This window comes from Lithobates pipiens, unplaced genomic scaffold, assembly GCF_037356315.1.
Source record: "Lithobates pipiens isolate NorthernLeopardFrog02 unplaced genomic scaffold, aLitPip1_a1.2 Scaffold_28, whole genome shotgun sequence".
In the NCBI taxonomy this organism is placed as follows: Eukaryota; Metazoa; Chordata; class Amphibia; order Anura; family Ranidae; genus Lithobates; species Lithobates pipiens.
This window is the reverse complement of record NW_027507789.1, coordinates 65837591-65981769: the sequence shown is the minus strand read 5'-3', so window position 1 is coordinate 65981769 and position 144179 is coordinate 65837591. Positions and strand designations below refer to the sequence as shown.

The following is a 144179-nucleotide window of genomic DNA, read 5'->3' as shown; positions in this document are numbered from 1 at the left end:
CTGGATGAGGCGGCGGTTAAGCGTATTGGGAGGTGGGAATCCAGGAGGTTTCGGTCGTACGTTCGCCCTCATTTGTTGGTTGCGTAGAGTGTGGGGTGGGGGATATGTGAATGCTTATTGTTGCTTGTTGCTTTTCTTTGTGTTTTAGGTTGGTGTTTGTATTGATGTTGGGGGTATGTTTTTGTTTTTCTTTCTTCTCTTCCTTTTCTTCCAGGTGGCCGGCCGGGCAGGGTGTGGATAGTGGGCCACTCATATGTTTGTTGGGGGGCTAGACGGGGAGATGCCCGCCCGGATGGGCGCCAGCTTGGGTTTTCTAGGCAAGAGGCCTTGATACGCTGGCTGGGGTTGCCGGGCATGCTGTGGGGCAGGGCGGTGTCGGAAGTCCACCGTTTTGCTCGCTGGGACGGGCCTCCGGATGTGCTGGTGCTGCACGTCGGGGGCAATGACCTGGGGGTCAAGACCATGCTGGACCTCGTCAAGGAGATCAAGTTTGATTTTTGGCAGTTGCGCCTTGCTTTTCCACACATGGTTATGGTGTGGTCTGACATGGTGGCCAGGACGGCATGGCGGTTCGCACGGTCGATCGACCGGCTGAACAGGGCCCGAAAAAAGGTTAATAGGGAAGTTAGTGTTTTTTTCGTCAGGAATGGGGGTTTGGCCATCCGGCATCTTGAACTGGAAGTGGACACCTGGCGATGCCTGAAGAGGGATGGGGTTCACCTGAACGATGTGGGTACCGATATTTGGTCCCTGGGGATCCAAGACGGGATCCAGCGAGCTGTGAGGGTGTGGCAGGGCATGCAAGGGTAAGGTGTTCCCCTTGCTTGCTGTGGCATGTGGTTGGTCTGTGCAGATGAAGGATTTTACCCCAGGGATGGAAGAGTTCGGGGCCTATCGGTGTTATAGTACCCGTCGGTTGGTGATATAGCTAACAGTTTTAGCTACAGTGGGTGATTAGGTGCACTGCGGGCAGTGTTTGGCCTCTGAGCCAGTTCGTCAGCTGGAGGTCCGTTATAGTTTGGGTACCGCAGTGCTGTTAATGGTTTATGGTGATTGGTGGGTTATCCGAGCACAGACCAACGGGGAAGAGTTGCAATGTAGGAAGTGCCTTAATATCTGATTTAGTTGCGTTCATTTATGTTATTTATGTTATTTATGTTATTTATGTTAATTGTTTTAATATTTTTGATAATAAAATAATTGGCTGCTACGGCCATGTTTTACTCCAGATGGGTGTGGTCTCAATTTCTGGGGTAATAGAGGGGGAGGGGCGTAGTAGTTTTTTTAAGAAGAAAAATGTTGGGTCAGTAAGTCACATCAGCTATACAATAGTCAAGAGAGCCCGCAGCAAGACAAAAAAAATAGGCGGAGGACGGGCATGACAGGGTTAACTGGGAGACTCAGGGATCCTGTAGGGGCGTTGCCGTGCAGAGGCTGGGAGGGGAGGAGCAGTGTTAATGTGTTAGAGTGGACAGCTCCTCCCCTCCTCAGTCTGCAGGGAAACGAGCTTCCCACCCTCCCTCCCTTAGCTTTTGGGGGGGGGGGGGGTTTTGGGGTGGAATAATGTTGTTCCTTTGTTTTTACAGGTTGGAATTGTCGTGGCAGTGGCATGTGGTTGGTCTGTGCAGATGAAGGATTTTACCCCAGGGATGGAAGAATTCGGGGCCTATCGGTGTTATAGTACCCGTCGGTTGGTGATATAGCTAACAGTTTTAGCTACAGTGGGTGATTAGGTGCACTGCGGGCAGTGTTTGGCCTCTGAGCCAGTTCGTCAGCTGGAGGTCCGTTATAGTTTGGGTACCGCAGTGCTGTTAATGGTTTATGGTGATTGGTGGGTTATCCGAGCACAGACCAACGGGGAGGAGTTGCAATGTAGGAAGTGCCTTAATATCTGATTTAGTTGCGTTCATTTATGTTATTTATGTTATTTATGTTAATTGTTTTAATATTTTTGAAGCGGCGGTACAGGCTCATTCCCAGGACGTTTGCCAATTGGCTGCAGGTGTTCGTGATTTTGGCTAGTGTGATAGGCGAGAGGAACCCGGAGCACTGCTCTGCGCTGTTTTGCTACTTGGACGCCGTGGGAGAAGCCTATCGGGTCTACGGGGGAACGGCGTGGTTGCGTTACGACGAACAGTTTCGTCAGCGGAGGGCGATTCGCCCGTCTTTACGTTGGGATCATAAGGACATCAGTCTTTGGATGCGCCTTATGACTTCAGCGCGGTCGACTGGCCAGTTTTTTCCAGGCGGGGCCGGTGGGTCCACTAACCCCGGACAACCGGCCACAAGGAAAAAAGGGGTGTGTTGGCAGTTCAACGAGGGGTCCTGTAGGTTCGGGGGGTCGTGCAAGTACAGGCACGAATGCACTGGCTGCGGTGGGGGTCACCCTTCGTCCCGCTGTTTCAAGCACGGGAAGGGCAAGGCCGGTGATGCGGCTGGAAAAGGGGACAACTCCGGTGAAAGTGGGAAAGATGCTGCCTTTTTTCGATAGGTATCCGGATCGGGAAGCGGCGCAGTTGCTGGCCCGGGGGTTTGCGGAAGGTTTTCATATTCCAGCACAACTGGGGGTGACACCCCCTTTGGCTCGTAATCTGCGTTCGGCGTTGGCTCACGCCGAGGTGGTGTCTGCGAAACTGGAAAAGGAGGTGGCTTTGGGGCGCATGAGCGGCCCCTTCCCGACGGCGCCCATTCCAGATTTGGTGGTGTCTCCCTTGGGGGTGGTGCCCAAAAAGGAGCCTAATAAATTTCGGCTCATTCATCATCTTTCGTATCCAAAAGGGGGATCGGTGAATGATGCCATTGATCCTGAGATTTGCGCGGTGTCTTATACGTCCTTTGACGCGGCGGTCTTTTGGGTCCGAAAATATGGGAAGGGGGCATTGATGGCTAAGACCGACATTGAGGCGGCCTTCCGGCTGCTCCCGGTCCACCCGGACAGCTTCCGATTGCTGGGGTGTCATTGGCAGGAGGGGTTCTACGTCGATAGGTGCCTGCCCATGGGATGTTCCATATCGTGTGCTCTGTTCGAGAGGTTCAGCTCTTTCTTGGAGTGGGTGGTGCGGGACGTCGCGGGATTGAACTCAGTGATACACTATCTGGACGACTTCCTCTGCGTGGGCCCGCCTGCTTCGGAGTTGTGCGCGATACTCTTGGCTACGTTGGAACACGTTGCGGACAAGTTTGGCGTTCCCTTGGCTCCGGACAAGACGGAGGGCCCGCGGACGGTGTTGAGCTTCTTGGGCATCGTGCTGGACTCGGAGAGGATGGAGTGTAGGTTGCCGGAGGAGAAACTGCGGGCGCTCCAAGCGGAGATTCGCGGGATGTTGGGTTTGCGCAAGGTTCAACTTAGGCCGCTGCAATCGCTGCTGGGTAAGCTGAACTTTGCGTGTCGCATACTGCCAATGGGGAGGGTGTTCTGCCGACGGCTGTCGGCCAGTACTGCGGGGGCCACCTCGCCCAAGCACTATGTGCGCTTGGTCAAGGCACATAGGGATGACCTTGCGACATGGCACGCGTTCCTGGCTGAGTTCAACGGCAGGGCGCTTTGGATGTCGGGCCCGGTCAGCAATTTTGATCTGGAACTGTACACGGATGCGGCGGGGTCGGCGGGCTTCAGTGCCTTTTTTCAGGGCAAGTGGAGCGAGGGGCCTTGGCCGGCTGCGTGGAAGGAGGCGGGCCTGGTTAAAAACATGTTGCTGCTGGAGCTTTTTCCGGTGGTTTTGGCGGTCGAACTGTGGGGGGAGGCTTTCCGGAATCTGAAGGTGCGCTTTCATGGGGACAATTTGGGGGTGGTGCAGGTGATCAACAAGGTGTCGGCGGCCTCACCGCCGGTGGTCCGGTTGCTCAGGCACCTTGTATTGCGCTGCTTACAGTTGAATGTGTTTTTTTATGCTGTGCACCTTCCAGGCGTTGAGAACGTCATCGCTGATGCTTTGTCTCGCTTTCAGTGGGACAGGTTTCGGGAATTGGCGTCGGGGGCGGAACTGCAGGGGGTCCCTTGTCCGGAATGGCTGTGGAGGATTGTCTTGGATGAGTAGCGGGCTGGATACGGCGGTCGGTGAGCGAAGCGACATGGTCCGCATACAGCAGGGTGTGGAGTGAATGGGCTGCGTTCATGCAGCAGGCCACGGGGGGTATGGGGGAACAGGATCTGCGCTTGCTGGTTGTTTATTTTGTGGCCAGGAACTTTGAGGCTGGGGTGTCTGCGTCCGGGCTTACTAAGAAAGTAGCGGGGTTGGCGTTTTGGTTCAAGCTCAGGGGTTTGCCGGACGCGACAAAGGATTTCTTGGTCGGTCAGGCCATGAAGGGTTATCGGCGTTCTCAGGTCCGGAGGGATTCTAGGCGCCCGGTTTCGTTCGAACTTTTGGGCCGGTTGTTGGAGCAGGTGGTGTGGGTCTGTTCGTCGCCATACGAGGTGGTTCTGTTCAGAGCGGCTTTTGCTTTGGCATTTTTTGGGGCTTTGCGGGTGAGCGAGTTGGTCAGCCCATCGCGGAGCCGGCTGGGTGGTCTGGGCTGGGACGCGGTGGTGTGTGAGGTGGACAGACTGTCCATCCGGGTATGCCGCTCCAAAACGGATCAGCTGGGCAAGGGCAAGTCGGTGCAAGTCGGTGCAGATGACGTCTGTAGAGGACGAAACGCGTCGGAACTACTGCTGTAGCACTGTTTTTATGGAATAAGCGCTTGATTTCTTTGGTTACATGTGAGTTCATTACTTTTTTATTAAATTTTTTCTTCTAAACGGATTTACACTATTGTGGCTCCTTATTTTCCTTTGTATGAGTTCAACATTTTGAGTTGGAGTTTACCGATGAGGATTTAACAACTAGTTGGGGCATCTGTATGAGGAGTCTGACTTGTTACTTCCCTGGATAATTTACATCTGTAATCTCGCCTTCTGAGTGTACAAGCTTGCATGATCCTTCGAATATATATTCGTTTGGATCCATGTTATCCGGTAAGCCTTTATTTCGAAAGGTGACGGGAATATCACAGGGTGTCTGCATGCTAGCTTCATTGCAAGAAGGTGGATGGTGACCCTTATTTCACGTTTGGATTGGATCAACATTTTACATAGAGACTTTCAATTTATTTATATTTTTTTGTATTATAATTTTATTTTTATATATATTTATGAATTTTCACACTTAAGGTGTTTTGGGTTAATTATTGTATGATGATGCACTAACTAGGTCATTTATAATTTTCTTAAGCGCTACACTATGATTTGATATCGGTGCAGGTGTTTGCCTTGCCGGGTTCGCCTTTGTGTCCGATTGGGTTGGTGCGCAAATTTTTGTCGGTTCGCCCCGCGATCCACGGGCCATTTTTGGTGCATCAGGATGGGCAATTTCTTTCGCGTTTCCAGTTTTCGGCGATTTTTCAGCGATGCTTGCAGGCTTTGGGTTTGGGGGGGCAAAAGTTTTCCTCTCATTCCTTCCGCATTGGGGCGGCCACGGAGGCGGTCCGGTGGGGTCTGGATGAGGCGGCGGTTAAGCGTATTGGGAGGTGGGAATCCAGGAGGTTTCGGTCGTACGTTCGCCCTCATTTGTTGGTTGCGTAGAGTGTGGGGTGGGGGATATGTGAATGCTTATTGTTGCTTGTTGCTTTTCTTTGTGTTTTAGGTTGGTGTTTGTATTGATGTTGGGGGTATGTTTTTGTTTTTCTTTCTTCTCTTCCTTTTCTTCCAGGTGGCCGGCCGGGCAGGGTGTGGATAGTGGGCCACTCATATGTTTGTTGGGGGGCTAGACGGGGAGATGCCCGCCCGGATGGGCGCCAGCTTGGGTTTTCTAGGCAAGAGGCCTTGATACGCTGGCTGGGGTTGCCGGGCATGCTGTGGGGCAGGGCGGTGTCGGAAGTCCACCGTTTTGCTCGCTGGGACGGGCCTCCGGATGTGCTGGTGCTGCACGTCGGGGGCAATGACCTGGGGGTCAAGACCATGCTGGACCTCGTCAAGGAGATCAAGTTTGATTTTTGGCAGTTGCGCCTTGCTTTTCCACACATGGTTATGGTGTGGTCTGACATGGTGGCCAGGACGGCATGGCGGTTCGCACGGTCGATCGACCGGCTGAACAGGGCCCGAAAAAAGGTTAATAGGGAAGTTAGTGTTTTTTTCGTCAGGAATGGGGGTTTGGCCATCCGGCATCTTGAACTGGAAGTGGACACCTGGCGATGCCTGAAGAGGGATGGGGTTCACCTGAACGATGTGGGTACCGATATTTGGTCCCTGGGGATCCAAGACGGGATCCAGCGAGCTGTGAGGGTGTGGCAGGGCATGCAAGGGTAAGGTGTTCCCCTTGCTTGCTGTGGCATGTGGTTGGTCTGTGCAGATGAAGGATTTTACCCCAGGGATGGAAGAGTTCGGGGCCTATCGGTGTTATAGTACCCGTCGGTTGGTGATATAGCTAACAGTTTTAGCTACAGTGGGTGATTAGGTGCACTGCGGGCAGTGTTTGGCCTCTGAGCCAGTTCGTCAGCTGGAGGTCCGTTATAGTTTGGGTACCGCAGTGCTGTTAATGGTTTATGGTGATTGGTGGGTTATCCGAGCACAGACCAACGGGGAAGAGTTGCAATGTAGGAAGTGCCTTAATATCTGATTTAGTTGCGTTCATTTATGTTATTTATGTTATTTATGTTATTTATGTTAATTGTTTTAATATTTTTGATAATAAAATAATTGGCTGCTACGGCCATGTTTTACTCCAGATGGGTGTGGTCTCAATTTCTGGGGTAATAGAGGGGGAGGGGCGTAGTAGTTTTTTTAAGAAGAAAAATGTTGGGTCAGTAAGTCACATCAGCTATACAATAGTCAAGAGAGCCCGCAGCAAGACAAAAAAAATAGGCGGAGGACGGGCATGACAGGGTTAACTGGGAGACTCAGGGATCCTGTAGGGGCGTTGCCGTGCAGAGGCTGGGAGGGGAGGAGCAGTGTTAATGTGTTAGAGTGGACAGCTCCTCCCCTCCTCAGTCTGCAGGGAAACGAGCTTCCCACCCTCCCTCCCTTAGCTTTTGGGGGGGGGGGGGGGGGTTTGGGGTGGAATAATGTTGTTCCTTTGTTTTTACAGGTTGGAATTGTCGTGGCAGTGGCATGTGGTTGGTCTGTGCAGATGAAGGATTTTACCCCAGGGATGGAAGAATTCGGGGCCTATCGGTGTTATAGTACCCGTCGGTTGGTGATATAGCTAACAGTTTTAGCTACAGTGGGTGATTAGGTGCACTGCGGGCAGTGTTTGGCCTCTGAGCCAGTTCGTCAGCTGGAGGTCCGTTATAGTTTGGGTACCGCAGTGCTGTTAATGGTTTATGGTGATTGGTGGGTTATCCGAGCACAGACCAACGGGGAGGAGTTGCAATGTAGGAAGTGCCTTAATATCTGATTTAGTTGCGTTCATTTATGTTATTTATGTTATTTATGTTAATTGTTTTAATATTTTTGATAATAAAATAATTGGCTGCTACGGCCATGTTTTACTCCAGATGGGTGTGGTCTCAATTTCTGGGGTAATAGAGGGGGAGGGGCGTAGTAGTTTTTTTAAGAAGAAAAATGTTGGGTCAGTAAGTCACATCAGTTATACAATAGTCATGATTTCCCCAGTAAAACAGTTAGAACAGTTGGCAACAACAGAATACTATATATATATATATATATATATATATATATATATATCTATATATATATATATATATATATATAGATAGATATATATATATATTGTAAACTTTGGGGATAATAGCTCCGCGGGACCAAGTGCATAAACCGTTCAAAGGTGAAACCAAAAACTTTTATTTATAATTAAATCAAAAATAAGGCTTTCTTAAGCACGCAGATCAAAACGTAAATTAAAGTCTGCTTATCTTCAGCACAAAAAACAAGAATTAAAGAAAGCACCTACAGTTCTGTAGCCGGGTCTACACCCCAAAGTTTTCAGAGTCCTTATTGAAATCTTTTGCAGCCTCCAAAACAGCAACAGAGCAACACCTGCTCATCAGACAGGTTTTAATCTCCTACTCCTCCTCACTACTTCCTGTCTTATGAGCGGTCTTCTTGGAGGCCTTTAACCCCCTGTGTGCAGAATCCCTGTGGTCAGAGAGGGAGGCTCTTTCCCACCCAAATGTCACTTCAGAGCCCCCCAAATTCCGGGTCCCAACTATCTCTCTCTTAATATAGAGGGGACCGCGAGTCAGTCCTCTCCTGATGACTATACCCGGAATTTATCACCCATTTTGGTTGACCCCCTGAAGTCTACCGGGACTCCCTTAAAGGGACCACAACCCGAATACTGGTGCTACATAGCACCTGTCCAGGACCCAACCATGGCATTCTGTACATCCCCCCCCCGCCTCCTCAACGCAGAGGAGTTGGAGGCACCACTTGACATCATACAATGGACCTGGGAGAGGGCATCAGCGTTCTGATGTCTCCCGGATCTGTGCTCTACCACGAAATTGAACTCCTGGAGAGAAAGGAACCATCTTGTCACCCTGGCATTAATGTTCTTATTTTGCCTCATCCAGGTCAGTGGGGCATGGTCGGATACCAGGTGAAACCTTCTGCCTAGGAGGAAATACCGTAAAGAGTCCAAAGCCCACTTAATGGCAAGACACTCCCGCTCTACCACCGCATAGTTTTTCTTTGCTGTCGTCAGCTTCCTACTTAGAAAAACTAGGGGGTGCTCTTCCTCATTGATCACTTGAGACAGGACTGCTCCTAACCCTTCATTTGACAGTTTTATTGATTTTCAAGAAAGGAGAACAAAAATAAAAGAATAAAAATAAAGACATATGGGTAAGGCTTATTGCTGACTTATGCAATTTTCAGCCCCTAATGGCAGGCTCAATTATCATATAGTAAAGCGGATGTATTATTATCCAGCCTCTACAAGAACTCATTAACTAATGAGGGGAGAGAAAAAATAAATAAATAAAATAAAAGTAGAAATAGGAACAATAGAGATGAGGAAAGCTTAGCCAGGAAAGGGAAAGTAAGATAGTAGATAGAGTGATAGAAAGATAGGACAACCGTCCGCCCCGGGGGTTCAACACCGCCTTAAAGACATCCCTCCCAGGCATCGTAAGTCTCCGTGGGGTGAGAATTGCGGGTCATAAAGTTATGGGAGTCTCCAGTAGCACCCAAGGCTCCCATATTCTGTTGTGCTTATCAAAAGTGTCATTTAGGGAGGCTGTCAGGTACTCCATTCTTTTAACATCTCTGATCCTGGTGTGCAGCTCGAATAGAGAAGGGGGTTCCTTCTGTTTACACTTTAGGGCCACCAGACAGCGTGCTGCAGTTAGCACATGTGATAACAGTTTCTTTGACAATTTAGAGAAGGAGACAGGTGGTAAGCCTAGAAGGAAGACCTTCAGGTCGAAGGGCACCGAAGATGGATCGGAGCAGAGAATGCACCGTCAGCCAGTATGGGACTAGTAGAGGGCAGGTCCAATAGATATGAAATAACGTTCCCCTGTCCTTATAGCAACGCCAGCAGTGATAATCAGCCGAGGGATATATGGAGTGGAGCAGGTCCGGGGTCTGATACCAATAAAATAAGATCTTATATTTATTCTCTTTATAGAGCGTACATATGGAGCTCCTAGAAGCCTGCGACCATATGAGTTGCCATGTGCTTAGGGGTATAGCTTCACCCAGGGCCTGCTCCCACTTACCCATGTAGGCATGTTGTGGCCCGTTTGGCGATGTGTGCATGATCAGGAGCTGATAAGTGTGCGAGATCATACCTTTCGGGGATGAGCCCTCTAAACATCATTTTTCAAATTCGGTTAAAGGGGAAAATTGAAGGTTCGCTACCAGGGATTGTGCATAATGCCGTAGTTGCAGATAACTAAAAAAGGCCTGTCTGGATATATTAAAAGTGTTTTGCAGGTCCTGGAAGGAGTTTAAAAATCTAGTTCTGGGGTCTATCAGGTGATCATAGTGGAATAGACCTTTTTCCATCCAGAAGTGGGACATCTGCGAGGTCAGGCTATCTGGGATATTAGGTGTAAACAGAAATGAGGTCACCGGAGAGGAGGTAGTGGTAAGCGGATATGTCAGTTTTACACGCCGCCTTAGCGTACGTAGAAGCACCATTGGACCTAATAGCTGCACCCCCCCCCCCCCAGCTGTTATATCAGAGCTCCAGAGCATGGAGTTCGGATGGACGGGGGCTAACCATAGTTTTTCAATTTGTGTCCAGCGGTTAAAGGCGTGGAGGGTGCACCAAGAGGCCGCAGGGCGCAACTGGGCAGCCAAATAATACTTGGCTATATTAGGGAACGTGAGGCTGCCCTGAGTGCAGGGGGCATACAGAACCAATCTATTGATCGGGTGCCTCTTATAGTTCCAGAAAAAATTTAGGAGATCACCCTGCAGTCTCTTGAAGTGTGAGGTTGGGACTGGTATGGGTAGTGTCTCAAAAAAGTATAGAAGTTTGGGTAAAATCATAATTTTTAATGTTGCGAGGCGACCAAGGAGCGATAACTTCAGAGACTTCCACTTGGCCAGGGAGGCCTTGATGGATGCTTAAAGTTGGGGAAAATTGGCCTTATAGAGAGAATTGTAGGTAGGTGTTAAGTGGACCCCCAGGTACTTTAGAGAGGACATCTTCCACGTGTAATGAAACATTTGTGAGAGAACCGATAGGGTTTGGAGGGGTATATTAAGGGGGGGGGGGGCTTCCGTTTTAGAGCTATTGATTTTGTATACTGATAAGGCGCTATACCTGTCTACTTCTATGTGTAGGTTCGGCAAAGATATTTGGGGTTGCGTAAAAGTGAGGAGAACATCAGCAAATAGGGAAATTTTGAAATCTCTGATGCGGACTGGGATCCCATGAATGTTCGGGTTCTTTCTTATATGGGCTGCTAGGGGTTCGATACATAGGGCGTACAGAAGAGGGGAGAGCGGGCAGCCTTGCCGGTTCCCATTGGAGATCTGGAAGGTAGCGGAAGTGGCAAATTGGGTGCGGACACTGGCCGAGGGGGATGAATACAGGTGAGTGATGGCCCTGAGGAAGGGTCCCTCAATGTCTGCCCGATGGAGAGCTGCGAACAGGAAGGGCCAGCTCAGCCTATCAAAGGCCTTTTTTTTGCGTCTAGACTAAGCAGTAAAGCCTTCAGTCTGGTCCTGTTCGCAACCTCCACGAGGTCAATGACCCTCCGCGTATTGTCCGCTGCTTGGCGAAGAGGAACAAATCCTACTTGGTCTCTATGGATTAGCGACGGCATGAGGACGTTCAACCTATTTGCCAGTAGTTTCGTAAAGATTTTTAAATCTATATTGAGAAGTGCAATTGGCCTATAGTTAGAGGGGAGGGTATGATCTTTGCCCGCTTTGGGAATTAGCGTGAGGAAGGAGGCTTGCATGTCCCTCGGGATAGGTGTGTCTGATAGAAATTAGTTGAATAGGGTCGCCATATGGGGGAGTAAATGTGGAAGGAAGGTTTTATAGTATCGGTACGGTAGGCTGTCTGGACCCGGGGCTTTGTCATTCAGTAAAGATTTTTTTTTTGTAATTCCTTTATTGAATGCCAGAAGAAATAACAGGCACATGGACAACAATAATAAAACATACAGAATTTCAAAACATAAATCTTTCGGTAGCACCCAGGTGGGATATATAGAGACCACCCCCAATATAGGCTTAAACTAAACATGAAAGCATTCCCGAACCGGGGGCTAAAATTCCCCTCTTAAGACCTCCAACACCAATTAGGCAATCCGATCCCACCCAGGGGAGCAGTAATCATCACATGGCCATGCATTACAGTGAGATGCACAAATTTTGCTATTTTATAAAGAAAGGGAAGAGGAGGGAGATGGGCGATGGGCCGGGCCCCAGGCGGACAGAGCATACATTTGTTGAAAACTGGTCATTCCCAGGGGAGCCCACAACCCACCACTGCCTACCTGGACTAGCCGACAGAATCTAATCATGAAAGACAAAGGACTGAGGAGGCGAAACGGTAAGGGGGAAGGGGTTACGGAAGAAAGGGACTACAGGGGGAGACAGGGAGGAAGGGGCGCCAGGGAGAAATGAAAGGAGATCAGAACAGAGAGACAGACCAAGTAGAAGAAACAAAGAAGAGGTTTCAGTAAAGATTTGAACACGTCCCCTATCTCCTCTTCTGTAATCGAGGAGTTGTGACTCTCGCAGACACTGCCACTCTATGAGCTTCTGGGATACGATAAGGCTTTAACCAAATTTTTACATTGGGTTAATTTACAATGTCATGCTCAATGACATTGGTGAGACCCGGCAACCCTGATAACATGTCCTTATTTCTTTGAAGGAACTCTTTTGCTTGCTGGGTTTGGGGCCTAGTTGAGGTAACCGCCACCTGCACCAGGTCGATCCCTGCATGGTCTCCTGACTGTACCGATACCACTGCGGATACCTGTTCTGTCTCTTCAGGGTTTCAACAAATTTATGTGATAGATCTGGTATGGTTGTCTTTTCCCTGGCTGGTGTACCTTGTAGTTTACCTCCCCCACTTTTTCTACTACCTCAAAAGGACCTTGCCACTTGGCCAAGAACTTGCTCTCCACTGTGGGTATTAGGACAGCCACCCGGTCTCCTACTTGAAACTGTCTGATTTTCGCTGATCGGTTATACACCCTCCTTTGGACATCCTGAGCCTTCTGCATGTGTTCCCTCACCAGCGGCATCCCCTTAGCCACCCTCTCTCGCATTTGAGAGATATGCTCTACCACGGTTTTGTGCGGTGAGGACTCACTTTCCCACGTTTCCTTTACCAGATCAAGCAACCCCTGGGGCCTTCGCCCATACACTAGCTCAAATGAATGGTGAGAAGCCCATGGACGCTTGTAGAACCTCCCGGATGGCAAACAAGAGGGCAGGGAGGAACATATTGGGATTGAGATCCTTCCCGTCTGTCATGGTTATGCAGTGATCTTCCTCTGGTTGCTTACCTCCCCTCATGTGTTCTGACTAAGAGGCCAGCCACTTCCACCTGGTGGTTTTTATAACCTCTCCTCTAAGCATGGCTCCACCCCAGGCCCTATCAGGGAACCCTATATTAACCTGTGCACTGCAAGCCAACAGTGCTGATCAACCATTGTGTATTCATTGTGTTTGGCTTCCTGGTTCCTGCTTGCCGTGTGCTCTATGTTTGACTCTGTTACCGACCTTGGCGTGTTCGCAACAATTCCTGTCTGCTTCTGACCTTGACCTTTTGCATGTCCCTGTCCATCCCTGTCTGCCTGTGACCCTGAACCTTTGGCGTGTACTCTGTTGTTCCTGTCTGCTAGTTGCCCTGACCTCTAGCATATCCCCTTACTATCCTTGTCGTTCCGGCCTGCTGCTTCCTTCTCCTGTAGTCCACTGTGAGCGTGAGCTGTGAGACCCTAGGGGCTGCGACCTGGAGCCAGACTGCAGCGAAGTCCATCCTCACCACTGGAGGCTCTGGCGAACACCCACTGGCTCTTAGACTCCGCGCCCTGGGGAATCTATGCTCCAGCTCCCATTGGGATCTGTGTTAGTGATCCTGTAGACCTGTGTCCTGAATCTCCCTGGGTACAATCCGCAGCAGTCAGTCCTAAGGTCCACTACCTAGCGGTGCACTTCCGACTCCTACAGCGTGCATCTGTGACCTGGTCTCAGGTGACCTGACACAGTCTTTCTGGACCACTCTTTTTAGCATGGACTTTAGAGTTTTATTAAACCTCTCAACTAGGCCATCGGTCTGCGGGTGATAGACGGACGTCCGCAACTGTTTAATCTGAAATAGTTTGCACAAGTCCACCATCACCTTTGACATAAAAGGGGTGCCCTGGTCCGTTAGTATCTCTTTGGGAAATCCAGTTCGTGAAAACGTTTGAAATAATTCCCGGGCAATGGCCTTAGAGGAAGTTTTCCTCAAAGGAACTGTTTCTGGATATCATCTGGTTGCGTTGTCTAGGATGACTAATATATATTGGTGCCCCCTTGTCGACTTTACCAGGGGTCCCACAAGATCCATAGCGATCCACTCGAATGGAACCTCAATAATTGGCAAGGGTACCAGAGGGCTTCTATAGTGGGGCACTAGGGCAGTTAACTGGAAAACTGGACAAGATGCACAATATCTTTTAACCTCAGCCTTCACCCCTGGCCAGTAAAACAGGTCGGTTATCCTGGCCTCGGTTTTCTCTTCCCCCAAGTGTCCTCCTAGTGCGTCGTTGTGGGCTAGATCAAGTAGCATCACCCTATACAGTTGGGGAACCAGCAACTGCTCTATAGTTTCCCCACGGCTTTCAGCCACTCGATAAAGCAAGTCCCCCTTTAACGCAAAATGAGGAAACCTCTGATCTGCCCCTGGCATTTGTGAGACCCCATTAACAACAGAAATCTGCTCTAGAGCATTGACCAAGGGAGGATCCTGCACCATCCTCAACCGGGAACTGCAACGGGGAGAGCTCCTCATCATCCTCCCCCAGCATAACCTGACTTCCTGAAGACTCCCCCCCCCCCCCCCCCCAGAGGTTAACTCGGTTTTGAAACCTGAAACAGAAACATCATCCTTCAACTTAACATTCTCTTCAATATCATTATCAGTAACCGGTATCTCCGTATCAGTGGGGTGTGTTGTGGGGGTTTCAGGCCCAGGTCCCTCAGACTCTGTCTCTTCCAGGCCCAGTGTCCCCAGTTCTCCTGGCAGCCCCATCTGTACCTGGTTCCATAGTTCAAAAAATAGTGGACAGTCCCGCCCCACTATAATGTCATGTATTAAGCTTCTCACTACCCTAACCTCTTGTGTCACTGAGGTATGGCCATAGGACACAGTCACCGAAACCAAGGGGTACTCTTTGGTGTCCCCATGGTTGCACACTTTGCATAGGGTTTTTCTTACAGGGCCAAGTCTCCCAATCACCCTGGCATGTACAAGTGTTACCATGCTACCTGAGTCCAGTAGTGTCCTGGCAGGAAGGTGGTTCACCCACACTTCAGACTCAAACCGTCCTGCAATCAGATCCAGATGAGTGACACAAACTCTGCACATAGAAGGAGCTTCTCCGCCCACACCCGCAATCCATAGGCTCCTTCTGAAGTGTTCATTGCGCCTGGGTATGTCCCCAGGACCGACATCGCCAGCACTGTAGGTCTCCCATTCTTGGGACAGGAACCACCCTTCGAGGTTCTGCAGCAGACGATGCAGTTTTGCGGGTTCCAACATCTGGCAGGGCTTCTCTCCTAGGTGCTCTGGCTGGTCTGGTTGCCCTTGGTGTGGGTTCCCGACGCTTGGCAGGCCCAAGCAGGTCCTCCACCTAGGTGTACCTTTCAACCAACTCAACCAGCTGGTCAGCAGTTCCAGGGTCTCCATGGCTTACCCAGCGCTGTAGATCTGGCAGGGACTGCAGGTACAAGTCCATCACTACTCGTTCCACCATCTGTGGGCCTGACAGTATTTCTGGCTGCAGCCATTTTTTTTTTATTCTTTATTTATGGATTGCAGGTAATACAGAAGCAAACTGTAAAAGACACAATAGACACCCAGTCTTCTCATGACATCGAATAATACATCCAGTACATGTTGGGGAGCATTTGGTAGCGTATCACATTACAGCAGTATCAGACCTAGAGTAACTAAGGCCCTAACACCCACTGTCTTCTTTGGTTCTCCCGCTTAGTACTCTCTTTTATATTAATGTGGTTCCTGGAGTGGTCCCCCCTGGGCTGACCCAGAGGGGTCTTCGTTAACGGCTTGGGATCGCTCGCAGAATGGAAAGCCCAGTCGGGGCCACTCCCACGGCCGACAGTCTTTAGGAAGAAAACTGGGTAAATAGTTTGATAAGGCCCTTGCAATCACCAGTTATTTTTATCGGGATTGGGGGGTGAGGGAGAGGGAATGGAAGGGGGGCGGGGGGTAGGGAGGCAAAGGAACAGAAAGAAAAGGGGGGGTAAATTGGGTCAAAAGGTAGAAAGGGAATAAAAAGGGTGGGGTGGACCAGTACGATCCTCAGGTGGAGGGAAAGACTGGGGGGACCCCGGTGGTGTGCCCAGACCGGGACCGCTGCTCTGCTCTCTTGTCAAGGTTCACAAGTAAGTTCTGTATGCATCGGAATACCTAAACAGGCTCCAAGGCATCCATCGAGCGGTGTGTTCCTCCTCTCTATCACCCAGGGATGATGTAAGCTGTTCCATTCGATAGATGTCACAAACTCTTGCAAACCATTGAGATACTGTCGGGGCGGCCTGCTGCTTCCACATACTAGGTATACATGCCCTGGCTGCGTTCAGGAGGTGTTTTAAAAGTGACTTACGAAATCTCTTACCCGAAAGTGGAGTCAGGTTGAGAAAGATCGCCGCTGGATTATCCCTAAGATCAATAGCCGTGAGGTCCAGTATAATCTTGAGAACTTGCCCCCAGAAATGGGACAATTGCAGGCATTCCCAAAATACATGGAGCAGTGTACCCGCGTGTGCGCCGCATCTCCAACACTCTGAACTGTACCCAGGGAGCATGGCTGCTAGGACTGTGGGAGTCCTGTACCAGCGAGTCAAAATCTTATATGCGATTTCCTGGTATTTGCAGCACAAAGAAGACTTGTGTGCAAAAAGAAGCACCCGAGTCTTTTGTTCCGTCGAAAACCTGACATCAAGGTCCCTCTCCCATTTTCCTATAAACGGCGGGTCTCCCCGAGATAGAAGATCCATTAAAATCAAATACGATTGGGAAAGAGACCCACGGATCGGCCCCTCACCCAGGCACAGGTCTTCAAATGGTGTTAAGGGTCTGCGAAAGCTCTCACTGTTGGGCAAGGACTTCAAAAAGTGAGAGAGCTGGGCTAGTTTCCACCTTCCCATGGCAGTGTTTCCCAGCGGCTCATATATAGACAGGACATTCTTCCATGCCCTCGTGCCCAAAAAGTGGGAAGCTCTTATCAGATCTTGGTCTGGATTGAGGCGAAAGGACCTGTCTACCGTACTCGGCTCAAAGTGCGGGTGTCCAATGATTGGAGTCATGGGTGAGGGAAAGCTGAGCACCCCCGCCAGTGAGAAGTATCTGGCTATCTCCCGCAGCATAGGCTCAATAAGGGGGTGCGCCAGCGTTATCCCTGTAGAGCCAGGCCCACTCCAGGGTAATCCCTCAATCGGGAAGGGTACGGATTCTCGCTCAAGACAAACCCACAGCTTGTCCTCCAAGTGCCTGCACCAGTCAATCGTCCTGTTCATATGGACCGCTGTATAGTACCAAGCCGGGTCTTGGAGTCCAATCCCTCCCCTGTGTTTTGGTCTAAGCAGTAAAGTTCGGCTGAGCCTTGGGGGCTTGCCTTGCCAAACATATCTGATAAAGATCGTAGGGCCTTGAAGAATGACTGGGGGATTCGTACTGGCAAGGCCTGCATAAGGTACAGAAGTCGCGGCATTACATTCATTTTGAGCACATTACATCTTCCGAACCAGGAGGTTGCCAAATGTGACCATCTCTCCAGGTCTGAGGTAAAGGTTTTCAGGAGGGGCTGGAAATTCAGTTGGAAAAAAAAGCTGCGGGTCTGGGGTATCCTAGTCCCCAGGTATTGTATGGCCTGAGGTGCCCAGCGAAAGGGGAAATTTTTGCTCAGACGTCTGAACGGTGTGGGGTATGGAGACGTTAAGTGCCTCTGATTTCTGCAAATTGATTTTGAAGTCCGAGAGAGCTCCATATCGTCTTATTTCTGATAGCAGATTTGGTAACGTGGTGTGTGGTTCTGAGACATAAAACAGGAGATCATCAGCAAAGGCGGCGACCTTGTGGTGATATGTCGGGGTTTCCAAACCCTTGATGTCCGTGTTAAGTCTGATGTGATGGAGTATGGGCTCAAGAGAGAGTATAAATAGGAGGGGGGACAAAGGACATCCCTGCCTCGTCCCATTGCCAATAGAAAAGCGAGACGAGGCAATCCCATTGACCCTGACCACCGCTGTCGGTGAGGAATATAGAGCCGTAATCCATGAGATCATGGGAGGGGGGACCCCCAGGCGTCGTAGGGTGGCCAGCAGAAAGGGCCAGCTCACCCTGTCAAACGCCTTTTCAGCGTCAACCGATAACAGCATAAGCGGAACTTTAAGGCGCCTGGCCCGTTCTACAACATTCACAGTCCTTGTGGTGCTGTTTCTGGCTTCCCTGTTACGAATAAACCCCACCTGATCTAGGGGTATCAGGCGTTGAAGAATAGGTGCCAGTCGTTCCGCCAATATTTCAGTGAACAGTTTCAGGTCGCAATTCAGGAGGGAGATAGGTCTGTAACTAGCACAGAGAAGAGTGTCCTTCTCTGGTTTGGGTATGACTGAAATGCTTGCCTGCAAAAGCTCTGGTGGGATAGGCCGGCCCTCCAATATGGCATTAAAGGCCGAGACAAAGGGTGTAGTCAACAAGGAGAGAAATGTCTTATAATAAGGGACCATGAACCCATCCGGGCCAGGCGCCTTGCCCCTGGGGGAGTCCTTCAGGGCAGTTGACAGTTCCTCCGGTGAGATTGGTTGTGAGAGCGACTCCATCTCCTCCGGCGTAAGGGAGGGGAGGTTCGCTGAAGTCAGATACGATTCTATGGCGCTTGATTGGGCCTGAATGGCGTCCACTGACACCTGAGGGTGCAGGTTGTAAAGGGCCTCATAGAAGGAGTGAAAGCATTCCGCTATGTCCCTGGAATCATAAATTTTGGTGCCCTTGGGGGAGGCTATGGCCAGGATGAAAAACGCGTTCCGTTGGGCTCGTAGGGCATTCGCCAAGGACCTACTGCATTTGTCCCCATACTCGTAGTACGTTCTACGCACCCACATAAGTCTGTTTTTCGCTTGAAAGAGGGAGAATTCTCTAATTTGCTCCCGAAGGTCTTTCACTTCTGCATCCAGCGCGGCAATCGGCAGAGATTTGTGCCGCTGCTCGCACGCATGTAGTTTAGAGATAAGATCAGAGAGAGCTTTGGCTCTAGCAACCTTGAGTCTGTGCCCATGCTTAATAAGAATGCTCCTAATGTAACATTTATGGGCAGCCCAGACCGTAAGAGGGTTGGGGACTGAGTCCTGATTGTTCTCAAAGAAGCCTTGTATTTCCCGGAGAAAATCTGAGTGGGTCTCTGTGTCCTTCAAAAGAGACTCATTTAGTCGCCACCACGATTGGCCTCGCGATTCCGGTTGAAGCTTCAGCGCCAAGGAAACCGGCGCATGGTCGGAAAGAGCTGAGCACCAAATTCTAAAGCTCCTATCGGAGAAAGCCTGCCGGCTAAGGCAGTGAGGCCTATTGGGGGTAGGGGTAGGGCACTGTGGAGGGAGGAACTCGCAGTGCAGTACCCCTCCAGTAGCCCTTGGTCTCCGCAGCCACATAGGGGCCTGCAGTGGGTGTCTTCAGCAACCCTACAACACTCAACAAAAATAAAGGATTGTAACATATCTTCACTTCAGTTTGTAGTAAATCATGGAGAACATTAAAACAAAATAAGAGCAATTAACCAAAATAAACATTACAGTGCAGAGTATACCAGTCTCCACATCACCCAGGTTCCCGCTCCCCCCCCTCCCCTCAATCCCCTCCTCACCCTGAGGAGGAGGAGATAAAAAAGGGGGGGGGGCACCCCCACTCAGGCAGGTTCACAGGTCTCATGACTGTTCCGGGTGGTATTCCGCCTCTTCCAGAGGTCCTCGGGTGGGCGGCCATTCCGCGATACTCAGTTCTTTAGGCGGCAAGAAAGTCGGGGGGGGGGGGTGGATGGGGGCTGGGGCACCCCTAAGGTGATCAGTCAGTATGGGCAATATTCCTAGAAAGGTTGCTGTCCCACTGATGGTGTCCTAGGGGGCCCGTGAACTGACAGCTATACAAAAGTCAAAGGCAGCCGTCTCTAGGCCAGGACCTCGGCTAGGTGCTAGTCTGGTCGGGCCCCTTGATCTTCACCCCCCTCCCTCCCGGGATCCACCGTGGTGAACTCTGGTAAGGATGGGACCGGGTGGCTCTCAGGTACAGTATCAAACAAAAAACAATGTTCTCCAGACATCTGATTATGGGGGGAAACACTACTCACTCATGGTTCATGATCTTGAGGTGCTTGCGATCTCTGGCGGTGGGGTCGGCGGTTTCTCCTCGATCTCTGTGGTCTGGCAGGTGGGTCGAACTCGCCAGCTGGAGTGCTTTGGGGGACAACAAACGCCAGCCAATCAGGAATAGCAATCGGTGGTAGACCCAGCGTGTCCAAGAAAGATGGAACCTCCGAGGGGTGTCGTAGTGTAACGGGCCTGCCATTCTTGCGCACTATGAGGTGGAATGGGTGACCCCACTTGTAGGGTATCCTCTGTTCGTTTAACTTCTCCAAGAGGGGCCGCAGGCAGCGTCTCATCTGTAAGGTCCTCCGAGAGACGTCCGGCAGTAGAGTAATCTGTGCTCCATCAAAGTCTATGCTGCCTTTGCGCCACGCTGCCTGTAGAACATCCTCTTTCACGGAACAGCTATGGAGGCAGCACAGAACGTCACGTGGCCTGCCCTCGGGGGGGCCTCTGGGTCCCATGGTCCTGTGTACTCCGTCAATGATAATCTCTGTATCAGCAGGGCGGTCTAAGCAAGCGTTAAAGATGGCTGTGACCGTTACTTTAAGGTCAGTTTGACCAGTAGCTTCGGGCAAGTCTCTGATCCTAATATTGCGCCTGCGATTGCAATTTTCAAGGTCGTCTACCAGCAAATGCAGCTGTGGAACTATCGGTCAGGATGTCTTGCGTGCCTTTCAAGCCAGTCAAATCAGTGTTCAACTTGGGTGTTTGTGGCCGCTACCTCCCGCTTAACTCCCACTATCTCATTCCTCAGTGTTGTCTCAATCCTGGCTGCCATGCAGCTAAAGTCCTCCTTTGTGGGAAGATTTTGCAGCAGAGTCCACTGTACTGTCTCCCAGGAGAGTGGGTGGATGAAACATCTGCGCTCCCCCTGTGTGTCTGCTGCAGATGCTGGCTGGCTGCGTGGCTCCATAATGGGGGAGCCGCTGTGGGATGGCCCCTGTGAGTGCTGCGGCCCGAGGGGGAACCATGGCGGTAGGCCGCTGTGCTCTAAGCTGCCCAGGGATGCCAGGGACAGCGAGCGGGAAGGCATGGAGATAGGTCGCTGGGCGGGGAGAACGAAGGCAGGTCGTGAGTGTGCTGTGTCCCTCTCTCACCTTCTCTCTGCAGCACTGGGCTGGACGCGCAGGAGGCCGCGGGCGCCATCTTGGCCGGATCAGGCGTGGAGGCCGGAGGCTGGAGCGGTACAAGATATTTGTCCATACCACCGTTAGATGAGTCTCCGCCGGTACGGCTGCTTGTCATCAGCGTGCTGCGAGGCCAGGGGTGCTGAAATGTGCGGCTAGACTGCAGTGTAGGGCTACGGAGGGGTCACGGACCGGGAGCTCTCAAGATGTGCGTCCTCAATCCTCCATGCCGAGACCACGCCCCTGCAGCCATTTTTTAACCAGCTGCACCAGTTCATGCATTTGGGACCTGGGTGGTCGGTCAGGTTTGTACCACCAGTGATACACCCTCTGAGCCCGGATGGCTGTGGTCACTCCTAGGCGGGCCAGGATCTCTGCCTTCAGATGCTCATAGTTGCTGATGTGTTCTGTTGGTAGGTCAAAATAGGCCTTTTGCGGGTCACCGGTGAGGAAAGGGGAGATAATGCCGGCTCATTGGTCACGGGGTCACCCCTCTCTCTCCCCTATCCTCTCAAAGGTGGTGAGAAAGGCCTCTACATCATCACTGGGTATCAGTTTTTGTAAAAAATGGCTGGCCCTCACAGACACCTGGTTGCCAGCGGCGACAGCCGCTTGTTCTCATCCCTGAGCCATCCCCTGTACTGCCTCCTGCAAGGCAGCCACCTGTGCTTGAGTGGACTCCTGTTCAGCAGTAAACTGGGTGGCTAGCAACCGTGTGCTTTCCTGCTGTGCAGCTATGGCCTGTGCCAGGGCCTGCTGCTGCTGAGCCATTGCTTCCTCATGGCGATGGTTTGCGTCTGCTGAAGCTTGCTGCTGGGTCACGGTGGCTTGTGCCAAGCCCTGATGACCGCCTCCATGTCTTTACCTGCTACTTGCAGCATCTGAGCTGACTTCACCCAAGACATGCTATTTGTACACAGTCTCTTTTAAATGTCAGTTTTTGGTTTTTAAACGTTTTTTGCGGCTGCAAACACACTTTTGCCCGCATTCTCCACCAGTTGTAAACGGGCTAATAGCTCCGTGGGACCAAGTGCATAAACCATTCAAAGGTGAAACCAAAAGACTTTTATTTATAATTAAATCAAAAATAAGGCTTTTTTCAGCACACAGATCAAAATGTAAATTAAAGTCCACTTATCTTCAGCACAAAAAACAAGAATTAAAGAAAGCACCTACAGTTCTGTAGCAGTGTCTACACCCCAAAGTTTTCAGAGTCCTTATTGAAATCTTTTGCAGCCTCCAAAACAGCAAAAACAGCAACACAGCTCATCATACAGGTGTTAATCTCCTACTCCTCCTCACCACACCTCTTCACTACTTCCTGTCTTATGAGCTGTCTTCTTGGAGGCCTTTAACCCACTGTGTGCAGAATCCCTGTGGTCAAGGAGGGAGGCTCTTTCCCACCCAAATGTCACTTCAGAACCCCTTAAATTCGGGGTCCCAACTATCTCTCTCTTAATATAGAGAGGACTGCGAGTCAGTCCTCTCCTGATGACTATACCTGGAATTTCTCACCCATTTTGGGTGACCACCTGAAGTCTACCGGGACTCCCTTAAAGGGACCACAACCCGAATACTGGTGTTACATAGCACCCGTCCAGGACCCAACCTTGGCGTCCTGTACAATAAATTATAATATATATATATATATATATATATATATATATATATATATATATATATATATATAAAAATACACACACACACACACACACACACACACACACACACACACACACACACACAAACACACACACACACACCCCCAATGAAATATCACTTGGACATAACCGGAAAGGATGAGCAAAGGTAAGCATCAATTCTGACAATACTTCTAGAGAGAGAAACCCAGGCCGACCTGTTCAACCTCTTATTATCCTAATGAGAGATGAAGCTAAACAAGGATGGCAATAGGGCCCTTTATTAAAATTAATGCAATAATTAAACAGAAAAATTGTAACACAATACACATAATGGTCAGTACCGCCCAGGGGGCGGACCCTGTGCAAACATCCCTCCCTGCTGCCCCAGCAGTCTCAGTACGTCAACAAGCAGTATAACGCAGAGAAAAGGAGGGGTGGGTGCTGTGTCGGTTGGTGAATTACAGAGAAAAGGATTTTACGTTGAGTTATATTCACCGACCGACACAGCTCCTCTCTGTAACTAAATGGGACGTCCCCAAGCAGTGCCAAACGAGGGGTGGGAAAAACAGCATTAAAACTTCAACCACCATGGCAAGTGGGAACTAGTGAAACTAAACCCACAAAAAAACAGCAGCGTGTGGAAAAAACACCACCACATAACCGGGTATCCCCAACAGGAGAGATCCCCAACACAGCAACTTTTTGTGGAAATAATGCAACAGTGCATTAACAAACAGTACTGCGTTTTTTTCGAAAAACCAGGAGAAAAACGACACGACCGCCTGCAAAACTTTGCGGCCAAAACAGGCATCAGCCGATGCACTGACGTCTACCTTGTAGAACTTGGTAAACGTGTGGACAGACGACCAGGTTGCCGCCTTACATACCTGAGCGACTGACGCTTGGTGTCGGAAGGCCCAAGACGTTCCGATTGCCCTTGTAGAGTGGGCCATGACCGGAAAGGGGGGCACCTGCCCCTTCAAGGCGTAGGCTTGTACTACAATATGTCTGATCCACCTGGAAGTGGTGGCAGACGAGACCGCCATACCCTCCTTTGGACCAGCCACTGAAACAAACAGCGAGTCTGACTTCCGAAAGGGAGCTGTGGCAGACAAATACACCTTTAGAGCACCTACACCTAACCACGTTGAGAGCGTGAAGAGCCACCTCCTTGGGGTGCTGCGGCTTAGGACACAAAGATGGTAATACAATGTCCTCATTGATATGAAAAGCTGAGACCACCTTCGGTAGAAAGGACGGTTGCGGACGCAACACCACCTTATCCCTGTGGATGACCAGATAAGGCGACTTGCAGGACAAGGCCACCAATTCCGAAACCCTCCTGGCTGATGTTATAGCCACTAGGAAAACCACTTTCTGTGAAAGGGTCAACAATGGAATCTCCCTGATATTCTCAAACGGCGGCTTTTGAAGCGCCGACAACACCAGGTTCAAATCCCACGGAGGTAACGGAGGACGCACCAGAGGGACTACATGTCGTACCCCCTGAACAAAGGTACTCACTAATGAATGAGACGCCAGGGGTCGCTGAAAAAAAGACAGCCAGAGCTGAAATTTGACCCTTAATGGTGCTCAATGCCAACTTCTGGTCTACACCTTTTTGAAGAAACAGCAGGATTCTTGATATAGAAAAGGAGCGCGGATGCCACCCTTTTTCCTCACACATGGAGATATAGGCCTTCCAGGTATAATGGTATATCTTCCGTGAAGATTTCCACGCCCTCAACATAGTCGGGATCACCGAGTCCGACAGACCCCGGTTCCTCAGCACCTGGCTCTCAACAGCCATGCCATTAAAGCCAGCGATGGTAAAGCAGGGTGAAAGATTGGACCTTGAGACAAGAGGTCCTCTCGCAGCGGCAGTTGCCAAGGAGCATCTGCAACCAGACGCACCAGGTCTGCGTACCAGGGCCGCTGAGGCCAATCTGGGGCCACCAGGATTACTGGAATCCCTTCGGCTTCCACTCTGCGCAGCAGACGTGGCAACAGTTTTAGCGGAGGAAAGGCGTAGATCAGCTGGTACTGATCCCACGGAGCCACCAGCGCGTCTGCCCACAGATCTCTTGTCCTGGACATGAATCTCGGCACCATCCGATTGGAGCGGGAGGCCAATAGATCCACATCTGGTGTGCCCCATTTCAGGCACAACAACCTGAATATTTCCGGATGCAATGCCCATTCTCCTGGGTCCAGCATCTGTTGACTCAAATAGTCCGCCTACCAATTTTCCATCCCGGGGATGTAAATGGCTGACAGGGCCGGAACGGGTCGATCTGCCCACCGAAGTATGTGAGTGACCTCCCGAGCAGCAGCTGAGCTTCTTGTTCCCCCTTGGTGATTTATGTATGCCACAGCCGTGGCGTTGTCCGACTGTATCCTGGTCGAACGCCCTTGAAGACACAACGACCATGTGTGGAAACACAGCCTGATCGCTCTCAATTTGAGCAGACTGATCAGCAACTCAGATTCTTCCGTCCACCAGAGGCCCTGCGCCGATTGAATCCCCATCACTCCACCCCAGCCTGATAGACTGGCGTCCGTAGTGATCACCGTCAATTTTAGAGGGAGGAATGATTTTCCAGACTGAATCACCGGGGACCTCAACCACCAGATCAGAGAGTCCCTGACTGGCTGGCTCACCTGGATCTGCCGATCCAGGGACCACGGAGATTTGTCTCATTTTGTCAAAATCTCCTTCTGCAGTACTCTGGTGTGGAACTGGGCATAAAGGCACTGCCCCGAAGGAGGCTACCATGAGCCCCAGTATTCGCATGCAAAAGCAATGACTACTTGTGGTTCATCAGTAGTTTGACCGCAGATCTGAGAGTCTGCAATTTGTCTGAAGGGAGAAAGACCCTCGCTTCCCTGGAGTCCAATAGTAAACCTAGGTACTCCAGATGCTGGGTCGGTACAATCACCGACTTCTTTAGGTTCAACAGCCACCCAAATTCTCGCAGAGTCTGCATGGTGATCGCCACATCCTCCTCTAATTCTGAGGCAGAAGACGCTCTCAGGAGGAGATTGTCTAGGTAACCCACGATCGCGATCCCGTGTTGCTGCAGCAACGCCAATACTGGAGCCAGTACTTTGGTAAAGACTCAGGGGGCTGATGTCAGGCCAAAGGGAAGAGCCACAAAATGGTAGTGGGCTTCCCCGACTGCCAAAGGGAGAAATCTTTGATGCCGAAGGCATATGGGTATGTGCAGGTACACATTCTGGATGTCCAAGGACGCCCGGAGTCCCCTTGATGGAGTGCAGCAACTACTGAGCAAACTGATTCCATTCTGAACCTCTGCACTTTTACAAAGTGATTGAGGGCTTTTAAGTCCAAGATTGGACGTACATCTTCCTTCTTGGGAACCACAAACAGATTTGAGTAGAACCCCTGGAAACGTTCCGATTCCGGAACTGGTACAATCAACCCCTGATTCAGCAAGTCCCTCACCGCCTCTAACAGGGCCTCCCGGTGAACGCAGGTATGCTGGAGGGGAAGAATCTGTTTGGTGGCCAAGAGAGAAACTATCTTGTAGCCTGTGGAAATCAGGTCGCAGACCCATTGGTCGGATAACCGGGAGGACCACCGGGCTGCAAACTCCCAAAGGCGACCTCCCACCCGTTATGTGGGTGGGGGCAAACCTTCATGTGGTAGCACTTTTGTTCGCAGGCTTGTTGGGCTTGCTGTTCTAGGGATGCCTTTGACCGTCCGTGGACGTCCTGTCGGACTGGGAACATTTTGTCGAAGCACCGTACGGACGAAAAAGCCCCTTGTGAGTGGAAAAAGAGGGCCCTTGCCTGCGGCGTGGCTCCTTAGCCATCCTGGCCTGTGGGAGTAGTGTACCCTTACCACCCATGGCATTTTTAATAAGGTCATCCAAGGAAGCTCCAAAGAGCCAGTCGCCAAGGAAGAGAAGATCCGTCAGGGCTTTCTTGGATGCCTGGTCAGCAGACCAGCATTTTAGCCAAATCAGGTACCTCAGCACCACAGCTGACACTAAAGCCCTGGATAACAGAGGGATAGTATCCAGGGCCACATCACAAATGTACTTAAGGCCTTGCACTAGTTGGTCTGCTAGTTCCACGCAGACAGGGGAGGCCTTTTGCTCTCCCAATTCGCGGTGCAAAAGTTTTGCCCACTCAGTCAGCGTCTGCGACACCAGTGCGGATGCCAGTACTGGTCGCACGGCTGACCCCACAACCGTAAACAAGGAACGAGCCACCGCCTCGGCCTTCCTATCCGTGGGATCCTTGAATGCAGGAGTCCCCTCAACCGGGATCGTGGTTACTTTATTTAACCTAGATACTGGGGGGTCCACGACCGGAGGAGCCGACCATTTCTTGAGAAGGCTTTCCTCAAAGGCGTAACACACGCCATGTTTTTGGGGACCGAAAAGGTCCTTTGCGGCCAACCCCATTCCCTGTAGATGAACTTGTCAAAATAAGTCAAATACGGGAACACCTTAGGTGAATGTGCTGGCTTGCGGGACCCAAAAGGGACGGATACATAAGCAGAGGGATCCGCTGGCTCCTGGATCTTCAGAGTATCACACACAGCTGTGATAAGTGCTCCAACAAGCGATTTGTCGCGCCCGGACCCGGACGGGGAATCATCCTCGCTGCCCGAATGGTCCTGGTCAGCCTCGTCTGATAGGTCAGAGCAGGGGTCACCAACAGCAGCAGGGCCAGAGTCTACATCAGAGCTCTCCCCAGAGGACGGGGGGGCAGGGGCCTTTTACGTACACCTTTACTTCCACACACTGCCTCTATTTTAGCAACAAAAGAGTTAAGGACTGCCGTCAGGGTGTCCGTGGGCACAGCGCTATCTGCAGGTGACCCGGTTGCAATAGCCTGAATTTCTGGGGAAGAAACACCAGTTTCTGAAGCCATGCTGACCCTACCCTGTCTGCCACCTGCAAGGGGACTTAGGATAGTGAAGGTCCCACCCTCCTGCTGCCGCCTGGGGGGGGGGGGGGAAGAGGGGGGATCCTAGTGCCAGACTTACCACCCTGGGGCGTTCTGTGATGGTTAGTAGCCGTGCCTGTAGTCCCCAGGAGGTTACCCAAGTGCAGAGTGAAGAAACTGTGTCGGCAGCAGCTGTAGAAAATAGCGGTGAAACGATCTGCAGAGCTTGCACCAGCGTTCAGGAAATGGCCATCCAGTGTACTGTACACACAGTGGACACAGGAAACAGCAAATGTAATGCTGTCACAAGAGAAATGCGGTGAAAAGAGCGCTCGGGCTTCAAAAAAATGGCCTAATAGGAAAAAATGACTAATAGGAAAATCCCATAGAAAATGGCAGCTGAGGCTCACAAGGGGAACCTTCTATGCCCTCAGCCAAAATGGCCGCCGGACATCGGCATGCGGTGACAAGAAAAATAATAGAACAGCGCTGCCTTCAACCAGCAAGAATACCTCCACAGACACCTTTTGGGGCCCCCCACACCGGCACCATTGCTAACCGTACACACCCCCTACAGGTGAGAGACCCAGCGATACCCATACACAGACCGCCCGCAGCACATGCAGGAGGGAAGATAGGGATGTGGAAGAGAAGAGAAGGAGGTGAGGTGGCCCCCAAATTGACCTCCCAGGGAATGCCCAGCTGCTCAAGCCCCCGAAGGAGGGAGAGCCTTACTTACCAGTCCTGGAGAGCTGGGAGACATTCCATCACAGACTCCTGCGCAGTTACAGGGTGGCTGCTGGCCCGGTATACTGTGATCCAGACATCAGTAGCCCAGTCATATGTATACCCCAGAGCATTGAAGCTCACGACCACCTCTGGAGCTGAGGTGTGTCGTGGCCTGCCGAGCCTTAGCTGCGACCTGCACACGCTCGATGGCCGGACTGGGGGGACTACAAGGATAACTCACCAGCCTGTCACTCAGCCGGCAGTTGATAGATCCCAGGATCTTTCATCTTGCGCAAAAGCATCAATCCTGCATCAAAAAAATGGACCAAAGGGCCCACAGGGTTCCTAGGTCCTTCTCCTTCACTAGGCAAAATAAAACTGAGACTGCTGGAGGGTTGTTAGCACAGGGTCCGGCCCCTGTGCGGTACTGACAATTCTGTGTATTGTGTTACAATTTTGCCTAGTTCTCCTAGTGGTTGGCTAACAAACCCATTTAGTTACAGACAGGAGCTGTGTCGGTCGGTGAATATAAGAGAAAATGCTGTTTTGTTTTTTATTGCCCTTGCATGTCCCCCTCAGATCTACAGCGACTGCATTGTAGTGCACAGTGGATTTGCCTTTAGTAAATAACCCCCAGTGTCGCTGTGTATTTCAGCGTGTCATACATTTTGACAGGTTGTTGGCAGCATTATTACAATTATACATTTTTTTATATATATTTATTGTGTGTGTGTAGATTTACTAATACATCCATAACTAAATTAAATAGTATCTCTAAATATTCCCACACCTATACTTTATGGGGAGTCTATTTTTCAAAAACTATAACGTGTATTACTTACAATAGGAACACACATGAAGACCACACTATTCCACAACTAAAACTAAGTCCAGTTATCTTTTATTAGGGCAAGTATTTATATATATGTACAGTCACGTGACATTCATGTATAACTATATACATCGTCCTCAATAGGAACAGAATCCTTTATGCTGAAGTGTCAAAGAGCCTTTCGATCATCTCACCAACATGTTCCACTGAATATTTGATATATTTATCTGGGTTCTTAGTAAAGCTGACACCTGTTCCGTATCTGCAGAAAAAAAAAAAAAAAAAGTGAAAAAGGTATTAAGAGATTTAGCTTCTAGGCGTGTAAGGAATACTGACAATACAGTATAAAAACCGATAACGGATATTATGCTGAGATGAATGGATAGATGGCACTGGAACCCTGAATATTTATTATCATCATACAATGGTGTGAAGATGGTATTGGGATATAGTTCATACACAAGTGTATTCTAATATAAAATCAAAGACTACAAAATTTTTCTGAGCACAGACTAACCAATTATCTTGGTCATCAATGAAATTAAGTTTTCAGCATTGCATACAATAACCTTGACATGTGGGTATGGGTGGAAACATTATAAGCTGGCAATTCATAGATCGAAAATTTGTTCGGTTCAGCAGAAATCGGTCAAAGTTCGTACCATGCAAGCCGTTCCTGTTCATGAGAAGTTGATCAATCAATTTTTCATGAATGGGATTGTTGCTATAATATTTTCACTCAGCTCTGATCAGTGTATATTGATGGAGGGGTTAGTCCCATTGTCAGAATACAATGCCACAGCAAGGTGGATTTCCACATTCACCTCAAACGTGTGGATTGGGAAATGAGTTCAGTTTTTTCCGGCTGAAAGAAAAAAACAGAGTAATGAACTGCTTTAGATGTGGCCAGATCTTCTAGCTTGAAAAACAATTGCTGAATCTACTACTATTGTAGGAGATGAAAGATCTAACCAAATATAAGCAGTATAATAATGATGGTTCTTGTGGAAGATGCCACCATGTAGCAATGGAAAGAGCAGCACAAACAAAAATGACCAAATCTTGTGTGGATTAACAAGTTCAAAACTATGAGCAAATGCTTAAAAGAGGAATTCCAGGTATGGATATTTGGTCAAACCTGGATCAATGTAACTATGTATAAACCATACTTGTGTGAGCAGTCCAGAAGCTGAATAATCACGTAACCACTTGCCTACCGTGCACTAACACACCCTTCCTGCCCAAGCCATTTCTCAGCTTTCCAGCGCTGTTGCACTATACTGCACCCAAACTAATTTTTTTTTTATCATTTTCTTCACACAAATAGAGCTTTCTTTCGGTGGTATTTAATCACTGCTGGGTTTTTTATTGTTTAAAAAAAAAAAAAAAAAGACCAAAAATTTTGGGGGAAAAAAAAAGTTTTTACTTTTTTCCTTCAGTAAATTTTGTAACCAAGTAATTTTTCGGCTTCACTGATGTGCACTGATGAGGTGGCAGCGATGGGCACCGATAGGCTGAATTGGTGGGCATTGATGAGATAGCACTAATATTCCGCACTTATGGGCACTGATAGGCACCAGTGGCTGGCACTGACAGGCAGTACAGATGGGCACTGATGGGCAGCACTGATTGCCAGCACTGACTGGCATGGCTTATGGGCACCGATTTCTGTCACTGGTGGGCACTGTATTGTTACACTATATTTATTTCTTGTAATTAGGGCACTGATGATCAGTGCCCTGATTACATCCCTAGATGTCCCCCTGTGAAGAGATGCCGCTGATCGCCTCTCCTCTCCTCACACTCTGTCAGTGTGAGGCAAGGAGAGGTGATTGCCGACATCTGTGTTTACATGTGACAGACTGATTGGACACATCCGATCACATGGTTAAAGAGCCGCAGACAGATCAGGGTCACGCTGTGTCCTAGCAACATGGTGCGGCCGCGCTGCATGCGCGAGTGGCCGGTGTGGAACGCCATCATATGACGGCATCCCAGAACAAGAGCTGCCCCACCATTATTTGATAGTGGACGGGCGGCAACAAGTTAAAGTGGTTGTAAAGGCACGAGATCTTTTACCTTCATGCATTCTATGCATGAAGGTAAAAAACCTTTTGTGTGCAGCAGTCCCCACAGCCTCCCCTAATGCTTGACTGAGCCCTCTCTCGATCCAGCCACTGAGCCAATCAGGAGATGGAGGGGGCGGGGCTGCGCTGCAGCTCCATGTGGGAATGAACACACAGATCCGCTGATTGGGAATGGGCCTGCCGGGTGCCCCCATTGCAAGCTGTTTGCTGCGGGGGCACCTGGCCAGAGGGAGGCGCCAGGAGTGCTACAGAGGGCCCAGAGAAGAGGAGTTCCTGGGATCCCCTTTCTAAAACCACTGCACAGTGCAGGTAGGTATAACAGGTTTGTTATTTAAAAATAATAATAATAATAATAATTACTTTAAAAGGTATTTCATTCACTGCATTAAGGTTAAAAAAAAAAAAAAACTTTCACTAGTTGTTCTCCCCCATCCCCCTCAAATACTTTTATCTGAGTCCGCTCTAAATCCAGTGCTGTGCCTGCCTGCAGCAGTGCTGGTCTGTCTTCCTGCCGTCAGTCAAATCCCTTGGGGAGGGTCGTGTCTATGGACACACACAGCCCAGCTAAAGAGCATGCCCGCACCTGTGCCCCAATAGCACAAGGATTGCTATAAAGGCACTCAGAATAGAGCAGGAGCAAACAGCGCCAGCAAGGGACTCCAGGCAAGGAGGTAAGGGGCTGCTCTGTGCAATGTCCTTTCACAAAGTAGGCAAGTATAAACCTCTATTTTATTTTAGGGAAAAAATAGAAGCCTTTAATATTACTTTAATTAGACACCACTACTCCGGTGATCTCCACTTGCTTCTGGGTCATGTGCTGAGGAGCTTGCCTTATGCATTATAAATGCTTTGCATTTTCTAAATTAATGTAACACGTTCCCTAACTGGAAAAGGCGGCATGTTGACGTCATGCTCTCTACTTCTTCCAATCGGAGAAAGCATTGCATTCACTCAGAAAATGCAATCTCTGAATGTCACCTGTGCTCAGTGGCCAACCTTCTATGTTTACAATCAGGCCAGCCGCTCAGCACAGAACCCAGAAGTAATAGCATATACATAATTACATAGGTTCAAGCTGGACCAATGTAACCATGTATAAAAAAAATGTATACCTGGAATTCAGGTTTAGAACAGCAGAGGAATCTGCAAAGGCAGACACAGTGAATGAGTATGAGTAAATCCATTATGTTATGAAGTAAGTAAATACGACTGCCCTATATACAAACTATAATGTGGAGATGGGCTTTAACATATTCTTTAAAAATTGTTTCTAAATTCATGATGTGGTGGCTGAATTAGATTTATTTTATAAGGTTTGTATCTGATGATTGTGTCAGTAACACACTTCCTGTACTAGAGTGACCATGCATACTGTTCTGCATCTATGAAGAAGCAGCATTGCCACCCTAGGAGCTCTGGCAACAGTGTTATTCATAAGAGTGAATTAGAGGTAAAGCACACAGGAAGTTATAAACTCACTGGACTTCTGTCAGGATCAACAGGCATTTGTTTGACTTATCCAAAAGATATAACAAAATGCTTTCAATGGTATACTTAAACCAAAAAACAGCAAATAAAGGAAGTTCACTTTTGGAGTTTTCATACACTTTAAGACAGATTGAGGAGTTATTTTACAGCAAGCTGTAAACCTGTATCTAAATTTTTTTTGAAAATTGTATATTTATTTTTAAGCATCGTTCACATAAGTGTACTAACAGCATACCCCCGTGTGAGGGCCATGGTTTCATGCAGGGGATGGTCATGTGTTCTGTGCATCCCCATGCAGGCAGTCCCAATCATGTCAATTGGGATGCAGCGGCTGCACAGTCACAGCCATGTCGGTGCGAATCCCAAATCTCACACTGTTAGAGGCTGTGCATCCACACAGCTGTCAAATTGAGAGCAGCGCCTGTGTCTTTAAAACTGCTACGTCCTGGCTGACATCAATGGGATTGTCTGCACAGGGATGCATGGAACACATGTGAATCCCTGTGTGGGCAAACCCAGGCCAATTCTGACATATACACACATACATATTAAAATCATCTGCATTTGTTGCTAGAAAATTACTTAAAATTCATAAACATATTTTTTTTGAAAGGAGATTCTGGAAAATAAAATGGTGGTTGTTGCAGCTTTTTTTATTTATGCCACATGATATTTGAGCAGCCATTTTTAAAAAGTAAATTTTGCCTAGACTCTGCGCCTCTGCCCTTTTTAGGGCTCACATCCCCTCCAAACAGATGGCACAGAGGGCCCACTGTCCAGTTTGCCCATGACAGAAGTAATATCATTCAAACACCTTCTATTTTAAATAGGCACAGAAATATTTTACACTAGTGTATCATATGGCCTTCTGGTGACTCCATGTCTCATCACAATATCGTTGCTCTCTATTTTTCTTAATTTTGTCTACTTCACAGAAATCTTGGTTACATATCTTACATTAACACGTTTAAACAGCTGAATGCAAGTTGGTTTGGTGGCTCTATATATCCTTGGTCTAGATGCACAGTTGGTCACTCATCGGGATTACCGTATTTATCCCAAAAACTTTTAGGAGGGAAGTTTAAGGGGAAAAAAAAAAAAATTTAACTGCCCATCAATGCAGCCTTGTCAATGTCAATTGCAGCCTTGCATTGCAGCCTTGTCAGTCATTTGCAGCCTTCTATTGCAGCCTTGTCAGTCATTTGCAGCCTTCTATTGCAGCCTTGTCAGTCATTTGCAGTCTTGTTGGTGTGTTTGCCATTTAAAAATGGCACCGCCGAGATACAGCGCGAATGTCCTGTGTGTCTCGGCGGCGCTCGGCAGTTTTCGGCGGCCTTCGGGTATTTCCGGCCGAACTCGGCTAATTTTGCGCGTTCTTGGCTATTTTCAGCCATTCTCGGCTGCTTTTGGCTTTCCGAAAAGCTGCAGAGAATGGCCGAAAATACCCGGAAGCCGCAGAGAGCAGCAGAAAGGGATAGAAGCAGCGTGGGATCGGCGTATAACACGCACCCCCGATTTCCCCGATTTTATGGGGAATTTTCCTCCATTCCTAAAAGGAGGAATAAACTCATTGCCTTTTGGATTTGGTTAAATTTGGTTAAATAAAAGGGGAGATTCCAGTGTTATTAGAAATTCAAACACATTTATAAAATGAGTATCATAGATACTGTGTGTTAAAGATATAAAATAAATAAGCCATACAAATATATAAAACAATAAAAAAGGAAATCAAGTTGATCAAAAGGCCCATTATAAGTGCCTAACTCACTTGTGTAGGAAGGCCCCATACACCTCCTGCACGATGGTCTTCTGAGCCTGGCGTATCCGTTCACGCTGTCTCTTGTCCGGAATAGCCCAAGACTTTTGGATCTTGCAGATCTCCTCCAGACCTTCGTTAAACCCCTTTAAGATTTTAAGGTAGAGAAAAAAATAAGGCCACATACTGCTGAAATAGATCCTTTCTTTAACGTAAAGGAACTCTGTTATGAGAGATTATGGAGGATATCATTGATGAACTCTTTTGGAGAATGCTAGTTCCCTGGCGGTCATGCTGATGCTTTGGCTTCAATGTAGTCTGAGCAGCTGAACTAGAACAAGTATAGAGATAAGGAGCTCTGACACTCATTTACAGTATGCTTATTCTCCAGGTATGTTACTCACAACTACTTAAAGCATACCTTCACCCTTATTTTATTCTTACTCTAATGTTAATTACTCCCCCTTAACAAAATGGATAGTTTTCTTTTTGAAACCCTTCACCCTCTTCTGCCTTTTTTGCCTATGTAAATAATAATGCAGTAGGTACCACCCGCTGACGCCTGGGATATTAGCATCAAATATTCCAGGAGTCTTTGGGCATTTTTGTTTATCACAACTTGTTAACAAAGGGTTCCCACTCTGAGTGTGCACAGGTGTGATCTTGCTGCACCTATAGTATAGAAGGCAAGGTTGAAAAAAGACAGAAGTTCATCAAGTCCAACCTATGTGTGTGATTTTGTGTCAGTATTACATCTACTAGGACTCCCAGGTCCTTTTCCATCCTAGATTCCCCCAGATGATCCCCCTCAGTGAGTAGATTGCATTCATGTTTTTGCCACCCAAATGCATTATTTAAAATTTTTCCACATTAAACCTCATTTGCCATGTAGTTGCCCATTAATTTCTTCAGATCTTCTTGCAAGGTTTCCACATCCTGCAGAGAAGTTGCTGCCCTGCTTAGTACCGTTTGCAAATACAGATATTGAGCTGTTTATTCCATTTTCCAGGTTGTTTATGAATAAATAAAATAGAATTGGTCCCAGGACAGAACCCTGGGGGAACCCACTTTCCACCCCGGACCATTCCGAATACTCCCCATTTATCACTACCCTCTGAACTCACCCCTGCAGCCAGTTTTCAATCCATGTACTCACCCTATGGTCCATGCCAAAACAGACTTTATTTTGTACAGTAAGAGTTTATGTGGAACTGTATCAAATGATTTTTCAAAATCTAGATACACCACATCTACAGGCCTTCCTTTATCCAGATGGCTGCTCACCTCCTCATAGAAGGTTAATAGATTGGTTTGGCAAGAACATCGATCCATGCCGATTACTGCTAATGATAAAGTTGTCATTGCCAAGATTCTTGTATATAGCCCCTTATCCCCTCCAAGAGCTTGCATACTATTGATGCTAGGCTAACTGGTCTGTAATTCCCAGAGATGTATCTTGGCCCTTTTTTAAATACTGGAGCTACATTGGGTTTTCTCCAATCAGCTGTTAGGTACCATTCCAGTCAGTAGACTGTTCCTAAAAATTAATAACAATGGTCTGGCAATTACTTGACTGAGTTCCTTAAGGATCCTTGGGTGCAAGCCATCTGGTCCCAGTGACTTAATAATGTTAAGTTTTTCAAGTCTATTTCTAATTCTGTCCCGTTAGCCATGAGGGTGCTTCCTGTGATGTGTCATGAGGATAAACATTGCAATTTTGCTTACTGAAGCCCCCCCAATTCCCTCATGAAGACCGAGTAGAAGAATAAATTAAATACCTTGGCCATCTCTCCATCCTTAGTAACCAGATTCCCTTCATCATTCTTTATGGGACCAATAAGATCGGACCTCCCTTTCTTACTATTTATGTACTTAAAGAATTTCTTTGGATTTTTCTTACTCTCCTCCGCTATGTGGTTTTTGTGTCCCATCATAGCTGCCCTGATTGCACCCTTTCTTTCTTTCCAAATTTCTTGTTGTATTCTTTGTAAAGTTGGAATGCTAATGATGGATGATCCCTCAGCCTTGTATTTTTTTGAAGGCCTTCTCCTTTGCTTTTATATGCTTTTTACGTTGAAGTTAAGCCACCCAGAACTTTCATTAGCTCTTTTAAATGCATTTCCCATGGGCATTAGCCAGTGCATCCCAATATTTAATATGCTCTTAAAGCATACCCCTCCGTGTTCTTTGTTCCTAAGATTTTATCCCAATTTGTATCTTCTAGCAAGGCTCGTAGTCTAGGGAAGTTGGCCCTTTTGAATTTCAGTGTCTATGTATTCCCCTTATGTTTCTTAATAGTTTGATTTATACTGAAACGAATTGACCTGTGAGCATTGTTTCCTAAATTGCCCCCTACTTCCACATCCATTATCAGGTCTGTATTGTTGGTAATTAGTAGGTCTAGTAACGCTTTGTTTCTAGTTGGTGTGTTTACTATCAGACATATGAAATTGTCCTGCAAGACATTTTGGAACTGGTGAGTCTTAGATGAATGCGCGGTTCCTTCCCCTTAGCCATGAGCTCTAGGAACTTGATGGGAGCTGGCTTAAGTTGCCCTTAATACAAATGGCCGCTGCCATACAAGGGGTGAGTGATCACAACATGAGGGACAGAAAAATAATAAAAGGTGCAAGTGCATAAACTATAGCATAAGTTAAACTACCATTAGACAGCGATAGTAAAGAAAGTGCCTCAATTGTAAATTTGTCTCTCGGGGTTAAGTTCCTGTTTAAGTCAGACAAGGCAAGAAATATGGGACTTTCAGAAGGCAGCCCCATACTCCCCTCAGGACAGAACCACTTTAAAATCCAAGTGAAATCACATAAACAAACAAACATTCAGATGTTGTCAACACAAATTCAAATAAAAAGAATTAAAGTGATTCTAAAGACAGAAATGTTTTCACCTTAAAGCAGACGTTGAGTCATTTTTTCATCTATTTATTAAATCTTCTGCCCATGTTGTTTTAACTTTGGATAGTAAAACATTTTTTTTTCTGCCAGTAAATACCTTATACAGCTCACTTCCTCTTTCTTGTCTGGTAATAAGCTTATGCTTATGACAACATGCACAGCTATCTCTAACTCTTGCGAGAGTTTGTCGGGGGAGGGGGGGGGGGGTGAATCATACAAGGGCCAATGAGAGCTGCAGAGCTGGAAGGGTGCCTCTGTGTAAATTCAGGAAGTGAACAGGCAGCAGCTTCAGTTGCCCACAGTTAAAATGGTTGCAGCCAGACTCAGTGGAGGGAGATTTGTGCAGAATATTTGTCAAGTACAGAGAATCACAATATATAAAAAATAATATGCAAAGTGGTTGGAGGGAAGCCTCAGAATGCCAAAGATGTTTTTATTACAAAATTATGTGAGCAGACTGCAGTTCCTCTTTAATGCTTTCCCTGTATTAAGGTAAAAAACCTTCCACTAGATCTTCATCTCACCCTCACCAATGGCTCCTACTGCTGTGAGGAGGGAGCCATGGGTGGGTCTGAGCTGCGCTGTGTGTGTTACCAGATGCACACAGCCCACCATAGGAAACAGCGAGAAGAGGAAAAGGAGTAAAAAGTGCTGGGAAGGGACCCCAGAAGAGGAGGTTTGGGGCCACTCTATGCAATGGTATTGCAGCAGGTAAGTATAACATGGAAAGTATAACATGTTTGTTATGTAAAAAAAATATATATATATATTATATATATATATATATATATATATATATATATATATATATATATATATATATATATACACACACACACCTTAACAGCTTTAATTTACCTTAAAACGTTCTTTTATGATCTGCCGCTCCTTGTCTTTTAGCTACAATAGGTAAGAAAGTAGAGTAATACTTTCAGAATTTTACAGGTACAAAGAATCAAATGAGATGTATCTTTTGGTAAGCAGTCACCTTGGTTCCCTGAAGTGCTGGCATGTTCTTGTCACTAACATAGTCAATTACTTTTAACCAACTAAAAAGAAGGAAAAAATTAACACATTAGTACTGGCCAAAATAGTTGGGCCAAATTTAAATTACAATCACTCACCATATTGGGAGATACACTACATGGCCAAAAGTATGTGAACACCTCCAAACTACTTAACATTATCTAAATCATTGACAACAGTTTAGGATAGGCCCTTTTGTGTTCCAGCATAAATGTGCCCCTTTGCAGAAAGCCAGCTCCGTAAAGACATGTTCACTTACAGTTTGTATACCACTCCAGACCCTCCATCATGTCACAGGCGCAGGTGCCTCCAGGATCCATCACTCCCTTCTAGACTCAGTAGCACATGCACTTCAGGCTAAAAACAACTTTACTCCTAAAGTTCCAATGTTCCAGCATGAACACGGTTACTCAAACTCAGATGCGTTTCACCCCTTAGTGGAGCTCAATGAGAAAGCTCAATGAATAAACTGCACTAGGGGGTGAAATGCATCAGGGAATCAGTGGGTTGGAGTGTCATGCTGTTCATGCTGCAACTTGAACATTAACGTTTTTAGTCTTAAGGTGAACAGGGTGTGTCCTTGCATGTGCTACATGTCCACAAAGATATGGTTTGAGGAGTTTAGTCTAGCCTGCACAGAGCATTGACCTCAACCCTTCTAAACACTTTTGTTATGAATTGGAATGCTGACTGCGAGCCAGGCCTTCTCATCCAAGATCTGTACCTGACCTCAAATGTTGTTTAAGTTAAAAGGAGGACCCAAATTACAACATGCACAGTCCATCCCCTCCCTTACTTAGCACATCTTTAACCAATATATTTCAAGTAACAAAACACACTAGGCCTCACTTATTATTAGAGTCTGCGTCCATGGGATTTGACGAGCAAATGCAACATGTCTAAGCCCTTGTACACACGGTCGGAGATTCCGACAACCAAATCCGTCGGAGTAATTCCGACTGATTAATTCCAGAAGAGGTCCGGAAGTGATGTTGCATACACACGGTCGGACTAAGTTGTTGGAAAATCCGATTGTACATAACGTGATGACGTTATTTCGCTACGACGGGACTACGTTCAGGATAGTAGCCAATAGCTTTGGTCTAGGAATTTGATCTGAGCATGCGTGGCACTTTGTCCGTCGGAGTAGGCTACACATGATCGGAGTATGTCCGATCGGAGCATTTTGTCTGAAAATTTTACCGGCAAGTTGGAAAAGTTCGTCCGTCGGAATATTCAGACGGAAACAGTCCGATGCAGACCACACACAGTTGGAATATCCGACAAAACGCTCCGATAGGAAACATTCCGTCAGAATCTCCGACCGTGTGTGCAAGGGCTTAGACATCAAAATATTTCTGAGATCATCAGAGTTCACTGCAGGTGACTGGACCTGGTTTAAGCTGCTTTTGCATTCCCATAGGCTTGCAATGGGGGATAAGCAGTTCTGAAGTGAACAAATGCCCATTGACATAGGCCCTTATCTGAGACATATTAGTGCTGGAAGAGTGCAGGCATGCACCCCTCCTTCTCTATTATAGATATCTTATACACTTGGGTGATTTGAGCATTCATATGGGTGATCTGAGCTATCCTATTATATGCTATTTTAGGCCGCCAAAATAGATTTATTTATGAATTTATACTTTAGAGTTAATAAAAAAATTATATTTTATAATTGATGAATATTGTACTTATTTAATGGTCAGGATAATAATTAGGAACATCTGCTAAGGTTTCTATTTGTTTTGCTTATACATGCAGCTCAGGGTTGGCTAGGCTCCAGGATTTTTGTGCCCTGAGCATCATCTATTGCATTTCTCTTTTTCCACTGCGGAAATGATCTGTTTAAAGAATGGTTTATGGAGTGGGGCTGTATTATTGGATCTGTGATAAAACAACCTTCTTTGGTATGTCTGGATCTGCTGTTCAATGTGTTCACGGTACAAACTGTCAGGGTTCTTCTGAGTCACAGACACCAACTGCATGAGCTCCGACCTAGAAAACAGAGACATGAAATCGTCAACCTGCAGACAGAATATTCTCAGTTTTCACAGCTATAGTCATTCCCTTACTTCTCCAGAGACTTGAGGATGTAGTTATAGTTGTTGTGCAGGAAGATAGCTCCCAGGGCCAGATCCTCGTACATCTTGGATTTAGACAGTAGTTTGAGCTGAAGGTTTCCTAGCACTTTACCTGAGAGCAAAAATGCCAAGGGTACAACACAAGTTTAGCAGTCACCAATATCATGTATGGAACACTGTACGAGCTGATCATCGTAGGAGCGCTAATTTCAAATCTGCAGGTCACAGGACAGCCTTCTTAGCTTGCTGCACAATTCCAGAAAATGTAGAAGGAATTAGCATGAACCTTTGCTTTGCCTATTGCAGGAGAAACCAGCAGGTTATACTTACCTTCCTTAAAACTGAACTAAACCCTCTGATCCTTTACAGCCAATCAAGTTACCTCTGTTTGTCCTGCAGTTGCAGTGTGATCATTTATGACACCTATTATTTGATGGCTTGATAGTTCAGCTAAGAGCACATACAACTGGGACAGTTATCATTCACAGCATCATGCCTTGAATGTAACGGTTTTGGGAAACAGTTAAATTGATGGGTCTAGTTCTGCTTAAAATCAGAAATTAAAGCTAAATATTAAAAAAACTGTGACCAGGTAGGTTTATTATTGCAGAAGAAACATGCACAATATCTTCTGCAATAAAGTACATTTATCTGGCTGTTTGCAATCCTCTATTGAATGTACACTGAATTGTGCATGTGTGGAATTAACATTTTCCTGCACTGGCTAATTGCAACAGTCAGGGACCAGCACCCGGAAAAACCCAGGCAGAAGATACCGGCACCAATGAGGGACCACACAGGTGCTGGACCATTGGAACTTGGGCAAGTAAAAAATGACATGCCCTTAGCACCAAGTTTTCAAGGTGTTCCTTGAACTAAGGAAAAGACCTTTGAAAGATATAGGTTACTGCAGTCATAAATTACACAGGGCTATAATCCTCACATGTGAAAGCACGGATTGGTACATGCATTTTCCATTTTCCTCATGGCTCTTAACTGTCAAATGGAGTTATTTAGGTGCTCCTTCATAACTGGAAGCCCAGGGTGTTTTCCTAAGCCCCCAACACTAAATAGAGCTGCAGGGGTGCAAAGAAAATATAATTTTTTTCCTACAGCTCACCTGTAAAATCCTTTTCTTGGAGTACATCATGGGACACAGAGCAGCCATTACTATCTGGGTTATACGCCACCTGCTGGTTAATGGACACGGGCAGATCAAACAAGAAGTCCTTCCCCATATAACCCCTCCTACACAGGAAGTACATCAGCTTTGTAGAAAGCAATAAACCTCTCAGACAAGAGGGGAGGGACCTCTGTGTCCCGTGATGTACTTCAAGAAAAGGATTTTACAGGTAAGCTGTAGGAAAAATCCTATTTTCTTTATCGTACATCACAGGACACAGAGCAGCCATTACTATCTGCGACATCCCAAAGCAATGCCCATGAGTGGAGGTAGACACCATCACAGAAACTGACACTATTACTCTTTGTAATACGCTGAGGCCAAAGGCACTATCTTCCTTGTTCTTGACATCCACTTTGTAAAAACCCAGTGGATGTATAATCCAAAGACCAACACAGTGATCTTGCACACCTGGGCCACTGACACCTGATGGAGGATGGCCTAAGATACACCCCCACACTTGGTAGAGAATCTCTCCCTGGAAAAAGAAATTTTCTTCTTTAAACCATAGGCACCATTGATAAACTGGCCTGCCCTTCCTGGGGTCTTCTGGCAGCACAAACCAGGATTCCTGACCTATGCCAATAACTCAAGTAGATCCTAAGTGCCTGAACTACCTCTAGAGTATGTAGCGATCTTTCTCCTGCTGACTGTGGATTAGGAAAAAATAAAAAGGCAAGATACTGTCCTGATTCAAGTGAAAACTATAAACCACTCTAGGCAATAAAGATGGATCAGGTTACAACCTCACCCTAGCCTGATGCGAGACAAAGAACAGCTCCTTGCATGAAAGAGCTGCCAGCTCCGACACTCTACTTAGTGAAGTGATAGCAACTAAGGAAGCCATCTTTCTAGATAAGGTACTAACAGAGTCTCCCAATTGGTTAAAAAAAATGGCCTCTGCAAAGACAGTCAAGAGCAAATTCCAGTCCCAAGGACACAAGAGAGGCCTGACATGCGGGACTGTCTACGTTACATGCTGTATAAAGTATGAATCAAGGAGTGAGAAACAATAGCCTCTGTAAAAAATGGATAGGGACAACCTCTAACCTTTAACAGTACTTAAGGCCAATCTCCTTTCCACTACTGACTGGAGAAAGAAAATAATATTTCCCACCGACATATTTCTGTGGGTGCCACTTCCCGGGTTCCCCCCAGGCAAAAATTTCCAAGTCCTGTAATTAAAGTTCCCTGAAGCTGGCTTCCAGGGCTCAACAGTGTTGATACAGGACTCAAGACCATTAAGTCCCACTGGACTGGGAGTGACCAAAGAGCGACCCCCACACAAGACTCGCTATGGCAGTGTACCAAACCCTCTTGGGCAAATTCAGCTAACACTATTATCAGTGTTACCACCTCCCGGATTCTTTACAAAAGATGCGGGAGAAGTCGAAACAAATAAGGAAAAGCATCAAATAAGGGAGAACTGGTCCCTTAGGTGTTGCCAGTGCATCTGCCCCTATTGCCGGTGGGACTTTCATTCCGGACGCAATCTGTTCCCACTTGTTGTAGGACTTGGAATCTAGTAGATCAACCTGCAGAGTTCCCACTGCCATTATTGTATACCTGGAATATGTACTAGTGATAGAGACAGCACTTGTAAAGTGGTTCACATACCTGAGCAGCATCACTCCTGGTGCTGCCCTGATGGTAGACATATATGCCCCTGCAGAGGCATTTCCTGATTAAACCTACAACTGGTTTGTCCCCACATCCAGAGCAAGGCATACTAGCCCAAAGTTCCAAGATACTGATGGGCAGTATTTTCTCCTGTGGAGACCAAGTCCACTGAACTATAGCCTCCTTCAAACCAACTGGCATCAGTGGTTATTATCTTCCCAATCCCTTCTCCAGATGTTCGAACCATCAACCACCAATTTTAGCTCTGCAATATCCCGGGAATAGAGCCTTGACCTAGATACAACTTCCTCCTGCAGAAACGTATCAAAGGAAAATCTGAAACAGACTGCTTCCTGAACAAAGATTATTGAGGTATACTGAGATTGTCACCCCCTGCGTTTTCAGCAAGTCTGGCACTGGGACTGGGAGCTTTGCAAACCCTCGGAGCTGTGGCCAGCCTGAAGAGCAGAGTCACAAAAATAAAAAATAAGACAACTTTGCACTGCAAATGCAAAATCCCTTGAAAAGCCTGGAAAAAAAGAAACACATGAAGATATGCATCAATGATGACTATGTACCCAAAAATCTACCGCAACGCTAAATGGACAGAGCCATTTGGTTTTGGGACTGCTACCGGTAGAGTTTTTATTTTTATTTTTATAATGAGCCCATACCTCTGCTCCATGAGTCAAATGCAAGGTAAAAGACTGATGGCTCTGTGGCAGACCCTGAAGGCCCAAAGAGGCTTACCTAACCTACCAAGCTTCTGCTGGCTATAGATGGAGCAAAACCACTTCAGAGACTGCCCCAAGATCTTCTGGCCTGAGATACTTTCAAAAACACAGCAGCCCCAGGTGGGGAAAAACTCACTGCATCTGGCATTTCCGGGCAGTCTCCCATCCATATACTAACCCAGATTGATCCTGCTTAGGCTTCGATCAACAGATCAGTCATGATCAAGGTGATGTGGCCGCAGTCTAAACTGACAAAAAAAGAATATGTCAGGAAACACTGCAATGCCAAACAGCACAGTGGCTCAGATGTACCTGACACTACTGTCCATCGGGAGATGTGGACACCACCAGATCAGAGAGAGGTGCACCTGCCTCCCCCGGCTGCCTCTATTTTCTGGAACCATTTAACTGGTATAGCAGGTAAATAACGTAGCAACTATATTAGCCAACCTAATACACAGTCCCCCAAGGATTAGGGCCTAAAACAATGTTGGTTTACCGCTATGCAACCCCTTAGGTATGCAAGTATGCAGGTACCCAGGTATGCCGTTATGTAGGTACTTAGGTATGCAAACATGCAGGTATACAGGTATTCTTGCCATTCATGCATTTATGTATGAATTTCAAGGCAAATAAGTACATATGTATGTATCCCTATGCAAAAAAGAAACATTTGTATGTAGTCCTAGGCAAATAAGCAGATATGTATGCAGTTTAACGTAACTAAGCACATATGTATGCAGTTTAATGCAACTAAGCACAAACTAAGCATATACGTATGCCGTACCAAATTGAAAACATGTCAGCCTGCGTTTAAGCAATATCCATTTATGGAAGTATGCGTTAATGGAAGCATGTATGTGCTTATGCAAACATGGATTTAGGCAAAACACGAAAGCGCGTGTCTATGCAAACACGCATTTATGCAATATGTGGCCATGGAAACATGCATTTACGCAATACGCAAGCATGCGTTTATGAAACGTGTTTAGGCAACATATATTACACAACACATATGCAACATGTGTTTACGCAAACGTGTATCTACGCAACATGTGTCCATGTACATGTGCGTTTATAAACATGCACCCACACAAACATGTATATCTATGCAACATGCATATACATTTATGCAAACACATCTATATAACATGTGCCTATGAAAAAATGAATCTATGCAACATGCTTCCACGCAAACACGCAGTCTCAGCCAGCCTTGGGGGGGCTGCATGCTGGACGGATGGGCGTCGCCCGCTTGCCGGGGCGGGCAGGCTGGGGCCCTCTGCAAACATTTGCCTATGCAAGCTTGTGTTATTCAAGCAAGCATCTATGCAAATATGTGCCTATGCAAGTAAAACCCCATACACACTATCAGATTTTCTACTTACTTTTTCCTTCAGATTGACCAAAACCATATAATATGAGGTCAAACCTTAGGAGTTTAAGTGTGTATGCAATCAGGCAGGCCCTTACACTACATGGTTTTGGTAAATCTGAAGACAAAAATCAGCAGAAAACCTGATAGTGTGTATGGGGCTTTAGCAAGTATTATGAAACATGTATACTATGCTGCACCTGCTCAACTGAACCTGGGCCCATACTAGTCAGTATTAGCCAAGTACATAGGCATCCAATGCAGCCTCTATGCTGCTTTAACCACCTAAAACTAAGCTCCTGCAGACCAAATGCATGCTATTCTAGAGACACAACTCTAGAAAGTTCACCGATTGTATCTATGGAACACCTATGCAAAACGCGTTTATTCAAACATGCATTTAAGCAACAAGTTTGCAAGCATTTATACTATAATGCACCTGCCCAACTGCACCTGGCCCCTTGCTAGTTTTGCAAGGATTAGCCAAGCACATATGCATCCCATGCAGCCTTTATTCTGCTTTAAAGCAGCCTAAAAATAAGCTCCTGCAGACCAGATGCATATTATTCAGGAGACACAACAACAGTGCAATGATACCCGTATAGGGGTGTATCGATTTACATTTGTACAGGCCCTCCCGGATTAAGTAGCAAGTATGCACTATATAATTAGGACTGGTCTGGCCCCACATTTCTCCCCCATAGTAAAAACTCACACTTCATTAGTATTCATGGGCTGCTGTTACTTCTCAAGAGACCTTGCTGGGCCTCCCATCCACATGTAAACATGGCTGCCCTTCCACTTCCTGCCTATATAGTAATAGGCCATACTGAGCAAGCCTTTGCCCATCACTGGGGGCTTTGTCATAAAAAGACCATCAGAGACTGGGTCCCCCTGATCTGGGGTCCACACCCCTGGACCTATATAGCACCCTACAGGAAAGGACCTCGGTCAGAACAAACACTGCACAGGGTTCCATTACGCAGGGTCCAGCACCGTAAAGCTGCATTACAGGCAAACCTCGAGGAATTTTCTCTCATTTCCATGAGGCTCAGGTGCCATCCATTTTGGCTGACAGCTTTTTTGAATGGATCCGATTAAAGTCCATGATTGTTAATAGAACCATCTAGACCTTCAAGTATGCTCCAAGAGCACATGTATCCCATCAGTGACCACCACCTTACAGACACTGGCGAAAAAACTGAGGTACATCCTGTGTAGGAGGGGTTATATAGGGAAAGACTTCTATGTTCTTCTTGTTTGATTGATCTGCTAGTGTCCATTCACCAGTAGGTGGCATATAACCCAGATAGTAATGGCTGCTCTGTGTCCCGTGATGTACGATAAATAAAGCGTCAGTATATGCTACTGGGTAGGGGTGGGGTTAAAAGCATACATACTGTACATTACTCTGAAGATTTGCATTAAGGGCCACATGGAAAATGGCAAATGCATGTACTGTCACTTGGCATACAGTAGATGACATTTAGATTCACCAAGTAATCTGACTTGGGGTTTATATACATAGGCTGAAGAAGCAAGTGAATGAGGTACGTTGTTACAGGATTTTATGTTTTTTTTGTATTTCTTTGACTTGCTCCTGGGTTAATCATGGTTAATTTACAAGTCATGCATGAGTTGCTTGGTGATGCTTTAAATTGCTTTGATACCTATACACTTCTTTGCATCTGAATTGTTTTGTCCTTCTGATACAAGTCAATGCGGATACAACAGCATGCAGCTGTTGAGCAACAGAAAGAAACATTGAAGCAGAAAGATGCAAGACAAAGTAAGTCAGAATTTCAAGAAAACATAATTTTAACTCATTTCTGAGAATAATGGCCATGTGCATGAGTTCTCATTATGTCCAAATGTGCACAAAATCCACATGATAAGAGCCAGCACTCAAAGATGAGCACCAGGGATGAGTTCAGATGTGTTTGGACATGAACCCACATGGTCTGAACCCACATGAGATATCCTGCAAGTAAGCAGTCACTGCAGACAGCCAATCATAAGTGGCTGAGGCATTTCCTGCCCCAAAGCCACATGAATACACAGCCCTTATATAAGTGCTGCTGTGGGGGCAGGGAATGCCTCTACTTCTCACGATTGGCTGTCAGCAGTAACAGCTTCCTGGCGGGATAGCTCATTGTGGGTTCAAACTCAGATCCCAACATGATTGAGCTCGTCCCTAATGAGGACCAACAAGAAACCCACAGAGCATGTCTGATGAGCAGGACAGGCTGAATACTCACAGATATAAGTACTGAGGAGACGTCGGCTAAATTCAGTGCTGTAGCTGCTCGCAGTGGAACTACTCTCTGAAAAACATACAGCAGACAGATTATTTAATGGCAATATTTGATTGGCTCCTAATCGTGTGTGCAAAATCTACAGTATACCAACAACTCTAAAAGGAAGAAAATGACACTGTTCTGTTTCTTTAATCCAATCACAGAAAAGTCCAACATATACTGCATTCATTCACAGGGTTCTTTATTTTAATTAAAAATAAAGGTAAAAAGTTAACAGATTCATATGTTTGTGCTTATGCATGGCATAGGTACAAATGTATAGAAATACTATACATAATATACTGCCAATATTTGTCTTCATAGCCAACTTATGCAACAAATGGAATGGCATAACAATTATGTACACCAAACTGATGGGTGAGAATAACAGTCAACTTAGACGTTTATGCAGGTCTGATGTATAGCATCTCCTCAATAAAGATGATGTACACCATTAGGCCTCATGCACACGGACGTTTTTACAGCCACTTTTTTGAGCTTTTTTTGCAGCTTAAAAACGGCTGTCCATGTTAGTCTATGGCTTCATGCCCAGCTAGGCGTTTTTGAGCTGCAAATGGCATAGGCGTTTTTAAGCTGTAAAAAAAACCCAGGACCAGTGCGTTCCGTGGCGTGGAGCTAGAGCTGTAAAAACGCGAATCGCGGGAAAACGCGCAAAAACGCGCATAAACGCGCAACATATTTTCTTTGTTTTCTGAGTGCTATAGCCAAGAGATGTGTTTCTTAAAAAAACGCTACTTAACGCTAACGCTAAAAAACGCACAAAAACGCGCAAAAACGCCAATGCAAAACGCGGTAAAAATCACGTTTTTAACAACAATTTTTCCAGGCATCGGAGCTAGCTTTGCAGCCAGTTTTTTAAAACGTCCGTGTGCATGAGCACTTAGAGAGGATCAGAAAACGGGGTTCATTGTGGGAAGCAACATTACAAAATCTAAGAATTGAGGAGGGGGGCGGAAAGGGTGGGCATAGTCAACACTTGACAAATACCTTTGACAGGTGCAGCCATTCATATTAACAGTGTCCTGTGTTGGGTTGCAATCTGAAGCCCTCCATCCTTTGATACCCCCACAGCAGTGATCTTCCAGTGCTGTGGGGGTATCCAGGGAGAAAGGGGCAAAATACTTCAGATATCAACTGAACACAGCAGCCATCAACACATGGGGCACTCTTCATTCATTGTAAGTATGCCCCGGATGTCTTTTTTTTTCTTCTCACTCACACAAGAAGGGTGAAAAGTTTTGTATATTGATAGAATTACCTAGTAACTACAGATCTTGCACTTGTTTGTCTTATTAAAATTATTAAATAATGGGAGATAAAAATATGCAAGGCATGCCTTACCGGCCTATAAAATCCTTATTTATCTTTTTGGTAAAGGGCATATTCACATTCTGTGCAGTGACCTGCAGTTTTCTGCAATGAATAAACTGTAGCTCACCGTGAGGGCACACAGAAAACAACAGTTTTCTAGGTTCCTTATTTACACCACAATACGGTTATTCTCAAGTTTGCATTTTACCGCACATAATGACATTGCAAGTCACTGCACAGCAGCACCAAGCTGCATTTTTTTGATAATGCTATTTGGCTGGTTATTATGTGGACTCAAAGGCCTCAATTTCTCAGTCACCGACTCAAAACAAGTATGCAGATCCAGAGTTCTAACTTTCTTCGGGTTACACTAGCTGCATGCTTGTTCTGGTTCAAAAAATACTGAGGCTACAGCAGACAATGGAACATTTAGAATGAGGACAGCAATGGCAATAGCCACACTTACAAAATAAAGTAGGTATAGAGGTTGTCTTAAGAGCAGGGCTTTTTTCTTTCTCAGAGAATAGGTGTAGTAACTCAACCATGCCCCAAACTTTGTCCTAGATAGGGAGGCAGAATAGTGTGCACAGCAAACAGTGGGTGTGGCCAAAGAGTAGGGGGGTCTTAAAGTGGCATTAAATACCAGGAATGTATTTTGTACAGAGTGCAGGGTTCAGGAGTGCACATGTGCAGTGAAAGGTTCAGTACGCTGTTACGTACAGAGTGCAGGATTAAGGAACCTGCCATGTACAAAGTGCAGGTTTCAGGAGTGAAGCAGTGTACAGAGGGCAGAGTTCAGGAGTGCGCTATATACAGAGTACAGGAGTGCATGTGTACAGAGTATAAGGTTCTGGACTGCTCTACGTACAGACTGCAGGGTTCGGGAGTGCGCTACGTACAGACTGCAGCGTTCGGGAGTGCGCTACGTACAGACTGCAGCGTTCGGGAGTGCGCTACGTACAGACTGCAGCGTTCGGGAGTGCGCTACGTACAGACTGCAGCGTTCGGGAGTGCGCTACGTACAGACTGCAGCGTTCGGGAGTGCGCTACGTACAGACTGCAGCGTTCGGGAGTGCGCTACGTACAGACTGCAGCGTTCGGGAGTGCGCTACATACAGACTGCAGCGTTCGGGAGTGCGCTACATACAGACTGCAGCGTTCGGGAGTGCGCTACATACAGACTGCAGCGTTCGGGAGTGCGCTACATACAGACTGCAGCGTTCGGGAGTGCGCTACATACAGACTGCAGCGTTCGGGAGTGCGCTACATACAGACTGCAGCGTTCGGGAGTGCGCTACATACAGACTGCAGCGTTCGGGAGTGCGCTACATACAGACTGCAGCGTTCGGGAGTGCGCTACATACAGACTGCAGCGTTCGGGAGTGCGCTACATACAGACTGCAGCGTTCGGGAGTGCGCTACATACAGACTGCAGCGTTCGGGAGTGCGCTACATACAGACTGCAGCGTTCGGGAGTGCGCTACATACAGACTGCAGCGTTCGGGAGTGCGCTACATACAGACTGCAGCGTTCGGGAGTGCGCTACATACAGACTGCAGCGTTCGGGAGTGCGCTACATACAGACTGCAGCGTTCGGGAGTGCGCTACATACAGACTGCAGCGTTCGGGAGTGCGCTACATACAGACTGCAGCGTTCGGGAGTGCGCTACATACAGACTGCAGCGTTCGGGAGTGCGCTACATACAGACTGCAGCGTTCGGGAGTGCGCTACATACAGACTGCAGCGTTCGGGAGTGCGCTACATACAGACTGCAGCGTTCGGGAGTGCGCTACATACAGACTGCAGCGTTCGGGAGTGCGCTACATACAGACTGCAGCGTTCGGGAGTGCGCTACATACAGACTGCAGCGTTCGGGAGTGCGCTACATACAGACTGCAGCGTTCGGGAGTGCGCTACATACAGACTGCAGCGTTCGGGAGTGCGCTACATACAGACTGCAGCGTTCGGGAGTGCGCTACATACAGACTGCAGCGTTCGGGAGTGCGCTACATACAGACTGCAGCGTTCGGGAGTGCGCTACATACAGACTGCAGCGTTCGGGAGTGCGCTACATACAGACTGCAGCGTTCGGGAGTGCGCTACATACAGACTGCAGCGTTCGGGAGTGCGCTACATACAGACTGCAGCGTTCGGGAGTGCGCTACATACAGACTGCAGCGTTCGGGAGTGCGCTACATACAGACTGCAGCGTTCGGGAGTGCGCTACATACAGACTGCAGCGTTCGGGAGTGCGCTACATACAGAGTGCAGCGTTCGGGAGTGCGCTACATACAGAGTGCAGCGTTCGGGAGTGCGCTACATACAGAGTGCAGCGTTCGGGAGTGCGCTACATACAGAGTGCAGCGTTCGGGAGTGCGCTACATACAGAGTGCAGCGTTCGGGAGTGCGCTACATACAGAGTGCAGCGTTCGGGAGTGCGCTACATACAGAGTGCAGCGTTCGGGAGTGCGCTACATACAGAGTGCAGCGTTCGGGAGTGCGCTACATACAGAGTGCAGCGTTCGGGAGTGCGCTACATACAGAGTGCAGCGTTCGGGAGTGCGCTACATACAGAGTGCAGCGTTCGGGAGTGCGCTACATACAGAGTGCAGCGTTCGGGAGTGCGCTACATACAGAGTGCAGCGTTCGGGAGTGCGCTACATACAGAGTGCAGCGTTCGGGAGTGCGCTACATACAGAGTGCAGCGTTCGGGAGTGCGCTACATACAGAGTGCAGCGTTCGGGAGTGCGCTACATACAGAGTGCAGCGTTCGGGAGTGCGCTACATACAGAGTGCAGCGTTCGGGAGTGCGCTACATACAGAGTGCAGCGTTCGGGAGTGCGCTACATACAGAGTGCCGCGTTCGGGAGTGCGCTACATACAGAGTGCCGCGTTCGGGAGTGCGCTACATACAGAGTGCCGCGTTCGGGAGTGCGCTACATACAGAGTGCCGCGTTCGGGAGTGCGCTACATACAGAGTGCCGCGTTCGGGAGTGCGCTACATACAGAGTGCCGCGTTCGGGAGTGCGCTACATACAGAGTGCCGCGTTCGGGAGTGCGCTACATACAGAGTGCCGCGTTCGGGAGTGCGCTACATACAGAGTGCCGCGTTCGGGAGTGCGCTACATACAGAGTGCCGCGTTCGGGAGTGCGCTACATACAGAGTGCCGCGTTCGGGAGTGCGCTACATACAGAGTGCCGCGTTCGGGAGTGCGCTACATACAGAGTGCCGCGTTCGGGAGTGCGCTACATACAGAGTGCCGCGTTCGGGAGTGCGCTACATACAGAGTGCCGCGTTCGGGAGTGCGCTACATACAGAGTGCAGCGTTCGGGAGTGCGCTACATACAGAGTGCAGCGTTCGGGAGTGCGCTACATACAGAGTGCAGCGTTCGGGAGTGCGCTACATACAGAGTGCAGCGTTCGGGAGTGCAGCGTTCGGGAGTGCGCTACATACAGAGAGCAGCGTTCGGGAGTGCGCTACATACAGAGTGCAGCGTTCGGGAGTGCGCTACATACAGAGTGCAGCGTTCGGGAGCGCGCTACATACAGAGTGCAGCGTTCGGGAGCGCGCTACATACAGAGTGCAGCGTTCGGGAGCGCGCTACATACAGAGTGCAGCGTTCGGGAGCGCGCTACATACAGAGTGCAGCGTTCGGGAGCGCGCTACATACAGAGTGCAGCGTTCGGGAGCGCGCTACATACAGAGTGCAGCGTTCGGGAGCGCGCTACATACAGAGTGCAGCGTTCGGGAGCGCGCTACATACAGAGTGCAGCGTTCGGGAGCGCGCTACATACAGAGTGCAGGGTTACGGGAGTGCGCTACAGAGTGCAGGGTTTAGGAGTGCGCTACAAACAGTGAAGTGTAGGGTTCAGAAGTACGCTACACATACAGAATGAGAGGGTTCAGGAGTGCACTACATACAAAGTGCAGAGATTGGGGTTGTGCTATGGATAGAGTGCAGAGTTGAGGACTGCATAGCTCATTGGCCACATTAGACTAAAAAAAAAAAAAGACACCCTGTTTCCCCCCCAAATCACTACCCTTGACAGGATTGACCCTTCATCTCCCCTCCCAGTATAAATCCTCTTGCCCTATTAGAACACCTCCCAATCTCCAGTGCCCCCATAGCGAGCAGCTTGCTGAGATACACTCAGCAGGGGGTGGGAGCCAGGAGCACCAGCGAGGGACCCAATAAGAGGAGGATCGGGACTGCTCTCAAGTATAACATGTCTGTTATGTTAAATTAAATATAAATAAATAACACAAACGAAAACTTTTAGTTTCACGTTTAACCATATTTGCCACATAGTGTCCCAATTAAACAATGCATTGAGGTTTGCTTGTAAGTTGGAGACATCCTGCACAGACATTATTCTACTGCAAAGTTTGGTGTTATTATTCACATCACTTCCAGGTTCTTTGCAACTAGGGAGATGAGCGAACAGAGGATCCCTGGTCTTCCGTCCAGAAAAGCGCAGGAAGCATTGAGGGGGGGGGGGGGGGGGGCACAAATTCCAGGGGTAGGGGAAAGCAACTGGGCAGCTGTAAAGTGGCAGTGACAAAAAAAAAAAAAAAAAGAGAGAGAGCAACTGTGCAGAGCAGGATAAGACAGTGTATTACTGGATTTTAAATAGTATAGGCACTTACTTTTAATGCTTTACATAGCTATACCTGCAAAAGGGGCAAGCCTGAAGTGATCTAGCAGGACTTAATTTTCTGCATAAAGTTTTACTTTAAGTAAATGGTCATTGCACACAACCTTATTAAACAAAAGCCTCAAATGGCATAATTAAGAAAACTGTCACATACAATCCAAGTACTCCTCAAATAAAAAAAATAACCGGAAACATATAGAATGTGTTTATTTTATACAACTTATGTCAGGAGGTTGTCTGGCATTCATTACCCCCATCTATAAAACATGGCAAGTATAGCAAGAAAATAATTTATAGAGCGCCCTGTCCTATGTAGTGTAAGAGCGTCACCAATAATTGTCAAAGCTGTTCCTATGACAACTACACTGACGTCTTTTTCTAACAGCTGTCAAGGTTCTATTCTTGGTAGATTTGAAGACATGCCTCAAATGTTGTTTCTCACCTCCGGTGAAATAAATGTTAAAAAATAAACAAATGGTGGAAAGTTGGCTACTTGCAGATTTCTCTTTAAGCTCCTAAAACCAGATAAATGCTGCAATAACAGAGTTATAAATAGAAGTGTTCTACTATGCAAGATGCAGCACTGCCCTCTAGTGTCTATGTTGTACATTTACAGCCGCAGGTCCAGCCTTAGCCAGACAGGGAAAAATAGAAAAATTGCTATACGGAAGCCTTCAATGTTTTGTTTTGTTTTGATACCTCTAACAAAAATCTAGTGGAACCAATTGCCTTCAAAGTCAACTAATTAGTAAATAGAGTCCACCTGTGTGTAATGTAATCTCAGTATAAATACAGCGGTTCTGTGAAGCCCTCGGAGGTTTGTTAGAGAACCTTAGTGCATAAACAGCATCATGAAGGCCAAGGAACACACCAGACAGGTCAGGGATGAAGTTGTGGAGAAGTTTAAAGCAGGGTTAGGTTATAAAAAAATATCACAAGCTTTGAACTTCTCACAGAGCATTATTCAATCCATCATCCGAAAATGGAAAGAGTATGGCACAAACTTACCAAGACATTGCCTCCCACCTAAACTGACAGGCCGTCAAGGAGAGCATTATTCAATCAGAGAAGCAGCCAAGAGGCCCATGGTAACTTTGGAGGAGCTGCAGAGATCCACAGCTCAGGTGGGATATAACTGTCCACAGGACAACTATTAGTCGTGCACTCCACAAATCTGGCCTTTATGGAAGAGTGGCAAGAAGAAAGCCATTGTTGAAAGAAAGACATAAGAATTCCTGTTTGCGAGAAGCCATGTGGGGGACACAGCAAACATGTGGAATAAGTTACTCTGGTCAGATGAGACCACAATTTAAGAATGCAAAAGACTTGAGAATGGGGGGGGTTACCCTTCCAGCAGGACAACGATCCTAAACATTCAGCCAGAGCTACAATGGAATAGTTTAGATCAACCGATATTCAGGTGTTAGAATGGTACAGTAAAAGTCCAAACCTTAATCCACTTGAGAATCTGTGGCAAGACTTGAAAATTACTGTTCACAGACACTCTCCAATATGACAGAGCTTGAGCTATTTTGCATAGAAGAATGGGCAAAAATGTCACTCTCTAGATGTGCAATGCTGGTAGAGACATACCCAAAAAGACTTGCAGCTGTAATTGCAGCGAAAGGTGGTTCTACATTGTATTGTATAAGTATTGACTCAAGGGGGCCGAATACAAATGCATGCCACACTTTTCAGATAGTAAAAAAAATTCTGAAAACCATTTATCATTTTCCTTCCATTTCACAATTGTTTGCCACTTTGTGCTGATCTATCACACAAAATCCCAATAAAATACATTTAGGCCCCTTTCACACGGGCGGATAGAATTCAGATTTTAGCTGCATATTGATGAAGTTATCTACCGCACCTAAACTCAGACAATGCTTTACTAATGCGCCATTCACATACTGCATTTAGCGACGGTTTCATTACATGGGGTTTTCTGCGGTTAGAAAAAATAAATTTGACTGCATCCAGGAGGGATTTATCGCAGCTATCTGGACATAACCGCAGGTAATCGCAGTGTACCATTTCGCTTTCGGACAGCAGCGGCAAGAAGGAAAGAAAAACAATAGGAAGCACATCAGAAATGGCAAGAATATTCGACAGCAAGTAAAACGCAGCCACATGTAATCGCTGCTAATCGCAATGTACAACTGCAAGTGATCGCAACTAGTCTTGGAATTTCAAAATAACAAAACATGCTTTAACTACTTCAGATCCTTGCTATAGCCGAATGACAGCTACAGCGCGAATCTGCTCTGCCGGGAGTACGTCTATTGACGTCCTCCTGTGCCCAAGTGCCTGATCAGCGAGTCTATGAGACTCGTTGGATCACAGATCGGAGTAGGGGGTCGATCCCGACCCCTTACCACGTGATCAGCTGTCATGTGAGGTCAACAGAAGCGGTAGTCAGCTATTTTTTCTCCTCGCGCTGACAGTGTGAGGAGAAAAAAAAAAGCCGATCACTGGCGGCTGTGAGAGGGAAATCAGTCCCAATCGCGGCGAGCTGCTGCCAGATCCTCAGTGCCACCTAGCAATAGGCAACAGTGCCGCCTACCAGTGCCACCCATCAGTGTCCACAGTGCCACCTATCAGTGCCCACAATCGGTGCCTCAACGGTGCTGCACATCAGTGCCAGCTATCAGTGCCCATCAGTGTCACCTACCAGTGCTCATCAGTGCTACCCATCAGTGCCATCCATCAGTGACCATCAGTGCCGCCTTATCTGTACCCATCAGTTCCCGCCTTAACTGTGCCTATCAGTGTCACCTATCAGTGCCCACCAGTGCTGTCTTATCAGTGCATATCAATGAAGGAGAAAAATTACCTGTTTGCAAAATTTTATAACAAAACTATTAAACATGATTTTTTATTTTTTTTTTAAATCCATCTTTTTTTGTTTGTTCAGTAAAAAATAAAAATCCCAGCTGTGATCAAATACCACCACAAGAAAGCTCTATTTGTGTGAAAAAAAAATGTATAAAAACGTCATTTGGGCACAGTGTTGTATGACCACGCAATTGTCATTCAAAGTGAATCAGCACTGAAAGTGCCCAGTAAGCAAGTGGTTAAAAAGTGGCAGGACAGCCACCCCTGTGAAAAAGAGGCCTTACGTTTTTGGTTGTAATGTGACAAAATGTGTACTGTACCTCCTCCCCATGTTACACAACTGAATACTAAACATTTTTTGCGATTCTTAAAGTGGACTTCCAGGCTTTTTATGTTTATTAAAAGTCAGCAGCTACAAAAAAGTGTAGTTGCTGACTTTTAATAAACAGACAATTACCTGTTCCGCGGTCCAGCGATATACGGCCCAACAGAGGGTCGCTCCTCTCCCCTTCCTCTCCGCCGGCGCCTCCATTGCCACTCTGGGCACTCGGCCGTGACAGCTTTCGGCTTCATGGCCGGGCACACATGGCACATGCACGAGTCGTGCTTCGCTCCTGGAGTGGACAGGCGATCTCCTTGGACCTGCCACATGTCCCAGGAGATCACCTAGAGGGAGGGGCCACCTAAGGCGAAAGGAGGAGTCGCCTTGGCGGTCCCTGGGTGAAAGGAGGAAGTGGGACAGGAAGTCCCCCTCCCAACGAAGCCCCCACTCCCCCCCAAAGAAAATGCATGCCAAATGTGGCATGTAAGGGGTCGAGGAGTGCTTAAAGCAGAAGTTTCATTTTTTTGGGTGGAACTCCACTTTAATTTCTTTTTTTTGCAGGACCCAGACTCATATTTTCAGCTCTCAGGAGAAAGATGTCCCACCCAAAGCCACCTGGGATATTGATGTCACACATGCCAGGAAGCTTTAGGGCAATCTCTACTGTATTGTGCTGGGTGATCACAACTGCACTGAGCATGCACCACAGCCTGCCATCAGGAAGCCGACTGCAAGAACCTAGAAGAAACAGCCAGCCCCCCCCTAGATAATGTAAGATAAGAAGATGGTGGTGAAGAACCTGGAGTGCTGAATTGGATGGCTTGCGCAGCTTACAAAAAAAAAGGTGAAAATAAATTTGTAATGGGAACAGTAGGGAGTTCCTGCATTGTGCACACTGGGTTTTTGCTTTTCCCCTCTGAATTCCAAATTGTCTTCCAGGAATGTACATGACTTCTTTTGGTTGTTAAAGTGACACTTAAAGACAAACATTTCCTAAGAGAAATATGCAAGTGGCCACTGTTGACCTCGTTCTGAATATGCTAGCTTCCCTGGCTGTTATGGTGACCTGGCTAAAACAACCTACGCTATAACAAAAATAATTATACATATCAGAAAAGTCAGAGTTAAAGTGGAAGTCCATACTAAAACCCCTATATCTACAGCCACAAACATTCTAAAACTAACCTATCTTGCCCTGAAAAGAAAAAAAAAAGAAAAATCAGTATACATACCTTTTCTGCAGGAGATTCGACCCAATCTCCAGCAGCGGAAGCTCTGATCCCATGCTAAGCTGTCAGCCGCGGTTTCGATGTGTAGGCGGGTGCAGAGGACATTTCCGTCAATGGAAGCCCCATAGTAACTCTATGGGCGACGTCGCTTCCCATTCATTTCACAGCCGTTGTACGCCATGTCCTCTGCAGAGCTTACGCCGCTGGAGACGGGGTCTGATTGCCTGCAGAAAAGGTATGCATACAGATTTTTTCTTTTCAAGGCTAGATAGGTTAGTGTTAGAATGTTGGTGGCTATAGATGCAGGGATTTTAGTTTTGGCCTCGACTTCCACTTTAAGTCAGATGTCCTTCTCTAGAAAAAAAAATTCTGGGTTAGTGACTCAAAGTATTAAAGCAACAGGTTTGGCATAAGAATCAGGCAACTAGTATTGATAGAATGAGATACCAGTGGTTCCACAAGAATCTTAATTCAAAACTTCAAGTTAAAACATCATTAAAACAGAACACTAGCAATTAAATTAGTTATATTTTCTTAGTAGAGTTGAAAAGGTGTCCAACCTCCTGGGACACTAGCAAAAAAAAACAGACATGTTGGGTAGAGGAGGAGTCATTTGGGGGCTGGTTTGTAACTTCTTTTCTTTCCCAGTGTCCCAACCTCCTGTCGGCGACAGTACAGCAATGCAATTCAACATTTTCTAAATTCCTCAATAGGTGAAGACTGCTTTTTTTTTTTTTTTTTTTACATTTTGGATAAAGTAGATAAGGTTGAAAACACCGGCCAGGTTTGTTTGTTTTTTTGCCGTCTGTGTATCATCAAGGAAATTTGCCTATACTTCTTGTCTCAGAGATGCAAAAGGAAGTTAGAGGAAACCTGCCAAAGTGATGGGAATTCCCCTCTTGGATAGCTGACCCTCACCTCCTGTTCTGGGGACAAAGCTAAAACATTTAAACAAAGGTCACTGGTACAAAGAGAGGGGTATGGCTCCCCACTGCTATAAACACAGACAGAGATACAAAAAAATGACAAGTCTAACCTTTCTCTACTTTACCCAAAGCTAAAAAAAAAAAAAAAAATTTGGGCTACAGATGAACTTTAATGTATATAGTACTGATGTACTCTATAGTGATTCACAGAGAACATCCATTTAAACTAGTCCCTATATAGTAAAATTGACTCTCTCTACAACAGACATAGTATTGGGAGACGAACCAGTCAATGCACTTCATATCATGGGTCTCCAAACCAACATACGCAGATGTGGTCAAGAGGAGGGAATATTTAGTGTTACACATTCCTAAAAAAAAAGTCTTAAATTAATTAGAGCACAGTTTATTTTTACCAATGACATGGAAAAGTAGAAAGCTGCATTCGGAAAATGTGTACATGATATAAAAGCAATTGTAACTGAAATCAAAGCAGGTTGCATTTATTCCTAGAAAGTAAGTATATTGTGCTCATGTGAAGCCATACTTCATGGGTGCAGTTATGAAAAATAAAGACACTGGCTTAAAAGCAGAGACGCTGGTTTTAAAAATGGAAATGATACTTTATGCTGATGAAAGTTACTTGACTTTGTGAAGATGAGATTGGAGTATCATGCTGCAACTAAACACACATTGAAAACTATGATAAGGGGAACACCTAGAAGTATTACGCTGCTTACCTCTGGGATCAATAGGAATATTGTAAGTGTCCCCAAGAACTATTGGCAGTGTAAGAGAGCAAGAAAAGAAAGAGGAGCAGGAGGGAGACAAAGGGCCAAAACAACAAGAGGAGGAACAGAATATCAGTTTACTTCAGTTAAAGAAGAATATTAAAGATACAAAGCAAAAATTACAAAAGTAGATAAAGTCAGTAGACTTCAAAGGGAAGTGAGTGGAGGAAAGCACAAGAAATGTAGTAGAGAGCGATTACAAAAAAAAAAAAAACATAACAGAAATGAAGATAAGACAGGACAGACACTGATAATAAAGTTTGAGATAGGCAGATGCCTCCTTTAAGAATAAAAGGTGTGAGGACCTCTGCCTACGCTCTGTAGTAGTGCTGGGACACACTTGCCGCCCTCTCATCTGTGACACACAACAGGCTGAAGTGCAATAAACAGAGAATGCCCAGAAAAATGGGAAATCACTGTTCTTGATCACAAACACCTCTTAGATGAAACAGCTTGCTATTGGCCCGTAGGTTAGTCCTAATAGACCCATCTTCATTTGAGCGTTTAAGGTGTTCCTGTACCCAGATTATGAACACTAAAGTGTTTACATACGCCAAACAAGTAATAAATGCACTTGAACAAGCCCCTTTCACCTCTGTAACTATAAGCATTTGGAGGAATTTGTCTTCAACATTTACAACAAAGGCACGGAAGCTTGTTTTCTATTACTTTTCAGTTCTACTTGTATCAGATGGTCCCCTGAGCGCTGGCAACACTATCTTTATTTAAGATGCCACTTTCCCCTTGGAGGGCCCTTCTGAGCCATCTATACATTCATGCTTCCGGCTCTCAACTTCAGACGATGAATGCTCCCATGAAAAGATAGCCAGGCAGCAAGCCACTCTCCTGCTTCCCATTCCTCCCACACTGTTCATCCAGAACAGTCCATAATAGATGCTCAGAACATGATCCCCTGCCCAGAAGTTCAGAGAAGTGGCATTTTGAGATCTAGAGTCGGAAGCAGTGTACAGTTAGCTCAGAAAGTGTTTGTACAGGTGTATTCTGAGCTACCTGTGTACACAATGTGTATTCTGAGCTACCTGTGTACACAGAAATGTTTAATAGGGTGTCATAAATGTAATAACTAAAAAATCTGAGCATTTAGTTTTACTTTAATGTCTACAGTCTGGGTACAGGTGCACTTGACCCATGCAATGTTCAGAAAGGCTGTCAAGTATAATGTTCAGGCACCAAGAGGTGCCAACATATAACTACACAAGCTTCCTAACCCTGCTGTAACACCTGAATGCTAGGCTGTATTGATTGACCAAACGTCAGCACTCCCTGATAATGTCAAAGCTTGTCTTGCTCCTTCTCTCTCCCACACATTCCAGTTGGCCTATCACTTTGACAGGCTGCTTTACTGGCACAAAAGGAATAAGCAATGCCTCTACTTTATACTTTTAAATAGATCAGTTAATGTTCCTGTATTACACCAGTGTATCTGGACATAAAAAATAAAAAAAAGAAGAAGTTAAAGAGGGATACAAAAAAGCAATAAAATAAAAAAATAAAGTAATGGACAATTTAAAGCAATTTATGCACATATATCAGAGGCTGGCACTATGGGTTCAAAGCTTAATGCAGATTTAAAATTTAGACTTAAAGTGCATGCCTGTCATGCATATCTCCCCATGTTTTATTCCTTTAAAAATGTTGCAATTACAGAAAAATACCTGGGGAACCTGCCAGAAATCTAGTAAGCTGCCAGGTTCATGCAGCAGTCTTAAATTCTGCTTCTGCTGCAGAGAAATCCCAAGCAGTTTTGTCAGCCCTGCCTGTATGTTATCTGCTGGACTACAGAACTTCACCTCTGTCTGTCCCTCTCCACATGCATACATTGACATCTTAGAACCCTTTCACACCAAGGCGCAGGCGCTATAGCATTAGAAATAGCGCCTGAAATCCGCCCTAAAACTGCTGCAACATTGTCTGCAGCGGTGCGCTGGCAGGACACCAGGAAAAGTCCTGCCAGCAGCTTCTTTGGAGTGGTGAAGGAGCGGTGTGTTGACCGCTCCTCCACTGGTGCTCCCCATTGAAATCAATGGGGCAGTGCTGTAATACTGCCGGCAAAACGCCGCTATTGCAGCATATTGGCGGCGGTTTTAACCCTTTCTCGGCCGCTAGCGGGGGTAAAAGCATTCCGCTAGTGGCCGAAATGCGCCGCAAATGGGCGGCGTGGTGTGAAAGGGGTCTTACCTAGCAAAACAATGCTGCTGCCTTGATTGGAACGGATTGGAACGGACCTTGGGCACCCTACTAATCCCTTCTATCAGCAGCAGCCCCTGCTAGAATTATACAAGCTAGGTGATGGCATTATACAGAGTAATAAAAGTAATTTCTTGCTACAGGAACAACATAAAAAACTAAAATATAGCTGAATATGCTTTAGAAGGTGAAAAGGAGAGGTATGGGGGTACATTTGAGTTATGCCTATACAATTTTTATAAATGGTGCATACCACCACAAGAGACAAGGGTAAAATATAACTGTAGTATCGGGTTTCAATTGTAATTAATAACATTAAAAATGTGACAAGAAAACAGATAAGGCACAAAAGAAGACATCTCTATGATGACTAGTCTTGCACCAAAATGGACTTCCATGACTGGAATTTCCAGTGGAATTTTGGAAGTTGCATAAATAAAGGATAGTAGAAGTAGGAGCTTACCTTGTGATGCCAGCATGGCTCCTGCTGTCTCCTGAAACTCAAGCAACTGTTGTAGGAAAAGGATGGCCTGTGTGAGAAACACAATTGCTGGATCATTACAATTTTAAAATAGCACAATTAAACATGCCAATGGAAAGCAAAAAGCAGCCAGCCCATCAGTTAGATTGAAAAAAAAATAAAAATAAAAAATAAGCATAGTTGTACAAGAGCACACAGCATGGTTAAAGAGGAAGTAAACTCTCCCACTCTGATGCTTCTTTTCATTTAGTCCATTATAATAAGTCATTATCAGACTATAGCCACTGTAATCCAGCCCAAATCGCATATTACTTATGGTTTAAAGAAACTTTAAAAAAAATTGTTTCCAGGGGTTAGGCAGCGCCATCTTAAGTATTGTTTTCTGAGTCCACAGTGAAGTGTATTTCCGCCCTTACATTGAGCACTTCCTGTACTGTTAACCAAGCCTCCTTCTCAATCCAACGTTTCTATGGCAACCCTGCTTCCCTGTTCATAGCTTACTTGTTTATTTCATAGTATTTACTAGTGCCGATATCTAATGTTTCCCTTTGTCAGACTTATCAGCTTCAGCTGATAAGACTGCAGTAATAGCCAAGTTTAGACTGTATGTGAGGTCACATGGTGTGGAGGAGGAAGCTCTGAGTGATTAGCAGAGTTCAGTGTTGTGCCATAGGAAGTCCTGATAACAGATAGATAAGACATACAGAGTGTGCCTTAAATTAGGGGAGATCTGGGCATGCTCAGTGACGTCATTCTACAGAACAACAAGGATTACAACAATACTAAGCAAGTAAGGAGATATCTACAAGCAGTGTTCATTAGGGTTTTTGATGCTGATTTACATGGGACAAAGTTGTGGGGGAGGGTTTACAACCACTTTAACTAGCAAGAATATCTATTGCAAATCATAGAGGATACTTACATTGCTGGTCAATTCATGCACCGTTCCATCTTTAGACATGCTATTCTCCTTATCAGGATCGTTCTGTGGGCAGAAAAATAGGCTTTAAGCCACTTGTACCTCCAAGACCATATCATATTGTACTGGTGACCCCACAATGGGGATAAAACGTTTCCGCGGAAGGGAGTTTAACAAGACTCGTGGCCACTCATTAAAATGAGAAGAAAAGAGGTTTAACTTTTAACTACGTAGAGGGTTCTTTACTGTAAGAGCAGCAAGGATGTGGAATTCCCTTCCACAAGCAGTGGTCTCAGTGGGGGGCATTGATAGTTTCAAAAAACTATTAGATAAGCACCTGAATGACCGCAACATACAGGGATATACAATGTAACACTGACATATAATCACACACATAAGTTGGACTTGATGAACTTATGTCTTTTTTCAAACTCACCTACTATGTACTATAATCTCTTGGTAGTGCTGCTTTGCAGGCTGAAATACATTTTAGGTTGTAAGCCTGATCTAGACATTAGATGTGTACCTGCAGACTACTGCTATGGTTAAAGTTCCTGCAGTGGTCTCCAATCCTTGTTTTGTTTTGTTTTGTTTTTTAACTGTGCTGAACTTAATTACTGTCATTGTCTAATACACCAATAGCACAGCTACAGGAGCAGCGAGGGAGGGTAATCAATAGAAACGTCACATCAGGTCAATGACTAAATACATACTTATATACAGGGTGTCCGAGTCCACTTTTACCCTAAATATTAAAGAGGTTTTTCACTTTCATCTAAAAAAAGTGACAAATCATTAAGCAGACATTTTGCTGGTTACTAGAGAATGCCTCCACCAACCATTCAGTTCAAAGCTGTTTGCATTTCTTACCAGTATAATGTATTCTGACCTCAAATGCCTTCACCTGGTATATTAGTCAGCAGAAAGGGAAATGCACACAATTTGTTTACTTACAGCTAAAATGTGAAATACAAAAAGAATGCCGGTGTCCTATCAGATACTGTCCCCCATCACAAAGTGTCCGCCGAGAAGCCGAACATCTCCAAAGAATGGCACCTGCGCACTGTGTCCAGGTTCATTCCCACCATCCAAGTGGACATTAGAATATAAAAGAGCTGAGCCAAGCGAGGCCGTGCCCTCTTACTATCTGCAACCCTATGTCCACTTGGATGGTGGGGCTTCAACCTGCACTCTTCTTCTTCGGAGATGTTCGGCTTCTCCTTGTCCCCCATACTGTACAAACGCTGCGCAGTACGGTCCGGACACTACCCGATAGGCGACACTTTTTGTCAGAACACCAGCAACTCGATTGTGCTCAATAAAGATTTAAGAAGGAGCAATCAAGTTGCCGGCATTCTTTTTGCAATTTTGGTGTATGGGACACAATGGCCTGAGAACCGTTATTCAGCTCATCATATAAATATGCAGTAGAGTTTGGGTGAGTTTTTGTCTATATTTTCAAGAATGTGAAATACCTCTTTAAAATATTATGCCTCATGCACACTGGGTGTTTAGCCCCCATGCATGAGGCTCTGGTATTTATCTGTGACTGGAAGGCACAGGTGCAGTGTCCAGCCCCACTGCCAGCAGTCCAGCCTGACAGTTGCTGTGACTGGTTGGGGCTGAATGGTGTGCCTGTGCCCTCCAGCTGCAGCTAAACACCAGAGCCAAATGCAACAGGGCTAAACGCCCAGTGTGCAAGAAACAAACTGGTGGCCTGTGGGTAATAACCTGAAAGGCGTATCTTGAATCAACAGTTTTTACGCACATGGAACCATACCCAATCTTACCTTAATACTGTCTGCAAAATCTTCCAGAGCTTTGGCTCCTGTTGTCTCTATAGAGTTTATAAGATTTGGAAGTTTGTTCTTGGTACTAGCAGCAGTACCCTAAACAGTAAAAAGAAACATGAATAATATTTAAAATGTATGTTTAAGAATCATAAGTAAATAGCAGTTTATAGTATTATTTATGTACATTTATTTAGAATTCTAAATCACATTAAAGCCCAACTGAAATCATAGAAATAGTCACTTGGACAACCTCTGCATTATTTTACTTCCACTTTCCTCTTACAGTAGTAGGACAGGGTGTCTAAATGTGAACGTGCAGTCTAACAGGCAGTGAGCACCAAAGTTAGAACCAGTGCACACAGCAATCAGTACTTAGTAAACCTGGCTGTAAACAGGTAGTACCCCCCCTCCCTCCCCACCCCACACACCAGGACATAGTATTTTGACAGTGGTTCCCAGCGTTGTCAGAATACACTGGTCAGTGACTGAAAGCGATTGACTTCTGTTGAGTAGAGACAGCCACACACTGATCGAAATTTGGTGAATATAGTGAATCTTCCTATTGGGGACAAAGGTGACAAAAACCTGACAGGTGTTCTAATCCCTCTCCACGGCATCTAAAAAGTTTTGGATTTAGCCCTACTTTAATGGTACAGGTCCGTATTTTCAAAAGAGCATGACCGCACCTGCAGAACCTTGTCGAACTCGGGCTTGAGAAGTTTCAGGTGCCTTAATATGGGGAAGATGCTCAAAACAGAAGTGAAGTCATGCCTAGAGTTAGCTTTCTTCGCAGCTAAGACAATGTTTTCTCCCTCAAGCATGAGGTTATCCAGGGTCTCCTGATATAAAATAAAAGTAGAATCAATTATATTCGATCTGTAAGATGAACAGAAATTAAATGCTGTTAGTTGTCATTTTACAGTAACAACCAACCTGGATGAGAGAATCAAAAGTCTTCTTTTGATGATGTTCAGGGATGATGTCCATAAGTAGTTGGTATTCGCACTGTGCAAGTCGCACAAAAGCACTGATACAGTACATGTAAGTATCAATCTCAAGATCAAGTACATCTTCCTTCCCTAGAACAGCAAGAAAGGAAATCTCATAGAAAGGGTTACATTATGAGCATCTACTCCCTAGATCTGCCCTTCTCAACCAGGGTTCAATTAAATCCTTTGGTTCCTCCAAAAGCAGCTAGGGGCTTCCTGAGCAATTAGTCTCCTGTGAAAAAAAAATAAAAGTCCGCAGCCACAAAAACTGTAGCTGCTGACTTAAAAAAAAAAAAAAAAAACACACACTCACCTGTCCCAACACCCCAGTCAGTTTCACCGGTCTCTTCTTTCTTTGGCTCAGGCATCTCAACTATATGCACCCGGTTTTGACAGCTTAAGGCTTCACAGCTGAGTACCTACTGCACATGCACATGCAGCGCTATGCATCGTGAATGGTCAAGCAGTCTTCTGGGATCTGTCATGATCTGTCATGTATCCCAGAAGACTGCAGAGGGGGAGGGAGGGAGGGATGAGAACTTCCACTTCTGATCACCTAGGCAGTTGGAGCGGAAGTGGGAGCAGGTACCTGTCAAAATCGGGTACTTGCTTCCACCCTCCTCCCCTAAAAAAAGCTAAATTTCACAAACAGGAGTGGGGGAACGAGTCCTTCAAGCAGAGTTTCTTCTTTTGGGTGGAACTCCACTGCAAGTAACCACTGACAAAAATTATCTTTTTAGCCATCTGTAAAAAAGGAATCTTCATAATGACCAAAAATGTAAGGAGCATTCTTCCCGGTGACCATCACTCTAAAGTACACAGAGTTGTAGATATAGCAATATTAACATGGGGTTCCCTTAGCCTGGAAACTCTATTTAAAAGATTCCGCCATGTAAAAAAGTTGAGAAAGGATGCCCTAGATTAAGTACATGCAATTAGCGGACCCCCAACTGTTGCAGAACTACAAGTCCCATGAGGCATAGTGGTTGTAGTCTAGATGATATCCACATTGTAACATGGTGGGGCATCATGGTGGCAAGGGAGTTGGCAGTTCTGTGTGGAGATATTGAGGTTCTGGATTAAATTTCCACCATAAATACTGTAGTCAAGTGGAGCATCATGGTGGCAAGGGGGTTAGGACTCTTGACTCACAGTTCTGGGTTCTGGATTTTATTTTCACGAAAAACACTGTGTTCACAGGTTCCCAATTTGTGCGTGTTAAATACTTTAGTATCAGTTGATCTCAACCATTGGGCCATGACCCGCTGCAGGACTGCAGCCTCCCTTGTTCCAGGCCTCAGGAATCTTCTTATCAAGAAATTTAAGCAGATTAAACGTAATCTTGATATCTGTATCAAGTCTGTATATTTTAATGTGTTGTTTATATCCTTTTCCCATTTGGTAACATAAGGGTGGGTATACCTGAATAAAGAATAATGTTGAGGGAGGAATTATTATTAAAGAAAATAACCCCAGAGGAATGCGGACTTCCAAAAGCACACACCTATTTTGCCCCTGTCATCTGTGAAATGCCTGAGCCTCTAAGTTTCCACAGAGGATTTGGCACTGATTGGCAAAGGGTGGTCTTAGTGCCAGATGAAGGTAAAACTTAATCTTGAACTGGAAATATGCCAGGCCCTCTTGTACAGACTGAGCCTATAATCCTAGGGCAGACAGGTAGTAGCAGTTAGCACTTCAGCAGTTTTCAGTCCAGGTCAGGTTCACTTTAAGATCCAACCGATAGTAGAGTACATTGTAGTATGCTCATTTACAAGATATCCCCACAATCTGATAAACCAGTACTCACCTAAAGGTGTCCCGTGTTTTTCTCCCATTGTCTCTCCATGGTGCCTGCTACGTGAATCTTGTTCATGACCTGATCAGTGTGGAGGGTAGGTATACTGTTATCCAGAAAACTACACAGAGGCCTGGGCCACGCAGAGTGGCAATCCGGTGTCCAAAGAAAAAGGAGAGATGTGGCATAGGAGTAATAAAGGTCCCTTCACCGATAGTTGCAGAGTACCAAGCAGGCTATAGTCTTCCATATGACCTACTTATTGTTTGTCTATACGTCTTTTTATGTTATTGTTCACACTGTAAGACATAGGTCATACTATTAAAGCTGAATTCCCAGCAAATAACTAAAATGTCAGAAATACATCACTCTGCTAAACAGGACAGCTAAGTTTGTGACCTTACTTTTTTTTTTACTCCGTTAAACACTAAATAAAGCTGGGTTACCTCCATGTCCCCAGGCTGTGAACAAACAGCGAGTGACACTAAGCATCAGCATTTTATCATTCTGTCCCATTCCTCCTGTCAACATATTTCTGGTCAGGACATCTGCATGCTGCACACTGACTGTTCCCTGGTGCTGTCCCTCCCGCTCTGAATTTGGCTGTAGGGCATTACAAGAGGTGGATAGCAAGTCAAATGTACGTACTGATAATTGCTACATTTGAAAATACACTTATAGAGGTGTTCCCATTATAAAAAAAAAAAAAATAATAAATTAAAGTCAGCCGCTACAAATACTGCAGCTGCTGACTTAATAATCGGACTCTTACCTGTCCCAGGGTCCAGCGCCGGCATTGCAACTGTGGGCACCCGGCTGTGGCTTCACAGCCGGGCACCCTCTGCGCATGCGCGAGCGGTGCCGCGATTGGCTGCACATTCATCTGGGACCTGTCACGTGTCCCAGGTGATTGGCAAGAGGGAGGGGGCAGAACTGAGTCCTTCCTGCGCTGAGAAGAAGTGACATCAAGAGCCCAGGCACTGAAGGAGGCAGACTACGAGGGACCCCCTAGCAACAGCCATTTAGAAATGAGTAAAAAAAGGAAAAAAAATTCCAAAAATTATTTTTTATTTTTTTAAGGCACATTAATGCCTTTTTTTTTTTCAGTGGAACACCACTTTAATTATCTTCACATTGACATTAAACGATATTCTTATTCTCCAAAAACAACCCATACACATCCACTTCTTAATGGACCTGTATTTATATTTTTCATGAAAACATATGCACTGCTCTATGCACGCTAAAAATCCCATAGTTCCTAGTCAATCTTGAGAGCAAGCAAGGGGGGGGGGGGGTCCATGTTCCTACATACGGTGGGAATACATAGGGAAAAAAATGTAATTTGTAGATTTGGGGGCGGCTGAGAAAAATAAAAAATAAACTTTTATAGTTAATAATACAAACTGGAAATATTTTTACAACCAGAGTTTAATATCACTTTTAAGGAATATATAAACGCCAGTGTTTGGCGTTTTTATACATTTGTCAGGAGTTCAGCTTTAAATCGAACTTAAATTTTATTGAGCATCTTTCTTGCAAACAGAAGTGCGACTTTCTGCTTGCCAATTAACATTTTCAGAAGAGTGTAGCCTGTTTTTAAAGTCCCACCACAAGATACTGATTCAGAAAGTCACATCCCCGAAACCCCAATCAGCAATAAAGAGTTGAGCAATTACCTTCAAGGACTCCAAGGTTGGCCCCTCCCTTTTTCCCATCAAGCCCGTGCTGTGAGTACTGTTTGAGAAGATTCTGAGCTTTGCGGATAGTTCCTGTCACCAAAAAGGAGAGCGAAAAAAAAAGAAGAGGGCAAGGGAAGGAAAAATATCTTGGAGAATGAGCAGAAAGACACCAAACACCAAAATGCAGGTCACCAGGTAAGAGTGCAGAGAAGACTGACTAACACTGTGTATTAAGGATTCCTTAGAAAAATATTAGACAAGCGTTTGAATGCCACCACGCCACAAAGAATGCTGATAAACCATCTGCAAGAATATGTTGGCATGAAAAAAAAAAAAATGCTGTGATTAGCTGACTTCACAATATATGGCAAGCGTTCATATTGGAACAACAGATAATCTAGAATTGGGCACAATACCTGTAAAAAAAATAAAATAAAAAAAACTATGGTATGCACCAATGGATTACCACCGCTCCACAGTCTTGTGGACTGTACGTGTAAACTATAGCACTTACAAAATTTTATTTTTATCTATTTCCAGCCAGCAGGTGGTGATGGGTGCGCACGAATGCGGCTGATGAGGTGCAATAGTGACAGATTTCCCTCCACTGGTCGGTGAGATCCCAGAGGGGGCACGTGGCTCTAAATAGCCTGCACTGACATCTTTGTGAGTGGGAGAATGGATGGATCGGCTCTCCTTCCCCTATGCTGACAGAGGAAAGCATAGCGAGCCTCGGCCATTGCAGCCACCTACTGTACATCCAGCCACCTGGGACATCAGCAAGTGCAGAGATCGTAGAGGAGCTCAGGGGAAGAGGAGGGGGGGGGGAGCCGGCAGGCACACACTTCTTCCTCCGGACTCGGGGGGCATTAAGTTATACAAACAGGGAAATTGTAGCCACCTACTGGCCACCATTGTAGCCACCATTGCAGCTACAATGTAGCCACTGAAATTGTACAATGAAATTGTAGCCACCATTGCAGCCACCTACTGTACATCCAGCCACCTGGGACATCAGCAAGTGCGGAGATCGTAGCGGAGCTCAGGGGAAGAGGAAGGGGGGGGGGGGGGGAGCCGGCAGGCACACACTTCTTCCTCCGGACTCGGGGGCATTAAGTTATACAAACAGGGAAATTGTAAAAGAAGAGGTGAATGGGAAAGCATGGCTCCCCCTAGCTGTGTGGCTGGCAGCACTAAGTGTTGGAGGTGCTATCCTACATCACTTGGTCTCAGCCATATGGTAATATTTCACAGCACACTGATAGTTGATGGAGACCCCCCTCCCTGTTCCTCCTCTTGATCTCTCTACCATGCTGTAATACTGTTCCTAGTGCCACCTGGTCCAGATCCCTTCCTCTCCCCTTGAGCTCCGCTACGATCGGTGGAACTGCTCATGTCCAAGGTAGCGGGAGGTAGGTGGCTGCAATGGCCAGGGCTCGGCTCTGCTTTCCCCTGGATGACAGCAGGGAGAAGAAGGAGAGTCAATCTGCCCCATCCTCCCACTCTCCGAGCTGTCAGTGCAGGTTAGGGAGAGCTCCAGGATCTACATCAACTGAGGGAGGAGGGAGATCTGTTACCAAACCTCATTCACTGTGTCCATGCGCGCCACAATTTGTTATCATGGGGCCCCTTACTGGCCCCACCTCTGGTTGACACCCACATGACAGCCCATTCCCTGTATGACATTAGGAAGGAGCTGGGTGGATCTAACGTGCTGCCATTAATTGGAGCCAGGAAAGGAAAATGACAGCAAGTATTTGATACAATTTTCTGTTTTCCTGGCACGGACATGGCAGCACACATATGGTAGAACAAGGGGCAGACTGAGCATTCAGGTACTTATATACTGCCTGAGGGCCTGGTGTCAGTAGGAGACCCCATGAAAAATCACATGTAATGTTGGCAATGCAATATGTAGGTGGGACTTTGTCTCCTCTCCATTCATCTTCAGTGCTGAGAAAAGGACTGGGGAATCTGTGTCCTCAGTCTCTTTCTCTGTCTCAAAGGGGAGATGTCAGGGGTCTTGCTTGGACCCCTGATATCTCACCAAAACCCCCAAAAAATATAAAAAAAAAGATTGTAAAAAAAATTCAAAAAAAGAAGTGTAAAAATTTTTTTTAATAAAAAACAAACAAACTGACACCACTCATTCCTGCCCTACCTGCACTGTCCACTGCCCCATAAAAAAATCAATATGTAAAAATAGAAAACTACTGACACCCTCCACTGCCACATACCCCCCAACTCCTTTCCCAGAAGCACTGTGAAAAAATATTGAAAAGGCGATTTTTTATTTTTTTTTGCTGTGGGTGTGTGGGGGAGGGGGTTGCAGGCATGGAGCTCCACCTCCCTGAATTGAGTTTTTGCAGGTTGGGATGTTTGCTGTCCCCCCATGACAGAAAGTGTGGGGAACTCTAACAGTAACCCAATAGATAGGTTAATGCTAGAACCTCTGTCAGCTTTTTATTGTTACCCGTTTCACTTGTGGCAATTTTATCTCACTTTCTGGTAAAGGTTGTTCCCAAAACAGAAAGTGAGAAATCGTTTTAACGGATCCCGCATAGCAGTAAAACCTGACAAGTGTTTTAGTCTTTCCCCATTCTACCCAAAAGGAACTCAGCATTATGTCTGCACCGTGTGTGTGTGTGTGTGTGTGTGTGTGTGTGTGTGTGTGTGTGTGTGTGTGTGTGTGTGTGTGTGTGTGTGTGTGTGTGTGTGTGTAAACACAACAAGTGGTCCACTGCAGATTGGATTTCAGATGTGGTAAGCCTATCCATAATGAATAGTTATGGGGCTTGTGGATCAGGTGTGGGACCCAAAGGATTCTACAGTAAAACAACAGATCCCTCATCACAGAACTGAAAACTTCAGTCCCAGAAATGGTTACATACCTGAATGGCATGCTTGTTAGATTGACAATATCAAACCAGATATCTGGAGGTTCCAATATTTTTACTTGCATGTCATCTTAAAAATGATATTGTAAATTACATTTTTAGTAAGTTTATTGAATCAACAGTTTAAAATGTTCACTTGGCAGCTAAGCACAGCTGTTTCATGGGCATCTTGGAGGGTGACAGCATACTTTGTACACAGAATGCACCGAAAAGTTATTTTGATTGACAGCGGAGACCCAGGCCAACCGCCTGCTAGGGTAGGGAAGAAAGAGAGAAGTTAGTCCCCCACCCACTAGCCTGGACACACGGATAGGCCTCAACTCTGGAAGGCTGCAGGCTGACAAAACAAGGATTATCATGTTACATGAATTTTTATTAAATAGCACAGTAAAGTACACCAAACAATGACATGTAAGAATATAAAAAGCATTTCTGCAGTCATTGAGCAACAAGACACAATGTCGGGCCCTTATGGGGCACATATTCTGTATCCAAGCAAGTCAGCATGCTGTGATGCTTAGCCTGTGTGGGAAACAGGTGCTAATACTTCATACCACCTGACGGATTGCTAATATTAATATTTAGGTTAAAGAACAGACACGAAAGCAGCAATACTCAGCTTACTTAGACAAGGAAGCTGGCTTGAAGCAGCATTAAATGTCTCTAGCGTGTTACAATAGACTGTGCACAGCTTCAAACGTATGTGATGCATGTTTAGGGTTAATGCCAGCGCTGCTTTTAAGACAGAAATTACTTTGTGGTTTACCTGGCAAGAAGACTGCATGTCATCAGGATATACAAAAGAGGAAACAGTAAAATCAGTATCTCCCGGACAACAGAACATAAGCAAAGTTCTTCCTAAATATATTGCTATGCAGGAAATGTGGCCACTGAACATAGGGAAGTACTGCTGCTAATCCAATATTAGAATGCATCGAACTACTTTATTGTGGTTGTTACAGTAAAAGCTTTGTACTAATTTAATTTAACCATAGTATGGGGGGGGAAGAAAACTGCTCCTGCCTAAGCAAAATCAACTAAAACGTCAAACACTTACCGTAATGTACTTTTTCAAATAACTCATATATTTATTTGATTGTGATAAAAAGCCAAATACAGCTTCCTAATAACTACCTAAAACTTTCTGGAGATAACAACATAGGTCATCAGTAACAATGCCGAATAGTAAACTAAAATGTGAACCTTTTATCAGGACATTTACCTTATGGCCAAAAGTTTGTGGACACCTGACCATAACACCTATATAAGATCGTTGGGCATCGCTTTCCAAAACGATGGGCAATATAATGGATCTGGCCCACTTTTACTGCAAGAACAGCTTCTGCTCTGGGAAAGTTTTCCACAAGACTTTGGAGTGTTTGTGAAAATTTTTGATAGGTGTTGATTTTAGGCGAGAAGATCTGGCTTACAATCAGCATTCCAATTCATTCCAATGGTGTGAATGAAAGATGAAAGTTGAGGTCAGGACCTTTAAACTTCTTCCATACCACTCTTCAAACCATATCTTGATATATATAGAATCCATTTAGTTCAACCAATAAAAGTGGGGAAACAAAAAAAAAAAATATATATATATATATATATATATATATATATATATATATATATATATATATATATATATATATATATATATATATATATATACACAATCCTTTTCTTTTACCATATATCCTATATACACAATCCTATACCTAAAGTTGATCAAGAGGAAGGAAAAAAATCCAGCACCCCGAGATGCAATCAGATATTCCCTGAATCAACTTTAAACTCTTTTTATTGAAAGAGGTACATGACAATGACGGTTATAAAATGTGCTCAACATGAGCGAACAAAACAGTGTGGTACATCTTACAGTGCAAAAATGTCAATGTCTTTACAAGTACACTGCATTTCTCAGCATAATGATCCTGATACACGTTATCGAAAACCCCTTAGAAACACTAACGTACAATAGCCATTTCTCAAATCTTTTAGTGATATAGTTATGTTACATAGTTAGCAAGGTTGAATAAAGACACCAGTCCATCCAGTTCAACCTGAGTGAGTGTCTACAATTGTCCCTCTCCTTGTATATTGCACACTCACATCAGTCCCTACCCTCAAGGAGCCCACAATCCAAGGTCCCCATTCATATACTAGGGCCAATTTTGGACAGAAACCAATTAAATCTACCTGCATGTCTTTGGAGTGTGGGAAGAAACCTGAGTACCCAAGGGAAACCCATGCAGGCACAGGGAGAACATGCAAACTCCAGGCAGGTAGTGTCATGGTTGGGATACGAACCAGTGACCCTTCTTACTGCTAAGTGTGAGTGCTAACCACTACACCACTGTGCTGCCCAGTGGTGTGTTGGTTACAGTAAGGGCAGAAGAACACCAAGCATCACACACTTTTTTATACTTAGTTGGGCAATCCCTGTGTTCATATATGAGTTTTTCATAGGGTAATACCCGATTCACCAACCAAAGCCATGTATGTATGGATGGAGGTGTGGGCTGGAGCCACTTAAGTCCCCTTTCCCACTGGGTCGTTTTGCAGGCGCTATTGCACTAAAAAATAACACCTGCAAACCGACTTGAAACAGCATCTGCTCTGTCTCCAGTGTGAAACCCCCCAGGGCTTTCACACTGGAGAGGTGCACCAGCAGGATGGCAAATAATGTCCTGCTAGCAGAATCTTTGGAGCGGTGCGAATACCGCTCCTACCCATTGAAATCAATGGGGCACCATGGCTATACCGCCGGCAAAAGCGCCTCTGCAGAGGCGCTTTGCGGTGGTTTTTAACCCTTTCTCGTCCACTAGCAGGGGGTAAAACTGCCTCGCTAGGAGCCTAATAGCACCGCAAATCCTACGGTAGAGTGCAGCTAAAAATAGCGGCCCTTTACCGCCAATGCACCTCCTGTCCCCAAGTGCTACAGCTTTACGGGCCATAAATAATGTCTCCAGTAGCATGGTCCTAATATATCTTGGCCATTGTTCCTTGTCGAGGACCCCTCAGCAGACACACCAGTGGGGTACATGGAATAGGAATTGATAAGACCGCAGACAATACCTCTGTCACCTGTTGCCAGTATCTCACTATAACTGGACAAAGCTACATAACATGTCCGAAAGCCACGCGCAGACAGGTGCACCTAGTGCAGGCAGAGGTAGGTATATGATTGATGCATATAAAAGGTAGATCAATTTATTGTTGACTGCAGGAGATACAGATAGATGGGCAGAGTATGCCTACTCCCAATTCTCATCAGACAAATCAGGGGCAAGTTGTTGCCACTTGAAGAGCACCTCCAGTGGAGCCTCACTAATCGTGGCAGAGAGTAATTGTAGATACAGTGTTGAGATAAGTCCCCTAGGGCCCTGACATTGAAGCACTCCTATCAGTGGGTATTGAGAAGTCAGTGTCATGAATACAAAATTGAGTATGTAGCACATGTCGAAGTTGTAAATACATATAAAAGGGTAGATTGGGGCAACTCATATTTCCTTTGCAATCCCTGAAAAGAAGCCAATACATTTCCATCATAGATATTGTCCAGAGAAACCATTCCGCTACGCTCCCGGAATCCACAAATTTCATTAAATGGAAGAACACTGGATTGTGCCAGAGGTAGTGCCTCATTAGTACCCTGAAAATTAGTCATTTTCTTGGTCTTCCTCCACACCGTATGGACCAATGTCAATATTGGTATATGTCTTTTCCCCAGGACGGCCATAGGTGCCACCAGTGCTATCAACAGATGTTTGATTTTAAGGGCATAGGCATGATATGACTCAATCACCGCTGGCGTAGCCGGTCCCAACCAGTCTGTCAGATGGCGTAGCTGCCCAGCCAAATAATTATAGTATAAGTTAGGCAATGCCATGCCAGCATCAGCCTTAGGGCGCTGCAGAGTGGAGAATTTAAGTTTCCGCCTATGGGTGGCCCAAATAAAGGTGATAAGCAGTGTGTCCAGGGTTTTAAAAAAATGATTTAGGCACAGAAGCAGGCATGTGAGAAGTCATGTACAGACACTCGGGTAGAAGGATCATCTTAATGAGATTAATCCTGCCTGCCACAGACAGGGAAAGTTTGGCCCAGACAATAAGTTTAGCTTTAATCATGGTAACCAGAGGATCCAGATTTGCTTGGGAAGCCTCTGAAGGAGACAGGGTAATAATGATTCCCATATATTTAAACAAAGTCACTACCTTAAGAGGGCATGGAGAATCCCTGCATGGAAGGGATAGGAGACCATTGACTAAAAGGTTAGACGTGGGATCCTTATAAATTATAGTGACCCATTGTTGGAATTTAGTGCCAAAGCCAAATGAGCACAACACAGTCACAAGAAAATGCCATTCTATTGAGTCGAAGGCTTTCACAGTGTCTAGCGAAGCCAGTGCACAAGATTCAGGCAGAAATTTTCTAATTTGAGCTATTAGTTGCATTCTTCGTATGTTAATGGAGGTAGACTTTCCTGACATAAAGCTAGTTTGGTTTGGATGAATTATACCAAGAATGATTGCATTGAGACGTTTGGCCAGAATCTTTGTTGGTATTTTATAGTCAATATTCAATAAAGAAATGTTATGACGCGCAATCAGCCGGGTCTTTCTCAGGTTTAGGAATAAGGACCATCGTGGCGGAGTACATAGATGGTGGCAGTCTCCCGTCTTGAAAAGCCGTAGAATAGACCTGTGCCAGAACCGGGGCAAGAGCGTCCAGGTATCTGCAATATATTTCCAAGGGTAGACCATCGGGACCCGAGGCCTTTCCCTTAGCCATAGACGGTACTGCCTCCCTGACCTCAACTTCAGTGATATCTGCATCTAAGTCCTCCCCCTGTTCCTGAGTTAATGTAGGGAATATCAAATCGGAAAGGTATGCCTCAATGTCTTGACTGGTAAGTGTACGGGTAGAGTCATACATACTTGTACAGAAGTCATGAAAGCAAGTAAATCTCCAGCCAAACGGGCCTCCGTACCATCAGGATGTATTATTTTATTCACTACAGAGCTATCCGACTGCTGTGGAGCCATATGGGCTAGTAACTGAATGGACTGGTTCCCACATTCAAAATATTTATGCTGGGTATAGAATGAATTCCTTTTTTGCAGCCGCAGACATATGGTCTTAATATAAATGAGACAAACTCCCAGTGGATACAGTTAGAGTTAGTTGGGGCTGTCAAATAGGTCGCTTCAGTTGTCTGGTACTTTTTTGCTAGATCTTCCCTGTCTTGTCAGGAAGAACATTTAATAAATGATATAGTGGACTTAAGAGTCCCTCTCAAATAAGCCTTCAAGGCATCCCAAAACATTAAACCACATTCAGAGCCATGGGCTTCCAGGAAAGCCGCTAGTTGATCTGATATCCTGTCATTGGACCCAATCAGGGACAGCCAAATGGGCTAAACCCGCCAGGGTCTGCAGATTTCAGTAGCCCCAGTAGCAATCGATAGTGACAAAGGCGAATAGTCTGACACTCCCTTAGGCAGATATGTGATAAAGGACAATTTGTTGAGAAACGTATTACCTAATGCCAAATCAATTCTTGAGAGACGGCCTCTGCAGGTGGTTGGACCACGAATATGGGATTGGAAACCCGCCATAAGTCACTCCAACCGAACTCAGAGACCAAGGAACCAAAAGCAGACAATGTCTGGGACTGCGTGGCCAGAGGGTCACCATGTCTATCCATGACCAGGTCCAAGAGCAGGTTGAAATCACCTAAACATAAAACATTGGCTTCTGGATACATTGCAGCAAAAACCATCGCCTCTTTAACCACCTGTAGGTTAGCAGGAGGGGGGGGGGTCCTGCATACCCATAAACACAAAAGGAAGTGAAGGTAGGTGTCCCCGGATAAAGACATACCTCACATGGGGGTCTGCCTGAACCTTCACACACTCCCATGAGACTGAGCGGTTCACCAATACAGATACCCCCCTAGAATAAGAGGAATGATGGGAAAGGCCCGTCCACTGCATCCAAGGCTTTTTGAAGTGATCAATGAGTTCAAATGCGTCTCCCGAAGACATATCACGTGAGCATTGGATTTAAGTATTGTGGTAAACACTTGGGAACACAGACCCCTCAAATTCCATGACAAAAAGGTATTGAGATTAGTCATCAAGTAGATGAATAGTTATGTTCAGCATATCAGGAAATAACAACGAGATAGCAGGTAATGAGATAAAATGCATGGCAGTAAAACTATATATGTAACAATGAACAAAAACGGCAAGTGACGTAACAATTGCAGCCAAAAGCCAAACCATAAATAACTGATGTAGCTACTAACTGTTGACTAAATAAATACTGTGGTGAAAAAAATAAAAACCGAGTGTTAAATTGAAATGGTAGTCTGTGTAGTTCAGTATTATGTTGCTCTAAACAGTGGAAAAAGGAAATAGAAAAATAGCAAACATTCACTGCCAGTGCAGCAAAGGCATTTATCAAGCACTTGTTGCATCAAAAAAATGTAGAGCTAGGGCAAGCAAGGTAAAGGAATCTCCCTAACAGCAATGCTATTCCAGAGTAATCAGGACAGATGCCATTTTGCATTCAACCACTCTTGAGCTGCATCAGGGTTAGTGAAGACCCTGAATCAATTTTAACTATAAAAATGTGTCAAAACTTTTGCAAAATCCAAGTATACTAGATCTATAGCCACCCCTTTGTCTGAGGTTTTATTTATCACCTCATAAAAAATAAATCAGGTTTGTCTGCCAACTTCTATGCTTCATGAATCCATGTCGTCCGTTTTTCCCAGCAAGAACTCGTCTATGTGGCATTTTATTAAACTCTCCAGAATCTTCCAAACTGCAGAAGATAAATATGTCTATAGTTAATTGGTAAAGACTTGCATTTGGAATTATAGGCACTACATTGGCCTTACGGCAATTTAGTGGTACTATTCCAGTCATTAAAGGGTACCTAATAATTAGATACAGGAGGCTTTGTGCACAGGGGCATAGTTAGGCTAAAACAGGAAAGGACCTTCTCCAAATTGGATGCGCACAATTGTTTAAACTGTCTTTGTATACTGTAGCACTAACAACACCCTTCACTGGAAACACCTGAACTCAGTAATTTAAAGGGGTACCCACAGCCTTCTAAACATGCAGAAAGGTGATTGTCCGGTATCCACAAACTTTTGACCACATAGTGCAGGCAAGTATACGGAGGGTGGAATGCGTGGAAAGATAAGAATTACAGTGCATATTAAGTCTGACCTGGCCTCTTGGCTGGTTTCTTGGTGGGGGTATCCTTCTTCTTGTTAGGCACAATGGGAGAATAGGGGACCCCGGGAGTTGCACTGTTCTTTCGGAAATGGTCTTTCAGTCCCTTTATTGAACGATCCAGTTGGCTGGAGCGAATCTGGTAGTATACATTCATGAAGTCTGCAAGGAGAAGCAAATGAATGAATGAAACAACTTCAATAAGGACAAAAGTAAACAGAATGAAAATAGAAGGTCAGATTGCAACAATGCAGAAAAAGAGAGACAATTATAAAAGTCAGAAAGCAATACAATAAAGCTGGACATTAAAAATGATAGAAACTATGTTTAATAGTAAAGCAGGCAATAAGGAAGACTTAAAGTGGTGTTGCCATTAAAAAAAAAATAAATAAATAAATAAATAAATGAAATTAAAAGTCAGCAGCTACACATACTGCAGCTGCTGACTTTTAATAATCGGACACTCGCCTCTCCCAGGGTGTCCATCGATGCAGGGGATCGAAGCCCTGCTTGTCTCCCCCTCCGTTGGGCGGCACCGGCATTGTAACATGTGCGACGCAACCCGTGATTGGCCGCGCAATCATCTGGGACCTGTCACGTGTCCCAGATGATTGACAAGAGGAAGAGCTGAGCCCTGAGCTGAGGAGAAGTGATTTTTTAAAGGAACATTCATGAATTATTTTTTTTTATTTTTTTTGGCTGCAACTCCACTTTAAAGCTACATCAAATCTAATATTGTAGTTCTAGTTGATAAGATAAAGTGCACTTTAAGGGAAAACGCCACTTTGAGAGAATATATAATTATCACAAGACATTTGGCAAGGTAACCACTGACTTACCATAGTAGGTCTATCAATGGGGGATCAATAGCACTTTATTTAACCAGTGCACTGGATAAACAGCCATCAAACCGACTATCCACCAGTTGAGTGCTGTTCCGAGCTGTCATTAGACAGCTCGAAGCACAGAGACACCATATCCAGTTGAGCCAAAGGGCTGGGCACTGTGTGATTGCTGTTGGTCATCATAGCGATCACAAGGTACTATTTACAGTGCTTGTCCCTCCCCTTCCCCTTCCAACAGGGGAAGTAGAGAGAGCAGAGCTTATGAATAGGCACAGAATAAAATGGATCAGCAGCTGCAGATCCATTCAGTTTTTTTAAGTGCCTGAGACATCACACATGCTTGATGCCAGCCAGTAGCGCCATGTTTTGAGCTAAGAGATTGCTGTCTACTCTTGTGAGTATATTTGCTTAAAATAAAATTCATGTCATTTTTGATACTGGGTCATGGAGTATTCCTGGTCAGAGGATTGTGGACTCGAGCTCTTTGAGAGGGGTTTGAGACATTTGGCTGGATTAATTCCAGGCTGCTGTTAATTTTGGCTGAATCCATCACCACATCAGCTTTGGAGTAGATTACACATATTTGGGACTTCTCATTGTTTGCTATGGCACTTGCAATTTGATAAACTCTATTGAATGTTGCAATTTGTTTATAGCACATACTGTAAATTGTATGAATTCTATTTTGAATTGCATTATATGTTAATTTTTTAATTTGATGATTTTGATATAGGTTTCATAATTATTCATAAATTATCTTTATTACGATAACTTATTTGATTGCACATAAGACACTAATGATTTTAAGAGACAGCGCACTCATCTTAGATGCGTTTTGGGGTATTTCAAATGTTTAAACTGAGAAAATGCACTGTATGTTAAGAAAAAAAATAATGTCCTCTGGGACTGTGACATCATAATGGGCGGGGACATCATCCGGAGATGTCCCTATATAAGTCGCCGCACGCCGCGTCCCTGTCATTGTGGCCGGAGACAGCAAAGAGGCAACATCTCCAGAAGAGAAGAACAGAAGACGGCGACAGAAGACCGGGCCAACGTTGAAATTTGACATTTTTGGCAACCATGGGCACCACATCCTCCAGACAAAAGAGGAGAGAGACCTTCCAGCTTAACAGAGCTCAGTTCAAAAGTCTGCATCTCTAGTGGTATAGGGGTACATCAGTGAGTACTGAATGGGCAGCTTGCACATCTGGAAAAGCACCATCAATGTTGAAAGATATAGCCAGGTTTTAGGTTCTCCCACCAAAACTCCAGCAACTGGTCTCCTCAGTTTACAGATTATTGTTAACCACTTCAATACCAGGCACTTAGACACCTTCCTGCCCAGGCCAATTTTCAGCTTTCAGCGCTGTCGCAATTTGAATGACAATTGCGCAGTCATAAAACACTGTACCCAAACAAATTTTTTATAATTTTGTTCCCACAAATAGAGCTTTCTTTTGGTGGCATTTGATCACCTCTGCAATTTTTATTTTTAACGCAACATATAAAAAAAGTTTCTTTGTTTCTGTTACAAATTTTGGTAAATAAATACGTTTTCTCCTTCAATGATGGGCACTGATATGGCTGCACTGACAGGCAATGATGAGGTGGCACTGATACTAATGAGTGGCATTGCTGGGCATCACTGTTCTCTTTTAGTAGATACTGGTGCCAATCAGTGCACACATGTTGCCCCCTTCCCTGGTGGTCCTAGTGGAGTTCCTGGTGGTCCAGTGTGGTCATCCGAGGGGGGGCTGCACTGATAAACAATCAGCGCAGACCCCCCTGTGAGGAGAGCCAACGATTGGCTCTCCTCTACTCGCGTCTGTCAGACACGAGTGAGGAAAAGCCGATCACCGGGTCTTCCCATTTACATCATGAGCAGCTGTGATTGGACATAACTAATCACGTGGTAAAGAGCTTCCGCCGGAGGCTCTTTACTGAGATCAGTGCAGCGATGTGTCAGACGGTCACACCGCACCACCGATCGCCGCAATGCGCGGTTATCCTGAAAGACGAAATATATGACGCCCAGTCAGGATAACTGAGCCACCGCCCAGCCGTCATTTTGCTATAGGCCAGGCGGGAAGTGGTTAAAGAAGAGGGAATGCTACACTTTTGGTAAACATGGCCCTGTCCCAACTTTGAGACTTACTGCTGCCATTAATTTCAAACTCACCTTATTATTTTCTTAAAATGGTACATTTTCTCATTTTAAACAATTTATACGTTTTCTATTTTCTATTGGGAGAAAAATATTGGTTTATGAGACTGGCTAATCATTGCATTCTATTTTTATGTAGCTTTTATACAGCGTCCCAACTTTTTTGGAATGGGGGTGGTACTAATTCTGGCATTTATATTTTAACAGAAAATAGGATTTTTGTACCCACCGTAAAAATCCTTTTCTCTGCAGTTCATTGACGGACACAGCACCTTTAATCTTGACCTTAGGGTTATATTGCCACTTTCTGGACAGGACTGGGCAGAACATGTAAAAACAGCAAAACTGCACAGTACCGCCCAGGGGGCGGTCCTACTGGCTATAACCCCTCACTCCGCTTCCAGCAGCGCAGTTTGTCAAAAAGCAGTACAAACATAAATAGGAGGGGTGGGTGCTGTGTCCGTCAATGAACTTCAAAGAAAAGGATATTACGGTCAGTATAAAAATCCCATTTTCTCTTTCGTTCATTGACGGACAAAGCACCTTTAATCTTGACCTTAGGGGACGTCCCCAAGCAGTGTCAAAAAACGAGGGGCGAGAACAGCAAGAAAATAAACTCCACCCATAACAAGAACTCCTCAACAACCTTAAACAGCCACCTGCAAAACCTTGCGGCTGAAGCAAGCATCCTAAAAAGCACTCACATCAACCCTGTAAAATTTTGTGAATGGATGACCAGGTCGCCGCCTTACACACCTGGGAAATGGATGCTTGATGTCATAAAGCCCAGGAGGCACTGATTTCCCTGGTCAAATGGGCTGTGACAGGAAAGTGGGGCGTCCGCCCCCTTATAGCGCAAGCCTGAACCACGGTCTGATCCACCGAGAAATGGTGGCTAATGAGATCGCTAGGCCCTTCTTCGGACCAGCCACCGATACAAACAGTGAGTCTGACCTCCGAAAAAGGAGCTGTAGCAGACAGATACACCCGCAGAGCCCGGACCATGTCCAAAGAATGCAAGGCAACCTCTTTGGGATGTGACGGCCGAGGACAGAAGGACGAAAGCACAATGTCCTCATTCAGATGAAAGGCTGAAACAACCTTTGGAAGAAATAGCATAGTGGAGATTACTGAGTCCGACAGACCTCGGCCCCTTAGCACCTGCCTTTCAACAGCCATGCTGTTAAAACCAGCGACGGTAAGGAAGGATCAAGTATTGGACCTTGCGCATCAGCAGCCGCCATTCATACTATGTCAGCGTACTAGCAGACGTGGCAGAAGAAGTCTGAGTGTGGGGGGGGGGGGGGGGGGGGAGGCATAAATCAGCCGATAATGCCCCCATGGAGCCACCAACGCATCCGCTCAGGGATCTTTTGACCTGGCCACAAACCTCTGTACCTTCCGATTGAGTCGAGAGGCCAAGATATCCACATCTGTTGTGCCCCACCTTAGGCAAAGGAGCAGAAATACATCCGGATGCAAGAAGACCATTCCCTCTGGTCCAGCAGCTTAGGTAGTCCGCCTGCCAGTTTTCTACACCTGGAATGTACACGGCCGACAGAGCTGGCACTTGCTGCTCTGCCCACTGAAGAATGTGAGCGACCTCCAGTGCTGCAGCCGAGCTCCTTGTCCCTCCTTGATGGTTGACATACGCCACCGCCATGGCGTTGTCCGACTGGATCCTGACCAGGCGACCCTGCAGCCTCTGTGACCATGTGGAGGGGCAAGGTCTGATCGCCTGAAGCTCCAGCACATTGATCAACAGGCAGGATTCTTCTTGCGTCCAGCGACCCTGGGCTAAACTGTATGCCCCAAACTCCCCCCAGCCGGCCAATGAAGAGAAAGGAATGACTTCTTGGACTGAAGGGCCGGAGACCTCAGCCAACAGAGCAGCAAATCCCTGACTAGCTGGCTCACCCGAATTTGACAATCTAGGGATGTCGGAGATTTGTCCCATTTGGACAGGATATCTTTCTGCAAGACTCGAGTGTGGAATTGAGCACACAGTACTGCCTCTAAAGTGGCTACCATGAGACCCAGAACTCGCATGCAAAAAACGCAGCGACGACCACCTGCCGGACACCAATAAATTCACCGCAGCTTGAAGAGTCTGCAGCTTGTCTGAAGGGAGGAAGACTCTCGCCTCGGAGGAGGCCACAATTAAGCCCAGGTACTCCAGGCATTGAGTCGGCACCAACACCGACTTCTGGAGGTTCAGCACCCAACCAAACTCTCGAAGAGTCTGTATGGTGATCACCACCTCCTCCCTTAATTCTGAGGCGGAAGCTGCTCTCGGGAGGAGTTCATCGATTACGATCCCTCGTTGCCTTAGCAGTGCCAGAATTGGGACTAGCACCTTGGTGAAGACCCTTGGTGGCGTCGCTAGGCCAAAAAGGGAGAGCTACAAATTAATAGTGCTCGTCCCCGTCTGCAAATCGTAGAAACCTCTGATGTCTGACGCATATGGGGACATGCAAGTATGCGTCCTCGATGACCAAGGTCTCCAAGAAATCCCCCTGATGGAGTGCAGCAACCACGGAGCGAATGGATTCCATCCTGAACCTTTGTACTTTCACAAAGCCGTTGAGGGCCTTGAGATCCTTCATCCTTCTTTGGGACTACGAACAGATTGGAGTATAATCCCTGAAACCTTTCCGGCATCGGCACAGGTACTATCACGCCGCGCAGCAGCCGTTCCTGTACTGCTCCGAACAGGGCCTTCCGACGGGCCGGAAGAAGATGAAGGTTGGAGGGGAAAAAAAATAAAAAATCTGTTTGGCAGACAAGAAAGAAACTATCTTGTAGCCTGATGAAACCAGTTCACAGACCCACTTGTTGGAAAGATTACTTGCCAACCGAGGCGGGCAAAAAATCTGCTTCCGAGCAGAAAAGGAGGTCCCCTGCCTACGGCATGGTTCCTTACCCTTCTTGGACTGTGAGAGCAAAGTACTCTTTCCCTCAGTAACATTCTTAATAATGTCATCCAGCAAGGCTCCAAATAGCCTCTCCCCCTGGGAGGGCAAATTCGCCAGTGCCTTCTTGGATGCCTGGCCCGCAGACCAGAATTTTAGCCAAAAATCAGGTGACGTAGCACCACAGCCAATACGGAGGCTCTAGAAAGCAAGGGGGCCATATCTAAGGCCGCATCACAGACTGACTTCAGGCCCTGCACCAACTGGTCTGCCAGTTCCACGCAGACAGGGGAAACCTGTTGCTTCTCCAACTCGCGGTGCAACAACTTAGCCCATTCAGTAAGCGTCTGTGACACCAGAGATGTCCATTTTTATAGGAAACTCTCCTCAAAGGGGTAACGCACTGCCATCCATCTTGGGACCAAAAAGGCCCACTGTGGGCTTCCCCACTAACAAAATAAGTTAGGTAGGGAAACACTTTAGCAGTGCAGGCCAGCTGGTGGGACCCAAAAGGGACTGACACCTCTGCAGATGCCCTCGCCATATCCTCTATCTTTAGGGTATCCCACACCGCTGTGATAAGTGCTCCTACCAGCACTTTTTCCTGTGCTGACCCGGACACAGAGTCATCCTCACTGTTCGAACAGTCCTGGTCCGAATCCTCTGAAACGTCAGAACAGGGGCTGCCTGTCACAGCGGGACCAGAGTCTGAACCAGAAGAAAGTTGGGGGAGTGGGCATTTTTTACCCCCCTTGCACCCGCCCGCCACTTCCACCGTGGCAACAAAGGACTCAAGGACCACCGACAGAGCGTCCATAGGCACCGCAGGTGCAGGGGAACCAGTTGCAATAACAGGGATGTCTGGGGAAGAAGCGCCGGCTTCTGATGCCATGCTGACCCACTCTCGCCTATCACCACTAGGGACCTAAGGCGAGCCACACAAAATGCCCACCCTCCTAGCTGCCACAGACTGAGGGCCCCCCGCAGGACTCACCACCTTGACCCAGGTACTGTGCTGTGCTGCCGTCGTATGCTCTCCCTTGTGCCAGCCACGAGGTGTTCTGTGTCAGTTTTGCGCTGTTCCAGAATGAACCAGCCGCCCAGAGCTAGGGTAAAACAAAACTGAGGCTACTAGAAAATGGGCGCTGGCCCCCTCAGTTAAAAACATCTGAGAGCGCCTGGAAATGGCCACCGGGCTACAAGAAAGTGGCTGCGATACGCCCAACACCAAGTTCCCCACATGGCACACACAGATACCCCAAAAAAACAGCCTAAACCAGGGAAAGAGATGAGCGGACCACCAAGCGCAGCCACTTACCAGGGCCTAGAGCCAAGCGCAGCCCCCCCCCGCCCCCCAAGGATCTCCGCCCAGGTACGTGCACCGCACCCCCTATGCACCAGTCACACAGCGGCCCACCAGCATGGGGAGGAGGGAGAGGGACAGGGAGAGGGAGAGACCCCCTAATCGACCTCCCAGGGAATGCCTAGCTGCTCCATCCTGCCAAGACAGATGGAACCTTACTTACCCCTCCTGCAGGGACTGCTGGATGCATTCCACAGACAGACCCATCACCCGAGCAGTACGGGGTGGCTGTCAGCGATGGCACACTTTGACAAGGACAGCAGTAGCCCGGTCATATGTGTGCCCCGGAGCATATAGCACGCCGGCCACCCCTGGATCAGACAGGGCATATCGTGACCGACCCAGAGCGTGGCTAAGGTCAGCACATGCTGGATGGTGAGGCTGGGGAGAGTACCAGGATCTAGATTATCCAGTCTGTCACTCAGCCCGGCTGTTGACTGTAGATCACAGGAATCAAAAAGCAGAAAAAAATTCCCAGGACCAATTGTCCCCACAGGGAACCAGGTCCTTCTACACTAGGCAGAGAAAAAAAACTGAGCTGCTGGAAGCAGAGTGAGGGGTTATAGCAAGTAGGACATTACTGTGCAGCTTTGCTGTTTTTACATGTTCTGCCTAGTGCTCACCTGAAGGTGGCGATATAACCCTAAGGTCAAGATTAAAGGTGCTGTCCGTCAATGAACGAAAGAGAAACAGTTTTTTAAAAAAAATCTGTGGTATTTTTTCCCTTTTTATAGTAAAAAAAAAGAAAAAAGAAAAAAAAAAAAAAAAAAAAAAAACACACAGCACTTACTAAATACCACCAAAAGAAAGCTCTCTCTCGTTAAAAAATAAATAAAATACAATACATTTTTCGTATACTGAAAAATGACAATTGTAGTGTTACTCTGCCCTAAATTGTCAAGACAGTGGCTCTTTAAGGTAAACCTGTCCCTAATAGTAGCAATAGAACATGCAACAGCACGCTACTAGTATCAAGAGCTCAACCACCAATTCATGTTTCTTATTGGCCAATAAGGGCAAGCTGTCAACTGACAAGTTCTCAATACTATCATGAAATGTCAAATATCATTTGTACTTGCAGGCCCAAAGGTTCATAGCAGGCCCTAAGGACTGATGACATGTAACCTCTCATGTTGACGGTTCTGCACAGAAAAGTTACAAATGATTCCATGAAACCCTCAAGCCCCATACACACTGTCAGATTTTCTGCTGATTTTTGTCTTCAGATTTGAGCATGTAGGTCCTTTACAAAATAATCTGCAGTGGGTGACTGGGGACAAAGAGAAGGCTAATTTATTAAATACATTCTTCAGCTCTGTGTATACAAAGGAGCATGGGGGAGCTCATGTCCATAATGGAGGTGGTAGTGACACAGCCCCAAATCCACAATGGCTCAAAAGTCTTATGGTCCAGAAATATTTGGACAGAATAAAAGGTGGATAAAGCACCTGGACCTGATGGCATCCACACGGATCCTAAAAGAATTGAGTTCTGTAATTTCAAAGCCATTGTATCTAATTTTTAGGGACTCATTAATGACAGGATTAGTACCACTGGATTGGCGCAGGGCCAATGTGGTGCCTATATTTAAAAAGGGAACCAAGTCTTTACCAAGTAACTATAGACCTGTTAATTTAACTTCTATAGTTGGGGAGATACTGGAGAGATTAATAAAAGACCACAGACGAGTTCTTGCAGGAAAAAAATATTTTAAGCAACAGACAGCATGGATTCATGAAAGACAGAAGTTGTCAGACAAACCTGATTTCTTTTTATGAGGAGGTAAGTAAAACCTTGGACAGAGGGGTGGCGGTGGACGTGGTATACTTGGATTTTGCAAAAGCGTTCGATACAGTTCCGCACACATGACTCATGTGTAAGGTAAAGTCTACAGGTTTGGAAATGGTTTGTAAATGGATAGAAAACTGGCTAAAAAAAAAATAAAAAAATAAAAAAAAACACACAGCACTTACTAAATACCACCAAAAGAATTCAGAGAGTAGTGGTTAATGATTCTTACTCTGAATGGTCTAAGGTTATCAGTGGTGTACCCCAAGGTTCAGTGCTGGGACCCTTACTTTTTAAAATCTTTATAAATGATATTGGGTCTGGGATCAAAAGTAAAATTTCCGTCTTTGCAGATGACACCAAGCTATGCAGTGGAATAACGTCCTTACAGGATGTCTCCAATTTACAAGCCGACCTCAATGCTCTGTCTAATTGGGGTGACTTTGTAGCAGATGAGGTTTAATGTTGAGAAATGTAAGAATATACATTCATCAAGCAAGCAAAGTCCTTTCCTGTATAGAGAGAGAGAGCGAGAGAGAGAGCGAGAGAGAGAGCGAGAGAGAGAGCGAGAGAGCGAGAGAGCGAGAGAGCGAGAGAGCGAGAGAGCGAGAGAGAGAGCGAGAGAGCGAGAGAGCGAGAGAGAGCGAGAGAGAGCGAGCGAGAGCGAGCGAGAGCGAGCGAGAGCGAGCGAGAGAGCGAGAGAGCGAGAGAGCGAGAGAGCGAGAGAGCGAGAGAGAGATCATTTTGCTCCTGTTCAAATCATTAGTAAGACCTCATCTGGAATATGCAGTTCAGTTTTGGGCACCAGTTCTCAAAAAGGATATCGGGGAACTGGAGAAAGATTAGATAGAGGAACTGAATATATTCACTCTTGATAAGAGGAGATTAAGGGGGGGATATGATCAACATGTACAAATATATAAGGGGTCCATATTGTGAGCTTGGTGTTGAGTTATTCACTTTACAATCAGCAGAGGACAAGGGGGCACTCTTTACGTCTAGAGGAAAAGAGATTTCATCTCCAAATACGGAAAGGTTTCTTCACATTAAGAGCTGTGAAAATGTGGAATAGACTCCCTGCAGAGGTGGTTCTGGCCAGCTCAGTGGATTGCTTTAAGAAAGGCCTGGATTATTTCCTAAGTGTACATAATATAACTGGGTACTAACATTTATAGGTAAAGTTAATCCAAGGAAAATCCGATTGCCTCTCGGGGGATCAGGAAGGGATTTTTTTCCCCTGCTTTAGCAAGTTGGATCATGCTCTGCTGAGGTATTTTGCCTTCCTCTGGATCAACTGTGGGTATAGAATTGGGTATATGGGATTGTATGATATTATTTAATTATTATTTATTTTATATTTTGTGGTTGAACTGGATGGACTTGTGTCTTTTTTCAACCTGACTAACTATGTAACTATGATTTACCAAAACCATGTAGTGCAAGGGCCTGCCTAAATTGCAAACAAATTGAAACTCTTAAGGTTTGACCTCATATTATATGGTTTTGGTAAATCTGAAGGGAAAAAAAATAAATAAAAAATCAGCAGAAAATCTGATAGTGTGTATGAGGCTTAAGCCTGCCTCCTACTGCTTTCAGACTTACACTATATGTAGCACCCAGCATGTTGTTACAGAGTCAGTAATAGACATAACTGATCTCACAGATGCTAGTTTTTTTTCTGTTCAATTGAACCTGAACTGACACTCAACTTCTTGCAAGAACTTCACAGAACTGGGCCCCCCTGAGGTGCCCCAACTGCGAGATGGTGCCTCCGGGATATGTCGGTCTTACCGATGCAGGACATTGAGCCCTTAATCTGGTATGACATTTTGGCCCCCTTTGCAGGGGTCCTACGTGGCGGCCTTGGAGTGTTCAGCTTACTGCCGCCTCTGTAGAGGGGTGCACTAACACCCTGTTAAACAGCGGAATAACAGTGCTCTGACAGGTTCTACTTTGTTCTATCTTGCTCTGTCGAGTTTTGTTTTTACCCGATGCAAAAATGCTGGTTTTCTTAGCTCTCCGGCAGCAGTCAATGTGCTGCGGACTGCTGACAGTAGTCTCTCGTCCCTGCTGGGAGTTGGGTGGGTTTCAAAATATGTTGTAATTTCCTCACCCTTTTAGTTTTGCGATTTACATTTTTATTGAGATTGAGTGCCCCTCCCTCTCTATATATTTGGTAGCCATATGGGACTACCTTGTAATTTCGGTCGCTTGCTCGCCATGGGCCCCCTCGACCGTGGAGGGGAACCCAGGGCAACAGAGAGACCCATGATAAAAGGCAAGCACATATCTTAGGATGTGTTCCTCTTTAGTGCCTTAAATGGTGCACCAGATCTTGTGCTTAAAGATTTATGGTTAATTTTATTATATAACAATGCCAAGTGGTTCCGTTGGATCACTGCTCCCCCCATGTGTTGGCACTTGGTTGGGACATTAGTCCCGACCAACATCCAACCCCCTTGTGGGCCTTTAGCCCTTTAGCCCCACAACCAGATGCACTCATACTTTTTTGGTACCATATGCTACCATTTTTTACTGCCCATTATATGTACTACAGTATGCCCTTCTACCTTGTTCTTTTCTTTGTTTCACTCCCTCTCTATCTCCCTTTTTTTTTTTTTGGGTCCTTGCGGTGGATGAGTAAAGTTGTTTTATGGTTAACTTCCCATGTACCATGACACTTAACTGGCTATCCCTGAATGTGAAGGGAATGAACTCACCCCAAAAAAGGGTTAAAGTTTTTAAATATCTTAAGCAACAGAAAGCGAACATAGCATGCCTACAGGAGACCAATTTCTCATCTTCTTCCTGTCCTAAATACTTCGATGCCTTGTACCCTCAAGTTTTTCTGGCTAATGGCCTGACTAAACAGAGGGGCATTTTGAATGCCATACACAAGTCGGTCCCCTTCAGTTGCAATAGAGAGTTTGCAGTCCTTCCTGACATTGCCTAAACTGTTCGATACACACACTTCATTAATCGACGAGACAATCAGTTAACGGAAGTATTACAGGGCATAATAGAATTGAAAGTGGCAAACGTCCAGGCCCGGATGGCGTTTCATGGACCTTTACTATAGGAAGCTTGCAGACATCTTAGGCCCCCATTTAACGACTATGTTCAATGCAGTAAAAGATGGCCATGCACTCACCCCTAACCTCTTGACCGCCAATATTGTTACGATTCTAAAACCCGACCGTGACCACTGGTCTTGGACCAACTTTAGGCCCATCTCACTTATTAATGTAGACATTAAAATATTCACCAAGATCCTGGCCAATCGTTTAAACTCCTCCTTACCACGCCTGGTCAAAAAGGACCAGGTGGGGTTCGTCAAGCAGGAGACGCTATTAGACGTATAATACAACTTCAGCACATAGCCGGTCTATAGCAACCATGTTACTGTCTCTTGACATGAACAAGGCGTTCGACACTTTGTCCTGGCCTTACCCGACGACGGTACTCAGCCACTATGGCCCCATTACCCTACCTAGGGATCCGGTTCACCTCAACCAATGCGGGACACTATAAGGCAAACTTTCCTCCTATACTTAAGAAGCTGACAGACATGTTGTCCTCCTGGGCTCATCTCCCATTGGGGATCTGGCTCACCTCAACCAATGCGAGATTCTATGAGGCAGATTTTCCTCCTATACTTAAGAAGCTGACAGATATGTTGTCCTCCTGGGCTCATCTCCCATTATCCTGGTTCGGCAGGATTGTGGCAATTCGTATGACATACCTGCCGAAATTACTTTACTTCTTTAGAGTCCAATCGGTCTGGATTCTGACATATTCTACGAATACATCAGCATAAAATCCTGAAATTTGTGAGGAGTTCTACCCATACCAGGATCAATAAGCAAATACTATATGCCCGCAGAATCAATGGAGGACTCTCAGTCCCTGACCTACAAACCTACTATATAGCTGCAAACATAGCTCCGTTATCCCAACTCCATGAAAAACACCAAATGCCGTTATGGGCCACGATAGACCTAGTGGACTCACACCCAACACCCATCTCCTCGTTGCCCTGGCTCCCCTCCACACATCGCCCTCTTGTGACGGGGCTGTGTCTGGCCCATTCCCTTCGCAAATGGGACTCTGTCAAGTACTCGGCCGGCCTGATATCTCCTCATCTACCCTTACTTCAACTTCTCCAGTGCCCATTGTTCCCACCAAATCCCCAGTTCCATCAGTTCTCCTGGTAAAAGACAAACGGTTTCACAGACATCCACTCTTTTTTATCCCCACTAGGATATTATCACTTGAGGCTCTATGCTCCTCTCACTATATCCCATTAGGCGAACACTACAGCTACCCACAGATTCGCCATTTTTTCTCCAGAGGCTTATAAAATTTCAACCGACCCCTTATACTTTGACCCCCTTTGAGAACTTCTGCAGAGCTAGACCCCAAACCTCAGGTTTAATATCACTGATCTATTCCTGTATTGCTACCTTTAAAAAACCACTGACACAGCCCTATCACCTTCAATGGGAAAGGGAACTAGTAAAACAGCTAGATTCGGAGGACTGGCAGGTCATGACTTTAACGATATCCAAATGCTCAAAGAACGTCCTCATTTTAGAAAATTCCTATAAAGGTACTTTAGAGGTGGTACTACATATCGGCTAGACTGGCCCGTTTCATTCCAGCCTACCCCCCCTGTGTTTCTGAGGGTGCTCAGTAGGGCACAATGACACACATCTGGTGGACATGTCCGAGGGTACGCAGGTTATGGATCAGAGTTTACTCCCTCCTCCAAAACATACTCCATGCTGACCTCAAAAAAGATCCATACGAAGCACTTCTCTACCACCCAATTGCAGAACTGCTTCGTCCAGAGCACCAACTGGCTCTGCATCTCTTTACTGTAACCAAACTAATGATAGCTAGGGCATAGAATACACAGGTACTAAGTTTTGAGGCAGTTGAGAACCGCATGGACGATATAATGGTTAACAAAAAGCTGACTGCTGTCCTTTCGGACACTCATGATCAGTTCCTGAAGATATGGAGGCCATGGGTCGAATATACTAAACCCACCAGATTTGATACCACCCTTCTTCCGATTTAATGCACTCTTGCTCCCCACTGCGAGGACCCCTCCTTTTTTTTTTCTCTTCTTTCCTTCCCCCTCTTATTTACTCCTCCCTTCTTAGCTAATCTCAACCCCTATTTCTTCTTTAACCTCCATCTCAATACTCTTACTTCTCAGTTGCACCTAAGAATCCATCTGGCCACTGGGCATAGCCTTGGATGAGATGGTTACACGGATAGATACCCAGGACTATTTACAGTTAGGCCCCTGTTGAGACAAACTCTTCAAGTATTTGTTAATACGCGGTCCTACGGGCATTCCTGAAACCTTAGTGTGCCCAACCACTTTCATGTTTCCAATGTACAACTGTTTTCCGCCTCTGTTATATTTTTATTAAAAAATAAAAACACACATGTACATAAGCATTCACAGCTTTGCCATGACACTCAAAATTTAGCTCAGGTGCATCCTGTTACCACTGACCATCCTTGATGTGTTTCTATAACTTGGAGTCCACCTGTGGTAAATTCAGTTGATTGGACATGATTTAGAAAGTCTATATAAAAAGGTACCACAGTTAACAGTACATGTCAGAGCACAAACCAAGCCATAAAGTCCAAGGAGTTGTCTGTAGACCTCTGAGACAGGATTGTATCGAGGCACAGATCTGGGGAAGGGTACAGAAAAGTGTCTGCAGCATTAAAGGTCCCAATGAGCACAGTGGCCTCTATCATCTGTAAATGGAATAATTTTGGAACCACCAGGACACTTTCCTAGCACGGGCCGCCCGGGCAAACTGATGGATCGGGGGCCTTAGTCAAGAAGGTGACCAGGAACCCGATGGTCACTCTGACAGAGCTCCAGCGTTTCTCTGTGGAAAAAGGAGAGCCTTCCAGAAGAACAACCATCTCTGTAGCACTCCACCAATCAGGCCTGTATGGTAGGGTGGCCAGAAGGAAGCCACTCCTCAGTAAAAAGACACCTGACAGCCTGCCTTATGGACTCTCAGACCATGAGAAACAAAAAATTCTCTGGTCTGATGAAACAAAGATTGAACTCTTTGGCCTGAATGGCAAGCATCGTGTCTGGAGGAAACCAGGCACTGCTCATCACCTGGCCAATACCATCTCTACAGTGAAGCATGGTGGTGGCAGCATCATTGCGTGGGGATGTTTTTCAGCATCAGGAACTGGGAGACTAGTCAGGATCAAGAGAAAGATGAATGCAGAAATGTACAGAGACATCCTTGATGAATACCTGCTCCACAGGGCTCTGGACCTCAGACTGGGGTGAAGGTTCGTCTTCACCAAGATAATGTGAGTGGCTACAGGACAAATCTGTGAATATCCTTTATTGGCCCAGCCAGAGCCCATACTTGAACATCTCTGGATAGATCTAAAAATGGCTGTGCACCAACACTCCCCATCCAACCCCATCCAACCTGATGAAGCTTGAGAGATCCTAAAAAGAAGAATGTGAAAAACTGCCCAAAAACAGGTGTGCCAAACTTGTAGCATCATACTCAAAAAGACTTGAGGCTGTAATTGGTGCCAAAGATGCTTCAACAAAGTATTGAGCAAAGACTGTGAAAATACTTATGTACATGTGATTTTTTTTTATTTTTAATACATTTGCAAAGATTTCAAACTAACTTCTTTCACGTTGTCACGTTATGGGCTCCTTAGAAGGTAGGGACCGATGTGAGTGTGCAATGTACAGGGATGTACAGGGATAGGGACTGGTGTCTTTATTCAACCTTACTAACTATGTTGCCATTATAGGGTATTGTTTGTAGAATTATGAGGAAAATAATTAATTTAATCCATTTTGGAATAAGGCTATAACAAACAAAACGTGGAAAAGGCGCAGAACTGTGAATACTTTCTGGATGCACTATATATGAAATACAAATTGAGAAAAGAACTATGGTCTATTGTAAATAATCTTGTACTATTTTATAGAACCTCAGCAATATGCACGGACTCACCTTGGTTTCTGCCATACTCTATTAACCATTGAGAGATGCGTATGATGTCTTGTAAGATTCCTTCTGGAAGATGCTCTAGAATTCCCTCCTCTTGTCCTTCTATCTCTTCATCTGTACCAATGAGGTCCAAGATCAGAATAGGGGGGACTGGTTTGCTGTGTCTCTGAAGGAGGTTACGAAACTCAGCATCCAAGGATTCCTTTCCTCTTTCAAACAGCGACTTCTGCAAAAAATGGGTAATACAATTACTATAGAAAATGTCCAAGAATTACCTTTGTTATATGATAGAGAACATAACTTTTGAATTAGGAGCAAAATCCGCTAACATAAATTCAGTATAACCGTACAAGATTGATTTATGATCTCCATTAGCAGGTCTAGTTAATTTACAGTCTGAATTTTTATTTTCGAAACAAATAGTTTCTTAGCAAGCATATGATTGGTAACGTACCACTCTGTTTAACTCAGGGCTGTCAGGATTGTTATCCTGAAAATACTCCACTGCTTTCTGAATTTTAGCAATGCAGCTAAGGTATTCTTCTAGTCGTCCCGATGGTCTAAAAGATATAAAAGTATGAAAAAGTGATTCCCATACATAAAACAAATAAAATTAAGAACATCCCACAAAATTGAGAGTTACACTTCTTTAAAATTACCGACAGATTTAAGGTGCATACATAACCAAACCCTGTTAATTTTTTACTGCCTTTGAGATTCATCCTGGTCACATGGCCATTGAGACTGAAAGTGATGGTGAATTGAAACCTTTACAGCCCTCAGAGCAAGAGGTGAAGGTGAAAACATTATCTAGAACCTGAAAATCCCCATTATGGTGACAACCCTCACTTTTAAAGCTTTCCCATTACTTCCTGTTGCGTCTGATAGAGTGGCTATACATGCACTTTAAAAATCATAAAAGTATTCCATTGCAACACCTTGGCAAGAGCAGATCAAACAGGCTCAGAAGGCAGCCTCCTTGGCTGTAAAGGGTAGAAGGGTTTAATTCCACTTTAAGAATAAGGGTAATTATCTTCCATCACACAACACATTAAACCGAGCGATACTGTATATTAAATATGTAAAAGGTCAGCAACACAAAACTTAATGCATAACGTCTGTGAAGATTTTAGGTGACAGAGTGCCCCATAAATCTGAACTGAAAGTGGCAAAGCTGGTCATTCAAGGAAACCACTTAGAAATTTCTCAGGGGGTACTTTTACATACAAAGTCAGTTCAGAAAAAAAATAATGAATGGACGTTGAGGTTTTAAAAGCGATCTGTTGGAGAGAGCAGAAAAAAGAGCAATTCCAGGTAGAGATTATTAAAAACAGAGGCTTGCAGTGGCCAAATAACATGCCACAATTTTGCAGGCATGTGGCATTGGTTAACAGAATGATGTGAAAAGAAAAAACTATCAAACACAGTTAAAGCCCAATTGAACTCTCAGTTCAAAGCCTGGTATACACTATTTTTTTTTTTTCAACCCAGCAAGGTCTGAATGAAAAAAAAAACTGAAGCGCTCAGGAGGACTAACAATTCGATGTTAGTACAGCACTCTCATCGCTGATCTATTGCGTTTTGACAGGGGGACAGCCCCCTGCCAGAACACACCAGTCAGCGTTCTCAGCCATTGGCACTGATCGAGGGCTGGCTTCTGACTGAGTGGTTGCCATACACAAATGCCAGCTAGTTTCTAGTGAACTGGCTGATACTGCCGATATTTTGCCCATTTGTTCAGCCTTTTAGTCAGCTAAATACATTCCAGGTGCATCAAACAAAAAGGTCAATGTCTTGTCGTTTAGCCCTGCTGTATGAGATCCCAGCTTTCTGGTGCAGGGGAATTCACAGGCACACTGTCCAGTCCCACTGCTAACGGCCCTCTAAACTCTATGAGAGGCTAAAATCTGTTGCGGATGAATGGTGCAGTGCACCGAGTGCTACTAATGTTTAGGGCAATATGAGGCCATGGATCAGTGCCTAGAACACGGACTGCTTGCATTCCAAACATTTACCCCTGGGTGCATACTGCCCTAAATGTCAGTACTGCTCGGTGTACCATCTGGCCCCAGCAGTTTTTAGCCTCTCATAGTGTTTTACAGGCTGCAGAGGTGTGCATAATACCTTACATTTCATTTTCTTTGCAAAGCAGCCACAGCCCGAGAAGAAAAAATTAGATTTTTATTACAGCTTACCAGTAAAATAATTTTCTTGGAGTACATCCTGGAACACAGAGCCTTCAGTAAATACTTAATGGGTTATAGGCTACCTTCAGGTGTTGACACCGGTAAACCCAATCAAGGAAGTTTACTCCCTATATAACCCCTCCTCCTTCCAGGAGTACATCAGTTTTTGTAGCAAAGCAATATACTTAATCTCAAAAGAGGGGCGGGACCTCTGTGTCCCATGATGTACTCCAAGAAAAGGATTTTACAAGTAATCTGTAATAAAAATACTATTTTCTTTATCGTACATCATGGGACAAAGAGCCTTAAGTAATTACTTAATGGGAAGTCCCATAGCAATGCTACTTGATGGGAGGGAGAAACAACCCGCAGGGTACCCACAAACTTGAGAATTTATACTGCTACCCGCAGCACACTGCGCCCATAGGCGATAGCCTCATACCTCCTTACATCCACCTGATAAAATCTTGTAAATGTATGCACTGAAGACCAAGTCTTACAGATCTGAGCCATGGAGGCCTGGTGACGCACTGCCCAAGAAGCACTAACCGACCTGGTAAAGTGCGCCTTAACTTGAAACGGGAAAATCTTACCCCTTAAATCATAAGTTTGAATTATCACTTGTCAAATCCACTTAGCGACAGTGGATATTGACGCTGCCTGTCCTTTAAGACCCTCTGGAAGAATAAACAAGACAGACATCAGTCTTACGAATCTGAGCAGTTGTCTAAAAAAAGATTTTCACTGCTCTCACCACATCAAGACAATGTAGTGACTCTTCTTCCCTGACTCTTCTTCCCCACCTTAATAGTACAAAAGGCCAATTTCATTTCTACCCCTAATTGTAGAAAGGCAAGGATATATCGCCGAGGTGATATATGTCGGGAGGAAGAGACCATTCCGCTGGGAATAACTGCTGGAGATTCAAGTAGTCCACCTGCCAATTCTGTACTCCCGGAATGAAGACTGCCAATAGGCATGGAACATTCCTTTTTGTCCAAGTTAGAATAGGTTCACCTCCCTCTGCGCTGAGAGACCTTCAGTGCCCCCTTGGCGATTGATATAGGCCACAGCTGTGGCATTGTCGGACTGAATCCTGACAGGACAATCCCGCAACCTGAAAGTCCAGGTTTTTAGAGCCAGACGTACTGCCCGAATCTCTAGGACAGTGATCCTCAACCAGGGTTCTGTGGAACCCTAGGGTTCCTCCAGAGGTTGCTAGGGGTTCCTTCAGCATTGGGCCATTTCTGCCTCTTGGATAAGTTCCAACACCATTGATCTTTTTGGCTATCTGTAAGGAGGTAATTTTTCCCAATGACCAGTGTAAGGACCATTCTTTCCAATGATCATCACACTAATGTATCATGAGTTGTAGATTTATAATTTTTAGCAGGGGTTCCCTGAGACTGGAGAACTTTTTCAAGGGTTCCTCTGTGTTGAAAAGGTAGATAAAGGCTGCTCTAGGACAATGATGGACAAGGTTTGACCACTGTCCCTGGACAGTTTTTTTTCTAGTACTGTTCACCAGCCTGAAAGGCTGGCATCCATTGTTACCACAGATGACTGGTCTGAAGGATTTTCCTTTCAACAGATTAGTTAGTAACCATCAAGTGAGGCTTTGGGACACTTTGGGACATCTGCTTTGGCAAGTCTAAAGCTTGAATTGTTTTCTTTCAAGCAGACAGGATACAGTCTTAAATGAAACTGGGCATAGGGAACTGCTTTGCATGAAGCTACCATAGTTCCTAGCAACCTCATGCAAAGGCGAATGGCGGGATTGCCATTTGACCTGACCATCTATACCAGTGATGGCGAACCTTGGCACTCCAGATGTTTTGGAACTACATTTCCCATGATGCTCCACTATACTGCAGAGTGCATGAGCATCATGGGAAATGTAGTTCCAAAACATCTGGGGTGCCAAGGTTCTCAATCACTGATCTATACCAACTCTCTTATGGAGTTAATTTTTGCCTGATGCAAGAACACTCTTTACTGGGCTGTGTCTATGATCAGACCCAAGTACTCCAGCTTTTTTAGCAGTATTAAGGAAGATTTCTCTAGGTTGAGAATCGAACCCAGATTTTCAGATAGTTGGTTCTAGTATGTACGCTTTGAGCCAAACGAGCCACCGACTGCTCTATTATCAATAGATCATCTAGGTATGCTAACGACTGTTGTGCCCTGTGCTCTTAACCTGGCTAGAGGTGGGGCCAGCACTTTGATGAATTCCCAGGGTGCTGTGGCTAGCCCGAAGAGCAGGGCTACAAACTGGAAATGCTGCTGTTCGAACTCGAACCGCAGAAACCTTTGATGAGCGGGAAATATAGTGACATGCAGATATGCATCCCTGATGTAGATTGATGCCAGAAGTTACATAGATACATAGTTAGTAAAGTTGAACAAAGACACCAGTCCATCCAGTTCAACCTGAGTGAGTGTCTGCAATTGTCCCCATCCCAGTACATTGCACACTCACATCGGTCCCTACCCTCAAGGAGCCCACAATCCAAGGTCCCCATTCATATACTAGGGCCAATTTGGGACAGAAGCCAATTAACCTACCTGCATGTCTTTGTAGTGTGGGAGGAAACTGGAGTATCCGGAGGAAACCCACGCAGGCACAGAGAGAACATGCAAACTCCAGTCAGGTAGTGTCATGGTTGGGATTCAAACCAGCGACCCTTTTTACTGCTAGGTTAGAGTGCTAACCACTACACCACTGTGTTGCCCTAAGGATAGAAACTACTGACCTGATCGTCTCCATGCGAAAGGAGCAGATCTTCAGGAATTGATTTAGATTTCTTAGATCTAGAACGGGTCTGACGTCTCCATTTGGTTTTGATACCATGAAAAGATTTGAATGAAAACCCCAGACCTTGCTCCTTTGTGGGGATCTGTATGATCACCCTTTGAGATATTAATCGATCTGGTGCTCAAATCTTTCGGAACGCTTGACCTCAGGAAGCGAGACTGTACCAGCGTTACCGTGGAGATGATCCATCTGTCCTGATCTTTTCAGACTTCTGAAAACTGCAAAAGTCTTTCCCCCACCTTGGTGAGGGGGGGTTGCCTCTTCATAATGAGGCTTTAGGATTCTGGCTTGCAGGTTTCCAACCCCAGGACTTCTTTTGAGCCTAGACCTGACTGAGATCTTTAGGCCGTCGCCCCTGGCGTAGGGGAAAGAGTCAGTTTTAAATGAAGGGTATTTATACTTTTTTTGACTGGCAAGAGTACTTTTCCCACTAGAAATTGTTTGGATATATTTGTCCAAGTTTTCTCCAAATAGGTGTTCCCCATGAAAAGGCAGCCCAGTTAGGAGATCTTTACATGTTGCTTCACCTGGAAAAAAAAATTTTAAACCATGAGATTCTATGCATATCCACAAGCATAAGCGTAAGGCGGGACGCCTGGTGAATATAATCTTTAGTAGCATCTATGGCAAAGCATAATGATTTTGTTAGTCCAACCAAATCCTGAGCTTGTTGTGCAGGAAGCTCTCGAAGGGCCTGTTTAAATTAGTCCTTTAGGGATTGACAGACATTTATTGCAGCCACTGCAGACAGAGTAGTGGCACCTGCCATGGAAAAAGTAGATCTTAAACAGGGATTCCAACTCCTTATCTGTTGGATCCTTCTTCAAGCAATTGTGCATTGTCTACTGAACAAGTTAGGCCTTTATTCACATTGGAAATCACAGTGTCAACTGCTGGTATTTTCCATCTTTTGGAGAATTTCTCCTCTGGGGTATAGAGGGGGGGGGGGGAGCAGGGACTCATCCAGCAGCAGGCTCAAACAATAGTAAAATCAGCCAACAATAAGCGGCATTGGTGGGCCATCCGCACACCTCCGTGGCGGGGGGGGATGTAAGGGGGATACAGCGCTGCTGTCCGCCTTACCCTTTGGTCCTATCAGGGAGAAGAAAACACTTTTGCAACTTTCTCTTACCTTGCAGAGTCTCCCTTTACACGCTGCAACAATCAGACATGGACTGAGCTTACAGTGAAGACAACAGAGTAATGTATGTGCATAGACTCCCTCTAGTGGAGATTTAAGGCATGACAACATTTTTTTCCCTCACCGCAGGATTTGCTGAATTAACAAACAATCCAACCTTCACCCATCACGGTGGGCTGCGTAACAAACTTTCAGGGACTGGGTCCCTAATACGGGGTACCAACTGCCCTGGACCTGTAAAGCACCCCATCAGGAAGTTTAGGTAATGTAACAAGACCTAAGCCCTGAGCTCCTGGGGTTCTGCCCTACAAAGAGAGGCGTTACAGGAAAAACCTTGTGTTTCGGATACAAGGCCCCAGGGACCATAATTTTAGGCCTCAATGGCACTTTGGATGAATCTGGTCTATGGAGGCTAGTTAAATCCAGCATGGATCCCTCCTGGAGCTCAGCAGAGCACATCTTCACTCATGACCAACACCTTTAACACTGGTGAAAAAAACTGATGTGCTCCTGGAAGTAGCATATACTTATATACTGAATATAGGGAGTAGACTTCCTTGATTGGGTTTACCAGTGTCAACAACTGAAGGTAGCCTATAACCCATTAAGTAATTACTTAAGGCTCTGTGTCCCATGATGTACGATAAAGAAACCCACCTATTGCCAGAATACTGAAGAGAAGGACTCTTGCTTCCCAGAGAAGCAGTGGTCTCACTGCAGAGGGCCAACACCCCCCCCCACTAAATCATAACCAGAGCTATCATCGCTCTATGATGGCAGGATCCAAACTACCCCCCCCCCTCCCATCTCATTGTGGCTCAACAGGATAGGGGCAATACACAAAAATAATGTGGTTCTGCTGGAAATGTTTATCTATTCTGATGGGGCAAGGCCCTACTAGAAACCGGTTTGGGGGACTGAACTCTTTCGGCCCCTATCTTCTCCGTGCGCACGACATTACCCTGCTTTTTTCTTTTTCCCTCCTCTCCCCTCGCGCCTTTTTCTGTACTCTTCTATTTCTCCCATTCTCTTGACTCGCTCTTTTCCTTCCCTAAAAAAACTGGGTACTATGACTGGTACTGGATCTTGGAGATGTCTCTGCTCACTATGTCGGCCTCTAGGGGTGCTTTCATCTCAATGACCAACATAGCTTATAGCCGATACTTGTTGTTTACCCCTAAGTTTGTTATTTTCATTTGCTGGACCTCTTCATATTTGAAGACACTTTTCTTACTTTCATTTGGTATATGACACTCATTTGGTATTCTTGCACTTTGCATCCCATGTAAATACTCTGTATATCCTCTTCTTGTATGTAATTTAACCTGTTATGAGACGTCACTGCAGTTTTGTCTTGCATTGCTTTGTTGGGTATTTTATTTGTATAAAGAATTTGAAAAAGGGAAAAAAAAAAAAACAGAGCTCTCCAATTAGCAAGGAGCACAAGCTTTGCCGACTGCAGGGCTTTAGGTATGACAAAGCAAGGTGTGTTTTGGACCACTGCTACCAAACAGAGAGCAAAGAGTCCTTCTCTACAGCATGCTGGCAGTGGACAGGTCTTTCTGTTAAAGTTATAGCTTCTTTAGAAAAATACTGAACAACTTTTGTTAGGATGCATCTGTTTTTGTGGGCAGACCGTTTGTACACTCATAGGCCTCGTTCAAGACGTACAAAACTGTATGCCTGTGCAGGGCTGTGTTTACCCGCACGGGGATGCACAAGTGTTCAATACATGCCTGTGCAGGCAGTCCCATTGATGTCTATTGAATCACAGCCGCTGTGTCCCAATATGACATCTGTGTGAGTGCATGTCTCCAAACTCATGCTGTGTACCCGCACTCACATAGATGTCGATTTGATCATTATTATAAATAAAGAAAATGTATAATGTGTTAACACACACACATACATATACACACACACACACACACACACACATATACACACATATATATATATATATATATATATATATATATATATATATATATATATATATATATATATATATATATATAATCATTTTTACACTGTCCCTTTATTAAAAAAAATATTACTTTTATTGCTATCCCTTGCGATAATAATACAGCATGACATGTTATTTTTATGGAGAGATCTGGGTTCTAAAAGACCCCAAATGTCTCCCCAACCCAAAAAGCAAAAGATCAAAAAAAAAAAAAAAATAAAAAAAAAAAATTACAAAAATTATCTTTAGCTCTAAGAAAAAAATAAATAAATAAATAAAATGATGTTTATGTGGCTCGAGAACCAGTAGTGACGTAAGTAACCACTGGAAGCAGGCAGATCCGCAGCTGGGATCACTTTTATTGCAAAGCCAGCCGCCGAAGTAAAAAAAAAAAAAAAAAAATGATGACCCATCTGTTGGGTTATGGCATCTAGCTGCAGCCATAACCCAGGTAGTTAACTTCAAACTAATGACGTATCATTACAGTTAGGTGGTAGACAAGTGGTTAAACCCTTTAAATATGTGAATACGAATTAACAAGGGCCATGACAGGTATGTACCCAATGCTTACCATTTGTTTTTTTTATCATGTGTAATGAATAAAAAATGCACTGCACATTCAAGAAACCCCATTCCTTTCTTTCTTACCCCTCTCGGATAACCCTCTCAGTCTCAGTGGCTACATGGTAGTAGCTAATGACGTGGTCCAGACAGGAAAGGGTACGCTCCACATTTTCCTGTAGGCGCTGCAGTGTCTCTGTCTGCTTGTGCACTGGGATTATAGAATTCTCCAACTTCATTAATCGACTCTCAAAGGAAGAAAGGATGGACACCTGGAAGATGGACACAAGAGGCTATAGCAAAGCCCATATCATTTACTATGAACCACGTCCCATGCCTTGTCTCATACTCACCATGTTATTGGTTAGCTGATCACTCTTATCTAGACTCTCTTTGATGAATGTCAACATTTCTTCCTCCTGATAGAAAAATAAAAATAAATCAGTGGTCACCAACCTTATAGACATATTGTATTGCTTATCGTCCTTTAAAGTAACATGAAGGCTGTCAACGCTGACCCCAAAAACTAGAACACTATTAACTGAAGTGTCAACTTCACCTTTTAGGGATCATTCACACTTGCAGTTGGGATGGAGGGCGAGCAACATTTTTTGCTTGCTTTCTTTTCACGTTATAGGTGTTTACACTTTACAATACACAGCTCTTTATTGTAGTTTATTTGTTTTTTGGTTATTGATGTGTGCGGGTTTGGAACCTATTGGTTCCTATATTTTCTTAAAATTTAAATAATGCCCTTGCTATAGGTGAAGGCCAATTTACCTACTTCCCGGGACATTGCTACGTGAGGCGTAGTCATTATTCCTCACCTGCACCATCATAAGTGAGCTCTCAAACTTTGAGCTCAGAGCTACTGCAACAGGGGAGAGAGTGCATGTAACAGGAGTTTGAATCACAGAGAGAGCTCACTCCTGTGATGGTGCAGGTGAGCAGTAATAACTAAGCCCTCATTCACATTGGAATCATTTGTCAGGTCAAATCTCATGAAAAATCACAGTCTATTGCCAGCTATGGCAACATTCCAACTAGTGCAACGGCGCATCGATTTGAGAAGTAATTTCTGCGCTACTTTTGGTAATTTTTGGTGCAGCGTCGAAAGGCATCTTTACATGAAGATGCACAGATATCTTTCAAGTAACACTGACATGCAGCTTTGAAATTGTGCAATTTCAGATGAAGTAGCAGGATTTCAAGGCCGCATTCAATGTGAACGAGGGCTTAGCTCCACTTAGCCACGTCCTAAGAGTATTCCAGTCAGGCTTCTGGAGGTATGCAAGTGGCTTACACCTATAGCAAGGGAATTCTTCACCTATATTCAGCGCTGCACAGTGTGCTATCTACAAACACCCCTTAGCTACATAGGCAGTTTTTTGTAAAAGTGAACTAACCCTTTATAGGTCACCTATTTGGACTGTTTTAATGGTCAAAATGTCATTGGATAGAGTTCACCTTTAAAGTAAACCTGCCGAGAAAGAGGTATATAGGCAGTCACTGCTGTTCTGCATCTGGACAGTAGGGATGAGCTCTGGTGTGTTCGCACACTCCACGTGCAGAGCCCGCCAGGAAGTCAGCGCAGCGCTAATCACAGGCAGTGAGACATTGCCCGATCTCTGCAGCCACGCATCGGGGCAATGTCTTACTGTCTGTGATTAGCGCAGCGCTGCGCAGACTTGCTGGCGTGTCTGCACGTGGAGTATGCGAACATGCCGGAGCTCATCCTTACTGGACAGTCTACTTCCCCATCATGCTGATCCTCTTACTTCAATCCTTTCTCAGTCACTGACCTATAATATTAGGGAAGCAAATGAGCTGAGGTGTGTTTGGACCAGGATCCGATCCCACCAGGAAGCTATCACCTGTACAGGACAATCGTCTGCGACCGGGGCATTCCCCCCCCCCACATTTTGGCATGTATAAATGCAGCAACGTAGATCAGGGGTATGAAACCTGGGGCCCTCCAGCTGTTGCAGAACTACAAGTCCCAGCATGCCTCTGGGAGTAATTGTAAGACCCCTTTCACACAGTGCCATCAGCGGTAAAGCGGTGCTATTTTTAGCGCCGCTTTACCATCATTTTAGCATCGCTATTTGGCCACTAGTGGGGTGGTTTTAACCCCCACTAGTGATCAAAATGGGGTTAAATCTGCCCACAAAATGCCACCGCAGTGGCGTTTTCCCGGCAGTATGACAGCGCTGCCCCACTGATTTCAATGGGAAGGAGCGGTGGAGGAGCGGTGAGTTCACCGCTCCACAGAAGCTGCTGGCAGGACTTTCTGATGCCAGCGTAACGCTTAAGGGTGAAAGCCCTCGGGCTTTTGCACTACAGTGAATGGAGCAGCTGTTTTATGGCGGTTTTTAACGCTATAGCGCCTGCAAAACGCACCAGTGTGAAATGGGTCTAATTGCCAGCCTTGCAATGCCTCATGGGAAATGTAGTTCCACAACAGCTGGAGGGCCCCAGGTTACCTCTGCCGTAGATGAATGGACCATACAGGTAACCACTTCCCGGCAGAATCTCACATGTGAGGTTAGATCCTGGGTCCAAACACATCCCAGATCATTCCTTGTCTGTGCTCCAAATCTGTAGACTGATTTCAGGTCAGACAGTAATGAAGCCCTGGGATCAGCATGGCATTCAGACAATTCACAAGGAGTCCAGCTATGGCAGCACTCAGCATTTACTAATGACATGTATTCATTCCAGGAGAAATATTCCACCCATGTCTGCCTGGTACACCGCCCTGTCCACAGGTTTCCTCCAGCCCTCCCCCTCAGGGATAAACATGACACACAACCTGCTTCAGCTTCCCTTCTATCTCCTTCTTCCGGCCCGAGGTCTCTTCGTTCGGGATCATTCTTCTGGTAATTCGTGCAGACAATGATACCGACTATGGAATGGATCTCTCCCCACCCTTCCTGGCAGCTCCAGCATCAGATGTCAACAAGCTTCACTTCCGCCAAAAAGTCACCCTCACTTCCGTCTGCCGAAGGTCCTCCATGTTGTGTCACATTTTGTGTTGTGTCACATTTTGCTGCCTATCACAGGATGCTGCGGAAGTCACCGCCAGAAATTGCGTACTGCGCATGCGCGATGCGTTCCAAACACTCGCGCCGTGCGTTCCAATATAGTTTCGGCAATACCGTTCAGCGAAACCATCACATAATGTTACGGAAGTGATGTTACACACAACACAAACACTGGGCCGTTCGTTACAACACTAATACTTCCCTTGTTACCTAGTAGGTTTTGCATTGCTGGGACTTGTAGTGCCTATCCTGAGCTACATGCTTCAATGTTCAGTGTCCTCATCCCTATCCGCGAGCTTCAATGAACATTGAAGCATGTAGCTCAGGATAGGCACTACAAGTCCCAGCAATGCAAAACCTACTAGGTAACAAGGGAAGTATTAGTGTTGTAACGAACGGCCCAGTGTTTGGGTTGTGTGTAACATCACTTCCGTAACATTATGTGATGGTTTCGCTGAACGGTATTGCCGAAACTATGTTGGAGCGCACGGCGCGAGTGTTTGGAACGCATCGGGCATGCGCAGTATGCAATTTCTGGCGGCAACGTCACTTCCGCAGCATCCTGTGATAGGCAGCAAAATGTGACACTACAACGGAATAGGTGAAATGTGGGGACGCTTCGTACAGATGACAGTGGACACCGCTAGGGGCAGTATTATAAAACGAATATACAGACAGCTATACTTTGTATAAGGGAGCGCTCTCCTCATGGGGTGGGGGCACAGTTATTATATATGTGGACAGAGCTCTGAATACATCTGAGGGGAATGAAAAGTTGTCATTGTTGGAGATATCTATTCTTAAATTCTAGTGACATTCATAAGATTTCAGTGATATTTTGTCAGTTTCTGACATTTTTCGGAGTCAGTAGGGAAGGTGAACTTAACCACTTGCTTACTGGGCACTTAAACCCCGCTCCTGCCCAGAGGGTTGCCACCTGTCCAGGATTCACCTGGACAGTCTGGGTTTTAAATCATGTGTCCAGGTTTCAGGCAAACTGAAACTCGGACGCATTATTCAAACCGGGCAGTGGCTCCTCACGTAACCGATATAGTCACACAAATCTGTTGCCATCCAGGAGCTGCAGGCAGCTGTCTTGAGGCAAGTTTGGCATCATTGGTTGGCAGGGTGATGATGTTAGAAAGAGCAATTTGGCCAAACCCACTGTTTGCTACGGCACGCTATGCACACCACATTACTACTCTCCTTGAGGCACCTAAAGGTGTCCCAGGCCACTAAAGTGTTCGGGGTTGGCTTGAATAAAAGGTGGTAATCCTAGCCCAGACCAATTTTCAGCTCTGATGCACTTTGAATAACAATTGCTTGGTCATACAACACTGTACCCAAATTAAATTTTTTATAATTTTTTTCCCACAAATAGAGCTTTCTTTTGGTGGTATTTGTAAAAAGACCAATTTTTTTATTTTTATTTTTTTTTGTTTTATATTTTGTTAGAAAATTTTGCAAACAGGTGATTTTTCTTCTTCATTGATGTACGCTGATGAGGCTGCACTGATTGGCTGCACTGATGGGCACCGATGGGCTGCACTGATGGGCTCCAATGGGCTGCACTGATGGGCACCAATGGGCTGCACTGTTGGGCACTGATAGGCGGCACTTGTGGGCACTGAGAGGTGACACTGATGGGTGGCACTGAAGGGCATTGATAGGTGGCATTGGTGGGCCCTGAGAAGTGGCACTAATAGGTAGCACTGATAGCTGGCAGTGATGGGCACTGATGGTTGGCAGTGATGGCCACTGATAGGTTAACCTGAAAGGCAGCACTGCTAGGTGGCACTTATGAGGCACTGATTGGCACCACTGGTGGGCATTGATAGGTGGCATTGGTGGGCAATGGCAAGTGGCACTTGCAGGCACAGAGGAGGAGGCAGAGGTGCCTCCTTCCTCTTCGGGACCGATGTCCCTTGGGCATAAGCCGGTGATCGGCTTTATTTTTTCTCCTCACGCTATCAGTGTGAGGAGAAAAAAAAGCCAGTTACGGAGCTTTTGTTTACACACGTGATCAACTGTCATTGGCTGACAGCTGATCGCGTGGTAAGGGGCCCTTATTTGGATCAGTGATCACCCGGGTCTCTGTGATTCGGTGATCACAGCGCACACTGCGTGCACCCTACAGGGGGCGCACGGGGAGCGCGCAAAGGGGAGGAAGTCCTATGAAGGCCTTCTGGAAATTCAGGTCCGTGCTGTGGCCGTCATTTGGTTATAGCGTGGACCTCAAGTGGTTAAAGTATAACTAAAGGCTTCTTTTTCATTTTGGATAGAATCATAGAGTTTTTATAAACACTCTCAGATTTTGAATGCTATTTGTTCCCCATTGGGGAGATTTCCCTTCCTGTCCAAGAGCCAAAACAATAAGGGAATAACTGGTTGTCACGAGAACTAGTGTCCCCATTGGATGGTTTCCCCTCAGTTCTTCTACTGGGGACAACTCAAAACAGCCTGTAAACATAGACATTTGAGCAGCAGTTTTACTGCACCCTAAACACCTACCTTATGCTAACATGGTGGCTGAATACCATGGGTTGATACACATGCCACAGCAAAAATGATACCCCCTGTCGTGTTCAGCGGGCATTACCACTTAAAGTGAGAGTTAGTTTAGACTTGCTTCAAAACATGGTTTCGGACAAGCTTTGTTAATGCTCTCTGAAAGCTGGTCAAAGCCCGTGTCACTAAATACAATGGTTAGCTTACATTGCTGTTTACACCCTGCTTTTGCTTTGCTTCGGCTTTGCTTCAAAAATTATACCCCATGTAGCTTTAGTGGTGCTTCAAAGCAAATTCAAAGCCTCCATAGAAGTCTATGGCTAAGCTCACATGAAGCACCTGCAGCTTTAGAGATGCTTTAATTCAGCTTTAGCTTCGCTTTTGTAGCACCCTCTACCATAGGTAGGTGCTAGAGTAAGGCCGCGTACACACGCGCGGACTGTTGGCCCAACTTTGTCCGTCCAACAGTTTGAGCGAACAGTCCGCTCAAACTTAGCATGGACGGACATGGCCACACACGACGGACGAACAGTTTGCTGAAACCATGCGCGATGACGTGAACGGCACGTACGACGGGACGAAAAATACGACGTCCTATACACTGCAATGCAACCTTCCGACGTGGAAATCCTTTCTGAGCATGCGCGAGACTTAGTTGGCCGAACAAGCCTACACACGAGCGAACAGTCCGCTGAAACCTTGTTTCAGCGGACAGTTTTTCGGAATTTCCGTAAGACCTTGTTCGGCCAACTGTCCGCTGAAACTGTCCGCTGAAGCCCCACACACGAGCGGACTGTCCGCCCAAACACTGTTCAGCGGACAAGGTTGGGCGAACAGTCCGCGCGTGTGTACGCGGCCTAAGGATTTTGTAAGGGAAACTGTCAGTGCAGGTAAATTTGGGCATGCCTATACTTCAGGCTAGGCCTGCTTGTTTTGATCTGGGGGCAGGGAGTGATTAGTGCAGCAGTAAGTGTGACAACCTTTGCTTTAGGCCCCTTTCACACTGGGATGTTGCGGTTTGCTATTTTTAATGGCGATTCAGCCACTAGTGGGGCGCTTTTAACCCCCACTAGCGGCCGATAAAGCGTTAAAAACACCCATAAAGTGCTGTTGCTGCAGCGCTTTGCCAGCAGTATATGGGCAGGAGCGGTATACACACTGCTCCTTCACCACACCAAAGATGCTGCCAGCAGGACTTTTTTTAACGTCCTGCCAGCGCACCGCTCCAGTGTGAAAGGACTTGGGGCTTTCACATTGGAGAGACAGCCGTGGCTCTTTCAGGGAGCTTTGCAGGCGCTATTTTTAGCGCTGTAGTGCCTGCAAAGCACCCCACTGTAAAAGGGGTCTTAGTTCTGAGGCGCCTCCTCTGCTTCCAGGAAGAATGATCTGGAAGAGGGGCAGGACCTAGGACTGGAGTGGCAGGCAGCTCATGTGAGGAGCTCTGACCAATCCCCAACTGGAATTGGCAAGGGGCGGGCCTCCTATATAAGCTGGGGTAACAGCCCACTGGGGAGGAGTTGTCAGCGTTGTCGATGTGGAGAATGGAGTACTAGGTAGCAGCAGCAGGGGTCCCATCCCCATCTGGGGGGGGGTACAAGGCCTAGCTGAGGAGCCCAGGACAGGGAGCTTCATCATTCATGGATGAAGTGTTCTGGAACAGAGGGGCTAGAGAAGCTGCTGGAATGTATGTCCAGTTAAAGTTCTCCATCGTGGACTCGGGGCAGAAGAAGGTTGGTGAGTGGACCACAGTGGAGATCTGGATGAGCCATGACAGGGGAGCTGGGTGCAAGGCCAGAGGAGAGACTGTGGGGAGAGTGTCAAGTCGCTGTGGCCTGAGAGCGCAGGATTTGCAGGCCGGACTAGCTGGGAGCAATAGTCCATCAATCAGCAGGTTACTAAATTACTAGGGCGCCAGGGAGAGGTATTGCAGACCTCTGGCCTAGTAACAGTGCAACTAATTCTAGCCAGCAACTGAGACTGTTCAGAGTGGTCTCTTTTGTCATAAGAGGACGATGTGACAGGAAGAATTATGATCTACAGTGGAAGTTTGTGCAGGTGAGTGGAAGTCCTGAGAGTAACAGTCTGCAGGAGATACGCAGAGGAGGAGAAATAGTCTGCATGCTGTTATGCAGGGGAAGTACCTGTAGATATTACGTGTACATCAGTACTTCACGGCTCAACCTTTCATTCTAATTTTTAAATATGATGGCAAAGCAATTGTTCTATGGGCATCCCATATTTCCTTTCCCCCAACCAAGTTATATTCCCCAATAAATAAAATAAAACAACGCAAATGACTGTTCATTGTCTCAGAAGTGATAGATGGAGGTCTGGCAGCAGGGTGACATGGTGAATGTTAGTTACTATTAGCAACCAAGCGCTACACTTTGTTTTGGAGACATTGCAGGTATGTGATATATATACACATACACATGGAGATATTTAAGCTGGCCATAGACAGTTGGCCATAGACAGTTTTAGATTCAAACCATGTATGGGCAGACTGAATGTTGATCGATCAATCAACTTGGGTACAACTAGCCTGCCAGATTTTACATGTGATTATCGCTAGCGGCTGTTATAGCTGCTAGCAATAGTCACTGTGTTCTCCAGATGGGGGAGGATCACAATGGCTCTGTGGGAGATTTCCCTGTCAACACTGTCTGTGCTGATGGGGGGATGTAGCGATTTTCTTTGCTGCAACCCGCTGGCCTTAGTACACTTCAGTATGGGGAAGACTGCATATGTAGCGCTGTGCTCCCTGTGTTTCTGCACCTGGCACCCACACTAGACATCACAAGGCCACAATATTTCCTAAACTGGTTACACAGGAAACTGCCTGTATGTATCTTCAGAGAAACAAAATACCCACAGCACGCTTTACCTGAACTCCAATTGTCTAAATCTCCACCAGGACATCCAGTACTCCAACTGTCTGAGTTTCCACCAGGACTTCTGGAACTCCAATTGTCTGAATCTCCACCAGGACTTCAAAAACTACTAATGTCAGAATCTGCACTCTAAAATATTGTTAGTGACCCACAACATCAATGCTTTTGCCAAATTGACAACAGGGGGCGCTGTCCACCTTCCTTTTTTGTACTTGCTAGTAACACTGATGTCACAACAGTGATTCTGCTGCTGTTCCTCTTTAAGTAGCTGTAAACAATGTGCCATTTCAAATACATGAGAACTATTTATCCATATCTATTGTATTACTCTCAGAATCCCCACCAGGACTTTCACAACTCGTACCGTCATAATCCCTACCAGGACTTCCAGAACTCCTACTGTTAGAATCAGGATATCCAGAACTCCAAGTCTCAGAATCTCCACAAAGACTTCCAGAGCTCCAACTGGCAGAATCTCCAACAAGAACTACTACTGTCAGAATCTGGACCATGGCTACCAGAACTCCAACTGTCAGAATCTACCACAGGACATCCAGAAATCTAACTGTCAGAATCTCCACCAGGATTTCCAGAAATCCAACTGCTAGAATCTCCGCCAGAACATTTAGAACTCCAACTGTCAGAATCCCCACCAGCACACAAACTCCACCAGTAATTTGTCTAATACCTTTATTTCCTTTGCTCTTCAGTGCCACCTTATGACAATAATGCAATATTTATTTTCCCAGAAATATCTCAGTTAAACAAAAAAATACTACATTATTGCCACTAGATAGTACTAACAATCCTAGCAAATTAAGGCATTGAAGTGCAACTAAATTGAATCTGCGCACCACAAACTAAAAATAATATTTAATTCATTTTTTATATTCACAGCAAACTCACCTATCTATGTCCCCATGCTTTTTTTATTTATTTTTTATTTTTTTAGGGCAGATGATTCATGTACAATTAATATGGGGTTAATAGCCCTGCAGTACAGGTGCATCTAAAAAAAATAGAATATCATCAAAAAGTTTATTTATTTCAGTTATTCAATTTAAAAAGTGAAACTCATATATTATATAGATTCACTACACACAGAGTGATATATTTCCAGCATTTCTTTCTTTTCATTTGGATGATTATGGAGTGAAAACCCAAGATTCAATATCTCAGAAAATTCAAATATTACATAAGACCAACAAAAAAGGATTTTTAATTCAGAAATGTTGGCTTTCTAAAAAGTATGTCCATATAAAGTATAGTATACGCTCAATACTTGGTTGGGGCTCCTTTTGTATGAATTACTGTATCAATGCTGTGTGGCATGGAGGCATGGAGGCGATCAGCCTATGGCACTTCTCAGGTGTTATGGAAGCCCAGGGTGCTTTCTGCTTTGATAGCAGCCTTCAGCTCACCTGCGTTGTTGAGTCTGGTGTCTCTCATCTTCCTCTTGACAATATCCCACAGATTGTCTGAGGGGTTTATGTCAGACGAGTTTGCTGGCTAATCAAGCACAGTGATAACAAGATCATTAAACCAGGTATTGGTACTTTTGGCAGTGTGGGCAGGTGCCAAGTTCTGCTGGAAAATTAAATCAGCATCTCCATAAAGCTGGTTAGCAGAGGGAAGCATGAAGTGCTCTAGAATTTTCTGGTAGAGGGTTGCACTGACTTTGGATTTGATAAACACAGTGGACCAACACCAGCAGATGACATGGCTCCCCAAATCATCACTGACTGTGGAAACTTCACACTTGACCTCATGCAATTTGGATTCTGTGCATCTCCTCTCTTCCTCCAAACTCTGGGACCTTGATTTCCAAATGAAATTCAAAATTTACTTTCATCCACAGTCCAGTCCAGGGGTCTCAAACTGGCGGCCCTCCAGCTGTTGCAAAACTACAAGTCCCATCATGCCTCTGAGTGTGGGAGTCATGCTTAAAGCGGGATTCCACCCTAAAGTGGTCACAATTGACACCTTTCAGGGGGGAGGGGGGTGGAGATACCTGTCAAAGACAGGTATTTTCACCCACTTCCGGGCATAGACTCCCACGGGAGTCTACGCCATTTCCTGCCCTGCCGCGCTGTCTGCTGGGACTGCGCATGCGCAGTAGGGAACCGGGAAGTGAAGCCGATTCGCTTCACTTCCTGATTCCCTCACCTAGAATGGTGGCGGCAGCAGCCGAGGCCCGAGCGATCGATCAGCCTCGGCTGCCGGCATCGCTGGAACCCGGGACAGGTGAGTTGTCCATTTATTAAAAGTCAGCAGCTGTAGTATTTATAGCTGCTGGCTTTTAATATTTTTTTTTGGCGGAATCCCTCTTTAAAACTGTCAGCCTTGCAAAGCCTCATGGGACTTGTAGTTTCGCAATAGCTGGAGGGCCACCAGTTTGAGACCCCTGGTCCAGTCCTTTTTCTCCTTAGCCCAGGTAAGACACTTCTGACATTGTCTCTGGATTAGGAGTGGCTTGACACAAGGAATGCAACAGTTGTAGCCCATGTCCTGGATAGGTCTGTGTGTGGTGGCTCTTAAATAGGACTGTCTTTAATATTGATTGGACCCTGGGCAAATATTTTCTTGTGGTCCCCCAATGCAATTTTGCTCTCCACCTGCTTGGAGACATACAATAAATAGCAGCTAGACTTAAAATCAGTTTACTGTATCAGATCAGGCAGCAATTGTGATTGGTTGCCAGCGGTTAGAGCATATCATTACTGTTTACTGACTGGTTGCTAGAGGTTACAGCACACATTATGGATCACTGATTAGTTGCTAGAGGTTACAGAAAATGATTTCTGCTTGTTAATTGGTTGCTAGAGATTATTGTACAGTAATACTGCTCACTGATTGGTTGCTAGAGGTTACAGCACATCATCTCCTCACTGCAGGGGAGCATGATATACATATGAATGCCACCTTTATTTACACATCAATGCCACAGGACACAACTATTTACTTAGTAATGCAGCCGTTATTTACATGTAAACAGAGGGTCTGCAGGCGAGTCATCTGTACACAACAGTAGGGTGGAGCTGGGCAGCATTAGTACCAGTACTTCACACTGAGATATCGGGATACAGCACAGGATTAAAACTTCAAGGGACAAGGTAATTTAAACTGGGATAGTTGGCAAGTATGAGGCAGCTGCTTTGGGCCCCACAACAATGACAGGGCCCAGGGCAGCTTCCCCTTTTGCCCTGCCTTAAACACGGCCCTGCTCTTAAAGCACCGACACCAGCCATATTCCACTCCTTGTGAATCTCCCCTAAATTCTTGAATGGCCTTTGCTTCACAATCCTCTCAAAGCTGTGGTTATCCCTGTTGCTTGTGCTCCTTTTTCTACCACAATTTTTCCCTCCACTGCGCGCGGGAGATTTCTTTCCAGCAGGGTCCGGCATCTTCCAACCGAGAATCCCCTGTGCGCATGCACCGCTGCAGTCAGCGGCTCATTGCGAGGGGAATATCTCCTAAACCATACAGGTTTAGGAGATATTTTTTTACCTACAGGTAAGCCTTATTATAGGCATACCTGTAGGTAAAAGTAAAAAAAAAAAGACTATACAACCACTTTAAAGGAATCAGAACCAGATGAGTGCATGAAAATATATATTTATTAAAGATAATGACACACTTGAAAACCAACACCAGTAGACCATAAACAAGTAAGTGAAAATTAAATGAACACAACAAACCTAATATAACACCTAACTTTATACAAGTGAAGGGAACACACATAAGCAAAACAAGACAGGGACAAGTGATAAGGAGAACAGGAAGCCAGGTAATGGGAGAAAAAGGTCAGTAAAGGAAGCAAGAAGCAGGTTCCAAGGGACAGGTCTCTGGATCAGGATTCAGGACAAGAGACGGGAACAGGTCAGGCTCAGGCAGGGACACGGCTTGCAGGGAAAATACTGAAGCACTGGTCCTAGCTACAAGGTGGGCTTATATAACCCCAGCAGACCGATCAGGTGCAGCCTAGAGACCTGTATGGTTCATCTGCTGGGAGACACCCGCTGGTGGCCAGCAGAAATACACCCTTTGGCTTTTAACACAACACAACAGTGCCACCAGCAGGTAAGTCAAGCAAGGACACAGGTAATGACAGAGTGTGACACCATGAGTCTACAATATTGAACTTTTTCACAATATTCAAAATTTCTGAGATACTGCATTTTGGATTTTCACTAACTGTAAGCCATAATCATCACAATTAAAAGAAAGAAATGCTTGAAATATATCACTGTGTGTGTAATGAATCTATATAATATATGAGTTTCACTTTTTGAATTGAATTACTGGGATACATTTTTTGATGATATTCAAAAGTTTTGAAATGCGCCCATATGTGTAATGTGAGGGATGAGGGATGTAATGAGGGACTACTGTCCGCCTGGAGCTTGACCGCAGCGCTGAAGGCTGCCAGAACCAGGAATAAGGTAAGTAATACACCTTATACCTGCATCTCTACACTAAATAAGTGTAGCCTTCTTTTGTCGGTGGAGGGTTATGAGAATAGGCATAGGTGTGTGCAGCCTATTGCATTAGGGTGTGCATCCCAAAGCTCAAACACATATGCGTGTTCGTGCATGTGTATATATACTGATGGTGTCAGTAGGGCAGTGGATGGTGTCATAAGGGCAGAGATTGGTGTCAGTAGGGCAGTGGATGGTGTGAGTGAATTCTATTTTTTATTATTTTATTTTATATTCATTTTTACAATTGCATTTTTTTTTATATATTTTCCATTTTTTTGTGAGAAAAAAGGAGAACATTTTTTTATTTGGTGAAATATCAGGGTTCTAAAAAGGGGGACTATGCTCCACACAGGTTGATTAGGGTGTGCCCAGGCACAGGCACACCTGGCACACCCTGTGCACACACCTATGAGAAAGGTCCTCTCCAAACAGGTTATTGTGCCTAAACTTGTAGCAAAAAAAGAGAACCAGAACCATCACTAAGTGAAAGAGTGGGATTGATAATAATATTAGCAATGCCTCCACCCAGGACAGGAGGGGATTGTCTTCCTGGAAAATGAAGCAGTAATCTAATCAAAGTAATTGGGAGCAAACAAACTAGTCCAACCATCATATAACATTAGCCATAAGCATATAGATGCACACTAGTATAGAAATAATACAAGCTTTATATAAGAAGAGATAATAACAGCACTTACATCCAATGTACAAACAGGTATTATCAGCAAAGACCCCAATAGGAGTCCTGGTGAAATTGTGCACATATACACGGGTATATATCATTTGTCATAGAGATGCAAGATGAATGCTGCAACAATGTCCTGTTGCAGGGCCCCTGAGGATGATGCAGCGCTTGCCTTTGTGTCGGAGACCTGAAGACAAGATCTGCAGTAATGAGGAGACCCTCCAGTCTGGAATGCAGTCCTAGTTATCTGGCCATGTGCATGTGAGATAGTAATACGACAGAGATACTCTATAGCAATACACTCAAGAAGCTATGGACAACTGCAGGTAAACTACGAGGACCAGTTGACACAATAAATTGAACAGAAATGCACTGTGGGTTCCTTTGAGATTCACATACTATCCGGGTGCAGTGCGATCTCAGCCCCTATATTTAAATAGACTGAATTTGTGTCGGACCACACCAAAAGTAGGCCATGTGCTACTTTAGAAAACACACAGCAACCGGATTGCATGGTACTACTGTATCATGCAATCTGGTGCAGGCAAACTCACTGCATTTGCAACCTGCATTTCGGGTGTTGTTAAGTTAACATTTACACCGGCTGCAGATTGCAACTGCAGTGTGTTTTGAATGCGGTGCAGGAAACGCAAACAGTGCACTGCGTTCTGGTGTGAACTGGCCCTCTCAGATCATATAAATACTTGCATAAACATGATCTCACCACGTGGAAGGGCATCATTCACGCTATATTGACACCATAGAACTGGGTGCTTGTTAAGTGTGCACATACATCACCCTCCAGGACTGTGTCATGGCTGGTCGGGTCTGCTCCATGGCTGTTACCCCCCTGATTTTTATTCCGTTTTATGGGAAGACTCCCACCACAACCCCAGGTGAGACAGCTCATCATAGGTTACCGCCTAATCCCATTATAGAAGTTGGGCATACCCTGTGGGCCTTTTTTAATAATCATGCATCTTACTCCTGATGATTGGCCTTAAGCCATGAAACGCGTTGAGTTTCCAAATCAAGGGTGTCGAGACAAGCTCGCCCAAATTATGAATTTCAATAACATTATTACCTATTGTTTGTATACTCATCATGTGAATCATGTTTATTAATCTGCATTCTGTATTGTCGATGTATTATATATTCTGTATTGACTGTACCAATCATGTCATTGATCATTCATAATAAATATGTTAATATTATTATATATTTGATATGTTAATCCTTTATCATTATACTATATTACATTATTATTAATCATTGGTACAATATGTTTCATATATCCATGGACTACCCTTTGGGATTGTGACATCAAATCAATTTACATTTAAATTTATTATTATATATATATTAGTATACACAATGACATGCCTCATGCAAAGTCCCAGCTTTATTTCTTTTTTTTCTTTACAATATATTAAGGGATGGAGGCATGCCATCATTATATTAAGGTTGAGGCAGGTCACATCTGTTTTTACTTCTATAAACATCTCTTGTGATCTGGTATTAGTAGCATGGGCAGTACATGTGCCTGAGACCTTCGCTCTCTCCATATCCTCTTTTCAGGAACTTTCCCAACAACCCCCAAGTCAGAAAATTATATACATCATTTTACGTTACAGTGTGACACTAGCAGCTGACAATAGTGGGCAGAGGATCCCTACACAAGAACCTAACCCATGTGGGGGCCCACTGCAAAGACAAATTTAGTCTCATTCCCAGAGTTCAGCTTTAAAGGGGAACTAAAGTCTAAAAAAGCAGGCAGGCTCTTTATCGCAGAAGAGGCACGCATCTGCAAAAAAATATACTTACCTGTCTGCTTGCAGTCTTCTGCAGAATATACACTGAGATGCGCATACACAGTCCAGTCTGCGTACTGGCATAGTACCTGTGATGACTGCAATCCTGCACAGGCACATTAGTGTCGTCCTCTCTCACCAGCCAATCTAGATAGCTGAAGACCAGTGCCCAGAAAAAGCCAGGGAGAAGATGCTGCCGCTGGTGAGGGACCGTTGAAGCAGAGGTAAGTATTTCAGGTTTTAGTTCCATTTTATGTATACAGTTTACTCAAGATAATGCAAACAGATTAAATATAAAATTCTGAAAAGCAAGGATTTTATTGACATTAAGAGGGAGATTTACTAAAACTGGTAAACTCTGAATTTGGTGCAACTGTGCATGGTAGCCAATCAGCTTCTAACTTCAGCTTCTTCAATTAAGCTTTGACAATAAAACCTGGAAGCTGATTCGTTTCTATGCAGAGCTGCACCAGATTTTGCACTCTGCAGTTTTAGTAACTCTCCCCCAATGAGTTGATCCATGTTCAAGGCATGACATTTATAAGAAAAAGATAATCACAATGTGCTGTACATGGATTACCACTAGGGGGTGCAGTAGACCTTCTTGTGTTTCGTACTATTGTCAATTAAAGTGGTTGTAAACCCTTACAAACCACTTTGACCTACAGGTGAGCCTAGATTAAGGCTTACTTGTAGGTCCAAGAAATATCTCCTAAACCTATATGGTTTAGGAGATATTTGCCCGAAGACAGGCACCGCTGTCTACGGCGCATGCGCCGTAGACAGCGGCATGCAGGCGCACCGAGCGCGGTATTTCAAACAACGGAGCTGCCGCGCGTGTCGGCTCCCGTGCGCATGCGAGACCCCACCGAAAAGATGGATGCGCCGGACTACAGGGGACAGCGGTGACATCGCTGGCTCCTGTGTCAGGTAAGTGACACATAATGGGCTACTATGCGATGAATAGTAGTCCATTATGCTTTGCCTTTGCAGGGAATGAAAGAGGAAGTAAACCCATCAGGGTTTACTTCCTCTTTAACCTGTTTTATTATCTCTGGGGGCTAAATTCTGACCTAACACTTGCAAAATGAAATATGATTGCTGTGGGCAACTGCACTTTACATATTACCTATGTTCCTTGAACTTCTTACTGAAAATTGTTAGCTTGGTTGGTTTCTTGAAAAAGAGCTGGATGCATTCCTAAATGCACAAAATATAACTGGATATTAATGTTTATAGGTAATAACAGTGATTGCTGATCCAGGAAATATCAAATTGCCATAGGAGAGAGATCAGGAAGCATTTTATCTGTTGTTGGAGCAAATTGGATCATACTTTATAGGGGTTTTATTTTCTATTGATTCAGCTCAATGTGTTTTTTCAACCCAGCTACGTAGTTAGGTAGCTTTGAATGGGGTATGAAGGGTTATAACCTGTGCCAGTTTTTTATTACCGTTTGCATCCTCAACAGAAAGATTCCCCCTTCCTATTTGTTGTCCTGATGTCTATCATCACTGGGATTGAAAATTAAGGAAATTCCAAACTTTTGAGTGGTCACTGGAACCAGGATAGGCAGTGAACCTTCCAATGAGAGGACAACTGTCTAAGCCCTTGTACACACGGTCGGAGAATCTGTTGGAATGTGTCCTATCGGACCGTTTTGTCGGATAATCTGACTGTGTGTGGTCTGCATCGGACTGTTTCCGTCGGAATATCCGTCGGACCAAATTTTCCAACTTGCTGGAAATATTTTCCGACAAACTGGTCCAATCAGACATACTCCGATCATGTGTAGAGAATTCCGATCAGACAAAGTGCCACGCATGCTCAGATCAAATTCCTACATCAAAGCTATTGGCTACTAGCCTGAACGTAGTCCCATCGTAACAAAATTACGTCATCACGTTCTGAAAGATCGGATTTTCCGACAACTTTGTCCGACCGCGTGTATGCAACAGTTTCGGACACAATCCGTCAGACAAAATCCGTCGGACAAAATCCATTGTACATTGGTATCTGGGGGCCCCCTTATTAAAGGGGGCTCCCGGATTCCGATAAGCCCCCCGCCTGCAGACCCCGACAACCAACGGCCAGGGTTGTCGGGAAGAGGCCCTTGTCCTCATCAACATGGGCACAAGGTACTTTGGGGTGGTCCCCAACGCACCCCCATGTTGAGGGCACATGGCCTGGTAAGGCTCAGGTGAGGGGGGCGCTCGCTCATCCCCACAACCCTTTCCTGACCGGCCGTGCTGTGTGCTGGGATAAGGGTCCGATATGGACTTTGGGGGGGACCCCCATGCCGTTTTTTCGGTGTAGGGCTTCCCCTTTAAGTCCATACCAGGTGTACGCGGCATTAAACTCATCAACCTTGGGGCATCAACCTTGGGGCAAATAGGCCCTTAAGCCATCCATTCATGGATCGAAATTCATCAGGGACCAGAGAAATTTCAATCTAAGTATTGCCTAGCTAGTTGTACACAAGTTGACCTCTCGATTGCCTTGTGTACAACCAGCCTGTTGGGTTTTTTCCCCGAACGATCAGTGCCACTAGCTATGCCAGGCAACACTGATCATTGTATTTCCACACCAGCATAAAAAAATAGTGCTGCAAGAAGGATTCCGCCATCAGCACTGAGCGTGTTGATGGGGGATCTGCACATTTTATTTTCAATCGACCCGCTGGTTGAACGAGAATTTTTTTTCCCATATTCTATTAATTGAAAAAAAGGGCAGAATATGAAAATATATATATATATTGCTTTTTTCTGTGAAAACCTCAAAAAAGCCATATTGACAATACAGACATGTTCATTGTAGAATAAACTTCCTCTGGGATGAATTGATGAGGTTGCACAGCGGTGGGCATTACACATTCTGAGTTTCATTCTTGCACTAGGTTTTACAGATTAACAATTCGCTGTGATGTGAAACTCTATTACCTGTATACACAAGAATTCAGGTTGGTGCACTCATGTCACTTTGTGGAGTTAAAGCAGAAATCCTTCACACCTAATGAAAGGCAGGTTATCTGTCCCATTATTAGTATACTACCAGCCCATTTGCACTCAATGCTCTGTCGTTCTGACAACAAAGGGAATTTAATGAAATAAAAGCAATTCTGGAATTCAGTAGCCAGGTATATGTTCAACTTTGTGAGATTGTAATTACAAAGTGAGCCTTTCAGCACCTCCAACCTCTCTAAGTAAATTCTGGATTGTGTTTAACGAACTTATTTCCTCATTACTAACATCAATGTCAAATATCACTTCTGTGTATGCTCCTGGTATACCTCGTGTCCATTTCCCCTAATTTTTGTGTCCAGATTTTTGTAACTCCCCTAGGCCAGTGGTTCTCAACCCCCTTCCTCAAGTAACCCCAACAGGCCATGTTTGCAGGTGCTTTAAAGGCAATAGGGGTAATTTATTATAGCTCCAGGAAATATTGAGGAACTATTGCAAATAATAGCACCCATTTTAGCCAATAAAAGTTCAACAAGCAAATGTGCGCATGAAAAGAGTGCTATTAGTGGCGAACAAACGTTAGTAAATTTGAAATCAGTGCTAATTAGCGATTCCGCGTATATACAAATGCCAATTTCTACAAAGTTATTATATAGCACTGTAACCATGATCCACGTATGTGAAAGAAACATTTTTATGTGAGATGTGCTCTACCTCGTGTGCATCTATTCATGTATATTGAAATTAGTATTCCTATTTTTTTTTCCTGTAAAGTTACATGTATTAAACATTTAGGTTACTTATTTGTTGTATGTTGTTTTTTTTCATGTTTTTTATATTTTATCTTTTATTTTTTCATTTAGATGACTAAAAAGCGGTAATTATTTATGTTCATTCTTTAATCATACTACACTATTATGCAGGTCTCGTATATGAACCTGGTGGTTAAAACCCAGTGTGCAGGGAGTGGCTTCTCGTATTCCTCTGGCTCGAGAACCCCTGATAGAGCAGACAGGGGTTCGGGAACAAAGGGGCACAAGTGCCTGCCAGATAAGCTGATGCAGGGGCTGATCCGGACCTCTGATGTGTAGTAAAGAGACCAGTAGCAGACCAGGCAGGAAGCAGGAACAGACTGGAAGCTGGAGACAACACACAACAGGGAGGTGTTCTGTAGTTCAGGAAGAACCGACTGGTAGCTGAAAACCGTAGACAACAGGGAGGTGTACTCCAGCTCAGGAAGATCAGACTGGTAGCCAAGATCAGCAAACAGCAGGGAGGTGTTCTGTAGTTCAGGACACAAGCAAGTGCAGGCAGGCCGGGTCATACACGGGTGGGCAGATAAGGTACAGGAGCAGTAGCCAAAGCGGAGTCGTGGAACAAGCGGGTCGGTATCAGGCGGGCAGCAGTGGGACCAAGGGAGAGGCAGAAGAGACGTCAGGACAAGCCGGTGTCCTATAATATACTGTCTCCCATCGGATAGTGTCCGCTGTGTACTGCGCATGCGCAGTATACAGCACACACAGATTCCGAAAATAGCCGAGGAGGAACGACGCATGTGGACATGAGCTGGAATATAAAAGAGCTGAGCACAGCGAAGGCCCTCTAATTTTCACAACCCTATGTCCGCTTGCATGGTGGGGCTAGGAATGGTCAAGAACAAGTCGGGTAACAGGAATCAGGTAAGTAATATAACAAGCTGCAAGGGTCTCAGGAAACACTGTAGACCAAACAGCAAGGCAGCACAGTGACCTTTAAATAGTATTTCTTGGTGCCAAGTGCTGTCACAAGGCGTGCTCGTGCCCGTACGCGCCGTCATTCGCGCATGCGTGTGCGACGGATGGCTATTTTCATAGGAAACCTGCGCACAGGTATTCTTCTGCCATTATGATTGCTGGAACGTCTTTTAGACACTTAAAGCGGGAGTCCACCGGGACTCCGCGTTTTTTTTTTTTTTTTTAAAAGCCAGCAGCTACAAATACTGCAGCTGCTGACTTTTAAATAGTGACACTTACCTGTCCAGCGCGCCCGCGATGTCGGCACCCGAAGCCGATCGCTCGCTCGGCTGCCGGGTCCCGCCGCCATCTTGGGTATGGGAATCAGGAAATGGAGCCTTTCGGCTTCATTTCCCGGTTCCCTACTGCGCATGCGCGAGCCGCGCGGCGCAATCCGGACGGTCCCCGCTGCCTCTGGGAGCTGTGTGTTTCCCAGCAGGCAGCGGGGCACTTGCTGAAGGGGGCGGGCGCTTGCGGAACGGGGGCGTAACCTACGCTCGTTCCGCAGAGAGCTAGCCCGGAAGTGGGTGCAGTTACCTGGATTATCCAGGTAACTGCACCCCCCTCCCCCCTGAAAGGTGCCGATTGTGGCGCCGGAGGGGGGGGGGATTCCGATGAGCGGAGGTCCATTTTAGGGTGGACCTCCGCTTTAAGCCCCATACACACTATCAGGTTTTCTGCTGATTTTTGTCTTCAGATTTACCAAAACCATTAAGTGCAAGGGCCTGCCTGATTGCATACAAATTGAAACTCCTAAGGTTTGACCGCATATTATATGGTTTTGGTAAATCTGGAGGAAAAAATCTGCAGAAAATCTGATAGTGTGTATGGAGCTTTAGTAGTCTGCTGAGTTGTCTCCACAGCACTCACGGTATGAGTTCAAATACCTACCTACCATCCACCAGCTGTGTTTATTTTTTCAGTGCACAAGCAAATTGAAATAAACAAAGAAAGAAATGTAAACTACCTGTTAGCTAGTGTGTGGCCTTTGGAACAATGATATTATTGAATACTTACATACCATTGCATGCATTTGAAGAGTTAATATAATAGAATCAGCCAAATTAAAGTGCATTGGCATTCACATATACTCTGCATATGCTGCTCTGGTTAACCACTTGCCGACCGCCGCACGACGATGTAAGTCCATTTTTTGAAGAGGGATATTTCGGTAACGGCAGCAGCTGCTGCCACAACCGAGATATCCATCTCTTCAGGCGGCGGTCGGCTGTACGATAACGGTGGTCTCCGCGGTGGATTTGCAGCGAGATCACCGCTATCGGCGGTGGGAGAGGTGCCACCCCCCCTCCCGCCGCCCTCCCGCACCTTCCGCCGCTTACCGGAGCCGTCGGTAGCGGCGGAGGCGATCGGGTCCTTCTGTCTGCTGGGCATAGAGACAAGTGAGGCTAAGATGGCCCCCACTCGTCTCTATACCATAGGAGGGCGGAAGCGACGTCAAAACGTCACTTCCGCCCATACCTCTTAAAGGTATATTTTTTTTTTAAATGTCAGATTTTTTTTTTTTTTTTTTTTTTTTTTGCATTTTAGCCCAAATATGAGATCTGAGGACCTTTTGACCCCAGATCTCATATTTAAGAGGACCTGTCATGCTTTTTTCTATTACAAGGGATGTTTACATTCCTTGTAATAGGAATAAAAGTGATCCATTTTATTTTATTTTTTTTTAAAGTGTAAAAATAAATTAAATAAATTAAAATAAATAAGAAAAAAAAAATTTTTTTTTTAAAAACACCCCGTTACGACGAGCTTGCGCACAGAAGCGAGCGCATACGTGAGTAGCGCCCGCATATGAAAACGGTGGTCAAACCACACATGTGAGGTATCGCCGCGATCGTTAGAGCGAGAGCAATAATTCTAGCCCTAGACCTCCTCTGTAACGCAAAAAATGCAACCTGTAGAATTTTTTAAATGTCGCTTATGGAGATTTTTGAGGCTAAAAGTTTGACGCCATTCCACGAGCGGGCGCAATTTTGAAGCGTGACATGTTGGGTATCAATTTACTCGGCATACCATTATCTTTCACAGTATAAAAAAAAATTGGGCTAATTTTACTGTTGTCTTATTTTTTTATTCAAAAAAGTGAATTTTTTCCAAAAAAAGTGCGCTTCTAAGACCGCTGCGCAAATACGGTGTGAAAAAAAGTATTTCAATGACCGCCATTTTATTCTCTAGGGTGTTAGAAAAAAAACAATATAAAATGTTTGGGGGTTCTAAGTAATTTTCTAGCAAAAAAAAATGTTTTAAACATGAAAACACCAAGTCCGAAAAAGAGGCCTGGTCCTTAAGTGGTTAATTGACTAATAGTCATTTGCCTTTTTTTCACCAATTCATTCTTTTAGTATCTCTCTGTGGGATTTGAACCCATGAGTCCTTCAAAGCCTGAGTTTGCTGACCACTAGCCTATTGGGCATAGCATAATCATGCATAGAAAATACATTTACTAGTCTTTGATGTTTCTTCTCCCCGAGCTGTCTTCTCCCCGAGCTGTCTTCTCCCCGAGCTGTCTCTCCTGCAGCCGCCATCTTCTCCCGCTGCTGTGCAGCCGGTTACCCGCTTAAAAAAAAAAGCCGCTCTTCCTCTGTGGCGGTCTTCTGTGGCCATCCGATAATGCCACCCGGAGAGTCCGCTCCATGGCTATGTAAGAGATGCCACACAGCGGGTGACAACACGGCAGAGGAAGACCGCCACAGAAGAACGGCTTTTTTTTATTAGCGGGTAACCGACGGTGTGGAAGAACACAGCAGATGGAGAAGACAGCAGCGACAGGCGAGATGGTTCTGGGAGAATACAGCTCGGGGAGAAGATGGAGGAGGGAGAGACAGCGTCTGGAGAAGACGACTCAGGGAAGAAGACATCTGGGAGCAATTTTACAATAAAGGTCAAAAACCGGCTATTGATTTTTTTTTACATTTCACTGCTTTTTTGGTGAACGGGTAGGGGTATGATGTACCTTCTAGATTATGATAAACCCCCTGCCTGCAGACTGACAACCACCGACCAGGGTTGTCGGGAAGAGGCCCTTGTCCCATCAGCATGGGGACAAGGTGCATTGGGGCATGTAGCCTGGTACGGTTCAGAAGGGGAGGGTGCTTGCTCGTCCCCTACTATCCTGACCTCCAGGCTGCATGCTCGAATAAGGGTCTGGTTTGGATTTTGGGGGGCCCCATGTCAGTTGCATTTTACATTTTGCTGTAGGGTTTGCCTTAACCACTTTCAGACCGGACCATTTTGCTGGTAAATGACCAGAGGTCTTTTTACAATTTGGCACTGCGCTGCTTTAACTGGTAATTGCGCGGTCATGCAATGTTGTACCCAAACAAAATTTGCGTCCTTTTCTTCCCACAAATAGAGCTTTCTTTTGATGGTATTTGATTGCCTCTGCGATTTTTATTTTTTGCGATATAAACGTAAAAAGACCGCAAATTTTGAAAAAAAATGATATTTTCTACTTTTTGTTATTAGAAAAATCCAATAAACTCAATTTTAGTCATACATTTAGGCCAAAATGTATTCAGCCACATGTCTTTGGTAAAAAAAAAGTCAATAATTGTATATTTATTGGTTTGCGCAAAAGTTGTCACATCTACAAACTAAGGTACGTTTTCTGGAATTTACGCAGCTTTTAGTTTACGACTGCCTATCTCATTTCTTGAGGTGCTAAAATGACAGGGCAGTACAAAACCCCCCCAAATGACCCCATTTTGGAAAGTAGACCCCCTAAGGAAATTGATAAGAGGCATGTTGAGCCCATTGAATATTTTATTTTTTTGCCTCAAGCGATTGAATAATGACAAAAAAAAAATTTTTTTTTTTTTTTTACACAAAGTTGTCACTAAATGATATATTGCTCACACATGCTATGGGCGTATGTGAAATGACACCCCAAAATAAATTCTGCTGCTTCTCCTGAGTACGGGGATACCACATATGTGGGACTTTTTGGGAGCCTAGCCGCGTACAGGGCCCCGAAAACCAAGCACCGCCTTCAGGCTTTCTAAGGGCGTAAATTTTTGATTTCACGCCTCACTACCTATTACAGTTTTGAAGGCCATAAAATGCCAAGATGGCACAAAACCCCCACAAATGACCCCATTTTAGAAAGTAGACACCCCAAGCTATTTGCTGAGAGGCATGTTGAGTCCATGGAATATTTTATATTTTGCCACAAGTTGCGGGAAAATTACAAACTTTTTTTTTTTTTTTTTTTTTTTCACAAAGTTGTCACTAAATGATATATTGCTCATGCATGCCATGGGCATATGTGAAATGACACCCCAAAATAAATTCTGCTGCTTCTCCTGAGTACGGGGATACCACATATGTGGGACTTTTTGGGAGCCTAGCCGCGTACGGGGCCCCGAAAACCAAGCACCGCCTTCAGGCTTTCTAAGGGCGTAATTTTTTGAGTTCACTTCTCACTACCTATTACAGTTTTGAAGGCCATAAAATGCCAAGATGGCACAAAACCCCCACAAATGACCCCATTTTAGAAAGTAGACACCCCAAGCTATTTGCTGAGAGGCATGTTGAGTCCATGGAATATTTTATATTTTGCCACAAGTTGCGGGAAAATTACAAACTTTTTTTTTTTTTCACAAAGTTGTCACTAAATGATATATTGCTCACGCATGCCATGGGCATATGTGAAATGACACCCCAAAATAAATTCTGCTGCTTCTCCTGAGTACGGGGATACCACATATGTGGGACTTTTTGGGAGCCTAGCCGCGTACGGGGCCCCAAAAACCAAGCACCGCCTTCAGGCTTTCTAAGGGCGTTACAGTTTTGAAGGCCATAAAATGCCAAGATGGCACAAACCCCCCCCCCCCAAATGACCCCATTTTAGAAAGTAGACACCCCTAAATTTAGGGGTACACTAGTGAGACTAGGTAATAAATGGCGGGTGCCCTGAAACTATAAAAAAATAACTAACCAACCAGCGTCACCTGTAACAGTTATATGGTGATCACTGGTGAAAGGGTTAACTAGGGGGCAATCAGGGGGCTTTATGCGGTAGTATATGGGGGTCCCTGGCGCTATAAAAAGCTGCGGCGAACCTAAATACCTACCTGCCTAACTAGCGTCACCTGTGACACTAATACAGCGATCAGAAAAACGATCGCTTATTAGGCTGGGTTCACACTGGAGCGATGCGGGAACGCCACGAATGCGCGGCGGGTTCCCGCATCGCATGCCTCCCGGCGGCAGTTCACACTGCCCTATGCGAACTGCTGGGAGTGTCAGTGAAATGTTAATGACACCCCCAGATCAGTTCGCATATCGCAGTGCGATCTGCAAACTTGGATCGCATGGTGTGAACACCCATGCGATCCGATTCTGCTGCGGACCAAAAAAAGGGTCCCGTGCGAGTTTGCGGCGGGTGCGGCGGGTGCGACACGAATTCAGCCATACTATCTGTATAGCTGAACTCGAATCGCACAGAGATCGGATGTGATTTGCACTGCAGTGCGGTGCGAATCACATCCGTTCTCATAAACCGCTGCAATGTGAACCCAGCCTTAGTGACACTGGCGACGGGGGGTGATCACGGGGTTAAACCTTTATTGGGGGGGTTAGGGGGGTACCTTAGAACTAAAGGGGGCTAACCCTAACTGCCCTAACAGTTATTAGTCACAAATGACACCTGCCGGGTGATCAGGGGGTTAAACCTTTATTAGGTAATAAATGGCGGGTGCCCTGAAACTATAAAAAAATAACTAACCAACCAGCGTCACCTGTAACAGTTATATGGTGATCACTGGTGAAAGGGTTAACTAGGGGGCAATCAGGGGGCTTTATGCGGTAGTATATGGGGGTCCCTAGCGCTATAAAAAGCTGCGGCGAACCTAAATACCTACCTGCCTAACTAGCGTCACCTGTGACACTAATACGGCGATCAGAAAAATGATCGCTTATTAGGCTGGGTTCACACTGGAGCGATGCGGAAACGCCGCGAATCCGCGGCGGGTTCCCGCATCGCATGCCTCCCGGCGGCAGTTCACACTGCCCTATGCGAACTGCTGGGAGTGTCAGTGAAATGTTACTGACACCCCCAGATCAGTTCGCATATCGCAGTGCGATCTGCAAACTCGGATCGCATGGTGTGAACACCCATGCGATCCGATTCTGCTGCGGGCCAAAAAAAGGGTCCCGTGCGAATTTGCGGCGGGTGCGGCGGGTGTGGCGGGTGCGGCGGGTGCGGCGAATGGCTGAACTCGAATCGCACAGAGATCGGATGTGATTTGCACTGCAGTGCGGTGCGAATCACATTCGTTCTCATAAACCGCTGCAATGTGAACCCAGCCTTAGTGACACTGGCGACGGGGGGTGATCACGGGGTTAAACCTTTATTGGGGGGGTTAGGGGGGTACATTAGAACTAAAGGGGGCTAACCCTAACTGCCCTAACAGTTATTACAGTCACAAATGACACCAATGCAAAAAAAAAAAAAAAAAAATGACATTGGTGTCACTGTGACTGGGGGGCAGGGGTAATTGGGGGGGTGATCGGGGGGTAAAGGGGGGGTGTGAGTGTGCCTGGCATGTTCTACTGTGTGTGGGATGTGTTGGTGCAACTCACTGATCCGCTCTCCTCCGTGTCGGAACGAAAAATACCGACACGGAGGAGAGAATACATCACTTCCTCTCCTGTGTTTACATTACAGGAGAGGAAGTGATGTCACCGGGGATTTCCATTCGTCGGGAGCGATCGCGAGGGGGTGGCCATGAATGAATGGCCGTCCCCTCGTCCGGGATCGCTCCCGAACGAAAACCGACCGCCGCAGGCACCGGGCGGGGGCCCGATCGGGCCCCCGACCCGCGGGAGGCAAATCACGTACATGTATGTGATTATGCCTGCCTGTGCCATTCTGCCGACGTACATCGGCGTGCGGCGGTCGGCAAGTGGTTAAAGACCATGCCAGACCCTTTGCGCCTGGTATGTACTGGGGGGACCCTACAATGTTTTTTTCCTTGGTTTTTGGAATTCCACACCATAATATAATGGAATAAGTACATACCATTGCATGCATTTGAAGAGTTAAAATGTGGAATAAACCAAACTGATGTGCATTGGCTAATTATGCTGCTGAGTACAATGCACGCTTTCAGGAGGTGAGGCAGTCAGTGGGATTTAAACTCAGTGCTTGAACTTTTGAGGGCAGTAGGGCATATCGCTTTGCTACAGAGCTGAGCACATACCTGTAGAGAAAATACATTTACTAATGTTTGATTCTATACAATAATGTTTTACATTTCAGGCATGAATATTACAGTAACAACCATGCTCATGCTGATGTGGCCTTGGCTAGTAGGTGTTAGCCTCTTTTCAGCATATGCTGCTGAGTCTAATGCAAGCTTTCTGTAGGTGATACCATATATGTGATTTTCAGCCATTTGAACACAATTATATTGAGAACTAGAGATGGACAAACTTCCGACGGGACATTCGCGAACGCGAACCGCGAACACGGCTGAAAGTTCGTGAACCGCAAAGTTTGCGGCGGGCCCCATTGACTTCAATGGCAGGCGAACTTTAAAAACATACAGGTCATATTTCCATATATTTCCAGGAGCGCATGAAGGCAATGGAGGAGAGGAAAGGTCAGGGTAGGCTATGAAGAGGGTGCAGGAGATGATCCCTAGCACCGTGATATAGAGCACTGACACCAGCACCGTGACAGAGTGCACTGACACCAGCACCGTGATATAGAGCACTGACACCTGCACCGTGATAGATTGCACTGACACCAGCACTGTGATATAGAGCACGGACACCAGCACTGTGATAGGGTGCACTGACACCCGCACTGTGATAGGGTGCACTGACACCAGCAACGTGATATAGAGCACTGGCACCAGCAACGTGATATAGAGCACTGACACCAGCACCGTGATAGAGTGCACTGACACCAGCAACGTGATATAGAGCACTGACACCAGCACCGTGATATAGAGCACTGACATCAGCACCGTGATATAGAGCACTGACACCAGCACCGTGTTAGAGTGCACTGACACCAGCACCGTGATATAGAGCACTGACACCAGCACCGTGATATAGAGCACTGACACCAGCACCGTGATAGAGTTCACTGACACCAGCAAAGTGATATAGAGCACTGACACCAGCACCGTGATATAGAGCACTGACACCAGCACCGTAATAGAGTGCACTGACACCACACCAGCACCGTTATAGAGAGCACTGACACCAGCACCGTGATAGAGTGCACTTACACCAGCAACGTGATATTGAGCACTGACACCAGCACCGTGATATAGAGCACTGACACCGCAGAATAGGGCAGCAATCTGCAGCAGTGCACCACAACCCTCCAAATAGTACACCTATACCAGTCCTTACAAGGACCTTTGTGGACCAAGTAGCTAGTGATTTGCAGACTGTACCTCAATCCCTACACTGATAAAGGACTGCTGCAGAATAGGGCAGTAATCTGCAGCAGTGCACCACAACCCTATATATTGTACACCTATACCAGTCCTTACCTTTGTGGACCAAGTAGCTAGTGATTTGCAGACTGTACCTCAGTCCATACACTGATAAAGGACTGCTGCAGAATAGGGCAGTAATCTGCAGCAGTGCACCACAACCCTCCAAATAGTACACCTATACCAGTCCTTACAAGGACCTTTGTGGACCAAGTAGTTAGTGATTTGCAGACTGTACCTCAGTCCCTACACTGATAAAGGACTGCTGCAGAATAGGGCAAAAATCTGCAGCAGTGCACCACAACCCTATATATTGTACACCTATACCAGTCCTTACAAGGACCTTTGTGGACCAAGTAGCTAGTGATTTGCAGACTGTACCTCAGTCCCTACAGTGATAAAGGACTGCTGCAGAATAGGGCAGTAATCTGCAGCAGTGCACCACAACCCTATATATTGTACACCTATACCAGTCCTTACAAGGACCTTTGTGGACCAAGTAGCTAGTAATTTGCAGACTGTACCTCAGTCCCTACACTGAAAAAGGACTGCTGCAGAATAGGGCAGCAATCTGCAGCAGTGCACCACAACCTTATATATTGTACACCTATACCAGTCCTTACAAGGACCTTTGTGGACCAAGTAGCTAGTGATTTGCAGACTGTACCTCAGTCCCTACACTGATAATGGACTGCTGCAGAATAGGGCAGCAATCTGCAGCAGTGCACCACAACCCTCCAAATAGTACACCTATACCAGTCCTTACAAGGACCTTTGTGGACCAAGTAGCTAGTGATTTGCAGACTGTACCTTAGTCCCTACACTGATAAAGGACTGCTTCAGAATAGGGCAGTAATCTGCAGCAGTGCACCACAACCCTATATATTGTACACCTATACCAGTCCTTACAAGGACCATTGTGGACCAAGTAGCTAGTGATTTGCAGACTGTACCTCAGTCCCTACACTGATAAAGGACTGCTGCAGAATAGGGCAGCAGTCAAGTATAATATTCTTTCTATATTTGGAAGAAAGTATATTATACGTGTACAAACCTATATACTGTACACCTATACCAGTCCTTAAAAGGACTTTTGTGGACCTAATAGTAATAGCTAGCTAGTGATTAAACTGACTGTCCCTGCTGCACACAGCGTCCTGTCCCTCCCTGCACTGACAAAAGACAGGCTGCTGCTATCACCAACAAAGCAGTGCACTGAACCCTATATACTGTACACCTATATCAGTCCTTAAAAGGACCTTTGTGGACCTAATAGTAATAGCTAGTGATTAAACTGACTGTCCCTGCTGCACACAGCGTCCTGTCCCTCCCTGCACTGACAAAAGACAGGCTGCTGCAATCACCAGCACAGCAGTGCACTCAACCCTATATACTGTACTACACCTATACCATGCCAGTCCTTAAAAGGACTTTTGTGGACCTAATAGCTAGCGATTTGTGTCACTGCAGTCTCTCCCTGCTCCACACAGCGTCCTGTCCCTACACTGAAATAAGACAGAATGTAAAATGGCCGCCAGATCAGTTCTATTTATAAGGTAGGGGGAATGTCCAATTGTCCATGTACTGAAATGTCTCAATTGGCTGTCCTGTACCCCATGATGGATGTGTCATCATGGGTCAAAGTTCTTTCACACTGTAAACACATATGTCCACCGAGCGAACAGCGGCAATAGTCCGCCAATCGGGCAAATTGCGAACATGCAAAATTTGCCGCGAAACGACTGCCAGGCGAACAGTTCGGCCATCCCTATTGAGAACATACGTTTACTAGTGTTTGATGGTGGAACTACTTTATATTCTAGGTATAATAGTACTCAGCACAGTTATTTAGGCCCCTTTCACACTTGTGCGACCTGAACGTTGCACAATTTTGATGCGACTATAAGCAATGGGTGTGTAATCTTGAGGTCTATGGACGCAGGAGTCGCAGGGAAAGGCACACAATTTTCCCGCGATTTTGCGTCTGCAATTTTGCCACGATTCCAGGGAATGCCTGTCTAAACTTGAGGTCTATGGACCTCAACTCGCATCAAAGTCGGACCAAAGTAGTACAGGGACTACTTTGAAGTTGGTGTGACTTGAAGTCGCACAGATATGAATGGTACACAATGAAAATCATGGGGTATGACTTGTCATGTGACTCTGATGTCCAAAGTCGCACAAGTGTGAACGGGGCCTCAACCCAAGTGATACAAAAAAAACAGTCACTTCCAGCGCTAATAGGTCTTCCAAGGTGTGGAGTAACAGATATCAAATAAAATGGTGGTGTGAAAGGTATATAATGGTATCCAGAACTGGGTGGATGTTGCCTTCCTCAGATGGGGTAATCCGAAAGGAACTACAAGAAAAACAGAAGTGGAAGGTGCGCACACCTTGTGCATTAAAAAGAAAATGTAATAATAAAAATGTTTTATATAAAAGTGGGTACTCACAAAATGCAACTGACAAAAGGCCATAAAAACAATGCATGGACATGCACAGAACACGGGATACAATTAACGCGTTTTGGGGGTGCACCCCCTTCCTCAGAGCTAGGCCTCAGTCTTACTTTGTGAGCGATTTCAGAGACATCAGTGCACTTTCCTGCACAGATGTCTAGTGAGATCACATAGGTCCCAACTGTCCCTGATTTGGAACAAAGTCCCTCTGTCCCTCTTTGCTCCTCATTTGTCCCTCATTTTGTTCTGATCTGTATAGTTGTATATAAAATGCAATTTTTATCTTTCAAAGGGTTTCCCAGTGCTAAACCTTTCATCTAATTGTTAAATTGCTCTGTTTGTAAATTTCCAAAGCCAATCTAAAGGAATATTATTGGTAAAAAAAAGCACTTGGAAGTTTAGATAACATATATATATATATATATATATATATATATATATATATATATATATATATATATATATTTATGGTCCAGAGCCCTCAGACCGATACGGATAAGGATGACAAACAAGGTTAACATAAACTCGCTTCCTTGAAATGGACCTGAAAGTGTGCCCTGGTCTAACGTACGGTATGCCAAAATAAGGGGGCATACCTTAAAATGAAATGAATATGAAATGGGTGAAATGAGTACTCACTTGAGGAGTATGCTTAGAGAAATGCCCTGATAAAGGGGATGGGTGGGCGGGTATCGCGCACCGGAACCGACGAGGAAGACGGGCGGACGGCTGGTTAAATACTCCACCGGGCTCCTCCCATAATTTCAGGCCACCATACTGGCCTTTCTATTTATGGTCCAGAGCCCTCAGACCGATACGGATAAGGATGACAAACAAGGTTAACATAAACTCGCTTCCTTGAAATGGACCTGAAAGTGTGCCCTGGTCTAACGTACGGTATGCCAAAATAAGGGGGCAAAACATCCAGGTAGGGGTTGCACTTTATTGAGACAAGACTGTCACTGGGTGAGTTTGACAAAGGCCTGGGCCATCTCTATTTGCAATTTGGGTATGTAACGGGCAAAACAGGAGGACTTCCATCTACCCAATTTCTTGATAACATGGACCGGGACCCCTTGGCGGGAGGCAGTAGAAGCTGCTTCGATACGGAATAAATGTCCGGAGTAGTGAGCAGGATTGAGGTGAAGGATGCCCAGGAGTATCCTGACATGCTCCATGAACTGGGCTGCGTCGAGAGGTTTCGTGTGAAAAGGCAGAAGCGGGCCAGTTCCTGGTTGGTTGGCCAAAAGGGTCAACAAGCGGATGAAAACAGTGACCGGGCACCAGCGGTTGTCGGTTTTATAGAAGTGTATGTCCATACCCGAGCCAAGCTGCTGCGTCTTGGAGACTGCTAAGTGTAAGATGAAATGGTCTTCGTATCGGACCAGGTGGTGCTTGTACAGCATGCGTGCTGTGAGGCTACTACAAGTAAACTGGCTTGGCCGTAAGAAGCCGTAGAAGGCCAGGTGTATGGCTGCTTGTAAATGCCACTCATGTGGAGACCGAAAGGTGAAGTGGCCAGGATATCTGACATAGTTCTAGAACGTCTCCTGTGAAAGGCGGAGGTTTGGTGCCGGCCATTGGCTGGCGCTTCTGGACACTGCGCATATCAGCCCAAACGGTGTGGTAAGAAAATAAGGAGGGTACGGTAGGGTCCTGGAGGGACGTGAAATGTTGTACACCGGTCAGGTATAGCCGGATCGTATTAACGGATAACACCAACTGCGAGTGGCAGTAGGAAATGAAGGCTACGACTCGCTTGACACGGGACGTCACTGTGCTGTGATACGTGATGAAGCGGTTAAAGGCCCTCCAGGCTGACTGATAGGCCTTGAGGGTATTGCGGGAAATGGAGTGATCGATAAGTTGGGTAGCCGCTAGGAGGTGAGGGGCTAATCCAGGGTTAGTTGAGACCAGTCCGGGATAGCTGCTGATGTTGGTCCGGCTCCGGGTACCTGATCGGAAAAGAGACAAGGTTACAGCGGGAGAGGGCGTCCGCTGCCTGATTGAACTTACCGTGGATAAAGGAACAATAGATGTTGAACTGAAACAACAACAAGAGCTGGACCAGTTGACGTTGGAAGGACATAATCAACCGAGAGGACGCCTTGGCGCAGCCAGGAATTGCCAGTAACTGGGGAGGCCAGGGAGCTGCGAGCCGGAGGTGGCCAAAAAACAGCCGCAAGCCCGTGGAGGCCGCTGCGTCGGTCATCACCTGGGGCGAAAGGGAAGACACGGAGGGAATGAACAGGGAGACGCCATTCCCAGACGATAGGAATTCCTCCCGCATAGCAAGGACTGCTATTGCCGCGGGATTCAGGCTGAGGACTTGCTCTGGATCCTGTGAGAGGGACAGTAAAACCAATAAGTGTGACACAAGGCGCGACCCTGAGGGATGATGCGCATAGCGAACTCAACATGCCGTGTAGGGACTGTAGGTGTCTTTTGGACGACTAGACTGGAGAATATGCGAGGATATAATATGCCCCTAAAGATGGCAGTTGTGATGGCGAGCGTTTGCCGTTGGCTATGGGCTGATGCCTCTGGATGCCCCGAGGTGGGGATCTTGCTGTATGGGCCGTAACGACAGATGGCTCTCCGTGCACTGTAAGGATAAGAAATGTTGAACGCTGGCTAGAAATAGCCTGGGCGTGCTACAGGAAGAAGCCAGTTGCGTGTGACAACATGATCCTGGTGCGGGACGGAAGCTGAACTCAACTGTCCTAAGGAAGAGACGGATAGACAGACAACAGTGAATGGTTTGTAAGAAAGCCACGGGAGACGAGAGGCCAATTAAGTGCTGCTGAAAATGACGTGTAGCCAGTTTGTGTGCCACTGAGAACGTGCTTGCCAATGAATGATTGCAAGAAGTTATGCTAAGTCATGAGCCTTGGCGTGACTAAAGTTGTGTTTAAACATGTGCTTGCGACAATTGCCCGGGAGTTTGTCACTGGAGATGTATACGTAGTGACTGTGAGCCATTCGTGTTACCGCATGTGCACTGCGAAGACTACAGGAGTTGTGCTTGAATGCATGTTTGGATGCGTGCTTGCGATGATTGCAAGATGTTACCCAGGATGCGTGCTTGCCATGACTGCAAGATGTTATGCTAGGATGCGTGCCTGCAACTAATGCAAGGAGTTGTGCCAGGACTCGTGCCTGCAACGACTGCAAGGAATTATGGTAGGCTTCATGGGTAGCCAGGCCGGAAAAGACAGAAGTCCATCCGGTCCAACCAAATCAAAATAAATAAGGTATCACACAACCCGACACCCAATTCTACGCCCGCAGCTGATCCAGAGGAAGGCAAAAAACCCCCAACAGAGCATAGGCCAATTTGCTACAGCTGGGGAAAATTCCTTCCTGACCCCTCGAGAGGCAATCGGATTTTTCCCTGGATCAACTACACCTATAAATATAAGTACCCCGTAATACAACGTACATTTAGGAAGGTATCCAGGTTTTCCCTAAAGCAATCTATTGAGCAAGCCAGAAGTGCCTGCCAGCAATGATTGCAACAAGTTGTGCCTGGACACCTGCTTGCAACGATTGCAAGAGGTCTATGCTCAAATGCGTGCTTGCCATGATTGCAAGAGAACTATGCTCGAATGCGTGCTTGTAATGAGTGCAAGAGGTCTATGCTCGAATGCGTGCTTGCAATGATCGCCAGAGGTCTATGCTCGAATGCCTGCATGCAACGATTGCAAGAGGTCTATGCTTGAATGCATGCTTGTAATGAGTGTAAGAGGTCTAAGCTCGAATGCGTAATTGTAATGACCGCGAGAGGTCTATGCTCGAATGCGTGCTTGCAGCGATTGCAAGAGGTCTATGCCCGAATGCGTGCTTGTAATGAATGCAAAAAGGTCTATGCTCGAATGCGTGCTTGCAACGATTGCAAGAGGTCTATGCTCGAATGCGTGCTTGTAATGACCGCGAGAGGTCTATGCTCGAATGCGTGCTTGCAGCGATTGCAAGAGGTCTATGCCCGAATGCGTACTTGTAATGAATGCAAAAGGTCTATGCTCGACTGCGTGCTTGCAACGATTGCAAGAGGTCTATGCTCGAATGCGTGCTTGTAATGACCGCGAGAGGTCTATGCTCGAATGCGTGCTTGCAGCGATTGCAAGAGGTCTATGCCCGAATGCGTGCTTGCAACGATTGCAAGAGGTCTATGCTCGAATGCGTGCTAGAAATAAGTGCAAGAGATCTATGCTCGAATGCGTGCTTGTAACGATTGCGAGAAGTCTATGTCTGGATGCGTGCTTGCAACGATTGCAAGAAGTCTACGCTTGGATGTGTGTTTGCAACGATTGCAAGAAGTCTGCGCTTGTATGTGGAGAAAACAGCGAGACACGCCTAAACGAAGCTGTGTTTCCCTTTTGAAGGCAATCTATAATGAAATGAGGCCGAGGAGCAAGGCCCCCCGGCAGGCATCCAAACATTGAAGAATCAACTGGACCCAAGCCGGGAAGCGGTATGTGACAGTGAAATGAGAGAACCTGCCATGACAGAGATCCGGATCGCCATGCCACAACTTGCGACCGAGCACGAAACGGATTCTGGAGCATGTACTGAAATGAGGCCATTCCTGGGGCACGCCGAGACGAATTTTGGTACACCGATGTGACTATTCGTACCGGAACGTGATAGGTGAAATGAAATGAAAAACCCATGACAAAGACAAGAATCAGAGGACGAGCCCTTGAACCAAACAGATGAATCCTGTCTTTGGAGCATGTACTGAAATGAGGCGTAGCAGCTGGGCACACCAGAACGAATCGGTGCATAAGGAATGCGACAGGATTCGAATTGGTGCGTAATAAGTGACAGAAATGATATGCCATGACAGAGACAAGATTCAACGACTGGACTGATGGTTACAACAAAGAATCCGTCTCTGGAGCATGTACTGAAATGAGGCGTAGCAGCTGGGCACACCGGGACGAATCGGAGCATAAATAAACGCAACAGGATTCGAATCGGAGCGTAATAAGTGACAGAAATGATATCCCATGACAGAGACAAGATTCAACGACTGGACTGATGGTAGCAATAAAGAACCCGTCTCTGGAGCATGTACTGAAATGAGGCGTAGCAGCTGGGCACACCAGAACGAATCGGTGCATAAAAATGCGACAGGATTTGAATTGGAGTGTAATAAGTGACAGAAATGATGTCCCATGACAGAGACAGGATTCAACGACTGGACTGTAGGTTACAAAGAATCCATCTCTGGAGCATGTACCGAAATGAGGCGTAGCCGCTGGGCACACCAGGACGAATCGGTGCATAGAGGAATGCAACAGGATTCGAATTGGAGCGTAATAAGTGACAGAAATGGTATGCCATGACAGAGACGAGAATCAGGGACCGTGCGTGAACCTGCGAGTGATTCAGTCTCTGGAGCATGTACAGAAATGAGGCCGAACCCTGGGGTACTTCAAAGCGAATCGGTGCACCAGAGGTGCGACAAGATTCGCGCCGGAGCGCGACTAGTGACAGAAATGATTTGAAACGGTAGAAATGACTGGGAGTGAAATGATTTGACATGAGATAAAATAAGATACATAACATAACTGCATGAATGAAGAGACATATATTCGAACTGGAGCAGACAAAGCGAAACGTGTGGACTGCTTGCCTTGTCGTAACAAGCAGTCGGCTGTGAGTCGAACGATTCGACCGATACTAATAGAAATGCTCGGGCAGACGAATGGTTTCGAATGCCGTACCTGCGAATGAATCGCCTGACGTGGCGTAATCGAACGTGTCGAAAAGTGATAACGACTACATCGAAAATAGAAAATAGTGACATGCGTACGAGGGCCACAGTAAAACATTCGATTTAAAAGAAGCGAGTGGGTCGAGAGTACAGGGAATGTTGATGGTACATCGAAAAACATAATTGAAAAGGGGATGCCGAAGCCAAACCTGCGACAGCCGGCCCAACGTGAAACGACAAATTCGATGGGTACGACGACACTCCGACGGCGAAACCCACGGACGCTGATGTACGGGAAGACGAGTTGTCAAGACGGAAACGAATAACGCGGGAACTCACGAACAGGCTCGCTGCATCTGGTCTGGATAGTCGGCCCTTGATGTCTGACGTATCAGATATCGCGCACCGGAACCGACGAGGAAGACGGGCGGACGACTGGTTAAATACTCCACCGGGCTCCTCCCATAATTTCAGGCCACCATACTGGCCTTTCTATATATATATATTTTTTTTTTTTTTTTTTTTTTTTTTTGAATAATTCTCCTTTTAAGAAGGTGTTTTATAAGGTGTGTCTTATGATTACATACATTTGCTAATAGGTGTCTCTTATACCTATCTCAAAAAGTTGGAAGGTAAGAAATCAACCCGCCCAAAGTAGTGCAGGAACTAGTGCAGGAACTACTTTTGGGAATTGGAGCAACGTCACACCAATTTGGCCAGTTCCATTGCCGTCAATAGGCGCCGATTTGGCCTGCAATTTGACATGTCAATTCAGAGCTTGTGAACATTGGGTGAGGTTGCATAGATATGAATGGAAATCATGGTGGACAACTTTTCATGTGAATCTGAGGTCCAAAGTTGCAAGAAAAGTCACCCAAGTGTGAAAGTAACCTAATGAGATTAATTGATAACACCTTTGAATAAGGCCCCATTTGGATAGATAGTTTAGCTGGCAAGATTTACAATGGTGGTGGAACCCTCCTACATATAAATACTACATTTAGACATAGTTTTAGGACCTGGGACATGAGACAACTTCTCCACAATAGTGATATTAGTAGTAAATAGTGATATTATCCTCAAATTTTGGGGAATTACATTTTGATTTCTGATGTTGGTACACTTATCACATTTGTTGGGCTCAAATTATGATTATTTGGAAATAATAAAAAGCACAAAAAATGTGACTCATTTTAAATGCATCAGAAATTGTATTGTTTGTGGATTGTAAAGACACCTGTGTAAGTTTGAGTAAAGATTGTTGTTCGATGGAGAACAAGTGAAAGTGACAGAGAAAAATATATTTTATCAAAACATTCCCCATTCTAGTATTCTTAAAAACAAAATAGATGAGAAAAAAAAATAGAAGCAGCAACATTGTTGCAAGGAACATTTATTTCAGAGAAAGATACATTTCATTTCAACATTAAAAGTTTTTATTTATTGTACCAATAGAATCAATGGCTGAAACTTGCATTGGACTATAATAGCACCGATTTTCATTCTCAAAAACAAATTTTAGCATTTTATATTTATATACAATCCCTTAGATAATTCTATACCCAGTTGATCCAGAGGAACGATTTTTATATCAAACTAAAAGAATATAGCCTGCCAAAAGGAACATCACCCCCATTTATGTTTTTTTTTATCCTACACTCGTACTTGTACCGCTGGTTGTCCTAAAAAAAATACATATCCAGCGTTGTCTGCTGCAACCTTCCCCTCCAGGTCCCATGCTGGCACCATGGTTGGTTGAATCTCCCACTACAGCTATTGTATTGGATGCAGGATCTGCAGGGCCGTCTTTACCGTGGGCAAAAGGGGCATCTGCCCAGGGCCCTGTCATTGTTGGGGGCCCTGCGCTGGCCGCCCCTTGAGCCCTGCATTGCTCGTCGGAATTCTGCCACCTCCAGTGCTGGTCGCATGCTGGCTGCTCACTACTGTCACTTGGAAATACACAAGCCCTGTATTTCCAAGTGACAGCGCTCCGCTTCCGGCGGCCGCTCTCATCCCTCGGGTACACACACGATCTATGAGAGCAGAGGAGGAAGAGGGCGGGGACTCTGCACAGGTGAAGCTGCTTCTGAGACTGGCATGCTCTGAGTCCACGGACATCGGAGGACAACATGCTGTGAGTAGAATTAGAGTTTTCCTCTGTACTGGAATGGGGGGCTTTGTGGGAGGACAACCTTGTACTTAGGGGGAGTGGAGCTCTGTACTGGAATCTGGGTGGGAGGACAGCCCTGCACCCACCTTACCCCTGCACTCTGCACCCTCCTCACTCTGCACCCTCCTCACTCTGCACCCACCTCATTCTGCACCCACCTCATTCTGCACCCACCTCAGTCCTGCACCCACCTCAGTCCTGCACCCACCTCAGTCCTGCACCCACCTCAATCCTGCACTCTGCACCCACCTCACTCTGCACCCTCCTCACTCTGCACACTCCTCACTCTGCACCCTCCTCAGTCCTGCACTCTGCACCCACCTCATCCCTGCACTCTGCACCCACCTCACCCCTGCACCCACCTCACTCTGCACCCTCCTCACTCTGCACCCACCTCAGTCCTGCACTCTGCACCCACCTCACTCTGCACCCTCCTCACTCTGCACCCTCCTCACTCTGCACCCACCTCACTCTGCACCCACCTCACTCTGCACCCACCTCACTCT

The 144179-nt window shown here is 45.7% G+C and overlaps 1 protein-coding gene across 9 annotated transcripts; it reads right to left on the bottom strand.

Annotated features, from left to right (window-relative positions):
* Nucleotides 1–29308: 29308 nt before the first annotated feature.
* EXOC7 (exocyst complex component 7) lies at nt 29309–107696 on the bottom strand. Of its 9 annotated transcripts, XM_077459352.1 has the most exons (22): nt 107512–107696; nt 105053–105118; nt 104787–104971; nt 96485–96590; nt 96034–96256; nt 79919–80086; nt 73442–73453; nt 69776–69868; nt 68109–68177; nt 66246–66391; nt 65999–66151; nt 65310–65408; nt 63523–63585; nt 62583–62649; nt 59861–59899; nt 47780–47845; nt 40601–40721; nt 40428–40523; nt 38488–38548; nt 38358–38399; nt 34600–34733; nt 29309–29518 (listed from the first exon to the last, which is right to left on the bottom strand). In XM_077459352.1, exons 1-22 carry the CDS (start codon nt 107569–107571, stop codon nt 29413–29415), a joined length of 2175 nt encoding a protein of 724 aa, XP_077315478.1. In that variant the 5' UTR covers nt 107572–107696; the 3' UTR covers nt 29309–29412. The 9 variants fall into 9 exon arrangements, with proteins under 9 accessions (XP_077315478.1, XP_077315479.1, XP_077315471.1 ...); XM_077459353.1 differs by lacking the exon at nt 73442–73453; XM_077459345.1 differs by lacking the exon at nt 68109–68177 and having other exon boundaries at nt 107512–107695.
* Nucleotides 107697–144179: the final 36483 nt, after the last annotated feature.

What these genes read in the sequence shown, in the direction of transcription:
- EXOC7 (XM_077459352.1), bottom strand. Translation starts at nt 107,571, where the DNA reads ATGATCCCGAACGAAGAGACCTCGGGCCGGAAGAAGGAGATAGAAGGG. An exon ending in TAGAAGGGAAGCTGAAGCAG is followed by an intron (nt 105,119 to 107,511) that starts GTTGTGTGTCAT and finishes TTTTTCTATCAG; the next exon opens with GAGGAAGAAATGTTGACATT. An exon ending in TATGGGGCCTTCCTACACAA is followed by an intron (nt 29,519 to 34,599) that starts GTGAGTTAGGCA and finishes TTTTTTCTGCAG; the next exon opens with ATACGGAACAGGTGTCAGCT.